Here is a 144,179-nt window from a genome sequence, read left to right as displayed (position 1 = left end):
CACATTTTTGTCAAATAGAGAGTAACAAGGCATATCTTCTGTGCCCTCTAATCAAGCTGAAATTAATTGGCCTTGACTCTAGAAGTCTGATTCTAATAACATGTTTTCACATGTTAGTAGAGTGTCTTATACATAGAAATTACTCAGTAATTATGTATTGAATAAATAAAATTTTAAAGGGAATAAATTAATGAACTAAGTAGATTCTGTCTTAAATTTATATATAAATCATCAGATGGTTGTTTTAAATTTTGAAAAGATATGCCTCAAATTCATATTTTTTTGCTTATTTTTCATTTTATATGATTATTTTTATTTGCTATGTTTCTCATTTGCTACCCACCAGGTAAAATATGCTAACAACACTTTATAATTCACAGTTTTCCCTTTACCTTTTAAAATATTTGAGCTGGAAGAAGAGGGGATGGTCCTTTTTTGCTAAATCATTTAAAAGTATTGGCAAGAATTGTACAATTCTGTTAAAGAATGAAATAGAACTAATGGTCATGTATGTAAAGAATGAACTGTTAGTTTTGAAAAATGGTACTTTTTCTGCTCAATAATGTGATATTTTTCTTTCTTGAAAAGAAAGCATAATAATGTATAAGTCAAGTAAATTTCCTTCTAGGAATTCCAACTCAAAATAAACTGTAAAGAAATATATATTCAAAAATCTGTATTGAAAAATATCCCCAGAAGATATGAGTTTGAAGTGGATGATTACTTTGAGCCTTCCCTATTATAATTCTTTCTTTGGTCTTTACAAGGTAGCTGAAGTGACCAGATTGCCCTTTACAAATCTAGTGTGAAGAGTTAAAATCTTCAATGCTTTCCTAATCTTCAAATCTCTTTCTGGAATTGATGTCACCACTTGACTTGAAATCTTGACATGTGTTAGGCAAGTATCTAATACTTTAAAAGTATCTTTTATATGTTTAAATATTATGATGATTTAAATCTATCAAGGAATTTGGAAAACAATACAACTTTGAGAGAGCTGCTGCTGCAGTGTATTGAACATTAACTACATGGTAGAATATCCACATAAAATATATTTTGTTGTATCACAAAGTGAAAGGACAAGTTTCAAGAAGAAAACAACTACCATTCTCTAATTTTAAGTTTCCATTAGTTGAAATGATATGAGAAAACAGCAGTAACTATTTTTATAGGCAGAAATGTTGAAGTCATAATGTTCAGGTTGAGTCTAGTTCATATGGAATAATTTTCATGAGTGGCTATGAGAGTAATGTTTGGTTGGCACTCTTAAAAAGAATACCAACAGTATGAACAAATGAAAGGCTGATGCACAGAAAACAATACATTGAAAGAATAATATTCAACAATAAAATTAACAGTTGAGAAACATTCACAATAATCAGATACTGCTTGGCAAGAATACAAAATCATTGATGGAATAAGAAGACAGTAAACTTATTGCATTATTCTCAGCTAGTCAATTATTTTGGCATAGAAAAATGACTTTTGCTAGGTGGCTCTTTAATTTAAAAAAATATACAGATTTCTCAAACCATACAGACAATGAGATGAGGGGATGAGATGAGGAATGCTGGAGGATAAAAAGGGGGGATTTGCACCATATGCTTTCATTTGGATTTGGACGGCTTTTTGGATGTCTTTGGTAATAAACAGGATTTCTGCTTTTTGTCTTCTTGATGTGGGGTTTACATTTGAAGAGAAAAAAAAAATCTACTAGTTTAAGGAAACAAATGAAAGGCCTTCTGGTTTGAATATTTATTTGAATGAGAAAAAAGCCCATTTGGATGAAAAAGGTGAAGAAAAAGCAAGTTTATGCTCCCCTGATGTGCTCTATGATCACGTCTGTCTTATCCAGCTCTAATTTTCTTTGATTTTAGCTCATCTCTATGACCAGACATCTGTGAGTATTTATGCCTTTTTTGGTTATGTGCTGTCCCATTCTGGCTATCCATCAAATCCAGAACAGACTTCCCAGCAATGTTTTGTACAAAACGTAGAGTAGAATGATAACTGATTAGCATTACGTGATAAATGGACATTCTTCAGCTGAAACTGTAAAGTGCAAAACAGCTGAGACAACATATGAGCAGGAAATATAGTGCACAGTCTGTCTTTTGGTTCCTGTTCACATAGCTAATTTTTTACTGCTACAATTCAAAATTATACACAGCTCAGGCACTATATATTCTATATAACAATTTAAAAAATGACCTTTTGTCTGCACATATTTAGAGGAAAAAATTTGTTTGCATATTATTAGGATGATATGTTTCTTAGTGACAAATAGAAAAAGGTAATAGTTAAAGTTGCTGATTTCACGTTTTCTGCTAGAGTTCCTATAGGACATCACTCTCCCTGATGACCAAGTCTCCTTTTATTCTCTCAACTCACATTAATCACTTGATGTCCCTTTGAAATAGATTATGATCTAAAAACCCAAAGCCTACAATATAAACAAGAAAGTGAGGCTGAGTGGGAACTGAGGTGAGAACTGCTCTATCAAAAGGCCACAGCTTGTATATTTTTGAGATTAGTTGTTTGTCGGTTGCTTCATTTGCTATTATTTTCTCCCATTCTGAAGGCTGTCTTTTCACCTTGCTAATAGTTTCCTTTGATGTGCAGAAGCTTTTAAGGTTAATTAGGTCCCATTTGTTTATTTTTGCTTTTATTTCCATTATTCTGGGAGGTGGGTCATAGAGGATCCTGCTGTGATATATGTCGGAGAGTGTTTTGCCTATGTTCTCCTCTAGGAGTTTTATAGTTTCTGGTCTTACGTTTAGATCTTTAATCCATTTTGAGTTTATTTTTGTGTATGGTGTTAGAAAGTACTGGGACGGCCCAGAGGGATGGTATGGGGAGGGAGGAGGGAGGAGGGTTCGGGATGGGGAACACATGTATACCTGTGGCGGATTCATTTTGATATTTGGCAAAACTAATACAATTATGTAAAGTTTAAAAATAAAATAAAATTAGAGGAAAAAAAAAAAAAAAACAAAAGGCCACAGCTGCCTTCATCTGCCAGTTGTTTTTCTGTATTAATGAGTGGACCAGTTTTTCCAAACCTTCCATTTTTTGTTTAAAGAAGTTAGAATCCTTATTTTTAAATCATAAGTTTCCTAATTTAAAAGGAATTTAATTTATTCCTAATTTATTTTTTTTTTATGTGAACACAGAGCTAAACATCAACTGCTGAAGAGATTAAACTCTCACACTGCTGGTTTTTAAATTCTATTTTAGATATTTTTAGAAGACTTAGTTATGTAGTACTAACAAGAGCTGAAAATTAAATATGTTCTTAAAAATATATCAAACAACTGTCAAAGTTTAAGCATAAGTCTTACATTACATTGCATTTATTGCCAACTGTCTTGACTGATTTATTAAAGCATCAGTGTACAGTAGATTATTAAATCAAATAGTCTAGAACAGTAATTTTAGATTATTACTTCATCAATTCAGTTGGAAAATCGGTGATACATTCTCTTATTCAATGCCCTCAGTATAGAGGTGAAAGCAATTAGAGTCAAAGATAAGGTGATGAGACCAAAGCATTACTGCAAACTAGTGGTAAGCAATGACCTGCACCCAGGTGCTTCTCTCATGTTTCCTTTCAGTGCCCTTCTCACTACCTCAGGCATCTCTATTGTGACAATGCATTGGGTCATGAAGAGTCAGACAAAACTGAGCATGCAAACTGAGCATGAACAAGGATTAGATTATGTTTTACTTAGCTTGACATCAAGATTTTCTGTTTGTAATAATGAGAGAAGTGCAAGGGTTAAACTACGGTTTCAGTTCAGTCAGTTCAGTCGCTCAGTCCTGTCTCTTTGCAACCCCATGAACTGCAGCACGCCAGACCTCCCTGTCCATCACCAATTCCAGGAGTTCACTCAGACTCACGTCCATCGAGTCAGTGATGCCATCCAGCCATCTCATCCTCTGTCATCCCCTTCTCCTCCTGCCCCCAATCCCTCCCAGCATCAGGGTCTTTTCCAATGAGTCAACTCTTCCCATGAGGTGGCCAAAGTACTGGAGTTTCAGCCTTAGCATAATTCCTTCCAAAGAAATCCCAGGGCTGATCTCCTTCAGAATGGACTGGTTGGATCTCCTTGCAGTCCAAGGGACTCTCAAGAGTCTTCTACAACACCACAGTTCAAAAGCATCAATTCTTCAGCGCTCAGCCTTCTTCACAGTCCAACTCTCACATCCATACATGACTACAGGAAAAACCATAGCCTTGACTAGATGGACCTTTGTTGGCAAAGTAATGTCTCTGCTTTTGAATATGCTATCTAGGTTGGTCATAGCTGTCCTTCCAAGAAGTAAGTGTCTTTTAATTTCATGGCTGCAGTCACCATCTGCAGTGATTTTGGAGCCCCCCAAAAATAAAGTCTGACACGGTTTACTTAGCACCAATTGTGAAGAGGCAGGTTTTAATGCAAATAGCCTCAGGCAATGTCAAGGAGCTTGTTTACCCTCAGGAAAGAAGGCACTATTTTTAAGCATTTTAGCTAATTTTAGTGTTATAAGAAACTGAATGGCAGGACGGTACTTTGATGTGCCAAAACATTTTTTTTTAGTTAAACAAGCAGAAATTCTTGTTTGATTTTTCTTAAAAGTTATACAACAACTTCTGTAAATAACATTTAGACCTAAGTAAATTTAAATTCAAATATACAGACTATCCTTTTTAACTAATCAAAACTAGAAGTATTTTAAAATTTTCAAAAATTGGCTCATATAATTGTGCTTCATAGACTAAACAAATCATATTTGTCATCATAGCAGTCCGTTCGTTAATGTCTAGAGTCTAATAACCGTGTCAAAGCTTTAATATTTCTAATTGTTGTAATTCTTTATTGGGCCTTGTCCCATGAATCAGAGTAAATTAAAATTTAGGCAATTATATCTATTTCATTAAGAAATACTTTTTTTTTTTTCCTGTGAAACATAAAGCTAATGTATGCTTTTTTTTTTTTTTTTTTTACTTTTTTTTAATTGGAGGATAGTTACTTTACAATACTGTGTTGGCTTCTGCCATACAAAAATGCATGTACATATATCCCCTCCCTCTTGAACCTTCCCCCTACCTCCCACCCCATTCTGCCCCTCTAGCTTGTCACAGAACACCAAGCTGGGCTACCTTGAATCAGTCCTAATGAGGTGAACCTAGAGCCTGTTATACAGAGAGAAGTAAGTCAGAAAGAGCAAAAACAAATTTCTTATGTTAATGCATATGTATGGAATTTATAAAAATGGTACTGATGAATATATTAGCAGGGCAGGAATAGAGAAACGGACATAGAGAACAGACTTTGGACACAGTGAGGGAAGGAGAAGTTGGGACAAATTGAGAGTAATATCAAAACATATACATTACCATAAACAATAGATAACTAATGGGAAGTCTCTGTATAACATAGTGTATATATTTTTATACATGAAGGCTGTGGACATGTATCTTCTAGTTAAATTATACACTTTTTGCAAATCATGAACCCATTACTCTCAAGTAGGATTATACAAGATTTTGTGCATATTTTTGTTTTGTTTGGAGAACAATTTGCAATAGCATTTAAAACCTTTGAATATTGTCTATTGAAATTTTGAAGACATATTTAAGTCTAGCACTTGATCTTTGTTAAAGAACATATTTGAAATTTTGTTAATGTTTTCTTAAAACATCATTTTCCTAAGCTGTTTTTGTAATCTGATAAATCTTTTGTTATGGCCCATTTTCAGTTCTAAAATATTAACGACAATTTATTGAGGAAAACGTATATTTTTATGCAGACAAAGATGACTGTAATCATGTATACATTTTGTCCTTTGAGTTATCACTTGCCTCATGCTGCCCCAGGACTTATCAGGTACCATATTTTAGATGTCTCGCCTTAAGTATGATTTATGTTCTGGCCCTAACCTTTATCTCTACCACATATTTTGTGCCCCATTTTCCAAAGATTACATAATAAATCACTTTTAATATGCTAATGGCTGTAAAATATTAGATCAAGTAAGCTTTGGACATTCACAAATAGTGCTCTAACATAACACAGAAATCCAGTTTTATAGCTGTGTTAACCTTGAAGTTTCATCTCAGGGCTGTCAGCTGCCAGATAATGAAACCTATCCTTTGTCTCTTTTGTCATAGACCTGGTAACCATTACCTTATTCTACCTTACTTTCCAAATTGCTTCTAAAATCCTCAGCCACTCCTACCATGAACACTATTAATGTCTTGGATCTTAATTCACCCATCACTAAATTCACTAAAACCAACTGGGTTTTAGTACTGTTTCCCCTCTCTTCATCTTCATCTTTCCTCTTTGATTGTGATTTGCACTAAGTTTTTGGAAACAAAGCAGGTTTGTGTTAAAGAAGAAAGATGAGAAAATGGAAGCAAAGTTGAAACACTCAACAGTATTTTTAGAAAATAATACACAAAATGAAATCATAGGTTTCCAGTGTTGAAATATTACTTCCATACTTAGAATGTAAACATGTATGACCCAAGTGAACTCAGCTACCTTTAATGTCAGAAATATATTGATTTCATGGAGGCGCAATAAATTAGTTTATTATTTCATGAAATGGTTTCATTGCCATTTTCAGGGAAATGTAAGTAAAAATAATCCTAGAGGAATGCATGAAATGATAAACATTTATCTTCTAATATTATCTATCTTGAAAAATCTCTAAACAATGTTCCCACGACATTTGGTAACATTTCATTTTAAACTCTCTTCATTACTGTTTCAGAACCATGCAATTTTTTGAACAGTATTTTAGAGTTTTGATTTTTTTTTTTTAACAGGAAAACTATTGATGTTCTCTGTGTAGTGCAGTCAGTGGTCAGATTTTCTGTAATCCCCATAAGTAATTTCTTCAACTAAACTATACAGTTAAAGATAAAGTGCTGTAATTAGCAGGTGTGAACTTCAAAGACACAGACAAAAGGAGAGCTTAAATGTTCTTTGCATTCTGCTGCTGCTGCTAAGTTGCTTCAGTCGCGTCTGACTCTGCGACCCCATAGACAGCAACCCACCAGGCTCCCCTGTCCCTGGAATTCTCTAGGCAAGAATACTGGAGTGGATTGCCATTTCCTTCTCCTTTGCATTCTATTCTCCCACATATCACCTGGGGCAGAGTGAGAGGAGCTACCTAGACATTGCACATCACCTCATTCTTTCCTCATTATTTTCTATTATTTCATAATCATCTTTATTGGTTAATACATTACATGTTCAGTTCAGTTTAGTTCAGTCACTCAGTCATGTCTGACTCTTTGCAACCACATAGAGTGCAGCACGCCAGGGCTCCCTGTCCATCACCAACTCCCAGAGTTTACTCAAACTCATGTCCATTGAGTAGGTGATGCCACCCAATCATCTCATCCTCTGTCGTTCCCTTCTCCTCCTGCCCTCAATCTTTCCCAGCATCAGGGTCTTTTCCAATGAGTCAGTTCTTTGAATCAGGTGGCCAAAGTATTAGAGTTTCAGCTTCAGCATCAGTCCTTCCAATAAATATTCAGGACTGATTTCCTTTAGGATTGATTGGTTGGGTCTCCTTGCAGTCCAAGGGACTCTCAAGAGTCTTCAACACTACAGTTCAAAAGCATCAATTCTTTGGCACTCAGCTTTCTTTATAGTCCAACTCTCACATCCATACATGGCTACTGGAAAAACCATAGTCCCCTTATTTTATTCTCATATAAAAAGTCAGATCATAAATCACAAAGACACTTTTCACTGATAAACATGTATTGCTCTTCCGTAACATGAAAGAACTAATATGTTCTTCAAATGGATGAAAGAATAACCATGTTTGTATGTGACTGTGAGGTTATGGTAACATCTGTCTGTAAACAGAAACCTACCAGGTAATGTACGCTTGGCAAATAAGAATTGCTCAAAGACTACTACATATATATTTTATAATTTAAGAAAGGATAAGAACTCAAAGATATTTCTGAGGTTTTGGAAGGTCACCTACTTTCCTTCCCCTACTCCAGTTATCCACAATCCTCTTTTATACACTAATGCATGCTTGCAGTTCTGCTGTCACAATTTGATTTCTAATTTACAAATTTTTGGCCTATTGGCAATAAATTATTATTGGAAGATTAATACCATAAGTGGTTAGTCATTCATGAATGAAAATAGAGGACATATTTTAGTGGGAAGCTTATGGAATAATTATGAGAGTCCTAGTAGTCATAGAGAAAAATGGATGCTAAACAGTTCTGTATATGATTGCATAAAAATCGAGGAAAATAATTAAAGATACATTCTAGAGTGTTAATATTTGTTATCATAGAGTTGGGATTTGACTGGTATGAATATTGAGGGGGATGGATAAGCAATTTTATTTTATTTTTTTTTTTGCAATTTTAAAATTTACATATCCTTGCAGTGTTTTGCTTGTTATAAAGAATGTATCAATTTTTATACAATAAAAAGAAGAGTGAAATCAAAAATAGAGTGGCAAAAAACAGAGCCATTAAGTGGGAAGGGGTCATTATGAGAGATGTCAATTCTTATAGTTTTAATAATTTTACTCAGGACTATACTATGAAGGTTTTATGAATGTAGTATGAATGTTGGAAAGCTCAGCTCTGATGATTTCCAAAACACATAGTATTACAGATTGTTCTGGAATACTTCTAGTTTAATTAGCCTACTATTGTAGTTTAATAGAATCATCTGGAACAGCTTTCTAGGAGGGCCTAACTTGACATCTGTTTAAGCAACAACACCAAAACAAAAAATACAATTTTGACCATTAAACATTGTATTATGACAACATTAATCTAGCAAAAATAATTGATGGCCATGATAATATGCTTGTGAAGAGTGGCAAAAATTTTACATAAATAACAATGATATTTAGATTAGTACCACCTTTTCTGGGAAGGAGAGTTGTGTGCAATGCAAATATTAAAGATTTTGGCTCAAAAATCACTTCTGGAAGATAATCTTAAGGAAAAAGTCTATGACAAGAAAGTCTATGTGCACCAAGACTCTAATTTTAAGATTATTTCATTATTGAAATATTAACTTGTTAGTAATAGATATTTTACTTGTTAATTTCAACACAATGTAATTTTATGATGATTAAAATATTTAAATGTATAACATAATTACATTTACAAGGGAAAGAATAAGGATTGAAAGGTATTTAAAATGGAAATAATTATGTTATAATTGTGGGATGATGAGTAATTAAACATTTTTTAGCACTTATAGTTTTTCCCCTAATATAAAAAATAATCATGATAAACGAAGGAGCTATCTCAAAGTAATTATGTAATAAGGAGGCTCATACATTTGCCTATGAGGAAATGGGCTACTTGTATCTATTAGTTTTTATTTGAAAGTATTCAAAATGTTAACACTCAGCCTATCTTTAGAAATTCTGATTTCAAGAGTCTATGTAATACCCAATGCTGGAAATCATAATAGTTTATTTGCTAGCACTATTATTTATTTATTTTAAAGTGTATAATTCACTTGTATTACTTTAAAAATGTATAGAGTGGAATATTGATAAAGTTGTACAATCATCACCATCTAACTCCAAAATATATCACCCCCAAAAAAACCACTTACACATGAGCAGACATTCCCAGCTAATGATAACCATTAATCTACTTCTGTCTCTATGGATTTCCCTATTTTGGGCTTTTCATATAAATGAAATCATACAGTATGTGGTCCTTGTGTTTGGTTTCGTTCATTTAGCATAATGTCTTCAAGGATCAACCATGTTGTAGCATATATCAGAACTTAATTCCTTTTTAATCTGAATAATATTTCACTGTATGTTTTGTTTATCTTTTCATTAATTGATGGACACTTTTTTGGCAGTAATGAATGATGATGCTATGAACATTTATGTTTAAACTTTTGTTGGAGCAGGTATTTTCAATGTTTGAATATATAGTTTAAAGTGGAATTGCTAGGTCATATGGTAGAGACAGTGGCCAACTGTTTTCCAAAACATCTATAGTATTTTACATTCACAGCAGCAATGTCTGAGATTTCTAGTTTTCCCACGTCTTTGCCAATGCTTGCTATCATCTGTCTTTTTGACCACAGTCACATAATGAATTTTTATTATGACTAATGATGTTACTGTTTTATATGCTTATTGGCCATTTGTAGTATGTCTTTGGAGAAATGTCAAATTCAGTGTCAATTTTTAATTTTTTTTTTTTTAAGTTTATATTAGGGTATTGGAGAAGGAAATGGCAACCCATTCCAGTATTCTTGCTTAGAGAATCCCATGGACAGAGGAGCCTGGCAGGCTATAGTCCATGGGGTTGCTAAGAGTCAAATAAGATCGAAGTGACTCTGCATGCATTGTTGATTTACAATGTTGTTAGTTTCAAGTGTGCAACAAAGTCAACCAGTAATACATATACATATATTCACTCTTTTTTTATATTGTCTTAGGTAAGCTACTACAGAGTATTAAGTAGAGTTCCCCATGCTGTAAGGTAGGTCCTTATTAGTTATTATGTATAGTTGTGTGTATACTTCGATCTCAATCTTCCAATTTATTCCTCTCCCACTTCGCTCCCTGGTAACCATAAGTTTGTTTTCTACATCAGTAATTCTGCTTTGTAGATAAGTTTATGTGTACCCTATTTTTTAGGTTCTACATATAAGTGATATCATAAGATATTTGTCTTTCTCCGTCTGACTTTCACTCAGTATGACAATCTCTAGGTCTATCCATTGTAAATGGCATGATTTCATTCTTCACTATGGCTGATAATATTCCATTGTATATATGGAACACATCTTCTTTATCCATTCCTCTGTTGATGGATGTCTAGGTTGCTTCAATGTTCTGGCTGTTGCAAATAGTGCTGCAATGACCATTGGGGTGCATATATCTTTTTAAATTATGGTGTTATCTGGATGTATTCCCAGGAGTGGGATTGCTGGATTATATGATAGCTCTATTTTCAGTTTTTTAAGGAACTTGCATACTGTTCCACATAGTGGCTATACCCATATATATTCCACCAACACTGTAGGAGAATTACCCTTTCTTCACACCCTCTTTAGCATTTATTGTTTGTAGATATTTTGATGATGGCCATTCAGTCTTCTGTGAGGTGAAACTTCATTGTAGTTTTGCATTTCTCTACTAATTAGACGTTGAACAACTTTTCATGTGTTGGTTGTTTATCTGTATGTCTTCTTTTGAGAAATGTCTATTTAAGTCTTCTGCCATTTATTTACTTATTTATTTATATTGAGCTTCAGGAACTGTTTGTGTATTTTGGAGATTAATCTCCTGTTAGTTGCTTTCTTGCAAATAGTTTCTCCTATTCTGAGTGTGGTCTTCTCATTTTGTTTATGATTTACTTTGCTGTGCAAAGTTTTTAAGTTTAATTAGGTCCTACTTTTTTATTTTTGTTTTTATTTTCATTATTCCAGGAGGTAGGTTGAAAAAGATATGGCTAGGATTTATGTCCAAGTGTGCTCTGCCTAATTTGTTGAGTTGCAGTGGTTCTTCATATATTACAGATACAAGTCTTTTATCAGCTATCTGATTGCAAATATGTTCTCCAATATATTGAGATATATTTTATCTCCATTATATTGAGATAAACTGAGATAAAATATATCTCATTTTGATTTCTTGGTTCACTTCATTGCAATTGCTATGATACTAAATATATAAGAATTTATGTGTAATATAATCTTACTTATACAGATAGGCATAAAATTAGAAGATGATGTTATAAAAATAATTATGATGGAATTATGAATAATTAGAATTTTTGTGAATAATAATTTTTTGCTTATGTCTAAAAATAATCCAAAAGATATGTGCGTATGAAAAGGCAACATGAAAAGGAAACACAAAAGTGAAACAATGTCATCCTATTTCTCTATTGTATCTTTTGCTACTTATACTTCTGGTATCATAGCTAAGAAACCATTACCTAATCCAAGATAATGAAGGTTTACATTTCTTATGTTTTCATCTAATAGTTTTATAGTTTTAGCTTTTATGTTTAGTTTCATGATCTGTTTTGAGTCACTTTTGTATAAGATAAGAGGAAGGGATTCAACTTCATTCTTTTACAGATGGATATCCAGTTGTGGGAGAAGGCAATGGCACCCCACTCCAATACTCTTGCTTGGAAAATCCCATGGACAGAGGAGCCTGGTGGGCTGCAGTCCATGGGGTTGCTAAGAGTTGGACACGACTAAGGGACTTCACTTTCACTTTTCACTTTAATGCATTGGAGAAGGAAATGGCAACCCATTCCAGTGTTCTTGCCTGGAGAATCCCAGGGACAGGGGAGCCTGGTGGACTGCCATCTATGGGGTTGCACAGAGTCGGACACGACTGAAGCAACTTAGCAGCAGCAGCAGCATCCAGTTGCCATGACACTATTTGTTGAAAAGACTGGCCTTTCTCCTTTTTATTATAGTGGCCACCTGGGAAGCCCAATTATTGGGCCACAACTGTTAAAATCAGTTGACCAAGAGTATAAGGATTTATTTTGGATGCTCAGCCTATTTCATCTGTATGTATGCTTAGACTTATTCCAATACATGTTGTACTTAATTATTGTGACTTTTTATGTTCTGAAATTGGGAACATGTTTGTTCCTCTTTGTTTTTCTTTTGGATATATTAAATCTCACAAATTACTCTATGAACTTTTTTAGATCAGTTTGTCAATTTCTGCAAAAAAGGCAGCTGGAATACTTCTTGTAATTGTATTGAATTCCAATACAACTGAATCAGCAGATAAATTTTGAGAGTATTGCCAAATCTACTAATTTATTGAGATTGCTGTTCAAAGTATCACAAACTGACAAATTTCTTAAACACCAGCAATTTATTTTCTCACAGTTCTGGAAGCTAGAATCCTGAGAACAAGGTGTCAGCAGAACTGGTTCCTTCTGAAGGCTATGAATTAAAATCTGTTCCATGCCTCTCTCCTAGCTTTTGGTGGTTTGCTGGCAACCTTCGAGGTTCTATGTAGATGGCATTCTTCCTGTGCCTTTGCATGACTTCTATACACATCTCTTTCTCTTCACATGGCATTCTTTTCATAAGGAAACCAGGTTTTATTGGATTAGGAACCCATGCTCCTCCAATATAACCTAACCTTACTTTAACTAATTATATGTGCAATGACTTTATTTCCAAATAAGGTCACATTCCACTGAGGATTAGGGTTTCCACAAAGAAGTTTTAAGTTCTTTCCACAAAGAAGTTGCTATACCAGCTTCAATATTTGATCCTCTCATCCATGTAGATGGGATATTTTTTCTATTTATTTAGGTCTTCTTTATCATTTTTCAATGATGTTTTGTAGTTTTTCAATGTATGTCTTACTTTCTATTGTCGAATTATTACTTATTTGTAATTCTTTTTATGCTATTATAAATAGAATTACCTTCCTAATTTCACTTTCAAATTGTTCATTGTTAGTGTATAAAAACAGATGCAAAGATACAAAAAAGATACAAAATTATCTTTGTATCTTGATCAAGTATCTTGTAAGCTTTCTGTGCTTTTTGATTAGTTTTAACAGTATTTAAGTGTAGATTTGTAATTTTCTTTATATAAGATCATGCCATCTGAGGATAGAGATAAGCTACTTCTTCCTTTTCTATATGGGTGTCTTTTATTTTTTATTCTTTCCCAATTACCCTTGCTGGAACCTCCAATTCAATGCTGAATAGAAGTGGTAAGAACAGATATAATTATGTTTCTTGATTATAAAGAGAAGTTTTGCAGTCTTTCTACATAAAGTATAATATTAGCTGTGAGGTTTTTTTTTTTGGTTCTCCTTTAACAATCAGACTGAGGAGTTACTTTTTATTCTTTGTTTAGTGTTTAGTTGGGAAAGAATGTTGAGTTTTGTCAATTTTTTTTCCTGTATCTATTTAGATGAACATGTATTTTTTGGTTTAGTCATATGGGGTATTAAATGGTTCATTTGTATATTGAACAAATCTTACATTCCTGGGATAAATCCTACATGGTCATGGTATACAATCTTTTTATGTTGCTGGGATTAGGTTTGCTAGTATTTTGTTAAATATCACTTGCAATTATATTCATAAGGGATATTTTAGAAGGGCCTTACTTAACCTTTCCAGAAGTAGCTCCTCAAAACTGGCAATTCTTAAGAACTATTCAACTCTTTTTAGTCTTAGTTTGGTGAACAAAGCTGACCATATCTGTACGTCAGATATGAGCTATGCTTATTCTTTATGAAGCAAGAACTGTATTTCTTATTGAATCAACACATTTCTAGTATTTTAGTATAATTTAGAGCTATTAGATTTTTGTTTCCTTCTCCATTTCTGAGCAGGTCAGACCTCTTTATCATTCTTCTCCTGTATCCCTCTCTTGTTATTTTATCTGTACTTTGGGTTTTATTTCTCATTTCTGCCAGAGTCTCAGAACATGTTTGAATATATTTGCATACATTAGTGCCAACTTATTTTATTTTTACTGGAATAATCTAGCAATATTATTTTACTCATCACAAATTATTAGTAAACTTGATCCTGCATGCCCTACACATAGTTTCTAACATACTGGTTTTCAGAATTTGCTTTTACTGGAAAAGGAAACTGAGCAGGAATTCTTTAATATTCTTATAACTTTTTAGATTCATAATGATGTCCCAAATCAATTCGATGTGTTCAGTGACAAAATAAATCCCCACATAATCGTTATTCAAGCAGTAACTTTGCAGTCATAAATCACCTTTTCTTAATTCCACTTTACATAAAGATACATTCTAATTGTTCTGAATCATGTTAAAATATTAGAAATCCCTCTTGTTCAATAAGAAGTATAGTCCTTGCTTAGTAAAGAATAAACCTCAGTAAAGATTGAATATGTTAACATAGGATTCTCACTGCTGTACAGTCTTCTTTCTTACTTAGTTACCAAACCGCCAAACGGGACGGGATGTTTGACTTAGAACTGTGAAAAGCAATATATGTAGTGGAAAAGGAGAGAAGAGAAAGGAGAGAGATACACTGTTTGTTTGTTTGTTTTTAGGTGGTTGAGGGGTGGAGGATGGAGTAGGGAAGTGGTGGAGATTTGTTTATTTCTGGAGTATCATGCATATCCTGGATATGCGTTTCCAGCGCAGTTGTGAGAAAATGGCTCTGCCTATCTCAGTGCAGCTCTGCTCTAGGTACTAAGTGTTTCCCAGTGTTCTGTGAAAATATTTCCCATAAATGAATGGATAAATAAATGCCATGGCTGAGTATTTCAATGGAAATATGGTGTACTCTTCAAACTGAAACAATGGATAAGTCTTCCTGATTCTACCATTTCACTAGAGGGATTGAAACAAGGAATAGTGTCTGTGGAAAACAGAAGGTGAGAGAATGGCCAATAATAGCATCCTAGTGAATCTCTAGGAGAACAATGAAAGGCTTAAGTCCATGTCATGTTTTAGTGGGGATTTACCAGCCAGACCTCTTTCATTGAAAATGTCTGCAAGTTACTGGTGGAGAAAACCTGATGGAACAAGATGGGACAAACTGAGAAATATCTGTTACATAAATATTTGTTGCTGTTGTTTGGTCCCTAAATTGTGTCTGACTCTTCTGTGACAACTTGGACTGTAGCCTGCTAGGCTCCTCTGCCCATGGAATTTCCCAGGCACAATACTGGAGTGGGTTGTCATTTTCTTCTTCAGGGGATCTTCCTGACCCAGGGATTGAACCCATATCTCCTACCCTGGCAGGCAGATTCTTTATCACTGAGCCACCAGGGAAACACTACATACATATTTACCTGTGTGTTTCTACAGTTTTCCTGCTTCACTTCATTTTTTTCAGTTATTTTAGTCTATAGATTTCTTTCCCCCACCCTATTCTACTACTGAAAATGCTCAAGTCAACAATGACTTAACTGTCAAACCAGTTCATGATTTTCACTCTATTATTTATCTAATCTCTTTGCCACATTTAACAGTTAATCTCTCTCTTCTTGAAGTGCCTTCTTTCCTTGGCTCCAAGCCTTTTATTATTTCTCCTCTCTTCCTTTCACATTTACTACTGTTTGTAAGACCTTTTCTTACTTTTCTTCTTCTATGTAGGCCTTACTTATAGAACACACAAGAATATTATCCTTGATCCTCTTCTCTATGATTTTACCTGGCTACTTTAAAGCTGATGACTTCCAAATTGTAGCTACTAGACTAAACTTTTTTTTTTTTTTTCTGAGCTCTATATTCATATTTCCAATGACCTTTTTATTGTTCTTTCTCAATGATAAATGATGTCTTATCTAAAATTGAATATATTCTGCATTTTGAAGACTGTCTCTCTTTCTGTATTTGTTAATTTGTTCTATGGCACTACTCTCCAAAATATCACCCAGACTACTGTCTTAGAGGCTTCTCTAGTTTACTATCTACTACTCACTTACCACCAATCAGCCACATGGCCATGTTTAGTCTATCTTCTTAATACCTCTTAAATCCATTCTCTTCCTTCTTTCACTGCTAGTTAAATTATTTTATGGAATACATGGGGTATGAGTAAGGGAAGGAAAGAGAACATGTCGGTGGACACAGTATCTAGCTGGCTGCCACTAAGTGTGACTGCTAGTCCTCAAAACACCATCCCTGAGAAGTCCTTTGACCTGCATTTATAGGAAAGAGCATGGTTAAGGAAGTAAGAATTATTAGAACTATAATAGATTATAAAATTAGAATAATACTAAATAACTAATAAACTAAAATTAGAAGAATACATCAACTTGTTCTCATCTCCCATTAGTCAAAGATTTATCATGGGGCTTTTACAGCCTTACACTTTGGGGTTGCACATATGTGGTTATCAAGTGGGACCACAAAGGTCAACAGGGAAGCCTCAGGACTAGCAGTACAAAGCATGTGATCAGAGTAGGCCATGTGGAAAAGTGCTGTCAGCCTGCAGCTGTCTGAGGTCAGATGGAGCCATACAAAGACAGCTGAGCCTAAGAGGATCTGAAGCATTTCCTCAGAGGTGTCTAACACGTCTCCTAACTCCTTTTCCTTCTTTATTTCATCTAGTCTGTTTCCTACAGTGCCACCAGCTACATCTTTTAAATTTTAAATCCTACCAATCCAGTCTTAAAGTTCTTCCATAATTTCACAAAGCTCATGTGATACATTTTAAAATTCTTACTATCACATGCAAGGGATTCTTGATCCAATTCTTGCTTATCTTTGCAGTATTTGTGATACTTATGAACATTTCTCCTAGAAGATAGCCACAGGAAATGACCAATATTTTATGCCTCCTCACTGACCTGTGGTTTCTTCTGCTTAAGATGCTCTCTTATTTGTCATTTACAGTGACTCAAATGTCACTTTTTGAATGATACATTCTCTGCCATCTCCTGACTTAACTAGGCTTTATAAGATTTTCTGAACTTCTCTAACCTTTGGTTCACATTCAAATATAGCAGAAAACAAAATGGTTTACAAATTAGTTCATATGTAGAAGACAGGAAATACATTCTTTTCATCTTGGTTTTTTCTAACATTAGCAAAAAACCTACAATATATCAAAATGTATTTAACAAAGTAGGTTATATGAATGAATGAATATTATATTTGCCACTGTCCCAAATTCTTGTATCTTGAATTTTAACTTGCACTAATCAACTTTTCTCAGATATCCGTATTTTTTTTTTTTTTTTGGTGTCCATTATTTGTTTTGTTTTTGCTGATCCATTCATATTCCAATGTTTTGATTCTTCAGCCAGATTTCAAATTTTTAGGAGCAAAATGTTTCTTTGTGTCTTCCATAATATTGTGCACAGAAAATAACCTCAGTAGTCACTATTGATTTCATTCAAAAAGTGAAAATAAATGAATATTTCACTTCCATTAAATGTTTTACTTAAATAATTCTTTTTTGAAAAAATTACAAAAGTTTGAGGCTGAGTTAAAAGAAACTTGCTTTTCAGTTCTCTCAATTACAAGTAATTCTGCTTTATTTTATTTGTGAGTTGGTAAAATTAGCTCTGGGACTCCCCAGGTGGTGCTAGTGGTCAAGAACCTGCCTGCCAATGCAAGAGACATGAGTCACAAGTTCGATTCCTGAGTTAGAAGATTCCCTGGAGGAAGAAATGGTAACCCATTCCAGTATTCTTGGCTGGAGGAGCCTGGTGGGCTACAGACCATAGGACCACAAAGAGTCATATGTGACTGAAGTGACTTACCACAAAAACTTAGTTTTGAAATACCACCAGCAGTTACTTCTGCCCTCTCTGAGGGTTTTAGATATTGAGCACCATGTAACACTACAACATAGACAGCATATTAAAAAGTAGAGACATTAGTTGCCAACAAGTTCTGTCTAGTCAAAACAATGGTTTTTCCAATAGTCATGTATGGATGTGAGAGTTGGATTATAAAGAAAGCTGAGCACTAAAGAATTGATGCTTTTGAACTATGGTGTTGGAGAAGACTCTTGAGAGTCCCTTGGATTGCAAGGAGATCAAATCAGTCCATCTTAAAAGAAATCAGTGCTGCATATTCATTGGAAGGACTGATGCTGAAGCTGAAACTCTAATACTTTGGCCACCTGATGCAAAGAACTGACTCATTTGAAAAGACCTTGATGTTGGGAAAGATCGAAGGTGGGAGGAAAAGGGGACAACGGAGGATGAAGTGATCATGGACTCAGTGGACTTGAGTTTGAGTAAGCTCTGGGAGTTAAGCTCCTTGGATGTGGGGTTGGTCCTCCTGGCAACTGCCCCTGGCCTCGGTCTTGCGGTTGCTCCTCCCCGCCGTGGCCCTTGGCCTCAGGCTTAGGGGCATGGGGTATCTCCTCCAGCCCGCCGCCCCTGACCTCGGAGGCGGGGTAGCTCCTCTCGGCCCTTCCTGAGCCGTCGCAGTCTGGTACTCTCGGCTGCTGCCCCTATTCTCGGATGTGGGGTAACTCCTTTTGGCTGCCGCCCTTCGGGCATGGGGTCCTCCCAGCTTCTGCCCCTGACCTTGGAAGTGGGGTGGCTCCTCTTGGCCGTGCTATGGTGAGCCCGTCGCAGCCGCCAACCCAAGACGGGCGAGTGATGGTGGAGAGATTTGACAGAATGTGGTCCACTGGAGAAGGGAATGGCAAGCCACTTCAGTATTCTTGCCTTGAGAACCCCATGAACAGTATGAAAAGGCAAAATGATAGGATACTGAAAGAGAAACTCCCCAGGTCAGTAGGTGCCCAATTTGCTACTGGAGATCAGTGGACAAATAACTCCAGAAAGAATGAAGGGATGGAGCCAAAGCAAAAACAATACCCAGCTGTGGATGTGACTGGTGATAGAAGCAAGGTCCGATGCTGTAAAGAGCAATATTGCATAGGAACCTGGAATGTCAGGTCCATGAATCAAGGCAAATTGGAAGTGGTCAAACAAGAGGTGGCAAGAGTGAATGTCGACTTTCTAGGAATCAGTGAACTGAAATGGACTGGAATGGGTGAATTTAACTCAGATGACCATTATATCTACTACTGCGGGCAGGAATCCCTCAGAAGAAATGGAGTGGCCATCATGGTCAACACGAGTCCAAAATGCAGTACTTGGATGCAATCTCAAAAACGACAGAATGATCTCTGTTCGTTTCCAAGGCAAACCATTCAATATCACAGTAATCCAAGTCTATGCCCCAACCAGTAACGCTAAAGAAGCTGAAGTTGAATGATTCTATGAAGACCTACAAAACCTTTTAGAACTAACACCCAAAAAAGATGTCCTTTTCATTATAGGGGACTGGAATGCAAAAGTAGGAAGTCAAGAAACACCTGGAGTTACAGGCAAATTTGGCCTTGGAATACGGAATGAAGCAGGGCAAAGACTTATAGAGTTTTGCCAAGAAAATGCACTGGTCATAACAAACACCCTCTTCCAACAACACAAGAGAAGACTCTATACATGGACATCACCAGATGGTCAACACCGAAATCAGATTGATTATGTTCTTTGCAGCCAAAGATGGAGAAGCTCTATACAGTCAGCAAAAACAAGATCAGGAGCTGACTGTGGCTCAGACCATGAACTTCTTATTACGAAATTCAGAATTAAACTGAAGAAAGTAGGGAAAACCAATAGGCCATTCAGGTATGACCTAAATCAAATCCCTTATGATTATACAGTGGAAGTGAGAAATAGATTTAAGGGCCTAGATCTGATAGATAGAGTGCCTGATGAACTATGGAATGAAGTTTGTGACATTGTACAGGAGACAGGGATTAAGACCATTCCCATAGAAAAGAATTGCAAAAAAGCAAAATGGCTGTCTGGGGAGGCCTTATAAATAGCTGTGAAAAGAAGAGAAGTGAAAAGCAAAGGAGAAAAGGAAAGATATAAACATCTGAATGCAGAGTTCCAAAGAATAGCAAGAAGAGATAAGAAAGCCTTCTTCAGCGATCAATGCAAAGAAGTAGAAGAAAACAACAGAATGGGAAAGAATAGAGATCTCTTCAAGAAAATCAGAGAAGGAACATTTCATGCAAAGATGAGCTCGATAAAGGGCAGAAATGGTATGGACCTAACAGAAGCAGAAGATATTAAGAAGAGGTGGCAAGAATACACAGAAGAACTGTAAAAAAAGATCTTCACGACCCAGATAATCATGATGGTTGGATCACTGACCTACAGCCAGACATCCTGGAATGTGAAGTCAAGTGGGCCTTAGAAAGCATCACTACGAACAAAGCTAGTGGAGGTGATAGAATTCCAGTTGAGCTATTTCAAATCCTGAAAGATGATGCTGTGAAAGTGCTGCACTCCATATGCCAGCAAATTTGGAAAACTCAGCAGTGGCCACAGGACTGGAAAAGGTCAGTTTTCATTCCAATCCCAAAGAAAGGCAATGCCAGAGAATGCTCAAACTACCGCACAATTGCACTCATTTCACATGCTAGTAAAGTAATGTTCAAAATTCTCCAAGCCAGGCTTCAGCAATATGTGAACCGTGAACTTCCTGATGTTCAAGCTGGTTTTAGAAAAGGCAGAGGAACCAGAGATCAAATTGCCAACATCCGCTGGATCAAGAAAAAAGCAAGAGAGTTCCAGAAAAACATCTATTTCTGCTTTATTGACTATGCCAAAGCCTTGGACTGTGTGGATCACAATAAACTGTGGAAAATTCTGGAAGAGATGGGAATACCAAACCACCTGACCTGCCTCTTGAGAAATCTGTATGCAGGTCAGGAAGCAACAGTTAGAACTGGACATGGAACAACAGACTGTTTCCAAATAGGAAAAGGAGTTCGTCAAGGCTGTATATTGTCACCCTGTTTATTTAACTTATATGCAGAGTACATCATGAGAAACGCTGGACTGGAAGAAATACAAGCTGGAATCAAGATTGCCAGGAGAAATATCAATAACCTCAGATATGCAGATGACACCACCCTCATGGCAGAAAGTGAAGAGGAACTCAAAAGCCTCTTGATGAAAGTGAAAGTGGAGAGTGAAAAAGTTGGCTTAAAGCTCAACATTCAGAAAACAAAGATCATGGCATCCAGTCCCACCACTTCATGGGGAATAGATGGGGAAACAGTGGAAACTGTGTCAGACTTTATTTTTCTGGGCTCCAAAATCAGTACAGATGGTGACTGCAGCCATGAAATTAAAAGACGCTTACTCCTTGGAAGGAAAGCTATGACCAACCTAGATAGCATATTCAAAAGCAGAGACATTACTTTGCCAACAAAGGTTCGTCTAGTCAAGGCTATGGTTTTTCCTGTGGTCATGTATGGATGTGAGTGTTGGACTGTGAAGAAGGCTGAGTGCCGAAGAATTGATGCTTTTGAACTGTGGTGTTGAAGACTCTTGAGAGTCCCTTGGACTGCAAGGAGATCCAACCAGTCCATTCTGAAGGAGATCAGCCCTGGCATTTCTTTGGAAGGAATGATGCTAAAGCTGAAACTCCAGTACTTTGGCCACCTCATGCGAAGTGTTGACTCATTGGAAAAGACCCTGATGCTGGGAGGGATTGGGGGCAGGAGGAGAAGGGGACGACAGAGGATAAGATGGCTGGATAGCATCGCTGACTTGATGGACGTGAGTCTCAGTGAACTCGGGGAGTTGGTAATGGACAGGGAGGCCTGTCGTGCTGTGATTCAGGGGGTCGCAAAGAGTCGGACACGACTGAGTGACTGATCTGATCTGATGTGATATAATAATTGGTGAGAAATACTAACTATTATAGAATTTTGGAGCTGAACTATTATTCAGGAATTTATTGTGTATAATATCTGCATGCCCATGAATGACAATCTCTCAATATTTTTGATATAATAAAAAGAATAATTCTCTTTCTCAATTTATATGGAGTTTTCATCATTCTCTCTTCAACAGGTAAACATGCCTCATTTGAAAAACTGTCATACATCTGATATGTGACAGAGAAGCAGTGCTAATTTAAGGATGGTTCTATATTTATTTATAGTGAAGACTCTGAATATGAACGTGTATACTTTTTGTAATTACAAGTAGTAGAAAGTGGCTCATTGGTTAGGTACTTTTCAAGTTACAGGAAATATGATACCTAATGTATATAAGCCCCAAGATTAATTAATGACACTTGTTAGTTGTGTTTTTAAATTCACATGTTGGGAACAGGGAGACTAATTTTAAAGAAGGATAATTAGGTTCTCTCTTGCTTCTTTCCTATTTAAACTATCCCAAATTATAAAACCTCCTTTTCTCCCCACTTTTTCCTTCTCTCTTGATTTCCCCTTATCTTGTCTGAAGATACAATTAATTAAGAGCACCTTGGAGAGAATGGGGAATGAAAGGCAATCAGAAAAAATAATTATCTTCTATTAAACTCTGAATTTATTCCAGTTGTCGTGGTTAGTTCTTTACTAATTATTTCTATCACTGATTACTAATCCATCCTTTTTTTTCAATATTCTTTTCTTTCAACAAATAATTATTTAACATTAATTAATCTTTTTACACTATGTCCTAGCTAGTTATCAATTTTAACTATAACAGTGTGTATGTGCCAATCTCAAACTCCCAATCTATCCCTCACCACTGCCATTGTCTGATGATCATATATACTACTCCTTAATAGTTCAGAGTAGGCAATGGCACCCCACTCCAGTACTCTTGCCTGGAGAGTCCCATGGACAGAGCAACCTGGTAGACTGCAGTCCATGGGGTCGCTAAGAGTCAGACACAACTGAGCGACTTCACTTTCACTTTTCACTTTCATGCCTTGGAGAAGGAAATGGCAACCCACTCCAGTATTTTTGCCTGGGATGGGGGAACCTGGCGGGCTTCCATCTGTGGGGTTACACAGAGGTGAACACGACTGAAGTGACATAGCAGCAGTAGCAGCCGTAATAGTTAATACCCTGTATATAATGGCCATACATTTTTAAAAACAATTGTTTAGGAATAATTTTATTTTATTATTTTAAAATTAATTTATTTATTTTAAAGGAGACTAATTACAATATTGTGGTGGTTTTTGCCATACATTGACATGAGTCATCCACGGGTGTCCCCCATCCCAAACCCCCATTTCACATCTCTCCCCAACCCATCCCTCTGGGTTGTCCCAGTGCCCCAACGTTGAATGCCCTGTTTCATGCATCAGACTTGGACTGGTGGTCTATTTCACATATGGTAATATACATGTTTCAATGTTCTTCTCTCAAATCATCCCACCCTCACCTTCTCCCACAGAGTCCAAAAGAATGCTTTTATATCTGTGTCTCTTTTGCTGTCTCAGATATAGTGTTGTCATTACTAAGTTTATAAATTCCATATATATGTGTTAATATAATGTATTGGTGTTTCTCTTTTTGACTTACTTCATTCTGTATAATAGGGTCCAGTTTCATCCACCTCAGTAGAACTGATTCAAATGTGTTCTTTTTAATAGCTGAGTAATATTTCATTGTATATATGTACTACAGTTTTCTTATGCATTCATCTGACAATGGGCATGTAGGTTGCTTCCATGTCCCAGCTATTTTAAACAATGCTGTGATGAACATTGGGGTACAATGTGTCTCTTTCAATTCTGGTTTCCTCGGTGTGTATATTCAGCAGTGGTATTGCTGGGTTGTATGTCAGTTCTATTTTCAGTTTTTCAAGGAACTCCACAATGTTATCTATAGTGGCTGAAATAGTTTACATTCCCAACAGTGTAAGAGGGTTCTCTTTTCTCCACATCCTCTCCAGCATTTATTGTTTGTAGATTTTTTAATAGCAACCATTCTGACCAGCGTGAGATGGTACCTCATTGTAGTTTTGATTTGCATTTCTCTGATAATGAGTGATATTGAGCATTTTTTTTCATGTGTTTGTTAGCCATCTGTATGTCTTCTTTGGAGAAATGTCTGTTTAGTTCTTTGGCCCATTTTTTGATTAGGTCGTTTATTTTTCTTGTATTGAGTTGCATGAGCTCTTTGTATATTTTTGAGATTAATTCTTTGTCAGTTGCTTCATTTGCTATTATTTTCTCCCACTCTGAATGCTGTCTTTTGCTTATAGTTTCCTTCGTTGTGCAAAAGCTTTTGAGTTTTGTCAGGTCCCATTTGCTTTTATTTCCATTACTCTGGGAGGTGGGTCATAGAGGATCTTGCTGTGATTTATGTCAGAGAGTGTTTTGCCTATTTTTCCTCTAGGGTTTTTATAGTTTCTGGTCTTACATTTAGATCTTTAATCAATTTTGAGTTTACTTTTGTGTATGGTATTAGAAAGTGTTCTAGTTTCAGTCTTTTACAAATGGTTGACCAGTTTTCCGAGCACCATTTGTTAAAGAGATTGTCTTTTCTCTATTGTATATTTCTGTTTCCTTTGTCAAAGATAAGGTGTCCATAGGTGTGTGGATTTATCTCTGGGCTTTCTATTTTGTTCCATTGATCTGTATTTCTGTCTTTGTGCCAGTACCATCCTATCTTGATGACTGTACCTTTGTAGTATAGTATGAAGTCAGGCAGGTTGATTCCTCCAGTTCCATTTTTCTTTCTTAAGATCACTTTGGCTATTCAAGGTTTTTTGTATTTCCTTATAAATTATGAAATTATTTGTTCTATTTTTCTGAAAAATACCATTGGTAGCTTGATAGGGATTGGATTGAATCTATAGATTTCTTTGGCTAGTATACTCATTTTCATTATATTGATTCTTCTGATCCATGAACATGCTATATTTCTCCATTTATTTCTGTCATTTTAAATTTCTTTCATCAGTGTTTTATAGTTTTCTATATATAGGTCTTTTTGTTTGTTTAGGTAAATTTATTTGTAAGTGTTTTATTCTTTTCATCACAATGGTGAATTGGATTATTTCCTTAATTTCTCTTTCTGTCTTCTCATTGTTAGTGTATAGAAATGCAAGGGATTTCTGTGTATTAATTTTATATCCTGCAACTTTACTGTATTCATTGATGAGCTCTAGTAATTTTCTGCTGGTGTCTTTAGGGTTTTATATATAGAGGATCATGTCATCTGCAAACAGTGGGAATTTGCTTCTTCTTTTCCAATCTGGATTCCTTTTATTTCTTTTTCTTCTAGGATTGCTGTGGCTAAAACTTTCAAAATTATGTTGAATAGTTGTGGTGAGAGTGGGCACCCTTGTCTTGTTCCTGACTTTAGGGGAAATGCTTTCAATTTTTCACCATTGAGAATAATGTTTGCTGTGGGTTTATCACATATGGCTTTCATTATGTTGAAGTATGTTCCTTCTATGCCTGCTTTCTGGGAGGGTTTATATCATAAATGGATGTGGAATTTTGTCAAAGATTTTCTCTGCATCTATTGATATAATCATATGATTTTTATCTTTCAATTTGTTAGTGTGGAGTAACACATTAATTGATTTGTGAATATTGAAGAATCCTTGCATCGCTGGGATAAAGCCCACTTGGTCATGATGTATGATTTTTTAATATGTTGTTGAACTCTGTTTGCTAGAGTTTTGTTGAGGATTTTTGCATCTATGTTCATCAGTGATATTGGCCCGTAGTTTTCTTTTTTTGTGGCTTCTTTGGTTTTGGTATTAGGTTGATGGTGGTCTCATAGAATGAGTTTGGGAGTTTACCTTCCTCTGCAATTTTCTGGAAGAAGTTTGAGTGGAATTCACCTGTGAAGCCATCTGCTCCTGGGCTTTTGTTGGAAGATTTTACAGTTTTGATTTCCATGCTTGTGATGGGTCTGTTAAGATTTTCTATTTCTTCCTGGTTCAGTTTTGGAAGGTTATGCTTTTCTATAAATTCATCCATTTCCTCCAAGTTGTCCATTTTATTGTCATATAGTTGCTGATAGTAGTCTCTTATGATCCTTTGTATTTCTGTGTTGTCGTGATTTCTCCACTTTCATTTCTAATTTTGTTGACTTCATTCTTCTTCCATTTTTTCTTGATGAGTCTGGAAAATTATTTGTCTATTTTATTTATCTTCTCAAAGAACCAGCTTTTAGTTTTGTTGATTTTTGCTATAGTCTTTTTTTTTTTTTTGCATTTATTTCTGCCCTAATTTATTTGATTTCTTTCCCTGGGGTTCTTCATTTCTTCTTTTTCTAGTTGCTTTAGGTGTAAAGTTAGGTTATTTGTTTGATTATTTGATTTTTCTCCTGTTTCTTGAGGTAAGCTTGTAATGCTATGAACCTTAGCCTTAGCACTGCTTTTACTGAATCCCATAGGTTTTGGGTTGTCGTATTGTCATTTTCATTTGTTTCTATGCATATTTTGATTTTCTTTTTGATTTCTTCCATGATTTACTAGTTATTCAGAAGTGTGTTATTTAGCTTCCACGTGTTTGTACTTTTAATAGTCCCCCCTGCCCCACTCCCCCCGTGGTTGACATCTAATCTTACTGCATTGTGATCAGAAAAGATGCTTGAAATGATTTCATTTATTTTTGAATTTACAAAGGCTAGATTTATGGTCCAGGATGTGATCTATCCTGGAGAAGGTTCCCTGTGCACTTGAGAAAAATGTGAAATCCATTGTTTGGGGGTAAAATATCCTATAGATATGAATTAGGTCTAACTGGTCCAATTTAAAGTTTGTGTTTCCTAACTAATTTTCTGTTTGGTTGATATATCCATAGGTGTGAGTGGAGTATTAAAGTCTCCCACTATTATTGTGTTACTGTTAATGTCCCCTTTCATACTTGTTAGAATTTACCTTATATATTGAGGTGCTCTTATGTTGGGTGTGTATATATTTATAATTGTTATATCTTCTTCTTGGATTGATTCTTTATTCATTATGTAGTGTCACTTTTTTGTCACTTTTCATGTCTTTTATGTCAAAGTCTATTTTATCTGATATGAGCATTGCTACTCCTGCTTTCTTTTGGTCTCCATTTGCATGAAGTATCTTTTTCCAGCCCTTCAATTTCAGTCTGTAGGTGTCCCTTGGTTTCAAGTGGATCTCTTGTAGACAGCATACATAGGGGTCTTGTTTTTTGTAGCCATTCAGCCAGTTTTTCTCTTTTGGCTGGAGCATTCAACCCATTTACACTTAAGATAATTATTGATAAGTATGATCCCATTGCCATTTACTTTGTTGTTTCGGGTTTTAGTTTATAAACCTTTTCTAAGGTTTCCTGCCTAGAGAAGATCCTTTAGCATTTGTTGGAGAGCTGGTTTGTTGGTGCTGAATTCTCTCAGCTTTTGCTTGTCTGTAAAGCTTTTGATTTCTCCTTCATATTTGAATGAGATCCTTGCTGGGTATAGTAATCTGGGTTGTAGGTTTTTCTCTTTCATCCTTTAAGTGTGTCCTGCCATTCCCTTCTGGCCCGAAGAGTTTCAATTGAAAGATCATCTGTTATCCTTATTGGGATCCCCTTGTGTTATTTGTTGCTTTTCCCTTGCTGCTTTTATTATTGGCTCTTTGTGATTGATCATTGTTAGTTTGATTAATATGTGTCTTATGATTTTTCCAGTGGTCATGTATGGATGTGAGAATTGGACTGTGAAGAAAGCTGAGCGCTGAAGGATTGATGCTTTTGAACTGTTATGTTGGAGAGTCCCTGAGAGTCCGTTGGACTGCAAGGAGATCCAACCAGTCCATTCTAAAGGAGAGTAGTCCTGGGTGTTCATTGGAAGGACTGATGCTAAAGCTGAAACTCCAGTACTTTGACCACCTCGTGACTCATTTGAAAAGACCCTGATGCTGGGAGGGATTGGGGGCAGGACGAGAAGGGGACAACAGGGGATAAGATGGCTGGATGGCATCACTGACTCAATGGACATGAGTTTGAGTAAACTCCGGGAGTTGGTGATGGAAAGGGAGGCCTGGCATGCTGCAATTCATGGGTCGCAAAGAATTGGACACAACTGAGCGACTGAACTGAACTGAATTGAACTGGGGTGTTTTGCCTTGGGTTTATCCTGTTTGTGACTCTCTGGGTTTCCTAGACTTGGGTGGCTATTTCCTTCTCCATTTTAAGGAATTTTAAAACTATTTTATTTCCTCAAGTATTTTCTTGTGCCTTTTCTTTTTTGTCTTCTTCTAGAACACCTGTGATTCAAATGTTGGTGCATTTAACATTGTCCCAGAAGTCTCTGAGGTTGTTCTCATTTCTTTTCATTCTTTTTTCTTTTTTCCTCTCTGCTTCATTTATTTTCACTATTCTAGCTTCCACCTCACCTATCCTATCTTCTGCCTCAGTTATTCTACTGTTGGTTCCCTCCAGAGGGCTTTTGATCTTAGTTATTGCATTATTCATTATTGATTGACTCTTCTTTATTTCTTCTAGGTCCTTGTTAAACATTTCTTGCATCTTCTCAATCTTTGTCAGTAATTTATCTATAACTCCATTTTCTTTTCGAGATTTTGGATAATCTTTACCATCATTATTCTGAATTTATTTTTCAGGTAGACTCCCTATCTCCTCCTCTTTTGTTTGGTTTGATAGGCATTTATCATGTTCCTTTACCTGCTGAATATTTCTCTGCATTTTCATTTTGTTTAGATTTCTGTGTTTGAGTTGTCTTTTTTGTGAGCCCTAAGTTTGTGGTTCCTCTTTATTGTGGAGCTTGCTCCCTGTGGGTTGGGTTGGACTAGTGTCTTGTCACGGTTTCCTGGTTAGCGGAGCTTGCGTCTGTGTTCTGGTGGGTGGAGCTGGATCTCTTCTCTCTGGAGTGCAATGAAGTGTCCAGTAGTGAGTTTTGAGGTGTCTATGGGTTTGATATGTCTCTGAGCCACCTGTCTTTTAATGTTCATTGCTGTGTCCTGGTTTGTTGGAGAATTAGTATGGTATGTCTTGCTCTGGAACTTGTTGGCTCTTGGGTGGAGCTTGGTTTCAGTGTAGGTATGTAGGCTTTGGATGAGCCCTTGTCTATTAATGTTCCCTGAAATCAGGAATTCTCTGATGTTCTCAAGTTTTGGAGTTAAGCCTCCTGCCTCTGGCCTTCAATCTTATTGTTACAGTAGCTTCAAGACTTCTCCATCCATACAGCATAGATGATAAAACTTCTAGGTTAATAGTGAAACAATTCTCCACAGTACGGGACACCCAGAGAGGTTTACATAGTTACATGGAGAAGAGAAGCGGGAGGAGGGAGGTAGAGGTGATCATGAGGAGAAGATGGAGTGTCAAAAGGGGTGAGAGCAATTTAGCCAGTAACCAATTCTATATGTACCCTCTACAGTCTGGAACACCCATAGAGATTCACAGAGTTACACAGAGAAGAGAAGGGAGAGGAAATAGATAGAGGTGACCTGGAAGAGAAAAGGGAGAGACAAAAGGAGAGAGACCAATCAAGCCAGTAATCACACCCCAAAGAGAAAATGGATACTGAAGATCAGATTCTTAAAAGTACAAAATTTATAACAAATACCAAAAACAAAGATTAAAATATACAGTAGGGGTTAGACCCTCAAAAATCCAATATTAAAAATACAAAACAAAATCAATCACAAAAATTATAAATATATATATATATATACATATAATATGAAATTTGCTTTAAAAATAGGGTATTTTTTGCAAGATTATAGTAGGTTATAAAAATGGAAATTAAATGAGTAATAAATAATTTTATTTTTTTAAATTAAGTGATAATAGTAAAAATATATCTAGGAATTTCTCTGGGGCTGTTGTGGACACTGTGGGGTAAGTTCAGTTTCAGATTAGTTCAATTCAGTTCAGTCACTCAGTCATGTCCAACTTCTTGTGATGCCATGAACTGCAGCATGCCAGGCCTCCCTGTCCATCACAAAACTCCCAGAGTTCACCAAAATCCATATCCATTGATTCAGTGATGCCATCCAAACATCTCATCTTCTGTTGTCCCCTTCTCCTCCTGCCCTCAATCTTTCCCAGCATCAGTGTCTTTTCAAATGAGTCAGCTCTTCACATCAGGTGGCTAAAGTATTGGAGTTTCAGTTTCAACATCAGTCCTTCCAATGAACACACAGGACTGATCTGCCTTATAATGGACTGGTTGGATCTTCTTGCAATCCAAGGGATTCTCAAGAGTCTTCTCCAACACCACAGTTCAAAAGCATCAATTCTTCGGCGCTCAGCTTTCTTCACAGTCCAACTCTCACATCCATAAATGACTACTGGAGAAACCATAGCCTTGACTAAACAGACATTGTGGACAAAGTAAAGTCTCTGCTTTTTAATATGCTGTCTAGGTTGGTCATAACTTTCCTTCCAAGGAGTAAATGTCTTTTAATTTCATGGCTGCAATCACCATCTACAGTATTTTAGAGCCTAACAAAATAAAGTCACCACAGTTTCCACATCTATTTGCCATGATGTGATGGGTCCAGATTCCATGATCTTAGTTTTCTGAATGTTGAGCTTTAAGCCAACTTTTTCACTCTCCACTTTCACTTTCATCAAGAGGCTTTTTAGTTCATCACTTTCTGCCATAAAGGTGTTGTCATCACATATCTGAGCTTATTGATATTTCTCTGGGCCATCTTGATTCCAGCTTGTGCTTCCTCCAGCCCAGCATTTCTCATCATGTACTCTGTATATAAGTTAAATAAGCAGGGTGACAATATACAGCCTTGATGTACTCCTTTTCTTATTTGGAACCAGTCTGTTGTTCAATGTCCAGTTCTAACTGTTGCTTTCTGACCTGCATACAGGTTTCTCAAGAGGCAGGTCAGGTGGTCTGGTATTCCCATGTCCTTCAGAATTTTCACTGTTTATTGTGATCCACACAGTCAAAGGCTTTGGCATAGTCAACAAAGCAGAAACAGATATTTTTCTGAAACTCTGTTGCTTTTTCGATGATCCAGCAGATGTTGGCAATTTGATCTCTGGTTCCTCTGCCTTTTCTAAAATCAGCTTGAACATTTGGAAGTTCACGGGTCACGTATTGCTGAAGCCTGGCTTAGAGAATTTTGAGCATTACTTTACTAGCATGTGAGATGAGTGCAATTGTGTGGTAGTTTGAGCATTCTTTGGCATTGCCTTTCTTTGAGGTTGGAATGAAAACTGACCTTTTCCAGTCCTGTGGCCACTGCTGAGTTTTCCAAATTTGCTGGCATATTGAGTGCAGCACTTTCACAGCATCATCTTTCAGGATTTGGAATAGCTCAACTGGAATTACATCACCTCCCTAGCTCTGTTCATAGTGATGCTTCCTAAGGCACCCTTGATTTCACACTCCAGGTTGTCTGGCTCTAGATGAGTGATCACACCATTTTTATCTGGGTCATAAAGATCTTTTTTGTACAGTTCTTTGGTGTATTCTTGCCATGTCTTCTTAATATCTTCTGCTTCTGTTAGGTCCATACCATTTCTGTCCTTTATTGAGCCCATCTTTGCATGAAATTTTCCCTTAGTATCTCTAACTTTCTTGAAGAGATCTCTAGTCAGTTCCAAATAGGAATCATTTTAAATGAAAGTGCATTAAATAGTAGATGAAGTCAAAATAGAATAATTAGGTTTAATTATGAATGAATTGAGCTTCCCTGGTGGCTCAGAGGTTAAAGCATCTGCCTGCAATGTGGGAGACCCAGCTTTGATCCCTGGGTTGGGAAGATCCCCTGGAGAAGGAAATGGCAACCCACTCCTGTATTGTTGCCTGGAGAATTCCATAGACAGAGAAGCCTGGTGGGTTACAGTCCATGGTGTCACAGAGTTAGACAGGATTGAGCGACTTCACTTACTTACTCATGAATGAATAGAGGGGTCCATATTTTATAGTTAAAATTGTAAAACTGTCTAACATTGACTGCTAATAAATCATAAACTTAACCAAGATATGCTAGGTCTTCCTAATCCTGATGCATTAGTGCATGGAGAGATTTCCTATTTATAGAAAACTTTGCCTGTGAATCACGGACACCTCTTATTTTAATGTTTAAATAATCTTTCAGTCACTTCAGTTCAGTTACTCAGTCATGTCCGACTCTTTGCGACCACATGAATTGCAGCGTGCTAGGCCTCCCTGTCCATCACCAACTCCCGGAGTTCACCCAAACTCATGTGCATGGAGTCGGTGATTCCATCCAGCCACTTCATCCTCTGTCGTCCCCTTCTCCCCCTGCCCCCAATCCCTCCCAGCATCAGGGTCTTTTCCAATGAGTCAACTCTTTGCATGAGGTGGCCAAAGTATTGGAGTTTCAGCTTTAGCATCAGTCCTTCCAACGAAGACCCAGGACTGGTCTCCTTTAGGATGGACTGGTTGGATCTCCTTGCAGTCCTAGGGATTCACAAGAGTCTTCTCCAGCATCAGAGTTCAAAAGCATCAATTCTCTGGCATTCAGCTTTCTTCACAGTCCAACTCTTACATCCATACATGACCACTGGTAAAACCATAGCCTTTACTAGATGGACCTTTGTTGGCAAAGTAATGTCTCTGCTTTTTAATATGAACATAAATGAACCATTTATAAGCTACACATATTTTTAAAATCACAATCATAAATGTGGTTCCAGAGCCAAATAATTGTTGATATCATTGCACTCTCACTTTGTCTAATTAGAGAAAGTGTGATGATATCTGGAAGGTAGACATCAACCTGATTCTCTTCCTACAGACACTATATGCTGCTGCTAAGTCACTTCAGTTGTGTCCAACTCTGTGTGATCCCATAGATGGCAGCCCATCAGGCTCCCTGGTCCCTGGGATTCTCCAGGCAAGAACACTGGAGTGGGTTGCCATTTCCTTCTCCAATGCATGAAAGTGAAAAGTGAAAATGAAGTCGCTCAGTCATGTCCGACTCTCAGCGACTCCATGGACTGCAGCCTACCAGGCTCCTCCATCCATGGGATTTTCCAGGCAAGAGTATTGGAGTGGGGTGCCATTGCCTTCTCCGACGGACACTATATAGTACTTTACTAATTTTTATCATAAGATTTTCAACATTTTCCATTACAAAAAATGTTGCAGTGAATGCCTTTGTGAAGCCATTTGTCAGTGTCTCCGATTACCATTATCTGCTAAAGACTCCGAAATACATATTTTTAATTCTGCTGTCTCCATGGACAGACTGTTTTATCCAGTCACGATATTAGCATATGCTCTAAAACATAAAAGTAAACACTTCTTAATATTTTTCCAAACCTTTTTCTCTGCCTCCATATTGCACTCCCTAAACAATAACACTGACTACTTAATTTGTAAAACCACAGGTAGTTTTCCTTTTTACTCACTCAATATGCAATCCTTTACTTCAAATATATGTTCCATATTTATCCATGTATTTTACTTTTGCAATGGCTCTTAGTTTGAATCACTCTCAACTCTTACCTGGATAACTCTAAAAGTGTCCCTGCTAATTCCCCTAATTACACACTTCCCTCCTCTTTTCTCCTCACCACAGCTTTCACAGTGACATTTAAAATTAAAATTAGAGTGTTGTTTTTCTCTTAAAACTCTCCAGGTTACTTATCACTGGGACTCTGAGCAAAGTTCAGACTCCTCTTTATGGTGGCCTTCAAGGCTCTACTTGAACTGGTTCCTGAATAACTCTCTTTCTTTTCTATATCTTTTGCCTTTTGTTGAATTTGGCCTATAAAGAAATACAACTATCACAAATCTGTTTGGGTTTGAGTCTATAAATATTAGATTCTGAGAGACCATCCCTCACTATCCTAAGTAAGTTCATTCTGCAACCATTATTTGAATTGATTTTAAGTGCTATATTACTTGATTATGTATATTTATGCATTTTTCTGCCCTCTTGAATATAAATTCCATATTAGTAGTGACATTATCTTTATTTTCTTCTTACGTGTTCTGAGGTTCCTCCCCCCCACACACACCTTTTTTTTTTTTTTTTTTTACTTTTAATTGCAGATTTTTATTCTGGACTAATGGCTAATCCTTACCCCTGGTGCCCCCCACCCCTGCTACCAAATTTTCTTTTATCAGCGTGAAGTCAATAATAATGTTACTGTAAACCTCCAGTATATACAGATTTTTGAGTAAATAACTTTATTCTTTTTTAAAATTTTACTGGAGTAAAGTTGATATACAGTGTTGTGCTAGTTTCAGGTGTGCAGCAAAGTGACTGCATTATACATATGCATATATTCATTTTTTTAAAGATTCATTTCTTATATAAGTTATCACAGAATACTGAGTAGAGTCCCCTTTGCTATACAGCAGGGGTCCTTAAATTCTGGGATCTAATGCTTGATGATATGAGATGGAGCTGATGTCATAATGATAGAAATAAAGTACATTATAAATACAATGCACTTGAATCATCTTGAAACCATACCCCCTCCTGGTCCATGGAAAAATTGTCTAGAGTGGTCCAAAGTGCCAAAAAGATTAGGACTGCTGCTAGAACAGGTTCCTGTTTGTCATCTACCTTGTATACAGTAGTATGTGTATGTTCATTCCAAGCTCTTGATTATTGCCCTACCACATTTCCTCCTTGGTAACCATATACATTGGTTTCCTAAGTCTGTGAATCTATCTTTAAAAAAAAAATAGTGAAAAAAGTTCATTTGTATCTTTTAAAAAATTAGATTCCACTTATGAGTGATATAATATGGTATTGCCTTTCTGTGTCTGACTTCACTCATTACAATAATCTCTAGGTCATGTTGCTGTGAAAGGCAATGTTCCATTCTTTTTATGGCTGGATAAAATTCCATTTGTATACATGTACCATTTATTCTTTATCCATTCCTCTGTCATTAAACATTTAAGTTTCTTCCATGTATTAACTGCAGTAAATAGTGATGCAGTAACATTGAGGTACATGTATCTCTTCGAATTATGCTTTTCTTCAAATATATGTCCAGGAATGTGATTGTTGTATCATATGGTAATTTATTTTTAGTTTTGCTAAGAAACCTCCATACTGTTACCAACAGTGGCTGTATTGATTTACGTTCCCACCAACAGTGTAGGAGGATTCCTCTTTCTGTACACCCTCTCCAACATCTATTGTTTGTAGACTTTTTGATGATGATGATGGCCAGTAGAAGGAGATACCTCACTGTAGTTTTGGTATGTATTTTTCTGATATGTAGTGATCAGTATCTTTTCATCTGAATTTACTGGAAAAATGCCTATTTAGATATTTCTATTTCTGAATGTCTATTGAGCCTATTTTTTGACTCTTTTTGGAATTTTAAGTTTAATTAGGTTCCATGTGTTTATTTTTGTTTTTATTTTCATTAATCTAGGAGGTGGGTCAAAAAAGACCTTGCCGTGATTTATGTCATGTAACATTCTACCTATGTTTTCCTCTGAGTATTTTGTCTGGCCTTACATTTAGGTCTTTGATCCTTACATTTTGATCTTCAATCTTTTGAGTTTATTTTTGTGTGTGGTGTTAGAAATACTCTAATTTCATTCTTTCACATGTAGCTGTTCAGTTTTGAAGAGACTGTCTTTCCTCCACCATATATTTTTGCCTCCTTTGTCATAGATCAATTGACCATAGACGCAGGGGTTTATTTCTGGGCTCTCTATCTGGTTCCATTGATCTATATTTCTGTTTTTGTACTAGTGCCATACTATTTTAATGACTGCAGCTTTTTAGTATAGTTGAAGTCAAGAGGCCTGATTCTTCCAGCTCCTTTTATATTTCTTAAGATTGCTTTGGCTCTTTAGGGATTTTTGTGTTTCCATATAAATTAAATATGTTTTATTTTTTGGTTCTAATTCTGTAAAAATATCATTGAAATTTGATAGGAATTTCATTGTACTTGTAGATTTCTTTTGATAGTATATTAATTTTGAAAATATTAATACTTCAAATCCAAGAGCATGATATATCCTTCCATCTCTTTGTGTCCTATTTCTTTCATCAGCATCATATAGCTTTCAGAATACAGGTCTTTTGTCTCCTTAGGTAAGTTTATTACTAGATACTTTATTCTCTTTGATATGATGGTAAATGAGATTCTTTCATTAGTTTTACTTTCTGATATTTCATCATTAGCATGTACCAATGAAAGATTTTTATATATTAATTTTATACCCTGCAACTCTACCAAATTCATTAATTAACTCTAGTGATTTTATAGTAGTCTCTTTAGGATTTTCTATGTATAGTATCATGTCATCTGCAAACAGTGACAATTTTACTTCTTCTTTTCCAATTTGCCTTCCTTTTATTTCTTTTTCTTCCTTGATTGCCATGGCTAGGACTTCCAACATTATGTTGAACAAGAGTGGTAACAATGGACATACTTGCCTTGTTCTTGATCTTAGAGGGAATATGTTTAGTTTTTCACCATTAAGAATAATTTAGATGTGGGTTTGTCAGACATGGGCTTTATTATGTTGAAGCAAGTTGTCCTTCTGTTCCTGCTTTCTGGTGAGCTTTTATCATCTCAGTTCTTCTAACACCATCCAGTGCATAATAACATTTCAGTAACATTTGGTAAATAAATGGGTGAATGTTCTTGGAATGAATTTCTAGAAGACAAATCTCTGAACTAAATGGTTAAAAGATTATGTTCTGTAACAAATAGCTAAATTTCTTTCATACAGATTTTCTTAAATTTTAGAAAATATCTGTTTTTCAAACATTCATCAAATAAAATGGTATTATATTAAAAACAAATACTGTCAACTTCTTGGGTAAAAAGATAATGTCTTGTACAGTTTGAATTTTATTTATTATTGAGGTTGAATTATTTATAATTTATTTTTGAAGTCTCATTTTTGTTGCCAATTTATTTCTTCAATCTGGTTTTATAAATGATTCTTAACCTGGGTTGAACATGAAAATTATTTTGTCAATTACAAGAACACAATAATATCTACTTCTGAAAGTTCTGATTTTCATTTGTTCACTGTGGATCCTGGAATTTACATAAAGTACTTCAAAGGTTAGTCATCTTTACCCAGGATTGAGAATAACTAAAATTCATTAATAAATATTTGTGTTCTAATATATGCAGTTTCAGGTTTGAGACTTCCTCTATGAAACTGGGAGAATAAATACTGGTGAGAAAACCTATCAGAAGATTTTCATTATTTCTTTACATTCTCTTTATATGCCACAGTTGTTTAAACAGTGTGTCTCCGCTTCAAACCTATCCTTTCACATGCTGCTTGGTTATGCTGGGGCTCAGACGCTCAAATCATGCTTTTCCCTTTGCCAGCTGGTTCCTGTCAGGTTCTGCCAGTAGGGGACGCCACAGGGAGGCTGGAGTGTTGAGGGTGGAAGAGATTTTCTGTCTGTCAGTGTCCCCATTGCAACATTCCTTCACCGAATAGCAGCACATTTTAAGTTCTGGTTTTCTTAGCAATACTAGAGCCAGCCTCATTAAAGACATCCTTTTATGAATTTTGAATCACAAGTCTGTAGGTTCGATCCTATGAGTTCCTGAGGCTACAGTGATACCCAAGCAGTGCTCACTCTCTGCTAAGAGATCTGAGTCCTGGTTCCCCTGAGGCTTCTTCTCCAAGATTTTAATCTTTAATAATTCTAAACTTTTGTTCTCAAAGCCCTGGGTTAGCACCTGCTTCTTGCAGTTACTACTTCATGATACCCCAGTGTTTCTTTTTCCCTTTTCAGTTCTATAATACCTGGTTAACAATTATTGATATTAAATATTCTCTGTTGCATAACTCTTCTGACCTCTACCTCATGATTGGATTCTGACAAAAAACATAGGACTGGATCACTGCACGGGCTAGTTAAAATGTCTAAGGCACAGACAAGGCTACATTTGAGATTCTGAAAGAGATTTCAGAATTATGGAAGGAAAAAGTTAAGTGGCCTTCTGATATCGATCCTATAGGCACAAATTTCAACACTGGTGAAAAAAAATAACCCATTTCTTAATAGTAATCTCATCCCAGCCACACATTCTTATATCCTTGAATTGCCTGGTGAGGTTATTCATTGCAGACTAGGCAGAGTAATGAGTAGCATATGTTATAATAAGAGTGCAGTGCAGAAGAAAGCATGATGAGATTATAATATTTAAAAAGAAATTGGTAGTGTACACTATTTCTGAAGTTGTGTACGTATGTTTAATTTATATTTGTTTTTTCTTCAAAAACAGTATATATTTTTACCCTGTTTTCTTGAAGGTGGGTTTGATAGAATTAATCCATCTAAAATATTTTGAAAAATAGAAATTGTAATATTAATAAAAAATATATGTATGTCTATGGAAAAAGGAATTTGTATAAGAAAGGGTCTAGGCACATTGTTAATAGTTTGTTGATGGTGTCACTTTCTTACTTCAAAAGAAAAAATCACAAATACAATCGTATTTAACATCTCTCTCTATTGAAGTGCATATAGATATTTATACCATTTTGAATCATGAGTTTACCATGAATTCTTTTTTTTTTTTTATTTATATATTTTTTTTTTTAAACTTTACATAATTGTATTAGTTTTGCCAAATATCAAAATGAATCCGCCACAGGTATACATGTGTTCCCCATCCCGAACCCTCCTCCCTCCTCCCTCCCCATACCATCCCTCTGGGCCATCCCAGTGCACCAGCCCCAAGCATCCAGCATCATGCATCGAATCTGGACTGGCAACTCGTTTCCTACATGATATTTTACATGTTTCATTGCCATTCTCCCAAATCTTCCCACCCTCTCCCTCTCCCACAGAGTCCATAAGACTGTTCTATACATCAGTGTCTCTTTTGCTGTCTCGTACACCGGGTTATTGTTACCATCTTTCTAAATTCCATATATATGCGTTAGTATACTGTATTTATGTTTTTCCTTCTGGCTTACTTCACTCTGTATAATAGGCTCCAGTTTCATCCACCTCATTAGAACTGATTCAAATGTATTCTTTTTAATGGCTGAGTAATACTCCATTGTGTATATGTACCACAGCTTTCTTATCCATTCATCTGCTGATGGACATCTAGGTTGCTTCCATGTCTTGGCTATTGTAAACAGTGCTGCGATGAACATTGGGGTACACGTGTCTCTTTCCCTTCTGGTTTTCTCAGTGTGTATGCCCAGCAGTGGGATTGCTGGATCATAAGGCAGTTCTATTTCCAGTTTTTTAAGGAATCTCCACACTGTTCTCCATAGTGGCTGTACTAGTTTGCATTCCCACCAACAGTGTAAGAGGGTTCCCTTTTCTCCACACCCTCTCCAGCATTTATTATTTGTAGACTTTTGGATCGCAGCCATTTTGACTGGTGTGAAATGGTACCTCATAGTGGTTTTGATTTGCATTTCTCTGATAATGAGTGATGTTGAGCATCTTTTCATGTGTTTGTTAGCCATCTGTATGTCTTTTTTGGAGAAATGTCTATTTATTTCTTTGGCCCATTTTTTGATTGGGTCGTTTATTTTTCTGGAGTTGAGCTGTAGGAGTTGCTTGTATATTTTTGAGATTAGTTGTTTGTCGGTTGCTTCATTTGCTATTATTTTCTCCCATTCTGAAGGCTGTCTTTTCACCTTGCTAATAGTTTCCTTTGATGTGCAGAAGCTTTTAAGGTTAATTAGGAGAACATAGGCAAAACACTCTCCGACATATATCACAGCAGGATCCTCTATGACCCACCTCCCAGAATAATGGAAATAAAAGCAAAAATAAACAAATGGGACCTAATTTACCATGAATTCTTATTTGAAATGATAATCTTTGGAAGTCAGAGACTTTGTCTCATATTCTTATTCAGTCATCCTGGTATAATATCCTCTACATCATAAGGGGGAAAAAAAAAAGTGTTTTGTCCTGATGACTGATACCAAGAAAGGAGAGGGTGTCTCAGAGATCTATAGCAACTTACAAAGAAAAAAAAAAAAAAAAAACGTCTATAGGATTTTCCAGGAAATGATTGAAACAATGTATAAATGTTTAAATACAAAATTAAATACAAAAGAAATGAATTTGAAGTACTTTGTAAAATATATGGCACATAATAAACAGTTTTAAAAACATTTAAAATTAGTCTCTAAGCTTTTTGGCATTTTGTTCTTATTTGAAGAAATACTCACATGATAGTATAGCAGTTTTAATGCTGTTTTCAAGGTTGGGCAAGTGGGACAACAATATTGTGGCATCTAAGGACCTAAACCTAAAATGCCAGTTGTCCAATCAAGACATTACTACTGATTTTGAGAAAGAAAAAAAGAAACCTCTTCCTTTCTCTTAGAAAAATAAATCAAAGATTATGGTCTGTCAAATGCTTACATGCCATTCTGAGAATTTAGGGGACTAAATATTTAGGAGCTGCTTTTGGACATAATTTCCCCTCCTTCCTGCTTCTGGTAATTGGCTCCTGGTCTCTGCTGTGTATATCAGCTGCGGCTGCATCAACTGGCACCAAAGAAGGCTCATGTGGAAATATATAGAAACTTTCCATTTGGAGTGCAAATTCTACTCCTTTGCCAGATTTTGTGCCAAGAAAAAAAAAATATGAATGCAATCTTATCTATGGCACACCAAATATAGGAAAAAATCATCCCAAGCATAGCAGAAAACATTATTTATTGAATCTGTAATAATCCCAGACTTTTCCCCAAATCAGCATTTAGAGTATGAGGTGCATACTTGGGTGGGAATCAACCCTTCCTAAACAAAAGGCATTGACAGCACAGCAGAACACCTGACAGTCCCAGCTACATCCTGCCAGGTGACTGAAAACTCTACTGCTGCATTCCCTTGTCCAAGCTCCCTTCTGCTTCCATTCTGGAGAGGCCCTGATAGCAGTAAGCCTTGGTTATTGGAGTCATTTTGGAATGAACAGTCAGCTGTTCTGTTCTCTGGCTGCTCCTCTGACTAACTATTGGCAGACAAAGGATGAACAGGCTGCAGAATCAACCCCATTAGTGTCAACCTAATCCTCTGTAATGGGATCCACACTGGCCAAGATCAGGCACCATTCCTCATCCCCACCCTCGTGTAGTATGTCAACCTAGCACAATATGAAGCAGCTAATAGCAGTAATGATAACACTGTGTTTGCCGCCTCTTTTTGAGGAAAACCAGAACAATGCCATTGGGAGTTTGGTGTTGCACAAGCAAAGACTGGGGGATTGCTGTATTTTCATTGTGAAAATAGGTTATTGAGATATGTTCACATATATATTCTTGGATGTGCTTTTTTTAGAACAATGTTATTGGAGCTACTGATATTATAATACTAATATCCAAGAGAAAATATTCTAAGGTATTTGAACAGAATTATGTGTATGTGTGTAAGAGGGGGAGAAATATGAAGGAATGAGAATGGTGAACTCTTAAATCACATGTTCACTGTGGGAAGGACAGGCAGGAGAAGAAGGACAGGCAGAAATTTAGAGTTCCTGGGGTAGAAGTTTAAGATTGACAAGAGGTGGTAGACAGTATTTCTGACTGTTAAGAGTTCTTAGATTCATTTATTAAATGAGAAATGTTTTTATTTTTATTTATTTATTTTTGGCTGTGTTGGGTCTTAGTTGCAGTGTGTGGGATCATTATTGTGGCACTCTTGATCAGTGCATGGGCTTCTTTCTAGTTGTGGCACATGGGCTCTAGAGCATGTGGGATCTCTAGCTGAGGCACAGCCTCAGAGGCACACACAACCCCTGTTGCGTGTGAGATCTTAGTTCCCCAACCATCCTCTGCATTGGAAGACTGATTCTTAACCACTGGGCTGTGAGAGAAGTCTGAGAAATGTGTTTTTAAATTTAAGTTTTGTTTCAGGAACAGAGGATGATCTTGATGAACTTTTGCAACCCCTAACCATAGAGTTAAAATTGCCTTTTATGGCCCATTAGGCTTTTTTGCTCACTTTTTCTGCTTTTTTGGTTCTGGTCATTTTGAACATCAGAATACAAAATCATAGAAACCCATACGTTTGGCAATAATACACAGCAGCCAAAATCTAAATATCAACGGATAAACATTAAATCACCATGAATGTTGTTCACCCATGACACTGGCCTTGCATTTCCAGAATATAATGGACAAGGGAAAGAGAGAAGCATCAGAAGATAAACAGCTTGTCTCTGGAAACTTCCACAATGACAACAAAGCCACTGAGAGTTGTAAGTCCTCAGGATTTCCATGTTCTGTTTATGCAGTTATGATCCTTACTGATACACTCCAGTAAACCCTGACCCCTTCTGGTTCAGCTGCTCCATGATATAGCAACTGTATATGTACCTGTGTGCCTAAAAATAGCAAAACCCAAAATTACATGGAAATGAAAAGCAAATCCTGTTGTGTTCACAGTTTGTGTTTCCATCTAACTACTTGTAGAGATACCCACTTAACACACTTTCCCAGATTTTATAGACAGCTGCAGCACTGGATTCTGTTTCTTTCCATATGAGCTTTTTTCCTTTAAAAATTTAGAGTTTTAGAAAGCTGAGTCGTATTTGCCTAAATTTTCCAGATTATGTGGGCCTTCTCTGGAGGCTTTGCATAGTAAAGATTTTTAATGGAAAGATATAAGGAATGGTGCAGACCAAAGTTAGTGTAATTAAAAATAATTGAAATCCTCAGAGACTTCTCAGCTTAGCAGGTATAGCCATGGAATATTCCTGAAGTGGTCTCCATTTACCTTCTGAATCCTATCTATAGTTACCAAAACTGGGAAAATTAGGAAAATTCTTGAGTTTAATGAGGAATATGTTTGGTTTAGACCCTTAGAGAAGGCCCAAGACACTGTTCTTTAGCTTTTGTTCCTTCAAATTTAGGCTCATTTGCTTTAACTATGACTTTACCCAATTGAGGTCATAGGTTGAACAAGTGGAAGACAATGAGTGTAAAGGAAGTTTGAGTTACTAATGGAGTTGCCCCTTTTAAGCGTGGTTACAGAGTATGAAAGGTAAGAGTATAATAAATAAGACTTCACTAGAATTTTTATTTCCCACTTCAATATTCATTTCTTTTTATAAAAATGTTACATTATCCATCTGGAATTCAATTTTGTGATAAGAACTATGCCAAAGAATCACAGGCTCATGAGCCAAGAAGATTCCATGTTCCTTTTTCTTTTTTTCCTACCAAAAAGAATAATAAAAGCCGATGTAAATATATTAATTGTGGTGAAAAGAATTGCATAGTACCATACACCTCAGCAAGGAACTCCCAAATTTCCAAAATCAACACTTACTCTTGATTCTTCTTGGGGCTCCTCCACCCAGCCTTTCCCCGCCTTTCTGTTACCCTCGTTGTTTGCACCTAAAACAGCAAAACACTACAGCTGTTCCTTGGATCATCCCCTAAAATACATCCAAGAGGCAGAGTTAGTTTTAGACACCACAGGAGCCTGGCAAGGATTGTCATACTGGGAAAAAGCAACTAACTACATATAACTCTACAGTTCTCTTAGGGAGTTCAGTACTTTCTATGACACCATGAGTGCAGAGATGAGAAACATTGTACTCTGAATAATTTGATTTCATTATTCATGAAAAACTCCATAGCTATCTTCCGCGTCTCATGCAGATCTATAATTGGCGGAATTTAGGCTACAGACATTTCTGACTTCTTATCACATATATTATTCAATTATAATAGTAGCTAATTCTTTCTTATCACATTTATTGGTCCATCACAATGATAGTTCATTTATTTTGTGTGCTTAACCTAATACTTTAGAGATTCTTCTGTTGATGGAATCAATCGCTCATTTTGTAAACTGCTTATATTTTATACATATACTACTTATATTGTCCATTCACTTGCTGGACATTTGGTAGTTTTCAGTTAGTGACGATTATGAACAGCTATCAACATTTTTTTCATAACTCTCTCTGTGTATGGATGTCTTCATGTCCCTGGAGTATATAATTAAGAGTAAAATTAATAGGATATAGTAAAGGTGATGAAATACCTAGCTTTCCAAATAGTGCCACATTATACTTAAACAGAAATTTGAGTGCTTAATTTTGATAAAGCTAAATTTATTTTGTGGTTATAACTTTCAGTATCATCTTAAAGGAAGTTTTACCTACTTTAAAGTCATATGAATTCCCCAAGAAGTTTATTTTTTATCTTGCATGGTTAGGTTTGTGATCAGTTTCAATTATATATATATACATATATATATATGTATATATATATTATAAAGTGTGATATTGCTCTTGCAGTTTATCTTGTTTGATATATTTATCTAATTGTTCCAATATCATTTGTTGATTTCCCTTTCCCCATTGAATTGCTTTGCACCTCTGATGAAAATCAAGTTTCTGCAAGTTCTATTTCTGAACCCTCTGTTGGATATATTGAGTTACTTTTTTTCTCCTTATACCAATACTACACTGTGTGGTTACAATACTTTTACAGAAATTCTTGAAATCAGACAATGAAAATTCTTCAAATATTCATATTTAAAAAAAAAAACATTTTTTCCATTCATAAGATGATTAGGTTCTGGGCATATAATGTACAGCATGATGATTATGCTTAATAATACTGTGTTACATATTTGAAAGATGCTAAGAGAGTAGATTTAAAAGGTTTCAACACATATACATAAACATAAACACACAGATTGTGGCTAAATGAGATGGCAGATGTGTTAATTAAAAATTTTATGGTAATCATTTTGCAATACATACATACATCAATTTATTTCATACTTGGTGCAGGAGGGCCAAGAGAAGCTACTTGACATTCATTAGGAGGGGCGGGCGGCCGTGAGGAGATACCCCTCGTCTAAGGTAAGGATCAGCAGCTGTGTTTTGCTGGAGCAGCCATGAAGAGACACCCCACATCCAAGGTAAGAGAAACCCAAGTAAGATGGTAGGTGTTCCGAGAGGGCATCAGAGGGCAGACAGACTGAAACCATAATCACAGAAAACTAGTCAATCTGATCACACGGACCACAGCCTTGTCTAACTCAATGAAACCTAGCCATGCTGTGTGGGGCCACCCAAGATGGATGGGTCATGGTGGAGAGGTCTGACAGAATGTGGTCCACTGGAGAAAGGAAAGGCAAACCACTTCAGTATTCTTGCCTTGAGAACCCCATGAACAGTATTAAAAGGCAAAATGATAGGATACTGAAAGAGGAACTCCACAGGTCGGTAGGTGCCCAATATGCTACTGGAAATCAGTGGAGAAATAACTCCAGGAAGAATGAAGGGATGAAGTCAAAGCAAAAACAATACCCAGTTGTGGATGTGACTGGTGATATAAGCAAGGTCCAATGCTGTAAAGAGCAATATTGCATAGGAACCTGGAATGTTAGGTCCGTGAATCAAGGCAAACTGGAAGTGGTCAAACTGGAGATGGCAAGAGTGGACGTTCACATTCTAGGAATCAGTGAACTAAAATGGACAGGAATGGGCGAATTTAACCCAGATGACCATTATATATACTACTGTGGGCAGGAATCCCTTAGAAGAAATGGAGTAGCCATCATGGTCAACAAGAGTCCAAAATGCAGTACTTGGATGCAATCTCAAAAGTGACAGAATGATCTCTGTTCGTTTTCGAGGCAAACCATTCAATATCAGAGTAAATCAATCCTACGCCCCAACCAGTAATGCTGAAGAAGCTGAAGTTGAATGGTTCTATGAAGACTTACAAGACCTTTTAGAACTAATACCAAAAAGATGTCCTTTTCATCATAAGGGACTGGAATGCAAAAGTAGGAAGTGAATAAACACCTGGGGTAACAGGCAAATTTGGCCTTGGAATATGGCATGAAGCAGAGCAAAGGCTAATAGAGTTTTTCCAAGAGAATGCACTGGTCATAGCAAACACCCTCTTCAAACAACACAAGAGAAGACTCTACACATGGACATCACCAGACGTCCAACACTGAAATCAGATTGATTATATTCTTTGCAGCCAAAAATGGAGAAGCTCTATACAGTCAGCGAAAACAAGACGGGGAGTTGACTGTGGCTCAGATCATGAACTCCCTCTTGCCAAATTCAGACTTAAATTGAAGAAAGTAGGGAAAACCACTAGACCATTCAGGTATGAACTAAATCAAATCCCTTATAATTGTACAGTGGAAGTGAGAAATAGATTTAAGGTACTAGATATAATAGAATGCCTAAAGAACTATGAATGGAGGTTCATGACATTATACAGGAGACAGGGATTAAGACCATCCCCATAGAAAAGAAATGCAAAAAAGCAAAATGGCTGCTATGAGGCCTTACAAATAGCTGTGAAAAGAAGAGAAGTGAAAAGCAAAGGAGAAAGGGAAAGATATAAACATCTGAATGCAGAGTTCTAAAGAATAGCAGGAGAGATAAGAAAGCCTTCTTCAGCGATCAATGAAAAGAAATAGAGGAAAACAACAGAATAGGAAAGACTAGAGATCTCTTCAAGAAAATTAGAGATACCAAAGGAACATTTCATGCATAGATGGGCTCGAGAAAGGACAGAAAAGATATAGACCTAAAAGAAGCAAAAGATATTAAGAAGAGGTGGCAAGAATACACAGAAGAACTGTACAAAAAAGATCTTCATGACCCAGATAATCACGATTGTGTGGTCACTCACCTAGAGCCAGACATCCTGGAATGTGAAGTCAAGTGGGCCTTAGAAAGCATCACTATGAACAGAGCTAGGGAGGTGATGTAATTCCAGTTGAGCTATTCCAAATCCTGAAAGATGATGCTGTGAAAGTGCTGCACTCAATATGCCAGCAAATTTGGAAAACTCGGCAGTGGCCACAGGACTGGAAAAGGTCAGTTTTCATTCCAATTCCAAAGAAAGGCAATGCCAAAGAATGCTCAAACTACTGCACAATTGCACTCATCTCACACACTAGTAAAATAATGCTCAAAATTCTCCAAGCCAGGCTTCAGCAGTACATGAACCATGAACTTCCAGATGTTCAAGCTGGTTTTAGAAAAAGCAGAGGAACCAGAGATCAAATTGCCAACATCTGCTGGATCATGGAAAGAGCAAGAGAGTTCCAAAAAAACATCTATTTCTGCTTTATTGACTATGCCAAAGCCTTTGACTGTGTGGATCACAATAAAAAGAGATGGGAATACCAGACCACCTGATCTGCCTCTTGAGAAATTTATATGCAGGTCAGAAGCAACAGTTAGAACTGGACATGGAGCAACAGACTGGTTCCAGACAGGAAAAGGAGTTCGTCAAGGCTGTATATTGTCTCCCTGTTTATTTAACTTCTATGCAGAGTACATCATGAGAAACTCTGGACTGGAAGAAGCACAAGCTGGAATCAAGATTGCTGGGAGAAATATCAATAACCTCAGATATGCAGATGATACCACCCTTATGGCAGAAAGTGAAGAGGAACTCAAAAGCCTCTTGATGAAGGTGAAAGTGGAGAGTGAAAAAGTTGGCTTAAAGCTCAACATTTAGAAAACGAAGATCATGGCATCCAGTCCCATCACTTCATGGGAAATAGATAGGGAAACAGTGGAAACAGTGTGAAACTTTATTTTTCTGGGCTCCAAAATCACTACAGATGGTGACTGCAGCCATGAAATTAAAAGACACTTACTCCTTGGAAGAAAACTTATGATCAACCTGGATAGCATATTCAAAAGCAGAGACATTACTTTGCAAACAAAGATCCATCTAGTGAAGGCTATGGTTTTTCCTGTGGCCATGTATGGATGTGAGAGTTGGACTGTGAAGAAGGCTGAGCGCCAAAGAATTGATGCTTTCGAATTGTGGTGTTGGAGAAGACTCTTGAGAGTCCCTTGGACTGCAAGGAGATCCAACCAGTCCATTCTGAAGGAGATCAGCCCTGGGATTTCTTTGGAAGGAATGATGCTAAAGCTGAAACTCCAGTATTTTGGCCACCTCATGCAAGGAGTTGACTCATTGGAAAAGACTCTGATGCTGGGAGGGAACGGGGGCAAGAGGAGAAGGGGATGACAAAGGATGAGATGGCTGGATGGCATCACTGACTTGATGGACATGGGTCTGAGTGAACTCCGGGAGTTGGTGATGGACAGGGAGGCCTGGCGTGCTGTGATTCATGGGGTCGTAAAGAGTCGGACACGACTGAGCAACTGATCTGATCTGATCTGTTCAAAACTTTGATGTTCATTCCCATTTCAATTACAGTGAAAAAAAAATATATATATATATACCTTGCAAGGCCTCTAAATTTCTACACAATTCACATGCCATCTTTCTCTAGCCAACTCATTACTTTTCCTCCCACTGTTGTCATTATTTCTGTTACTTTAGCCTCATTGTTGTTCCTCAGACTTTCCAGACAAAATCCAATCGTTCCTTTGCTCAAATGTTCTTTCTGTCTATGATAATCTTACACAGATGTCTGTTTGGTTGATTCTCTATCCTCCTTCAAGTTTTTGCAGATCAAGTTTTTGAAGATCCCTCAGAGGGATCTTCCTGATCTCCCTATTTAGATACTGGAAACTGGCATTTTTCTGCCCAGAAATACCAATATTTCTCACCTTTCTATTTCTTTTTGCCAATAACATGGGCCATAATCTTGCATACTTGTAACTTATATTTTATAATGTTTGTTCTTTATTGTTTTTCTGAGTGTAGCATATCTGTCAGTATCCTACCTATACCTAGTAGACCTTTTATTGTATTTCTACTCCTACCTGAGGGCCAGTTTCTGAAACTATGGACTTTATGACTTTCCTCTGGATCTGTGTGGCAGACTGAATGTGTGGAGACACCAGCACCCCCAAGCCAGCTCTCCACCAACTCACTAGAGTTAGTTCATAAATATGTGACCTCTCTGAATCCTCTTGTGGGTAATTCTCAAGCCTATATTTTGCACTCTGAGCCAGATATTCTGAACAAGATTGACAGTCTCCCATCATGATAAAAAACATAAAAATCCATCATTGATTGGTTGTTTTTCCATTTCTAATTCAATTGCTTACTACCATATCTTCCAAGTCAAAGAAGATACAAATTATTTGCACTGAAGTATCAATATATTTTTCAGAATCTGCTTCTGAAGGAAACCAAGCTATCAACAAGAGTGTAAGTTTCATAAAGAAAGAATTTTTTCTTTTATTATTATTAGTAGTAGTATTTTTAATTGTCATATCTCAAATGCTTAAAATAGCATCAAGTGCAGAGTACATATGCAAATATTTATGGAATGAATGAAAAAAGTTAGAAAATACTTTCCAGAAATGGTCTCTATTAATGATACTGACAAAAAGTCAGCATTATCATTACTTGTGTTTAGAAATCTGAGTGCCAATATTAGGGAAGTAGAAGTAAACTTCATTGCTACAAACATCTAAAAATTTCTTTAGTAATTAATCATTTTTAATTTTAAAAGTTTCTCATAGTTATTAACATTTATTTTGTAAATTGGCTTGTTCTTTGTAATTTTTATTTTGGGGATGCAAAATATTTTTAAGATTTACTTCTTGCAAATGTTTTTGCTTATTTTTTTATTTTTCAATGTATTTTATATCTAGAAATTTTGTAGTTATATAGTTAGATCTTTGATCTTCGATCAAATTGATCTTTTCTGTGACTCTTCCTATACGTATATTTATTTATTTATTTGTAAGTTGCTCAGTCATGTCCAACTTTTTGTGACCCTATGGACTGTAGCCTGCCAGGCTCCTCGGCCCATCAAATTCTCCAGGACAGAATACTGGAGTGGGTAGTTGTTCCTTTCTCTAGGGGATCTTCCCAACCCAGGGAATCAAACCCAGGTCTCCTGCATTGCAGGTGAATTCTTTACCTACTAAGCCACAAGGGAAGCCCATGGCATGCTTAAAATTTTAACTTAGATTTTCTTCTAATGTTTAATAAATTTTTAAATTGATGTTTACTCTTTATTTTACTCAGTATCAATTTTTCTGAGATGAATGTTTTCCCTTTGATACAGATAGCCAAGCACCACAGCACCATTTTATATAATTAATAGGGATTAACTATATAGACAAGAAAGGAATTTTCAGCAAATGCAGTCACATGGTGGAAGACAAAAGCACAATTAATAAAATAGTGGAATCTAGAACCTATAATTAATTTAGCACATAAGTGGAAAAATTAGTTTGGAACTCTATACTTAGTTCAGGACCCCATTTCTATTACGACACAATGTCTTCTAAAGGAACAGATGGTGACTGTAGCAGAGATGGTAGTGTTCACCAAGTAGTCCATGTGTGAAAGTGAAAGTGTTAGTCACTCAGTCGTGTCCCGACTCTTTGTGACCCCCATGGACTATAGCCCAACAGGCTCCTCTGTCCATGAAATTCTCCAGGTAAGAATACTGGAGTGGTTTGCCATGCCCTCCTCCAGGGGATCTTCTTAATCCAAGGATCGGACTCACATCTCTCAGGTCTTCCTGCATTGGCAGGCAGGTTCTTTACCACAAGTGGCACCTGGAAAGCCATGTGCTCACTTACATATCCTAGCTTTCCTTGCAACTAATGTGTTAAAACCATGTGATACATTTTGTACAAAAAACTGTGAGAGGAAGGGATGCCTGTGCTGTCTGGGCTGTTGCAGTAAAAAGTGCATACACCTTCCATTCCTATTTTCTCTTTGTGTGGATCGTTCAGAAGTCCTCTGTTTCAGATGTAAGATAAAAGAGGGCAGAACCTTTACCATCCTGGTACTGTATAGAAAAAGTCCCCAGTCTTTGTGGGACATTTAATCAGTGTGAAGAATAAACCTGCATTGGATTTGATTTCTAAAATATGGGCAATAACTTTTTGCAGCCTTGCTTACCCTAGCTTGACTAAAACTGTTTCTAAAACCACAAAATTGAAGCAGAACTCATTATCCTTCACTCCAAATCTACTCCCTCATTAAATTCTCTAATTTCTGTTAATGGCACACTGGTTCCTCAGCTTCATATAAATGGTCTCAGGAATAAACACATGAATACATTTGGGGCACTGATAATTTAGCAACCTCTCAGAAAGTGTTAGGTATTGTTTTTATTATTTTTACTAACCTGGCTACAGAATATTGGACTTTCTTTGGTTTCAGCTTTATTCTAATCTAATTAGCTACCAATGTATTAATTTTATTTCTAAATTTAACATTAAATCAACCTTGCTTCTCTTTCACTTCCTGTCATTCTGGTAGGCTTATAACTGTTTTGCCTTTCATTATAAGATTTGTTTTCCCATTATACAGGCAGCCATATTCCTCTCAAACTTAAATTGTTGAATGCTTACCTATTGCCTAATAGGGCAATATTTTAATTTCAGGTTCCCTGTGATCAAAGCCCAAATTATGCTTAAGTTTGATCTTATACCATTCCATTTGGACCTTTTCCTCTCTCCTTACTATATTTATTTTCTCAAAATACATCCCATATTTTTTTTGCTTCTGTGTTTTATTGGGATACAAGCTGTAGTAATTGTATAATATATTCCAAATCTTATTCAAGTTCCAACTCAAATGTCATCTCTTCCTAAAAGCCTTCCATGATTTTCCTAGTTAGAAGAAACTTCCGCTGGCTTCTTAAAGCATATTGCATCTTCCTGTATTATCATACATATCTTATACATCTATAAGGTGCTACACATTTAATGTAGGAATTCATCTTTTGTTTTCATGCTCAGTCACTTCAGTCATGTCCAACTCTGCACAAACCGAAGGACTACAGCCTGCCAGGCTCCCCTTTCCTTGGGATTCTCCAGTCAAGAATACTAGAGTGGGTTGCCATACCCTCCTCCAGGGAATCTTCCTGACCCAGGGGTTGAGCCCACATCTCTTAAGTCTGCCTGCATTGGCAGGAGGGTTCTTTACCACTACCACCACCTGGGAAGTCATCTTTAGTTTTTATCATCATTTAAAATAGCATTGTAAATCTGTGGATAAACAAGATATATCTATATCTTGAATATAGATATAGGTGAAAGTCAAGATATCGCAAGTTAGAAACTTTGCATGAAAATCCATGTTTGTTTTGCAGAACTTAGGTGCTATTTATTTATTTGTGGAATATTTTAAAATCTGACTCATTGAATCGAGTCCAGTGCATTTTATTGGTTATTAAATAAAACATTCAAGTTATCTGCTTTTACATTCCTAAGGTGACATTCACACCATTACTGTCTTAACAGAAGGTCAATGACAGACTTAACTTTCCTTTGTAGAAAAGCCTACATTAAGAAAATACACTTACAAAGGCAACATGGAATAGAACAAATTAGAAAAAATAATTAGAAACATTAAACATTAAAGATAAATACTGCTACCCTTTGAGAAGAAGAGGGAAGTATGGAAGGTCCTTAAAGCAGCTGCAATTGAAAATGTTAATAAGAATTCATGAAAGAACAAGAACTGTAAATGAGTCTTTTAAGAGGTAGAGAGATATGATAAATTGTGCTACTCTGGATAATCACAATTAGCAAAATGGAGAATAATTAAAGAAATCAAATTAGACCACATATAGTGATAAATGAGGTTAGGCTTGTTAAAGAACTGTGTCATTAGCAGGTTTTTTGTGCTGGTGAGGAAAAGAATAAGGAAAGAGAATTTTTTGTGAAAAAAAGGGATGTCTGTGTCCTGTTACACTTGGTCTAATGGTGAGCTGTCTACAGAGATGAGAATCTGCAAATAGGCAAGTGTTCCTAAACCCTCAGCAATGCAGTCTTTGTTTGATGACTGCCACTCAAGAAAGTATTTGGAAGATTCAGGTCACTAAATACTAACCTTTTCCTTGCCAAGTGAAGCTCTGAATTACATAGCAGAGAAAGGGTTTCTTTGTGCTTATTAGAGATACTCAAGGTTGATCACATATTGTTTCCAATACTGTGGTGACTCTTCAGAAAATTCTTCAGGAAATTGTGTCCGATTATATTAGTAATCCTTAAAGATATGCCAACAATAGTGTAAATTATTAGAGGCAATTTTAGATTTTTAAAAAACAAAAGGAAAATTGACTCTTGACCTAGGAAATGCGGCCCAGTCCCAAATCTCAAGATTTGTGTTGTGTCCATTTATCAGTAGAATGACTTCTGGAAGAATGAAACTATCAGGCCTGTGCCTGGAACTCCCCAAAACTGAGCTTGCCAGTGAAATTGTATAGAAATGGTTGTCCTGACTTGTCTTATCCAATTCTTCCTGTTCCGGTTAAGTTAGAGACAGAGACTTAATTATGGAGTCATACTTATATGCCAACTAGCATGACTGTTAACAAGCCAACAGTTATTGACCCTTAGACACTGCTTTTCTCTAGCATCTATTGCTTTTAGTGGCTGCCTGTGCATGTATTCTTAGATGGCAAGAATACACAGAAGAACTGTACAAAAAAGATCTTCACAACCCTGATAATCATGATGGTGTGATCACTGACCTAGAGCCAGACATCCTGGAATGTGAAATCAAGGGGGCCTTAGGAAGCATCACTACGAGCAAAGCTGGTGGAGGTGACAGAATTCCAGTTGAGCTATTCCAAATCCTAAAAGATGATGCTGTGAAAGTGCTGCACTCAATATGCCAGCAAAGTTGGTAAACTCAGCAGTGGCCACAGGACTGGAAACTGTCAGTTTTCATTCCAATCCCAAAGAAAAGCAATGCCAAAGAATGCTCAAACTACTGCACAATTGCACTCATCTCACACGCTAGTAAAGTAATGCTTAAAATTCTCCAAGCCAGGCTTCAGCAATATGCGAACCATGAACTTCCTGATGTTCAAGCTGGTTTTAGAAAAGGCAGAGGAACCAGAGATCAAATTGCCAACATCCACTGGATCATGCAAAAAGCAAGAGAGTTCCAGAAAAACATCTATTTCTGCTTTATTGATTATGCCAAAGCCTTTGACTGTGTGGATCACTATAAACTGTGGAAAATTCTGAAAGAGATGGGAATACCAGACCACTTGATCTGCCTCTTGAGAAATTTGTATGCAGGTCAGGAAGCAACAGTTCTAACTGGACATGGAACAACAGGCTGGTTCCAAATAGGAAAAGGAGTACGTCAAGGCTGAATATTGTAACCCTGCTTATTTAACTTATATGCAGAGTACATCATGAGAAACACTGGACTGGAAGAAACACAAGCTGGAATCAAGATTGCCGGGAGAAATATCAATAAGCTCAGATATGCAGATGATACCACCCTTATGGCAGAAAGTGAAGAGGAACTCAAAAGCCTCTTGATGAAAGTGAAAGTGGAGAGTGAAAAAGGTGGCTTAAAGCTCAACATTCAGAAAACAAAGATCATGGCATCCGGTCCCATCACTACATGGGAAATAGATGGGGAAACAGTGTCAGACTTTATTTTTCTGGGCTCCAAAATCACTGCAGATGGTGACTGCAGCCATGAAATTGAAAGACGCTTAATCCTTGGAAGGCAAGTTATGACCAAGCTAGATAGCATATTCAAAAGCAGAGACATTACTTTGCCAACAAAGGTCTGTCTAGTCAAGGCTATGGTTTTTCCTGTGGTCATGTATGGATGTGAGAGTTGGACTGTGAAGAAGGCTGAGAGCCGAAGAATTGATGCTTTTGAACTGTGGTGTTGAAGAAGACTCTTGAGAGTCCCTTGGACTGCAAGGAGATCCAACCAGTCCATTCTGAAGGAGACCAGCCCTGGGATTTCTTTGGAAGGAATGATGCTAAAGCTGAAACTCCAATACTTTGGCCACCTCATGCGAAGAGTTGACTCATTGGAAAAGACTCTGACACTGGGAGGGATTGGGGGCAAGAGGAGAAGGGGACGACAGAGGATGAGATGGCTGGATGGCATCACTGACTCGATGGACATGAGTCTGAGTGAACTCTGGGAGTTGTTGATGGACAGGGAGGCCTGGCGTGCTGCGATTCATCGGGTTGCAAAGAGTCGGACACGACTGATCCACTGATCTGATCTGATCTGTGCATGTGTCCTCATTGGCTCAGTCATGTATGACTCTTTGCCACTCCATAGACTGTACCCCACCAGGCTCCTCTGTCCATGAAATTTTGCTGGCAACAATACTGGAGGGCATTGCAATTTTCTACTCTTGATCCTGGTATCAAACTTGTGGCTCTTGCATCTCCTGCATTGGCAAGCAGATTCTTTACCACTATGCTGCATGCTAGAATTGCTTTGGTGTGGGAAAGACATTCTTTAGAAAATATATACATGTTCTAAAGACAAAAAAAATCATTTTTCTATGCTGTTCACAAGTACTAAAAATTATTGATTTCTGATTATTACCAAATTATATAAATCTCTTCTTAGCCTAAGCTAAGTTGCCATTTTGATAATTTCCTGGAGACTATTCAAGCCTGCTCAAATATTTGATACAATTTTCATGCATATTGTGAATAGATACATCTATATATACTTGCACTTCTTTCCTTCAACATATATAGTTTCCTCTGAGACAAATACTATTTTAGATATTAGGTATAAAAATTAGGTAATCTAGACAAGGTTCTGTTTAGAGATTTTAATTGACAGGGAAAGTTGACAATAATCAAATAGTTGAATATATAATGAAATGATTAGTACTATATATGTTGAATATAAAGCAGGATGATGCAGATAGTACAGGTCACACTCAGGAGATAATTTTTCAGCTGATTCCTGAGTTTTAAGAAATCACCTATTCTAATATACTAGGATAAGACTCTAATATTTGAGTGATGTTGATATATTCCATGAACAGAGAGAAAGCCAGTATATTTAGAGTGTTCTGAACAAGGTGCAGAGTGGTAGCAGATGTGGTCAGAAACCAGCGGGGGATAGATATTGAGTGCTGTTATATGTACACCATATTCTAAGTTTAAAGGGAAGATGTTGGTTGATTTATCAGAAATTGAAAGTGTAAGTCACTCAGTCATGCCCAACTCTTTGTGACCCCATGGACTGTAGCCCACAAGGCTCCTCTATTCATGGAATTCTCTAGGCAAGAACACTGGAGTGGGTTCCCATTCCTTTCTTCAGGATAACTTCCTGACCCAGGGATCTAACCTGGATCTCCCCAGTTTCAGGCAGATTCTTTACCATTCTTTACCATCTGGGCCACCAGGGAAGCCCAGATTTAATCAGAGAACAAGACAATTTGATTTATATTTTGAAAAATGTTCTTCTGTTTGCTCTGTTTTGAACAGATTGGAAGATCACAAGAGTTGAAACAGACAGATTAGAAGCTTCTTGCAATAATCTGGATGAAAGATAATGGTTTCAGTGAGAATTGCAAATGTAAAGAGATTAAGTTCATCAGAATTAAATTAAGTTCATCAGAACATCAGAATTGTTGGAGAGTGGGGCTGGAGGAGGGTGAAAACCGTTCTTCCTTAAAAACATTAATTCTGGATGTCTGTTAGAATCCTAAAAGGATATATCAAACAAATATAGGCATATGAGTCCGCAGTTCAGCTAAGACCTCAAATCTAAATGTGTGCGTTTAGAGGTCAAAGGCATATCATTGTATTTAAAGCTATTAGATAAATGAGATTGTCAATGAGGATTCAGAGAAAAGAATGAGTTCTAGATAATATCCATGAACATTGATAACCAGTAGAACTGAAGTTGACGTAGGAGATTAAGGAGTAGTGCATAAAGAAGGAAGAAAACTAGGAAAAGATATCCTGGATGTCTATAAAGAGAAAAAAAAAAAGAATGGCCAGCAGTATTAAATATTGCTGGACAGCCAAATCATATAGACACAGAGAAATGATACTAGGGCCAATTGGGAGGGAAATGGGATAATGATTATAGGAGGACTCAGGGTCTAGAGATTCTGAGTTTTATTCAAGGTTATTTGTGTGCGGACTGACAATGCTCCCACAGAGATAAATAGACTGTGCAGAAAAGAGAATCATTACAGAATTTGAATATTATAGAGTATATCAAATCCCTGGGATTTGTCTGTTTGTTTTGGCTGAATTGATAATTTAAACTTGTGCACTGCAAAATTAAGAACAAAACTCAGAATTTCCCACCACGGCGTTAATCCATAACAGCTTACCCAAAAAAGCCAGCGAATGTGATTCACTACATTTCTACAATAGTAGGGGTGGTGAATTGTGTTGGCATAGATTAATTTATTATCCTATAGAGTGGTAATTTTGTGGGATAGAAGTAATAGTCGATGTTGTGCTAATTTTATATTCTTTAATTAGGAAAATTAATAGAATAAGGAGAGGATTTCTGTATTTTACTATAACTTAGAGAATTTCTATTGTCTCGTATTTTAATAGGTAGAAATTTGGCTGTAAATTGCCCAAAATCACACAAGGCAGTCAGGGCTGGTAAAGAGGTTATGGAAACATGATCATCATATATCCTACCTTTTTTACCTCCTTCCTAGTAAATACGTAGAGCAGAGTAAGTGGAATATGCTGATTCATATCTGTGTGTCTTCTGAATATCCAACTGTATCATTTAAAAACTTATTTGTGGTTTACTATAAAAAATAGATATTTTATATACACACAGAGCTTAGTTTTTTTTTTTTTTATTCTCTTCAAGTATTTTTGTAATGCATTTTCAGAAATGTGTCTTCAGAAATATAAACAATTGTTTCAAAGTGGTAGCAGTATCTAATGACTGCCTTTGGAGTAATCTTTACTCAGCAACCCTGTTTTTTGGAGCAGCCATTCACTGAGCACTTTGATGCTACATGTGTATACATTACCTTGAAACTTGACAGTGGTCAACAGGTTAAATATTATTTCAAAATTTTACAAAATGAGGAAATAGAATTCTAGGGGCTTGAAATAACTTTCCTAAGCTCATGTACGTTGTTGGCAGCTGACTTTTTTTTTCCTTTTATATCATCATTGTCAATGTCTGAATTTCTCACTGAAAAAGATTATTATGTATTATGTATCATTACATAAGTGCCCTTAGATTTGGGTCATTTAAAAAGAATTTTTATTCTAAGAGAAAATGATATGAAGGAGGAAATTAATTGAAAAATTCTAGTATCTTCTATTCTGTTCAGTTGCTCAGTTGTGTCCGACTCTTTGCGACCCCATGGACTTAGAAATGCCATAAACATTCATTTGTCAGAAAGTGGGATAATAGGACAAAACATCAGATCTGGGTTTGTGTCCTTGCTTAACAACTTAACACATGTGTAATTTTTGGCAGATAATTTTAACTCTTTGAATCTGAGTTCCTCATCAGCAAAAGTTTGTTATAATAACTACTTGAGAGTGTGTGAAGTTTAAATTACAGATATTTTTACAGTGCAGAAGGAAAACATAATGCACTATTCCTCAAAACTTGAAGATAATGTTTCATTCTGAGACTAAAATTATGGATGAGCCACATGTAAGATTTATCAGAGGAAACAAAAGTGATTATATAAAAATAATTTTATGGTGGCTGGAGCACACTGTAAGATTCTAGCTCTAGTGAAGTTGTAGACTTTTCAGTTTGTAGCCATTCTTTAAAAGAAAAAAATATATATTGATATGGGGGAAAGCACCATAGAATGATTCAACCATTGAAATAAGCAGAATTTAGTTTCACACTTTTTCAGGTTAGTCTATAAAAATGGATTTAAAAATTTTGTGCATGGAGGATGTATATATTTTTGAGAACTGGAGACAAGTAATCAGCCTGAACTATAGCTTGAATAGAATCACTAAATTTTTCAGGGCTATTTTATTGTAAATTGAGATGTATATTGAGTAAATTCATACTAGAAAGATATATTAATTGCAGAATTTAGAGTGTACACCTTGAAACATGTTGACATATATATACACCCATGAAACCATCATTACAATGAGTAAAGTGAAAATATCCAACACTCCCCAAAGTTTTCCCATGCTCACTTGTTACATTTTTCCATTCTCACTTGTAATCCCTCTCTTCTGTTCCCCAGCCCTCCCTCAATCCTTACTCTTTTTTTACACCATAAATTTGTTTACATTTCTTATAATTTTGCATAAATGTGTAAATTTGCATGTATTAAATTTATGAATTTTTATCTGGCTTTTTAAAATCCATCACAAGTATTTTTAGATGATCCATGTTGCATATATAAGTACTTTATTATTTTTATTTTTATTTTTTTTAAATTTTATTTTATTTTTAAACTTTACATAATTGTATTAGTTTTGCCAAACATCAAAATGAATAAGTAGAGTGATATTCCATTGTGTAGATTTACCAAAATGTTTTTATCCATTTGCCCGTTGGTGGATATTTGTGCTGTTTTCAGTTTTGACTCTTACAAATAGTCATTATGAAGATTTAGGTACAAGTCTTTATATGCTTTTATTTTTCTCCATTTAATGTCTAGGAAAATACTGAGTTAAAAGGTAGGTATATATTTAACTTTTTGACATACTTCCAAAATGCTTTTGAAAGGAGTAGTAATATTTTAAATTTTCATCGACAGCAAAGTTGTCCATATCCTCACAAAAATTTGGTTATGGTCAATGTATTTAATTTTGGCTATTTAAATAGATTATTAGTGGCATGCCATTGTCATTTTAATTTGCATTCCCTTAGTATCTCATTGTGTTGACCAGCTTTGCATGAGCTTATTTGACATCCCTATGTTGTCTTTGCTGAAATGTCTGTTTAAATCTTCTGCCCATTTCTTAAGTTGGATTGCTTATAATCTTAATTAAATTTGAGAATTATTTATATATACAGAATAAAAGTCCTTTATCAAATATGTGTTAGGTGAATATTCTCTCCTCATGGTGTCTGTCTTTTCATTCACTTAACAGAATAATTCGAAGAGCAGAAGTTTTTAAATTTATAAAGTCCAATTTATCAGTATTTTGTGAATTGTGCTTTTGATATTATAAACAGCTTGAATAAATGCATAATACAAGTTGATGAACACTACTATGATTCTTCTAGAAATTAGATTTTTATTATGCAAATTTCAAACATATACAGAAGAAAACATGATGTGATGAGCTGAAATGGATTCATCACCCATCCTCACCCATTATCAACTCAAGGCCAATCTTGCTTCATCTCTATTTCTTCCTACTTCTACATATGCCCAAGTTATTAATATCTTAAAGCATATTATTGATGCATACATAGAAGCCCATAAATCATAAGTGTCTAATTCAAGTTTTCACAAAAGTGAAAACATTTCACTGTATGTTTTATTGTATACATGTCTGTATATTCTGGACTTCCCTGGTGGCTCAGATGGTAAAGAATCTGCCTGCAATGGAAGAGATTTGGGTTTGATCCATCAGTCAGGAAGATACCGTGGAAGAAGAAATGGCAACCCACTCCAGTACTCTTGCCTGGAAAATTCTATGGACAGAGGAGTCTGTCCAGCTACAGTCCATGGGGTCAAAAAGAGTAGGACATGACTGAGTGATTAACATTTTTGCTTTTACTATATATTCAGAATCTCAGTCAAATATTTAAATAGAATTAGCTCCCCAGAAGACCTACCCCAAAAGCAATCTCTATCCCTGCAAAGCCATTCACGAATTTTGCCTGTGATTAGAGATTTATAATGTATTCATAGAGTGTGTCTTATATTGTGTTTTAATTCTTTGGTTAACTGTGTATGAATTTATCCATGGTGTTTCATATAGTAAATTGTTCATTCATCTGGTTGCTGTTTGTTATTCCTTTGTATGAACATAGCATCATTTATTTATTAATTCTAGTATTGATGGATGTTTGGATTGTTTTTATTTTTGACTTTCCATGTAGTGTTGCTCTAAATATTCCTGTACATTTTCTTGTTGCTACTGATCACATACATAGACTTTTGTTGAGTAAATAGCTAAAAACAAAATTGCTGGATGACCATGTATTTTTCTAAACCTGTATCTATATATATGAGATTAATTTTAGCAGACAATGGCAGTTTTTATTAGTTATAACATTAATGTATAAAAGAATAATTGCATATAACATACCACATAATATTTTGTGTAATTATTTTTAATCCCCTGATTGCTTTGTTACAGTACTCTTGCATCGGTAGCCACTGGAAAAAATACTATTGTATTCTATTATTCATTTAGTTGACATTTGCACTTGTTTCTCATAAGTAATTTCTGTGAATTTATCCAAGTCTTTGGTCCAACATTTGATTTTCTGGAAATGCAAAGTTGAAGACTAGATTCTGAAATGAAACCAACCAAAGTCCTTCAACTTTCTCTTGTCTTAACAAAGTGTTATTTGGTCTCCATAGATATAATTTTTGGTTCATTTCATTATAACTGCAACAGCTTTTAAAAAAACAAAACAAAACAAAATACTATCTTAAAGCCTGGTACATAGATATACAATAAATATGATTCTCTTTCCTTCTATTACAGTAATTGTTTTATAATTTCCTTTAGCCTTTTCATTATTGTTAGCATCTAGCCTTTTACAGAAACTACCTCCATGGCTATAGCTTTAGTACCATCTATACAAAAAGTAGAAATCCACTGCTATGTAAGCCTTCAAGCTTTAATGACAAATCAATACCACATCTCTATGAAACAAGTGTACCTTAATAGTGTTTTCACAAGGGATCCGACATACTCCATCTTTATGTAAGTTCAGAACCAATCCAAAAGCAGTATAGATCTGAGTAAAATATTCCCATGTAAAGAAATGTTGTTGAAAACTTTGAAATATCTCTTAATGATAAGAAATAAGGTAATAATTTTGAAAATTGGAAACCTCATTTTTGCTCTTGCAAATAAGCCAGTTACTGACTCATGGTTTTCAGTATAGTGAATAAGGTTACTCGAATTGCTCATCTAGACTTATCCTATGCTTCAGTTCAGTTCAGTTCAGTCCCTCAGTCTTGTCCAACCTTTTGCAACCCCATGGACTGCAGCATGCCAGGCCTTACTGTCCATCATTAACTCCTGGAGTTTACTCAAACTCGTGTCCATTGAGTCAGTGATGCCATCCAATCATCTCATCCTCTGTCATCCCCTTCTCCTCCTGCCTTCAATCTTTCCCACCATCAGGGTCTCTTCAAATGAGTCAGCTCTTCGCATCAGGTAGGCAAAATATTGCAGTTTCAGCTTTAGCATCAGTCCTTCCAATTAATATTCAGGACTGATTTCCTTTAGGATTTACTGGTTGGATGTCATTACAGTCCAAGGGACTCTCAAGAGTCTTCTCCAACACCATAATTCAAAAGCATCAATTCTTCAGTGCTTAGTTAGTTATTATTTTAAAACCATTGCATTTAGGTGTATTCATGCCTATCTAGATTTGAATTTATTCCAGTGAACTGACAGAAGTGTACAGAACCCAGTGTACACAGTAATATAGTGCAGTGTGTCTTCTGTATGACTTTGCTAATTATTGCCACTTGTAAATAAATATTTTTGCATTGGGTAATGAAAGACTAAATTGATTACAAGTTATAAACTGATTAGGTGTCCCTGAAGTGAATGAGGAACGTAAGCTTAAAGTTGAAACAATATGAAACCTGATTTGCACATAAATAATGTAACCTAAAAGATATTATTGTCAGTTAAGTAAAACCACTTGCCCTTTTCCTTAAGAAACTCACTAATTTATATGTAATCTTGTATTCAAACCTATTGTAAAGCAAAGGGCAAATGATAACACTTGGTCTTTTGATATTTATTGATTTCCAAGTAAGTACTAATTATTGTTGGAGGCTGTCTTAGAGGAGGAAAAATGTTGCCTCAGTGTTTATGCTTCAGTTGATCATAGGTAGAATGCATTTGTTACAGGAGAAAATTTAAGAAAACCTGCAAAACAATGTAGAGTTTCTGAGCTGTTGAGTCTAACATTCATTTTATTGAATTTTTAATGAGATAGATGAACTATTTGTTCTATTTCAAATTAAAACTATTTTTTAAAGTTTTCTGAATTAGTCTGTGCTCTAAGGGCTATTCCCATTTCTGTGTGTTATTAAGTCTTTTCAGTAGTCTAGTTAGTCAGCACCTGTAGAAGAGTTATCATTCCTATGAGCAGAATCATCTGTGTAACTATTAAATTCTATAGCTAGATGTTTAGTTTAAGAAGGTTTATGATAATGCTTCAGGTATTTGCATTATAAAAAAGCTCCAAAGGTATTATGATTGTAAAGGCTAATTTACCATCCAGTTCATTTTGCGTATGTTTGTGTGCATAGTGGGTGTGGTGGGCGGGTGTGGAGCAATAAACCCATTCTAGCAGCTGCACACCAGAATCATTGTTCTCTTCCTGACAGATTGAACTTCTCAGTCTCCTTTACAGTTAGAAGTGGTCATGCGGCCAAATTCTGGCCAGTATGGTATGAACAGAAGTGATTTGAGATTTCAACAAAATAAATCTTTCTATAAAAGCATATCCACAGTTTTCCCTTTCTGTCAGTTGAAGATTTCTTCCATAACCAATTTTTATTGCCTTTAAAGATTCCAACCTCTTCTTCCATCCGTCACTAAATCAGTTTCTGAAGCAGAGCTTCCCTGCTGAAGTAGAAATTCGTGTGAGCAAGAAACAAATGTCTATTGTTTTTAAGCCATTATTTAAATTTAAGATTGTTATAATTAACCAGCTCCAATTATGGTGGCACTACTGGTAAAGAATCCACCTGCAATGCAGGAGACACAGGAGACTCAGGTTCAATCCTTGGGTCAGGAAGATCCCCTTGAGAAAGGCATGACAACCCATTCCAGTGTGCTTACCTGGAGAGTCCCATGTTTCAAGGAGCCTGGGACTACCGTCCACAGAGTCATAAAGAACTGGACACAACTGAAGTGACTTAGCAATTATTATAGTACCAAACAATCTACTTGGTAATAAAATATGTAGGAGAAGGCATTATTTCTGTCATTTAAGAATGCCAATGTGTAAAAGTAGACTAAATAGAACTCCAAGTAATGATGATGAAATGTGGAGAAACTTTTAATAGAGTGAAAAATGCAGAGAAACAATCAACTTTTCTAAGGGAGTGAAGGCAGGTCATCAAGAGATTTAGGGAGGTATACAGAGGACAAGGAGTTAAAAATGAATAGACCTTTCTCAAGTAGACAGGACACTTTATACAAAGTTTTCAGACACAGACATGGTCTAAGTAAACAGGATTGGGACACAGGAATACAATGCTAGGAAAAGATTGGATTGTGACCTTGGAACAATGCTATGAAATTTGGAATTTATACTGAAGTCAATCAGCAGATGCCAATTTTGAAAGAAGTAACTGATTTAGCTCTGTTTTGAAAAATATCACACTCATGGAAGAAGAGAATATAGACAGCATGATTCAAACGTTTTTAAAAAATACTTTGGCAGTAAGTGGTGGAATTATGGCATCAAAAAAAGAGAATTCATAAAGGATAAGATGATAAAAATGCCAATGTAGCAGATACTTTGAGAAATATGAGAGTAGAAAGAAATCGGTGGTGATGATGATCAGGTTGATATTAATATACAGGAATTGAACTGGAAAAAATTGAAAATACCTTCGGAAAGGTGAGAAAATGAAAGCAAAAAAGTTTTTAAGACTTTTGGGGAGATGGAAGTCTCCAGGGAAGGGATTCGTAGGATGAATACAACTTGAGCCTATTTTTAAGCTGTATTTTTATAATTATGTCAACTTCCAATGTTTAAAATATCTTCAGAATTTTGACTTTATAGTGTCAATTGCTCATAGAATCTATCCTGTCATATAACTCTCAGGGATAGTTATTTCAGTCATTTTACTTAAATCTCTCCCTTTGCAGTTATATTCTTTGTCTTTTCTGAGATAACAGTTGGGTATTGTCCCTAATCATTTGCCATGTCTGAGAACATTGCGGATTTGTACTAATTTAAGTCAACTTCCAGAGCTAAGAGAAGGGTAACTGAAAAAGAATTTAAACTTAGTGGTCCATTATAAAGTTTAATTTATAAAGAGACACCTGGGGTTTAAAACAACTTGAAACAATGGGAAAAGAGGTAAATAGAAATTTAGACTTAATGGACTAAACCAAATTCTTGAAAGAACAAAGTTTTATTAATTAGTATAAAGGTTGTTAGAAATAATTGGTATATTAACAACCAAGCTAATAAAAACTTCTCTCCTTTAAATTGTTAAATTTATCTCTCTGGCTTAATATATGACTAGATTAGGCAAATTACAATTATACGAACATTAAAACTGTAGGAGTTTTATATGAAGAAAAATCCATATATTAGTTATCCTTGGAAGTTGGTTTTTGCTTTTCATTTATATGTTGGTGTGAAGGAGCAGGTAAAAAAAGATATAGTACTCAGAAAATTGCCACTGTCATTTTCTATATCATTAATTCATTATTTTATGTATTTATTGATCAGTTAGGCCACATAATAGGATATTCCCAGGTGGCTCAGTTGGTAAAGCATCTGCCTACAATGCCTACCATGTGGTAGACCCGGGTTCAATCCCTGGGTTGGGAAGATCTCCGGGAGAAGGAAATGGCAAGCCACTCCAGTATTCTTGCCTGGAAAATTCCATGGATGGTGGAACCTGGTAGGCTATAGTCTGTGGGATCAGAAAGAGTCGGACAGGACTGAGTGACTTCACTTCATTTTAGGCTGCATAAATAAAATTGAAAAACCTTTGTCTTTGAGAAAAACATACTGTAATGGTGATGACAAATGTTAAAAAAAAAAAAAGGGACAAATTTACCATACACTGTGACACATGGCATATGAAAGAAAGGATAGTGATAAATCAGTTCTGGAATAAATAGTTCTGCCCCAGTGGATTCTATTGTATTCTCAATTGACAAATTGCAAAGAAAAAAATAACTTCCATAGTTAATTATATTGCAATCTAAAAGAAAGTTGCGGGGAGGGGATAGCACAGAGACAGAAATACAAGTGAGGTGCTGGCCAATTTTCTTTTTAAGCAAGAGAGTCTAAAAGTATTTGGTATGACATTTGTGTTCCTTCATTAGCTCTTGAGCTGTTTCTAACATCTGAAGATTTAGGATCAGTACCATGGGGTCACAAAGAGTCAGACACAAATGAGCACACACACATATACATAGACACACACACACATAGACACACACACACACACATACATCCACACAGAGTAAATAGAAATTTCTGGGAAATTAGTAAGCAACTAAGAGATCTCCCCACTCCAGTACTCTTGCCTGGAAAATCCTATGGACAGAGGAGTCTGGTAGGCTGTAGTCCATGGGGTCACTAGGAGTCAGACACAATTGAGCGACTTCACTTTGACTTTTCACTTTCATGCATTGGAGAAGGAAATGGCAACCCACTCCAGTGTCCTTGCCTGGAGAATCTCAGGGACAGTGGAGCCTGGTGGGCTGCTGTCTCTGGGGTCGCACAGAGTCGGACACGACTGAAGTGACTTAGCAGCAGCAGCAAGAGATCTCAGCAAGAATTTAGGTGAGAAACAGTGAAAGTGGGGTGAATGGTGGAAATTTAGATAAAGAAAGATTTGTAATAAAAAAAATCATATATATCAATAATAGTATGCTACAGATAATATTCAGTTCAGTTCAGTTCAGTCGCTGAGTTGTCTCCGACTCTTTGCAACCCCAAGAACTGCAGCACGCCAGGCCTCCCTGTCCATCACCAACTCCCAGAGTTCACTCAGACTCATGCCCATTGAGTCGGTGATGCCATCCAGCCATCTCATCCTCTGTCGTCCTCTTCTCCTCCTGCCCCCAATCCCTCCCAGCATCCGGAGTCTTTTCCAATGAGTCAACTCCTCGCATGAGGTGGCCAAAGTACTGGAGTTTCAGCTTTAGCATCATTCCTTCCAAAGAACACCCAGGACCAATCTCCTTTAGAATGGACTGGTTGGATCTCCTTGCAGTCCAAGGGACTCTCAATATTAATTTATTGTAAATGAGTGAAATTTCTAGGAACTCCCAAATTCCTGTCTTGGGTAATACTAGAAGCAAAAGGAGAGATGAATTTGGATGAGATACATTGAGTTTGAGGTGCCCGTTGGAAATCTGAGTGCCTACTGTCCTTGTCTGTTTGGATTACTTTAACACATGCACTATACACTTGATGAATTAAATAGCAGTTTATTTCTCATGGTTTTGCAGTTGGGGAAGCATAAACTCAACACACTGGCAGACTCAATGCCTGGTGAGAGGTCACTTCCTTTTTCACAGAAGACCATTCATTAGCTAAAACTTCATGTAGAGGGGAGTGTTCTGGGTTCTCTAATAAGGCAATATTCCCATTTATGAGGGCCCCACTCTTATGACCTAATCACATTCTGAAAACCCCACATCCTAATAATATCACACTGGGAGTTGATATTCAACATATGCATTTAGAAGGGAACACAAGCATTCAGTCTTATAGCACTGACCTAAGATAGGTAGTAACTTCCCTGATGGCTCAGACGGTAAAGCGTCTGTCTACAATGCGGGAGACCTGGGTTTGATCCCTGGGTGGGGAAGATCCCCTGGAGGAGGACATGACAATCCACTCCAGTACTATTGCCTGGAAAATCCCATGGACAGAGGAGCCTGGTAGGCTACAGTCCATGGGGTCGCAAAGAGTCAGACACGACTGAGCGACTTCGCTTTACTAAGATAGATAGTAGGTATTAAAATGTAACTTACGCAATTGCTGATGGAGCCCATGATATTTACCAATAATAAACAACCTTGACCTTAACTTAGGAATATGAACAAAGAAAAACAAATGAATAATCTAAACAAGCCTTTCATTGAGACAAAGGAAAAAAAAATAAAAATAATTATACTATTTATTCTCAGAAATATTTTGACTCATAAACAGATATCAGAAAAATAACTTCAGGATATATGGTGAATTGTTTTAAAAATATAAAAGATATTTTGCTATTTGGAAAGTGACATTAATAGGGAGTAATGAAATATACAGTTCTAAAAGGTGAAGAAATTAAACAAGGAAGAAATAGAATTCTACTTGAAGAAGGAACAGAAAAAGAAGTTTTAAAAGAAAAAGGAAAAAAAAAAAACATGGAATTTAGAAACATAATTTGTTATTTTGGAGAAAGAAATTGCAAACCACTCCAGTATCCTTGCCTGGAAAATCCCATGGATAGAGGAGCCTGGTAGGCAGCAGTCCATGGGGTCCCAAAGAGTCAGGCACTAAGCGACTAAAACAATTTGTTATTTAGGTACTTTGAAGAAAGAAAGAATGAAACAAGTGAGAGAGAGACTATAATGAAAGATACAAGAGAAGAAAACATTACAAAATAGCAAAAATAAATAAATAAATAAAAGGACTAAATACAGGATTTTCTCTTTAGTTCTTAGTTGCCTGGCAAGATTGACAATTAAAAACAGCTATACTAGACATTTACTAATGTCATGTCTTTATTTTTTAGAGAAAATAGTTCTTTAAGATAAACTAAGAAAAAATTTCTACAAAATCCCATCAATAACCAAACTGATAAATAAGAAAGAAACAAATATATAAATATAAAAGAAACTGATATTCAGACTGACTTTAGATATCTGATATAGTAACAAAAGTTTGCATGATATGGAGGAATAATTATTGAACTTTGAGTTTATTTCTATACCCAGAAAATCCACTTCATTTTGTGAATTTGATTTTAAAAGAAGGTACAGTTTATCCTCATTTGTGGAGTCTGCATCTGTGGGTTTGAATAATCACTAGAATTTCATTGTAACCCTGAAATCAGCATTCATGATTCTTTCATAGTCATTCAGGGACATCCACATCTTAGAAAGAGAAAAAATTGAAGCACCCAATGCAAACATTCTCATCTGATATCAATGAAGGAGACCTCAGTGTTTTGGTTTCAGCTCTAATACTACAAATAAGTATCCTTTTCCAGTCTATTTAGTGCCATGTTTTCTACATTTTTGAAATTTTATTGAAAATTTTGCTGCTTAAAATAATTTCCAAGTGTAGTATTGAAGTGCTGTCTATTTCTCCTAAGTGAGAGAAAACTATGCAGAGTCTTAACAGAAAATACATGTGTTGCTGTTCAGGTACTCAGTCTTGTCCAACTTTTTACCACTCCAAGGAACACATCATGGCAGGCTTCCTTGTTTTTCACCATCTCCTGGAGGTTGCTCAAACTCATGTCCATAAAGTTGGTGATGCCATCCAACTGTCTTGTCCTCTACTATCCCCTTCTCCTCCTGCCCTCAATCTTTCCCAGCATCAGGGTCCTTTCCAATGAATCAGCTCTTCACATCAGGTGGCCAAATTATTGCAGCTTCAGCTTCAGCATCCGTCCTTCCAATGAATATTCAGGATTGAGCTCATTTATGATTGACTGGTTTGCCATCCTTGCAGTCCAAGGGACTCTCAAGAGTCTTCTCCAATACAGTTCAAAAGCATCAATTCTTTGGCGCTCAGGCTTCCTTATGGTTGGACCCTCACAACCATGACTACTGGAAAAACCATAGCTTTGACTAGACAGACCACTTTGGCAAAGTAATGTCTCTGTTTTTTAATATGCTGTCTAGGTTTGTCATAGCTTTTCTTCCAAGTAGCAAGCATCTTTTAATTTCATGACTGCAGTCACCATCTGCAGTGATTTTGCAGCACAATAAATTTAAGTCTGTCACTGTTTCCATTGTTTCCCCATCTATTTGCCATGAAGTGAATGGACCAGACACCATGATCTTCCTTTTTTGAATGTTGAGTTTTAAACCAGATATTTCATTCACCTCTTTCACCTTCATCAAGAAGCTTTTTAGTTCTTCATTTTCTGCCATAAGGATGGTGTCATCTGCATATCTGAGGTTATTGATTTTTCTCCCAGCAATCTTGATTCCAGCTTGTGCTTCATTCAGCCTGGCATTTCACATGATGTGCTATTTCAAATCTTTTAGGATTTGAAATAGCTTAGCTGGAATTCCATCACTTCCACTATCCACTAGCTTTGTTAGTAAAGATGCTTCCTAAGGCCCACTTGACTTCACACCCCAGGATATATGATTCTAGGTGAGTGATTGCACCATCATGGTTATCTGGATCATTAAGATCTTTTTTGTATTGTTCCTCTGTGTATTCTTGCCTGGAGCATTCCATGGACAGAGGAACCCAATTGAGTGACTAATACTTTTCTGTGTATTCTTGCCACCTCTTCTTAATATCATCTGCTTCTGTTAGGTCCATACCATTTATGTCCTTTATTGTGCCCATCTTTGCATGAAGTGTTCCATTGGTATCTCTAATTTTCTTGAAGAGCTCACTAGTCTTTCCTATTCTACTGTTTCCCTCTATTTTTTGCATTAGTCACTCAAGAAGGATTTCTTGTCTCCCCTTGATATTTTTTGGAACTCTGCATTCAGATGGGTGTATCTTTCCTTTTCTCCTTTGCCTTTAACTTCTTCTTTTTTCTCAGCTATTTATAAGTCCTCCTCAGATAATCATATTACCTTTTTGCATTTCTTTTTCTTGGGGATGATTTTGATAACTGCCTCTGTAACAAGTATATGTTATGAACTTCCATCCATAATCCTTCGGGCACTCTGTCAGATTGAATCCACTGACTATTTGTCACTTTCACTGTATATTTGTAAGATATTTGATTTAGCTCATAACTGAGTGGTCTAGTGGTTTTCCCTACTTTCTTCAATTTAAGTTTGAATTTTGCAATAGGGACAAAACATAATAAGCTTTTTTTAGGAGAAAGTTATAGTGCTCTGCTATTAATGCAATGTTAATAAATCAAAAATATATTAAATAAGGGGCCTTTAAACTGAAACACACATAAGCAAGGTTAAAGTTTCTGCAGATACATAACTAACAATTACTGAATCATTATTCCAAAGGAAATACAGGTTTAGGTTCCTGTGATTCTCAGACTGCAATATAACTCCAGTAGTCATGGATGGATGTGAAAGTTGGACCATAAGGAAGACTGAGTACTGAAGAATCGATGCTTTTGAATTGTGGTTCTGGAGAAGACTCTTGAGAGTCCCTTGGACTGCAAGGAGATCAAACTAATCAACCCTAAAGTAAATAAACCCTGAATATTCATTGGAAGGACTGATGCTGAAGTTGAATATCCAATACTTTGACCACCTGATTTGAGGAATCAAAAAGACCTGGAAAAGACCCTGATACTGCTAAAGATTGAAGCAAAAGGAGAAGAGGTTGGCAGAGGATGAGTTGGTTCAATGGCAGCATCGACTCAATGGACATGAATTTGAGCAAACTCTGGGAATTGGTGAAGGACAGGGAAGCCTAGCATGCTGCAGTCCATGAGGTCACAAAGAATCAGACACGACATAGTGACCGAACAACAAGAAAACATGTAAGTTAAAATTATGAAAGAATCCATATAAAGGATAAATATTATATTCAGGAGAGTAGGTAAGTTGGGAAGAAAAAGAAAAAATAACCAGATGTGGTGCCATGTCCTCCTCCAGGGGATCTTCCCTACCCAGGGATTGAACCTGGGTCTCTTATGTCTCCTACATTGGCAGGCAGTTTCTTTACCAGTATGGCAAACTGGGAAGCCCAAAGTATTTAGAAGCTTTTAAATATATTATGATGTGACCCTTTATTTCTTTAGATAAATGGTAGGTATAGATGATCTATTTGCCTAGCTATCTATTGCAATCATTTCACATTTCAGATGAAATGTTTCATTATATTAAAAAGGTACACTTTAAAATGAATCTTATAGGAACTTCTGATTACATCTCAAACTTATGCAGCTAAAATATACAAAAGCAGTGTGTTTAGAAGTGTTTTCTCTTCTGTTATTTAGTCTCTAAATCATGTCCCACTCTTTGCGATCCCATGGACCGTAATCCACCAGGCTCCACTGTCCATGGAATTTTCCTGGAAAGAATACTGGAGTGGGCTGCCATGTATTTCTATATGACACTAAGCAATGGCATTAATATTAGGGGATTAGATGCAGTTGCAAATTAAAAAGAAAACAACTTTTAAAATTCAACTTTGCCGAAGAGTGAAAAGAGCTCAGGTAGCAGTGGATGATTACCTCAAGCAATTTTCAGCCAAAGCATACAATGCAATTTAGTGGGCATTTAATCATATATGACTAATAATAGAATCTTGAAATTTTGTGACATAGCACAAATAAACCTTCCAGATTTTTATTTATCTGTAAAGATTTTTCTGTCTCTTTTAATCTCCATATTTGCATTTATAAAACTGATATTGAAAAGCATTTATCACATGAACAGGTAATGAGGATTAACTCAGTTCAGTTCAGTCACTCAGTTGTGTCCAACTCTTTATGACCCCATGGACTGCAGCACGCCAGGCTTCCCTGTCCATCACAACTCCCAGAGCTCACTCAAACTCCTGTCCATCAAGTTGGTGATACCATCCAACCATCTCATCCTCTGTCGTCCCCATCTCCTTCTGCCTTCAATTGTTCCCAGCATCGGGGTCTTTTCAAATGAGTCAGTTCTCATCAGGTAGCCAAAGTACTGGAGTTTCAGATTCAGCATCAGTCCTTCCAATGAACACCCAGGACTGATCTCCTTTAGGATGGACTGGTTTGATCTCCTTGCAGTCCAAGGGACTCCCAGTAGTCTTCTCCATCATCACAGTTCAAAAGCATCAATTGTTTGGTGCTCAGCTTTCTTTATAGTCCACATCTCACATCCATACATGAGTACTGGAAAAACCATACTTTGCCTAGATGGATCCTTATTGGCAAAGTAATGTCTCTGCTTTTTAATATGCTGTCTAGGTTTGTCATAGCTTTTCTTCCAAGGAGCAAACGTCTTTTAATATCATGGCTGCAGTCACCATCTGAGGATGAACTAACAAGAGCAAAAATACTAGAGTTTAAAAATACCTGATGAATTCTAAAGAATGATTTAAATTTTTGTCACCTATGGGAGTTTCTTATATTTGTTCAACTTTATGTAACTACATGATTTAATATAATACTAAAAGAGACTGAGTTGGTTCACTTTTGTGCTTATTTTTTGTATTGCTGTTGTCATTAGCCATGCCAGGTAAAACAAGAAACTTGCTCTTAATTCATGGTAAGAACAATGAATTCATCTTTACCAAAAGAGTTTAGATGAAATTCATCCTTTTCTGATAATGGTAAAAATGAGGTTAGAAAGATTCCTCTCCCTGCTTTTTAAAAAATTGACCACTGCCTTAGGAAGGACGTTAGACTAAATGGATCATTAGTATGATTTGGAATGACAAATCCTTCCCTTTTATGCACAGATAAACCAGCATTCTTTGAAATATGACCGTTAGCTTGGTGACCTGGGGACAAGCAGTAATCTGTAGACAGACCTGGGATAAAAACAACTCTTTTTCATGTGGTCATCTTGCCAATTACCCTTCCTTGGGTGCTTAAGCTAGTTTCTCATCATGCAACTCTGCCACCTCTAACTACTTGATATTACATGTTAATATTTGTAACATTATAGATGACACCACAGGAAAAAAAAATAAAGTGATATTTCATGAGGAATCTGAAAGTAAAGTAAAATGGTTTTTAAAAACTTTTCTTGGCCTATCATGCTTTATGTTCCCCATTTGCTTTTGGCTATTAAAATGTTACACAAAGCACCAGGCTAAATAAAACAGATTTTCAAGGAGCTGAGCTATAAATTTTTGACATATTATTTGATGAAGGTAAATAGTGTCATTTTCTACTTTATTAACTTCATGTGATATGCACTTTGATCTTAAAAAATTTATTATATTTGGAAGACAGAGGAGATAGCTTGTTCAGAATACCCTCTATCCATAATTTATTGAGCTTCCTACTACTGCTATGCATCTCAAACTCTTATCTGTTTATACTATCTAATATTTGGCTAGTGGGATACATTTTGCCTTTTCTTTATCTACAAATGTGACAAGACAAAACAAAGGGATGTCTTATTGAAGGGCAATGGGATTTGTGAATCATCACATAGGTGAATCACTTTTATTTATTTATTCTTTTGGCAACAACCTATTTATATTTCAAACGTTGTCATTATCCTAATTCTGTCACATTTTTCTTCTTGTAATTTATATCATTTCTAAGCAGTATGTGTGAATTTGACCTTGACATTGTTAATCCTGGATGTGCTTTGCTATAACTTTATCTTCATTTCCTCCCAAAGAGCCTCAGTAAGTAGATTGTATTTAACTAGGCAACAGAATAATTTTCAGCTTATATTTGAGCCTAAGCAGTTAATGTGCATGGGAATTATTAAACAGGGTGTCCACTAATATCAGGGACTATGTGCAACATTTTTCCTTAATAAGGATGCTAAGTATATATTTTCAATAAAGAGAGATAATTTGCTAGATCATTTATCCTCACCATTTATTATTTTCTGCAGAAATACATATGAAAGATGTTCTTACAACCAACATGCTCGTGTGGGTTTATGCCGAAGGACTCTCAGTCCCTCATTTGAGTTCACTGTTTTCCACATGTTCAGAAATGTTCAACTACAAGACAGCAAACTACTATTTTAGGAATAAATACAACCAAATTTAAACATTTTTTTGCAAAATAAAATATTTGGGAAAAGCAATGTTTTATATATTATCAGCAACAAATCATTTAATATGCCTTTCTCTCACCAGTGTGGCATATCAATACCTTGGCTGTAGTTGAGAATTGCTGTTCTAGGTGATATCCAAGACACTAGGCCAAAACTTGACACTGAAAATTCCCAGAGACTAGAAATGGCTTTACCTCATTGATTCATGTTAGGAAGATGGACAAACATTCAATTCCTAGAAATCTTTGTAATACCAGTGAAGAAATTAAAGAATATTGGTACTTACTATGCTCTTGTTATTGATTATACTATGACTTTCAATAGTCAAAAGAATGAGGATCTTATCAACCTGAAGGAGTATAAGGATGGAATAGTCTTGATCAGTAAAAACAAAAGCAACAAAATCTTGTTTCCTCATTTTGATGAAATCCTGATTATTGAAGGAATTGTCTGCTGAAATGATACTTAAAGCAAAGTATGCTTTTAAGTATTTACTGAATTATTAGGTGCTGTGTTTGACTAAATTTCTTTGACAGTCTCCAGTTCATTATTTAGTAAGAAGCAAAACCCACTTAAAACCAGTGTTTGTGTTCTATTAGATGCACAAAACAAATGCAAGTGAAAAAGACAGTCAATCTAAAAAGAAAGGATGAGATTCTTTTTCACAGGCCTCAGGGATTTCAAAAACCCTGAAAATCTATGCAGAATCATGTGCGTATGCACGTTTTTGATGAGATAGTATTTGAGTTTTATTGGTTTCTTAGATGGGGCTTATGATCTATGTAAAACAGCACTTCATGGCAAATAGATGGGAAAACAGTGGAAACAGTGGCTGACTTTATTTTTCTGGGCTCCAAAATCAATGCAGATGGTGATTGCAGCCATGAAATTAAAAGACACTTACTCTTTGAAAGGAAAGTTATGACCAACCTAGACAGCATATTAAAAAGCAGAGACATTACTTTGCCAACAAAGGTTCGTCTAGTCAAGGCTATGGTTTTTCCAGTGGTTGTGTATGGATGTGAGAGTTAGAGTATAAAGAAAGCTGAGTGCCGAAGAATTGCTGCTTTTGAGCTCTGGTGTTGGAGAAGACTCTTGAGAGTCCCTTGGACTGCAAGGAGATCCGACCAGTCAATCCTAAAGAGATCAGTCCTTGGTGTTCATTGGAAGGACTGATGTTGAAGCTGAAACTCCAATAATTTGGCCACCTGATGAGAAAAGCTGACTTTTGGAAAAGACCCTGATGCTGGTAAATGTTGAGGGCAGGAGAAGAAGGGGATGACAGAGGATGAGATGGTTGGATGGCATCACCGACTCAATGGACATGGGTTTGGGTGGACTCTGGGAGTTGGTGATGGACAAGGAGGCCTGGTGTGCTGTGGTTCATGCGGTCGAATTGAGTCAGACATGACTGAGCAACTAAACTGAACTGAAAGACTAAACATCAGTTTAGTACTCACGTTTTATAAGAGACCACAATTACAGTTTTCGTAGACTGGGGAATGCAAAGGCCTTAGGTTGCCAAGGCCACTTTTCAGCCATTCTGACTCAATTTATCACATTAATTTTTCTTTAATTTAAAGTTGGACACAACACACCAAATCAAAACTTTTCATAATATAAAATAGAAACAAGTCTAGGGCTAACCATCATGTGACTATTGTCTGTTACATCTTCCATTCAGTTGAACAATTGATAAGTAAACTGTGGCCTGTGGACCAAGTCTGGCCTACAATCTGTTTTTATACTGTCTTCCAGCCAAGAAATTTTAACATTTTTAAGGAATGCAACAGAAATGATATATGGCCTATAAACCTTAAAATACATACTATTTAGCACTTAATAGAAAAAGTTCACCATTTCCAATCTGTCAATTAGACTACTCATTAAGTCTTTTCAATGGTATCTAAAACTTACTGAGGACTACCAATTGCCTAGTTAAGTCCTAGGGTTGGTTAGAAACAAAAAAGATCCAAATTACTTGCTTTTATGAATCTCACATCAATTTAGGATACAAAGAAATTAAAGAAGTGAATAAATTATATAACATGTCAGAAAGTAATAAGTGATGTGGAGAAAAACAGAGCAAGGTATGGAAATTTTGGAGTGTTGAGGGGAAAGTGAGTTATGCTATTGAATAGGAAAAAGTTGATCACACTGAGAAGGTAATATTGGTGTCCACTTGTAGGAGATAAGGTAGTGAGGCCTATGGCTCTTTGGAGGGAGAGTGTAGCAAATAGCCAGTGCAAAGGCCTTGTGGGATCTTGTGTTTAAGGATGATGGAGAAAAATTAAGAATTCACTTTGTATATCATGACATATTTTAACTCTCTTCTAGACATGCATTATCTTAAACATATTTGCTTTAAGTCACATGCAAATCTATCCTTATGTTAATAACGTTCTCCCTAGCTTAATAAAACATCTGGATTTCTGATTTAAAATGTTATGCCACAAGTATTCTGATCTGGTATTAATAATTCTGCTGATTTGCTCAGTTCCTAAAGGGGTATGATAAGGCATAGATGAGAATTTAAACTGTCAATAATTCTTACGTTTAGGGTAGTACAAAATGAAATAAATAAACTTAACTGCTGCAAAATATCTCCTTGCATAAATATGGTTAAACACACAAAAAATTTTGTCTTATGAATCATGGCTGAATAAGTTGCTAAGACTTTGTACGAATGTCTTTTACCTGCACTGTCCAACCTAGTACTAGCCACATGTGACCATTTAAATTTAAATCAAAGCTAAATAATTAAAATTAAGTAAAGTTAAATATTAGTTTCCTAGTTGCACTAGCCACATTATAAGTGCTTGATAATAAACATGTCAGGCAGTGGTTACTGTACCAGACAGTGTAAGCTATAAAACATCTTCATCTTCACAGAAGGTTCTATTTCTGCTCTAACAGAAGTACTGAATATGAGAACACTTCACAGAAATTTAATGGAGAGTTAGGACAGCAAATTCATAAAAATAAAGATGTATCTAAAGACTAATATTCACCTAAGAAAATAATATATGGGGGAAAATTCATCAATCAACCATTTAATACTAGGTAATTTCTGTAAATTAATAAATGGCATCTAAATGAGAAACAATTTCACAGTATCACCAAATTATTCTAATAGCTTTCATGAGAGGTACTCCAGCATTATCCTTTTTTCCCAGAAAAACATCACTTTCAATTCAATGATTTTAAATAAATTAAGTACTGTCATTATAACTGCTTTATTGACTTTATTCTTTTTTGAATCTGTAGTCTTTGACAATAATTAGAAAGTTTCTAGATATGTACATATGCTACTTACATATGAAGTAGGTGGAAATAACCCTATTCCAAAAATCTGGCCAGGATACATGTAAAAACAGAATATTTTATATTTATCTGAAGATGTAAATTTAATCACCCACCCCTTGAAATGGAATGCTGAGTGCTCCCAGACAGCACTGTGATTCCTTTAATTAAGAAAGGATAATTTTCTAGCACCATAATTGAGGCCAGCACTGGAGCAGGAAGTCATTTTGGCTCCAGATTAAAGAAATATTAAATGCTTGCCCCCTGGGGATTCACAGGACAAGTAAAAAAAAGATTAACTTCAAAGTACCATCTATAGATTGTGATGGTCTTTGAAGAAACCTAGACTTAAGAATAATGGCTTTACCCTAGACATTCCAAAGTTCTTCAGCTACTGAAAATTTTAAGATGAATAAGGAAAAGACGATGAAATAGGCTTTTCATATAAAGAGCAATTAAAAGTCAAAGCCCTGAGATTCATATATTAGATTGGTTGTGACTATTGTAATAGAGACCACACGATAATGTTCATAAACTCAAGCTGGAGCAAATCTTACATTTTAAAAGGGAAATTAACAAAGATGGACTCAAGAGCTCACAGTTAATATTTTCCTAATTTTCTAGATTCACAACAAAAATATTAAAAGCTAACATTTTTATGTTTAGGTATGAAGTCTAGTGGAGAGAGCAACGGCAACCCACTCCGGTGCTCTTGCCTGGAAAGTCCCGTGGACGGAGGAGCCTGGTGGGCTGCAGTCCATGGGGTCGTTAAATGTCAGACATGACTGAGCGACTTCACTCTCACTTTTCACTTTCCTGCATTGGAGAAGGAAATGGCAACCCACTCCAGTGTTCTTGCCTGGAGAGTCCCAGGGATGGGGGCGCCTGGTGAGCTGCCGTCTGTGGGGTCGCGCAGGGTCGGACACGACTGAAGCGACTTAACAGCATGAAGTCTAGGGAATGATATAATACTTCTAAAGAAACTTTAATACAGCCATATAATAGCATTTATAATCTAAGACATAGTACACTGTGGTTCACATTCAATCCATTACTCAGGGTACCAAGAAACATAGCTACATACTGACTGGGAAATGGTCAGAACCCTGGTGATTAGATGTGGGAAAGTATTTTCATATTAAAATGTACACTTGATAAATGGAAATGTCAACAATAGGATTGTATTAAATCTGTCATGAGTTTCACACAATGAGCACTTACTGATTTTATAAACTGAGTAGAGTACAGAACTGAATATATTACAAATGAAAGCTCTAAACTCATTTCTAATGTAATTTTTTTCTTCTTAGGTTAACAGAAATATCTGGGGGAAAAATGGGCACAGAACTTGAACGTTTCTGTTTGATTATACCATGGTTGGGAAATGGATCCTAATATATGACTGAACATACCTTTCAAATGCATCTGAAATGTTTACATTATAAATATGTACAAAGCTTCCTAGATAAGGAGTAGTCTTTGAAATATAAACTACCAAGTTTTCATCAAAAGCTTGAACAGAACAAAAAGATAAAACAAAAAAATTTTAGTTAATGAATACTGCCCTCCCCCAACCCCCGCCACCACCAAACCTTGAATCTCAGCCTTTAGTAAAATGTTGCTAAAGAAAAAGAAATTCCTGATCCTTTCACTGAATTGTGTTGCGTTTACTCCCTAGTTCTCCAATGGTGGTGCAGAAGGACAAGTAGACAATCAGAAAAAATTGTGAAAACACACGCAAACACAGACAGCAACAACTAATACCTAGGCAGGCTTGCACACTGTAGATTTAACATTAAATCATTACAAAATCCTTTTGTGGCACTACAGAACTTGGTGGAAGAAAATACAGTCCTAATTCAGGTCACATAATTATTTTCCATTAAATGTTTAGAAGTCCTGCTTTCTTCCACAGCACAGCAATTACACAGTAGAGAATAATTATTTTACAGTCAATTGAGTACACCAAATGGGCATATTTGTAAAACCTGATTTATACTTCACACTTGTAACACTGTATGAAACACGGCTTTACCTCCCACCAAACCTGCAGCCAGTGAAATGATCAAAAAGACTCTGCTTTGGCTCCAAAGCAAAACAATTGAAGTTTGAGCAATCCTTTTGAAATGAAGCTACTGCACTTAGCTTTTTCCTACCAACTGCATTGCAAAGAGTGAGGCATAGAAAGCAATGTGGTATCTGTGGAGAAGCTCTATAAAACTTTCATGGCTTTAGTTCATGCCCTGATTCTTGCTGCGGTGAGCAAGTACATTTTTCATTAGCTTATCCCACAAAGCAGTGAGAAGGTCTACATTTAAGTAATGACCTTCTCTATATAAACTAAAACTTGTTTTCCTTGTACTTCAATAACCAATAATTATTTATGAAGGTTTGCATAATTACCCAAGATAGTACAGGAGCTTGGTCACATTATGACTTTCATAAGAACTTCTCTGAATGTGTCATTTTCAAGTTTCTGAGGTGATACCCCACTTCTGTATCTTTCTCACACATTTATACAGTTTGTGAGGCTTCATCTATTTGCAGTGATGGCTTCTTAGTGCCATTAGTGACTTTGATATGGCCTCTGTAAAACGTGTAAAACAGGTATTTCTCTTTGAGGTGCAAAACAATTCCAGACTGATGTTCTGAGGCAGTTTCAGAGCAAGTTACAGAATTCAATCATAGGTGATATTGTCGAATTTGCTAATTAGCTACATGCAATGTATATTTTCTTTTTAATTGTATCATTTTAGCCAGTTGCTCAAGAATATAGTCTTCTGATTTCACTCAGAACTAAAGGAAGGGAAATAGGTATTTAGAGTTAATGAGAGCACTGTGTGGTCCCTGGTTCGTCTATAATTCTTTATCTTCAGGGTCTGAGCAGGACTTGATATGGGGACTATGAAACAAGAGTCCTCTATCTACTGTTGACTTTCAAATGAAAAAAGATTATTCATTCCTTTCATAATACCTGTGCACATAGCAGCTCATATTGATGGCCTCCAAGCACGAAAAACTAACACATTAGTGTAAACAGATGTTTTCTCTATTAACAGTATCAACCATCTGGCTTCAGGCCAAATCAAGCCTGGGGAGTGATTTCAACTGGTCTGACTGTTAATGTGAAAACTGACTAAAGAGTCTGTCCTCTGCTAATCTTCCCAATTCTGCAGATGATGTTTCTTCTAGTGTATGATTCATGCGAGAACAGGAAGGAGAGAGGTGATTTCAAAGGTTTAATTAGTTATTGGTTACAATTTTATTCAATTACCTGCTTAAATATAAAATGTACAGCTTTCAAGATGCTAAAATCTAAACTGAATATGATGAGAAGACTTAGAGAAAATCTAGAAATAATTATTTTTTGTAATACTGGAATCAGCTGTGGTATGTAATTTAATCTTTATTTAAAGAACCTCAGTCCCTGAGAGACTATGAAACTAGGTTATAGACTGCCTACTAAAAAATAAAAGACAAAAAGTAACTTTGGCCAAAAATAGAAACATGACCATCTCACATATTACTTATTTTCAGCCATTAAATATTGTTTTTCTCCAATATAATTGCCTTAGCTCATTTTATTCTTTCCTTGAATGATTCTTGAATTATATGAACACAATATTAATACTGACTTTGTGTTTGTAGTCTAGCCTAAACTGAATAACAAAGATAAATTTTAATTCATCATAGGATTATTTTCATTGATAAAAAATCCTCAAATATGATTTATTAAAATTTAGTTCAATTTATTCCTTGGCATTTATGATAAATACCCAACTTTGAAGAACTTCCTTTTGTTCTTTTATATTAGTCAATTTTTGCCTCCTTTATTTCTATTAACAGGTTGACTCTGCATAGTAGGAAACTATAACCCAAAAAGACACACTCTTATAAATGAATGAATAATACTTTGGGGTTAGGAATTATTTAACTGATATTGACTCACAAAAATGATATCTTCATGTGGCTAATAACTAATACAACTATTTTTATTCTATGTTTGAAAAAATGAAAGTCTGGAGGAATATCTAGAAATTCAATTTCAAATCAATACAATTTCAAAATTGTATTTTTAATGGTTTTCAATGGTCACATAAGATTTCTTGAATGACTCAACTAACAAGGAGTTGCAGTACAATGACTAACAAATAAAGCATGTTTCATAGCATAGAGAGATTTGGAGTGGATACAGATTTAAATCTTGAATTAGATACTTACATGTTTTCCATTCATTGAACTCCTTCAAAATTATTAAAATGCTTGCTATGTGCCAGGTACTGCATTCAGTCCCTGATACACAGTAATGAAAAAGACTGACATGTATTTTGATCTCACTCGGTATCTATTCTAGCAGAGAAAATAGACATAAGCTGCCAACTAGTAAAATAAATATAAGTTAACATTGAGATCCATGCTATGAAGAATGACATGAGGGAAAGTAATGGGACTTGGAGTTTGTAGCTTAGTTGGTTGATCCAAAAGTGCTTCTCTGAAAAAGGGGCATATAAACTGAGACTCTGAAAGGTAGTGAAGCCAGCTATTTGGGAACTGGAAGGAAGAATGATTGAGACAATGGGGGTAAAATCTGACCTTTAAGCCCCATGATAAGAAAGAGCTGAACACATTAGAGAACTGAATTAAAGAATATGCAAAACATTTTTGGCAAGATTTTTAATCTTCTCAGAAACATCAGTAAGAATCTGTTAAAAATAGATCTCATGTGATCTAGCCCATATATCAATACTTCTTTAGGAATGTACTTAATGTACATTCTGAAATCTTATTTACCAAGTATTATATTAAGCAGGAGGAAAAGAGGGTAACAGAGGATGAGATGGTTGGATGGGATCATGAACTCAATGGACATAGTTTGAGCAATGGTGAACAGGGAAGCCTGAAGTGTTACAGTCCGTGGGGTCACAAAGAGTCACATATGACTTAGCAACTGAACAGCAACAATTTTAAGCACTTGCTCTGAATCTATTCATTTAAACCTTATATTCAAAATTCTCCAAGCCAGGCTTCAACAGTACGTGAACTGTGAACTTCCAGATGTTCAAGTTGGATTTAGAAAAGGCAGAGAATCAGAGATCAAATTGTCAACATCTGCTGGATCATGGAAAAAGCTAGAGAGTTCCAGAGAAACATCTACTTCTGCTTTATTGACTATGTCAAAGCCTTTGCTGTGTGGACCACAACAAACTCTGGAAAATTCTTCAAGAGATGGGAATATCAGACCACCTGACCTGCCTCTTGAGAAATCTGCATGCAGGTCAGGAAGCAACAGTTAGAACTGGACAAGGAAAGACAGACTGGTTCCAAATAGGAAAAGGAGTACATCAAGGCTGTATATTGTCACCCTGCTTATTTAACTTCTATGCAGAGTATATCATGAGAAAGGCTGGGCTGGATGAAGCTCAAGCTGTAATCAAGATTGCTAGGAGAAATATCAGTAAACTCAGATATGCAGATGACACCACCCTTATGGCAGAAAGTGAAGAAGACCTAAAGAGCCTCTTGAAAAGTCAAAGAGGAGAGTGAAAAAGTTGGCTTAAAGCTCAACATTCTGAAAACTAAGATCATGGCATCTGGTCCCATCATTTCATGGCAAATAGATGGAGAAACAGTGGTAACAGTGACAGACTTTATTTTTGGGAACTCCAAAATCACTTCAGATGCTGACTACAGTCATGAAATTAAAAAGACACTTCCTCCTTGGAAGAAAAGTTATGACCAACCTAGATAGCATATTAAAAAGCAGAGACAATACTTTGCCAACAAGGGTCCGTCTAGTCAAAACTATAGTTTTTCCAGTAGTCATGTACGGATGTGAGAATTGGACTATAAGGAAAAGCTGAGCGCTGAAGAATTGATGCTTTTGAACTGTAGTGTTGGAGAAGACTCTTGAGAGTCCCTTGGACTGCAAGGAGATCCAACCAGTCCATCCTAAAGAAATCAGTCCTGGGTGTTCATTGAAAGGACTGATGTTGAAGCTGAAACTCTAATACTTTGGCCACCTGATGAGAAGAACTGACTTATTGGAAAAGACCCTGATGCTGGGAAAGATTGAAGGTGGGAGGAAAAGGGGTGGAGAGAGGATGAGATGGTGGGATGGCATTACTGACTCAGTGGAGATGAGTTTGAGTAAGCACTGGGAGTTGGCTATGGACAGGGAGGCCTGTCATGCTGCAGTCCATGGGGTTGCAAAGAGTCGGACATGACTGAGAAGCTGAACTGAACTGAACTGAAACCTTATAACAAGATTCTCTCTCTTGATGAGGAACTAAGATTTTTTGTTAACCCCGTAGCAAGTGAATGGCAAACCTAAGTTAGAATCCAGCAGTCTGACTCAAGAGATCTTACTCTTAGCAATAACACTGCATTCCTGGAATGCCATAATGTAGAAAAAGTGTTTAAAGATATCATGTTTGCTCTTATAAGTGTAGAAATTGTTATTATCATTATCTGTGCTCAATATGATATATAAATATCTCAGCCTGACCCAGCATTGACTTCTCCTATATTTATAAGATTATTTTTTACAGTTTTTCTTTCAAAATAGACTGATTTTGAGGATGAAAGTGTTTAATTACTTGGGGATCACAGGCGTAATCTAACATTGTCCTGGTCAAACTGGGACAGATGGTTGTCATATAGAAAATGTAAGTTTGCCAATGTTGGCCTGAGTCATTCTTTTTGTGAATATAGTAGCACTGCTGCTGCTTCATGAATTTCTTAAGCTAGAAGGGAATTTAGAGGCCATGAATTTCAATTTTTAATTTATTTTTAAGGGCCAGAGAGATGAAATTACTTGCCCAAGATAACATCTAGTTAGTACCATGGCTAGACTAAAAATCCAATGATTTTTTTATGCATTCAAGTCTGCTTTAAGGCAAATGTGTATTTCGTTGGCTCAAATTAAAAGGGATGTATAGAACCTTAGTTATTTTACCATGTACTTATTCCATCACATACTGGCAGAGATTTTCTTCTTTTTTCTTTTTTCAAACTAGTGACCTGTGTGATGGTACTGACTAGCTTTCACAGACAGTCCGAAAAATATTTTAGAAAGAAACATGGGAAGTTTCATGGAATGTGGAATCAGCATAGCTTAGAAGAATGTTGTTAGCTTTGACTTTGTCACTGTTTTATTTAATGGTCTTAGGTCAGTCATTTACTATTTAAAGCTTCAATTTCCTTACAAAGAGAAAAAATATGTGAAAAAAAAAAAAGTAAAGTCCTTTTCTTTTTGCTTTAAATTTTATAAGAACCGTCTCTTTCGGAAAGGATAGCTGGTAAGGAAAAGTGAAGACATCACAGACAGATTTCAAATTTGCCAAGGGCTAGTCCTGAGTCCAGTGCATGTTAAGTCACACAGTTTTTGAACTGGATTAGTGAGTAGATAGATAGAGATATTGATTAGGACACTAGTGATTATCCAGTAAATTATGCATGACTGAGTTTAAGTAGACCAACAGGATATTTTGGACTGTTTCCCACAAGATGGACTAACATTGACAGCTCATTTTCTGGAATCATGTGGGGCTACTCTAGGCTTTACAAATGGGCAATAATGGGAATTCAAAAATTTAAGTCCTAAAATAAAAGACAACTAAGTTACTGGAAAATGAGTTCTAACATTATGGGAATTTTTTAAAGTTATTAAAATCTTGAGACAGCCACTGATATTTCATATATAATATGGAAAAGTGAAAGTGTTAGTCCCTCAGGAAGTAATCGTTGCATGTTTGTGCTGTTCAATATTTGGTAATAACAGTGAAAGAAATACAGGTAAATTTTAGGTACTTAGTTCTGGAGCCAAATAATTGGGTTTAAAGAGTTGATTGCCTGAGTTAGCAAATTGTGGTGAGAATCAAGAGAGAAGATATGTATCGAGTGCACACTCACCTTCATTGTGTTTGAGCTATATTGTTTTTTCCCCACTGTTTGATTGCATTACACTCTCTTCAGCCACAGAGGTTGTGGACAATATTGTAGATTGGCTCATTCGACCCCAGTTATGCCTCCTGTAGCCCACTTTCCTTTAAACCAGAGGCTAGGGAATTCCCTGGTGGTGCAGTGGTTAGGATTCTGTCCTTTGGTTGGAGAATTAAATTCCTACAAGTCAAGTGGCACAACCAAAAACAGAGACTAAAACATCAAAGCTACATTTCTTAGATTCAAGGTTACAATGACACTTTCTTCCACCAAGTAGACACACACACATATGTATATATATATATATGAGACTGGAAGGCAAAAATAAACACTGGGGTAAAAGGCTAGCTGTTTCTTTCATGAGCATAGTCTGGGAGTCCTTTGATTTTACAACATCTGTTAAGAGGATTCTGATGTTTGAATATATGTACTGTTGAACAGCAGGTGGTAAAATCAGCTACATTTTGGGTAGTAATGTTGGATACATCTTTTCATTGGGTCATTTTGACTGTTTGCCATCAAGTTTAGTTCCCTGAACTTTCACCAATTTTGTGAGGTAATGCTAGGTTGTAATAAGGGCTCGTCTCCTTAAACCTGCTGGAGTGGACTCTGTCATCTACAACTAAGAATCCTAAAGTAATGCAGCAATCTCAAACATTGAAAGAAGGGTCCCTTTCTTCTCATTAAAGTTTATTAATATAAGATAGTCTTCATTCATATATATATATATATCTATTCAACATAATTATTGAGCATAAGATACTGGGTTAGACACTGCACATAAACTGGTGAATTAAAACAGGTAATTCTAAGTGTAAGAAGTAAAAACCTATTAGGAGAGACATAAATAACAAGTAAATAGACAAATAAATATATGCTAAAATAATAATTAGTGCTAAGAAGAAAATCAGTGAGATGAAGGAAAAAGATTAAAAAAAAAACAAAAAAACTAGCTAGATTAAAAGAGTTTATGAAAGGAAGCCAACTAGCAAGCACGTGGTGGTACATATCTGTAGTTCCCAAGGTAAAAACTGTGTTTGGTGCCCTAAGAACTTATGGTGAGTTTTGCATTCATTAGTAATATAATAGAGAGTTAAAGAAAAGAGTGGTTAAATAAGTAAAAGCCATTATATGTCTGATATTGATGGATGATAAATCAATGCTGCTGCTGCTGCTGCTAAGTTGCTTCAGTCATGTCCGACTCTATGCGACCCCATGGACAGCAGCCCACCAGGCTCCTCTGTCCACGGGATTCTTCAGGCAAGAATACTGGAGTGGGTTGCCATTTCCTTCTCCAGATAAATCAATGAAAGGAATGCAATTCGATGACCTAGCAAAACCATCAATAATTATTTATTTCTGATAACTAACTACTTATGTAATTGTTGTATCCAAATACCATAAACAAACTTTTTTTTTTTTCCTTAAAAGGCATGGTGATGATCTCTCAGATGACTAGATTCTCTGGAAAAACATAATTCAGGTGAATGTCATACTTTCATTGAAAACTGTATGACATATTATGGTGGTGGAATTCTCATGTGACAGAAAAATAAGTTGAGGAACTAATGTAATTATAAATAGCAAGCCAAGTAATAAAGAATATAAAACGATCACTTTGAACATGATAACCTAGCCATTATCAAGAAGTATGTGATTACTGAATGTTCTGTTATTCTTCTACAACATTACTAATTTTATATATTAACATTTATTATATAAATTTACCTTTACAATGACTTACTGGTCTTAAAATCTAGGCAGTTTGCTGAAGAGTCAGCAGTTATTTTCTGCAGTTTTAATGAAAGAGACCTATGGTTAACATTTTGGGGAACAAACTGAATCTTCAAATCTTTTCAGGCTATTGATGATGCTAATCAATTGGTATGAAATGTGTCCAATGTTCACAGTTCAGATTGATGTCTTTCATGCTTAGGCATATTTTCTTATCTTGGCATGTTCACTTGCAGGTAAAGTAAATATCCTTTCTGACCTCTTTTTTGCTATACCTTTGTCCAGCTAAACCTGGCAGAGCATTTTATGAATGGGCATACTGCCATCATGGCAGATGGACCTAGGCAAGCACATTCAAGAGCCAGAATGTATGTTGTATTTGACTAAGAAAGGCACATTGACACCAGTTTGTATGGAATCAGCATTTGGTGTGCAATCTTGCTCCCTATGGCTAAGGGGATATGACCTACCACTCTAGCTGAGCAATGAATCAACTTTGTAAATCTCAAACATTTAAGCCTCATCATTATAGCTCTGTTGTGTAGGAAAGTAAGGCTAGAAATCACTGCTTGTTGGAGGAGACAAAAATGTAAAGCTTTGTCCACAAGATATTTCTTGAAAAAAATATTGGATACAGATATTTTCCCCAAATAAGTATCATATCAACTACAAAAAGTGTACTGATCATTTACTGTATCCATGCTGCTTGTAAGGTTTTTGTTGTTCAGTCACTCAACTGTGTCCAACTCTTTGTGACCCCATGGACAGCAGCACACAATGCTTGCATGTCCTTTGCCATCTCCCCGAGTTTGCTCAAGCTCATGGCTGTTGCATGGATGATGTCATCCAACAATCTCATCCTCTGTCATCCTCTTCTCCTCCTGCCTTCAATCTTTCCCGGCAACAAGGTATTTTCTAATGAGTTGGCTCTTTGCATCAGGTGGCCAAAGTATTGGAGCTTCAGTTTAAGTCCTTCCAATGAATATTCAGGACTAATTTCCTTTAGGATTGACTTATTTGGTCTCCTTGCAGTCCAAGGGAGTCTCAAGAGTCTTCTCCAACACTGCAATTCAAAAGTATCAATTTTTCGGCTCTCAGCATTCTTTATGGTCCAACTCGTACCCATACATGGCTACTGGAAAAGCCATAGCTTTGAAGATATGGACCTTTGTCAGCAAAGTGATGTCTCTGCTTTTTTATGTGCTGCCTAGGCTTGTCATAGCTTTTCTTCCAATGAGCAAGTGTCCTTTAATTTCCTGGCTAGAGTCACTATCTGCAGTGATTTTTGGAGCCTAAAAAAATAAAGTCTGTCACTGTTTCCACTGTTTCCCCATCTATTTGCCATGAAGTGATGGGACTAGATTTCATGATCTTAGTTTTTTTTTTTTTTTTAAATGTTGGATTTTAACCTAGCTTTTTCAGTCTCCTCTTTCACCTTCATCAAGAGTCTCTTTAGTTCCTCTTCACTTTCTACCCATAAGGGTGGTGTCATCTGCATATCTAAGGTTATTGACATTTCTCCCAGTGATCTTGATTCCAGCTTGTGCTTCATCTAGCCCAGCATTCCACATGATGTACTCTACATATATTTTAAATAATCAGGGTGACAATGTACAGTCTTGAAATATATTCTTTTCCCAATTTTGAACCAATCCATTGTTCCATTTCTGGTTCTAACTGTTGCTTCTTGACCTGCATACAGTTTTCTTAGGAAGCAGGTAAGGTGGTCTGACATTCCCATCTCTTTAAGAATTTTCCACAGTACTACTTGTAAGGTAGTACATTTATAAACCGTTTTTCAGAGAAAAGATTTATGATTTCCTCTTCACATAAGCACAAGTAATTTATCTGAGCAATAGCAATTTTATACTTTATTTCTCTTTCATCTTTATATAACCTATTTATATATTCTAAGCTACTCTTTTCCATTTCTTCAACTTTACCTTTTCTCTCCAACTTCCCTAATATAATTTACAAAACATCTACTTCTGCTTCATTGACTATGCTAAAGCCTTTACTGTGTGGATCACAACAAACTGGAATATTCTTAATGAGATGGGAATACCAGACCACATTACCTGCCTCCTAAAGGACTGATACTGAAGGTTAAGCTCCAATATTTTGGTCACCTGATGCAAGAGCTCACTCATTGGAAAAGACCCTGATGCTGGGAAAGATAGAGGACAAGAGAAAGCGGTGGCAGAGGATGAGATGGTTGGATGGCATCACTGACTCAAAGGACATGAGTCTGAGGAAACTAAGGGAGATAGTGAAGAACAGAGAAGCCTGGTGCTGCAGTTCTTGGGGTCTCAGAGTAGGACACAACTTAGTGACGGAACACCAAAAGGAAAATGTGATTTACAGTCTACTTCATCGGAAATGAATGTTCTGAGAAACATATTTTAAATCATTATTCACCGCACCTTCATCCTCTTAATCCTTCTTTTCTTATGATCTCTGCCAGTGATGCTATAATTACAATGGTTAAAAACATTACATTCATCTTTGATATTTATCTTTTATTTCTATATCTATTTATTCTTCAGTATTAGGCAATGCTGTCACCAATGTATCTATGTAATAGATTCTCTCCTTTGCATACACATTTCTGTTAATTTAGTTCTTAGCCTCATCATATCTCACCTGGAACAGGAAAGGCCTCCCTTAAATATTTAGCAGAATGGCTTCAAAGTCAGACAGCACGGGTCATAAATCCTGCTACAGCCATTTAAAGTCTGCTGGATCCTTAAGAATTTGCTAAATGCTACTTATAGCTACAGAATATGAGAAGGAATAAAATGGCACTATATATACAAATATAAAATATATATTATCTATAACAAATAGTTATTATATATTATCTTCATAAGCATCATTATTAATGCTTTCTGACTGCCCACCAATTTGTGATAAAATTCATTACTCAGATGCCACATTTAGCCATAAAATGACCAAATATCATTCCCAGTCCACATCAAATTTATGAGATAGTCCCCTATTTTTATGAAAATAAAACTGAAATCTCTTAGCATGTACTGCAAAAGGTAATGTAATTTTGATGTCTAGAAGACTGGATTTAGATCTAAGCATGACCACTTAGTCAACAAATATTGATTGTTGAGCTAGGGCATATCTGACGCTTTGAAGGCTGAGGATTGAACAATTAACTAAACAGACACAACTTCTCCCTATTATGGCTACAGATTGATTTATACACTCTGAGCTGTAGTTTCCCTACTTATAAGACAGGGATAAATGTACCTAGATTTGGGGCTTGTTTGATAAGTTCAATGTGATAGCAGGTGGATTATTATAATTTTGTGAATATATGCTTAATGATAATTAAAAGTAATCAGTTTGAAGTCAGGAACAAAAGTTCAGGTTCTAACATAGAGAGAGGGTTCCAAATGGCAGGAGAAAGCAAAGACAGAGTGTTCTGCTTGTGCCTATAGGTACAGGAGTAATCTCATTCTTTGGATACATGTATATCCATTTCTCGGAGAAGGCGATGGCACCCCACTCCAGTACTCCTGCCTGGAAAATCCCATGGATGGAGGAGCCTGGTAGGCTGCAGTCCATGGGGTCGCGAAGAGTCGGACATGACTGAGCGACTTCACTTTCACTTTTCACTTTCATGCATTAGAGAAGGAAATGGCAACCCACTCCAGTGTTCTTGCCTGGAGAATCCCAGGGACGGCGGGGGGTGGGGGTGGGGCGGGCCTCGTGGGCTGCCATCTCTGGGGTCGCACAGAGTCGGACATGACTGAAGTGACTTAGCAGCAGCAGCAGCATATCCATTTCTGTTCATTTGTTTGTTGCTGTTGTTTTTAAAGGCAATCATCTCTAATATATGTGTATCTGTTTTCCACTTACATAGTGTACTGTTTTCATTCAATGTTTTAATATTAGTAAACTAACATATTGTACTTATTTTTATATACAATGTAACTATAGTGTTTTATTTAAATCAATGGATCATTCTTGCCTAACTGTTTTGGAGGACAATGGCCTAAGGCATATTGTCCTTTGAAAGTTAGAAGGAATTGATACCAGGATATTTCTGTGTTACAAAGAACAATGACAAGAAAAGAAGAGAATTAAATGGAAAATTGGATTATGGGGAGAGAGTGGAAGGAAAGAGGATTTCATGTAAGTGAAAAAAAGGCAAAAGCATTTTTTTCACATATATGGCATGGTATGAAAAAAACCTTTTATTTAGGGCTTTCTTTTTCATTTCTACATATAATTTCAGTATTTTGTTTCACATTCTCTCACTGTGGAAATATTATTCTGAAATACCTAGAAAGAAATAAGAACAACAGAAAACTAATTAATTATTTTAAAGTCAATTAATTAAAAGATCTAAGGTAATGATATACCCTTACTACTCTGAGGATATCTATTTTAGGTAAATGAAGTTTACTATCCAACCAGTCCATTCTAAAGGAGATCAGCCCTGAGTGTTCTTTGGAAGGAATGATGCTGAAGCTGAAACTCCAATACTTTGGCCACCTCATGCGAAGGGTTGACTCGTTGGAAAAGACTCTGATGCTGGGACGGATTGGGGGCAGGAGGAGAAGGGGATCACAGAGGATGAGATGGCTGGATGGCATTACTACTCGATGGACATGAGTTTGAGTGAACTCCTGGAGATGGTGATGGACAGGGAGGCCTGGTGTGCTGCGATTCATGGGGTCGCAAAGAGTCGGACATGACTGAACGACTGAACTGAACTGAACTGATGAGTAAGTTATAACATAGTCATAATTTACATGTATGTATGTGATTTGGTTCATTGACATGTATTTTTCTCATTAGATAGTAAATAGATCAGGCCTGAGAAATTTTGGTCACTATCATCTTCTACCACAGATCCTGAAACTAAATAGTCAATTCTTAGAAATAGAATCCAAGTTTCTTATGTCCTAGAAGATTAATCTCACCTGGCAAACCTTTGACTATGTCTCCTACTTCTTTCTTTCTCTGAAACTGTAACAATACTTTTCTCTTTGCTATTCCTAGAAAACACCAAGCACACATCTGCCTCATTGCTTTTGTATTTCCATTCACTCTCCCTGGATCTCTCATCCTGTAGATATCTGAATGGTTTTGTCCATTACTTGATTCAAGTATCTGCACATATTAGAGAGGACTTTCCTGACACCCTTATATAAGATGTCACTTCCTGCCATTCCATATGTAGCTGCTTTATATTTCTTCCTACATCTTATAGTTATTTTATTGATGATGTTTATGGAGCATGTACTTTATAGCAAATACTTACCTAAACAGGGATATGACACACACAAACATGTAAAAATTACTAGTTTTGAAGAACTAAAATTCTAGCTCAGAGATGTAGAAGAAAAAATTTTAAACTAAAATATGTAATATTTATGTGAGTGATAAATATCATGGAAAAAATAAATAAGGAAGGGGCTTAGAAAATATTGGGTGATCAGAACAGCCCTTATTTACAGGTTAGCATCTAAGTTAAGACTCAAAAAATGTGAGAGAGAAAGCCCTGCAGTGGTCTGACAAATAAGCTTTTGAGGAAGAGAGGATATTAAGTAAAAAGGCCCTCCTTTGAGAGCCTAACAAATTTAATCCAGGTTTACAGTAGAGCCACTATAGCTAGAGCAGTGATTGAGGGGAGAATATTAAGAAATGAAGAAGAAAAAAGTGGGTTTCAGACCTGCACTTGGGAGATCATAGTAAACATGAATTGTTACTCTGAGATGATATGGTTTTAAACAGAGTGGTAGTATGATTGAACTCAGGTTTTGACTGAATATCTTAGATTACTTCTAAGATTACTATTAAGAATAGAATGAAGTAGGACATAGCAATAAAATAAAGAGCATAGGAAGCTCTTGAAGTAATCCCCTAGAAGGTGATGCTGAAACAGTGGAAATAGTAAGAAGTGGTGACATTCTGGATATGTTTTGCGGGTAGAACCAAAAGATTTGTTGATGGATAGGAAGCAGGATTTGAGAAAAATGTGAAAAAGAAAGGATTCCTTCAAGTAACCAGAGGCAAAGAGGTGCCACTGTTAGACTGTGATAGAGCAGATTGTGAATGGTGGGGTGGACGCCAGTGCATGCTTCAAGTAATGGTGAAAAAACAGCAAACAAAAGCAAAACAGGTTATCTAGCATCATTCATTTTATGATCTACTGGTGAAACAGACAGCAGATAAATTAAGGGTAATAGATGGAGATCATAGGCTTTCTATTGTACATAAGACAATGTAGTACTGAACGTATACAGCAGCTATTGTAACAGATAAACATCCATGGCTTATACAAATAGAAATTTCTTGTTCATATTTAGGTATAAATGGCAGTGGTGGCAGTGGGATATTTTGCTCTTTGAAGTCCTTCTCTACTCAGGTTAAGGAGGCCTCCTCTATTTTCAAAGTGTGGCTCCTGATATTGCCTGGAACATCAATATCTAGATGGTTGGTAAGTGGTGTAAGTGTAGAGATCTAACAGGAGATTTTATGGGTTCAGCATAGATCTGATGGACTTTACTCTCCCTTCGCTGATTTCACTGAGTATTATATGATCACATGGTTCCATTAGATGCAGGGTTACTTGGAAAATGTAGTCCCTATTAAGGCAGCCACTTGCCAGCAATAGCTCTACATCAAGAAGAAGAAACGCATCTTTGGTGGAGGGCTGGCTCTGTTTGTTGCATGAGATCAAGACAGTTTTGACCAAGAATTTAAAATTTGCACAGAGACTTGAAGGAAATGGTAAAGTAAACCATGTAGCTCTGTAAATGAAGACATTTTAGGTAGAAAGAATAGAAAATGTGAAGATCTTGAGCAAGCAAGTGAGAACGTTTTTTTAGAGTAGTGTCAAAAAAGTCATTGTAGTGGGTGTGCATTGGCCAAGGGCGAGTCAGAGAACCAAAAGTCAGAGATGACCAGATGACTTTGAGCCTTTTAAGCTATGGTCAAATTTTAAGCTATGATGGAGCTAAGAAGCCATTAAAAATGTTAAGCATAGAATGATGTGCTGTAGTTTTGAGGAAAATTACTTATGCTACAATTGAAAATAGATTATTGGGTTTTATGAGTAGAAGAGAAGTGTTGTAAGGCTACTTTGATAGCCCAGGGAGAAGAAAAGGGTAGCTAATAACAAGCAGTAAGGTTTGGTAGGAGGTGGTAGGATGTGGTTGGGTTCTGGAAAAAAAACAACTATATTTCAGAATCAGTATTTTCCCCCAACTATATATTCTAATATTTTAAACCTATAAAAATAAAATACTAGGAAGTATTTTGAAGGCAAAGCTGAGAGTATTTCCTGAGGGATTATTTGTGAGATGTAAGAGAAGAAACAATGATATTTCTCAAGATTTTGGTAGGAACAATGGGAAGTATGGAAATACCATTTACGTAGATGAGGAAACCTGCAAGAAAATATGGTTTGGGGGTCATAAAGATTTAATTTCCCACCATTCTTATCTAGATATTAGTTGGAGTAGGGCATAATCTAAAAGTTTATGTTGTGGAAGGTTTCTCATTCTCTGGAGGAGGAAATGGCAACCAATGTCAGTATTCTTGCCAAAAAAATTCCATGGAAAAAGCAGCCTCATGGGCTACAGTCCAAGGAGCCACAAAGACTTGGACATGATTGAGTTATTGAGCACACATGTTTCTTATAATCACTAAAATCTTGTTTGGGGTAGCATAAAATAGGAAAACCCAGGTACTAGTATGATTTTATTGGAATAATGTTTACAGGAATCCCAATGAAGAATGGAGGCATTCCATTTAGCTTGTTTTGACTTTCTGCCCCAGATTATCTCACACAGTCTGCTGCATATTGGCTAAGTATATAAAGTTCAATATGAAGAAATACAGGGAAAGGTAGTCTCCAGAGTTAGTTAATGGCTAGGCTGTGACCAAAACCCAAGTTCCTTCTACATCAGTGTACCATCATTCTAACTGTAGATTTCACTTTGATACTGGTTCTCATCATATTCTTAAAAGACTTGATAGAAATACCTGAGGTAACGTTCATTTGTTCATGTTCAGTGAAAGAGCAACAGAGAAGGCTCTAACATAAACGTGGATTGTAATTCCCTCTTTTTAAGTGTGTTAGGTCCACTTGAGCTGTCATTTCAACAGTTACAGTCAGCAAGATCCCTCTCTGGAAATAAGGATAATATAGATAACTATGAATGAATGAATGGATAGATGAAAAAATTAATTAAAACTGAAAGATTTTATTAGGAAGAAGAAAGGGTAGGCAAACAATAGAATGTGTTATCTGGAAAGAAAGTTCTCTTACCTCTCCAAATGCAATCAGTTCCTTGTGACAAGTATTTTAAATTGTTTCACCATAAGTTATTTTTCATATTCAAGAAATTCACATATATTCACATACATAAATTGAGTATATATTCATTTGGGTGGAGCTTCCCTGGTAGCTCAGCTGATAAAGAATCTGTCTATAAGGTAGGAGACCCCAGTTCTATTCCTGGGTTGGGAAGATCCCCTCGAGAAGGGATAGGCTACACACTCCAGTATTCTTGGCCTTCTCTGGTGTCTCAGCTGGTAAAGAATCCATCAGGAATGCAGGAGGCTGGGGTTCGATCCCTGGGTTGGGAAGATCCCCCAGAGAAGGGAACTGGCTACCCTCTCCAGTATAATGGCCTGGAGAATATCATGGCCTGTATAGTCCGTGGGGTCACAAAGAGTCTAACAGGACTGGGAGACTTTGTCTTTCACACTTTCACTCATTTGGGTATGATTTTTTTTTTTTTTTGGTTCTATAATATCTGTGAGATTTATTACATTAAATGTGTATGTATGTATTTATCCTTTTTATTGTTAAGGAGTATTCCATTGTATGAATGTACACATAAGCATTAGGTTGTTCACTGCTGCTGCTGCTGCTAAGTCACTTTAGTTGTGTCCGACTCTGTATGACCCCATAGATGGCAGCCTACCAGTCTCCCCTGGGATCCCCTGGGATCCTCCAGGCAAGAATACAGGAGTGGGTTGCCATTTCCTTTTCCAATGCATGAAAGTGAAAATTGAAAGTGGAGTTACTCAGTCGTGTCCAACTCCTAGCCACCCCATGGACTGCAGCCTACTAGGCTCCTCTGTCCATGGGATTTGCAAGGCAAGAGTACTGGAGTGGGTTGCCATTGCCTTCTCCCAGGTTGTTCACAGTTTTGGGTAAAGGGGTAAAGCTACAATGATTATCTTAACAAGTCTTTCAGAGAGGGAACTATACATGTATTTTTGTCTCTTGAAAAAATATCTAGAATTTGAATTACTATGTTATATGTTTAATCTGATAGAAACTACCAAACTTTTCTTCAAAGTGGTTGTACGTACATAGTTCAGTTCAGTTCAGTTGCTCAGTCGTGTCTGACTCTTTGCAACCCCATGAATCACAGCACGCCAGGCCTCCCTGTCCATCACCAATTCCCAGAGTTCACCCAGACTCACGTCCATCGAGTCAGTGATGCCATCCAGCCATCTCATCCTCTGTTGTCCCCTTCTGCTCCTGCCCCCAATCCCTCCCAGCATCAGAGTCTTTTCCAATGAGTCAATTTTTCGCATGAGGTGGCCAAAGTACTGGAGTTTCAGCTTTAGCATCAGTCCTTCCAATGAAAACCCAGGACTGGTCTCCTTTAGGATGGACTGGTTGGATCTCCTTGCAGTCCAAGAGACTCTCAAGAGTCTTCTCCAACACCACAGTTCAAAAGCATCAATTCTTCAGCGCTCAGCCTTCTTCACAGGCCAATTCTCACATCCATACATGATCACAGGAAAAACCATAGCCTTGACTAGACGAACCTTTGTTGGCAAAGTAATGTCTCTGCTTTTGAATATGCTGTCTAGTTTGGTCATAATTTTCCTTCCAAGTAATAAGTGTCTTTTAATTTCATGGCTGCAATCACCATCTGCAGTGATTTTGGAGCCAAAAAAAAACAAAGTCTGACACTGTTTCCACTGTTTCCCCATCTATTTCCCATGAAGTGATGGGACCGGATGCCATGATCTTCATTTTCTAAATGTTGAGCTTTAAGCCAACTTTTTCATTCTCCACTTTCACTTTCATCAAGAGGCTTTTTAGTTCCTCTTCACTTTCTGCCATAAGGGTGGTGTCATCTGCATATCTGAGGTTATTGATATTTCTCCGGGCAATCTTGATTCTAGCTTGTGTTTCTTCCAGCCCAGTGTTTCTCATGATGTACTCTGCATAGAAGTTAAATAAGCAGGGTGACAATATACAGCCTTGATGTACTCCTTTTCCTATTTGGAACCAGTCTGTTGTTCCATGTCCAGTTCTAACTGTTGCTTCCTGACCTGCATATAAATTTCTCAAGAGGCAGATCAGGTGGTCTGGTATTCCCAGCTCAGAATTTTCCACAGTTTATTGTGATCCACACAGTCAAAGGCTTTGGAATAGTCAATAAGGCAGAAATAGATGTTTTTCTGGAACTCTCTTGCTTTTTCCATGATCCAGTGGATGTTGCAATTTGATCTCTGGTTCCTCTGCCTTTTCTAAAACCAGCTTGAACATCAGGAAGTTCATGGTTCACATATTGCTGAAGCCTGGCTTGGAGAATTTTGAGCATTACTTTACTAGCTTGTGAGATGAGTGCAATTGTGTGCTGGTTTGAGCATTCTTTGGAATTGCCTTTCTTAGGGATTGGAATGAAAACTGACCTTTTCCAGTCCTGAGGCCACTGCTGAGTTTTCCAAATTTGCTGGCATATTGAGTGCAGCACTTTCACAGCATCATCTTTCAGGATTTGAAAGAGCTCAACTGGAGTTCCATCACCTCCACTAGCTTTATTCATAGTGATACTTTCTAAGGTCTACTTGACTTCACATTCCAGGATGTCTGGCTCTACGTCAGTGATCACACCATCGTGATTATCTGGGTTGTGAAGATCTTTTTTGTACAGTTCTTCTGTGTATTCTTGCCATCTCTTCTTAATATCTTCTGCTTCTGTTAGGTCCATACCATTTCTGTCCTTTATCGAGCCCATCTTTGCATGAAATGTTCCCTTGGTATCTCTAATTTTCTTGAAGAGATCTCTAGTGGTTCCCATTCTGTTGTTTTCCTCTATTTCTTTGCATTGATCACTGAAGAAGGCTTTTTTATCTCTTCTTGCTATTCTTTGGAACTCTGCATTCAGATGCTTATATCTTTCCTTTTCTACTTTGCTTTTTGCTTCTCTTCTTTTCACAGCTATTTGTAAGGCCTCCCCAGACAGCCATTTTGCTTTTTTGCATTTCTTTTCCATGGGAATGGTCTTGATCCCTGTCTCCTGTACAATGTCATGAACCTCATTCCATAGTTCATTAGGCACTCTATCTATCAGATCTAGGCCCTTAAATCTATTTTTTACTTCCACTGTATAATCATAAGGGATTTGATTTAAGTCATACCTGAATGGTCTAGTGGTTTTCCCTACTTTCTTCAATTTAAGTCTGAATTTGGCAATAAAGTGTTCATGATCTGAGCCACAGTCAGCTCCTGGTCTTATTTTTGCTGACTGTATAGAGCTTCTCCATCTTTGGCTGCAAAGAATATAATCAATCTGATTTTGGTGTTGACCATCTGGTGATGTCCATGAAGAGAGTCTTCTCTTGTGTTGTTGGAAGAGGGTGTTTGTTAAGACCAGCGCATTTTCTTGGCAAAATTCTATTAGTCTTTGCCCTGCTTCATTCCATATTCCAAGGCCCAATTTTCCTGTTACTCCAGGTGTTTTTTGACTTCCCACTTTTGCATTCCAGTCCCCTATAAGGAAAAGGACATCTTTTTTGGGTGTTAGTTCTAAAAGGTCTTGTAGGTCTTGATAGAACCGTTCAACTTCAGCTTCTTAAGCGTTACTGGTTGGGGCATAGACTTGGATTACTGTGATATTGAATGGTTTGCCTTGGAAACGAACAGAGATCATTCTGTTGTTTTTGAGATTGCATCCAAGTACTGCATTTTGGCCTCTTCTGTTGACCATGATGGCTACTCCATTTCTTTTGAGGGATTCCTGCCCATTATATCTACTGGTCATCTGAGTTAAATTCACCCATTCCAGTCCATTTTAGTTCGCTGTTCCCATGCCCGAAGGGCGGAGGCCAAGAGGAGTTACCCGACGTCTGAGGTCAGGGGCAGCAGCCGAGAATGTCAGACTGCCATGGCAGGAACAGCTGAGAGGAGCTACCCCATGTCTGAGGTCAGCGGGGGCTGCCGAGAGTAGCTACCCCACGTCCGAAGTCAGGGGCAGCGGCTGAGAGTGCCAGACTGCGACGGCGCAGGAAAGGTGGAGAAGAGCTACTCCATGTCCGAGGTCAGGGGTGGCCAGGAGGAGCTACCCTATGCCCCCAAGCCCGAAACCAGGGGCGGTGGATGGGAGGAGTAACCCCACGTCCAAGGAGCCGTGGCTGCATGAGCGCAGAAGGGCCTAGAGGAGCTATTCCACGTTGAAGATCAGGAAGGGCAGCGGTGAGGAGATACCCCTCGTCCAAGATAAGGAGCAGTCCTAAATATAATAGAGACAGAAATAAGGTCATTAGCATTTGTGGTTATAGATTTTTAAAATATTATAATTTAAGTGATTATTAACTTTTAGTTCTTCATTTCCAAATTACAGTGTGTAGAGAGATGTGAGAGATATGTCTCATATACTAAGAAGATACACTAATATTTTCCAGGATGAATTCAAAACTGCTGGCATAGGATATTTGAAGCCTAGAAAAGATAGATGTATGTATCTTTCTGGTGGATGGGGTACTCAACACTTTGTTAGAGTTTCAGAGATGGAGTCTTTAGGAACACTCAGTCACTACAGCAAAGGAGGGCCAGGACACAAGGCTGGAAACAATTTTTTATTTTTAAATAACATAAAACTCCAAGAAAGTTGTATCCACTATATGGCATATGTTTCACTGAGTTAGAAAGAGCCTGCTGCTGCTAAGTCACTTCAGTCATGTTCGACTCTGTGTGACCCCATAGACAGCAGCCTACCAGGCTCCCCCATCCCTAGGATTTTACAGGCAAGAGTACTGGAGTGGGTTGCCATTGCCTTCTCCATAGAAAGAGCCTACTTCCTTGTAAATTCTAGACAATCAGTTTTACTTCCATGCAATGAACAGTCACACCCTCTGATTCACCTGTACAGTCCTTCACTAAAATCAGACCAATAGCATCATGTCTATTTATGTGATACCACCGCTACGTGCTGAATATTTGTATCTTTTCAAAATTCATGTTGAAATCCTGACGTCCCAGCGTGATGGTACTAGGAGGTGGGCATTTTGGCAGTGATTAAGTAGGTCATGAAGGGGATCACTCATGAATGGTATTAGAGCCCTTATAAAAAGAGACCCCAGAGAGCTCTCTCACTCCTTCTGCCATGTAAGGACAGAGCAGCAGGAAGCTGTTTGTGAACCAGAAAGTAAATCTTCCAGTGTCTTGAACTTGGATTTTCCAGTTTCCAGAATTGTGAGAAATAAGCATTTGTTGTTTAAACTCCCCAGTCAGTGGTATTTTTGTTACAGTAAACCAAAAAGACTAAGACATCATCCATGTGGGGTACAGGTTAAGTAACTGTAAGACATGCATTTCTAATACAAGTATGTGAAAGTGAAGTGAAAGTGGAAGTCGTTCAGTCATGTCTGACTCTTTGCGACCCCATGGACTATACAATCCATGGAATTCTCCAGGCCAGGATACTGAAGTGGGTAGCCGTTCCCTTCCCCAGGGATTTTCTCAACCCAGGGCTCGAACCCAGGTCTCCCACATTGCAGGTGGATTCTTTAGCAGCTGAGCCACCAGGGAAGCCCACTACAAGTATACAGAGTTCAGGAAAGTGTATTTGTTATGGCAAGATAGTTTTGTTTATTATCTTTATCTCTGTATGAGTCTTGGAAAATGGACATTTACAGATAATAAACTCTTTCTCTCCTATTTTAAAAAAATTCTTTTTTTTAACTAACTTTAATTATTTAAAGCTGGGTTTTCATCTACATTTTATTTTTGTAAACATATATATAACATAACATGTGTCTGTCTCCCTTCTTTTGTCTTCTAGATAAAAACTGTTTGGTTTATATGACAATTTCTTTTCTTTTTTTTATTTTTTATTTTTAAATTTTATTTTATTTTTAAAATTTACAATATTGTATTGGTTTTGCCAAATATCGAAATGAATCTGCCACAGGTATACATGTGTTCCCCATCCTGAACCCTCGTCCCTCCTCCCTCCCCATACCATCCCTCTGGGTCATCCCAGTGCACCAGCCCCAAGCATCCAGTATCCTGCATTGAACCTGGACTGGCAACTCGTTCCGTATATGATATTATACGTATTTCAATGCCATTCTCCTAAATCATCCCACCCTCTCCCTCTCCCACAGAGTCCAAAAGACTGTTCTATACATCAGTGTCTCTTTTGCTGTCTCATATACACGGTTATTGTTACCATCTTTCTAAATTCCATATATATGCGTTAGTATACTGTATTGGTGTTTTTCTTTCTGGCTTACTTCACTCTGTATAATAGGCTCCAGTTTCATCCACCTCATTAGAACTGAGTCAAATGTATTCTTTTTAATGGCTGAGTAATAGTCCATTGTGTATATGTACCACAGCTTTCTTATGCATTCATCTGTTGATGGACATCTAGGTTGCTTCCATGTCCTGGCTATTATAAACAGTGCTGCGATGAACATTGGGGTACATGTGTCTCTTTCGATTCTGGTTTTCTCAGTGTGTATGTCCAGCAGTGGGATTGCTGGGTCATAAGGCAGTTCTATTTCCAGTTTTTTAAGGAATCTCCACACTGTTCTCCATAGTGGTTGTACTAGTTTGCATTCCCACAACAGTGTAAGAGGGTTCCCTTTTCTTTTCTAATATACCAAAAATGTTTCACCATGAACTCAAAAATGTATTCTCATTATTTCATTTATTCATGTGCTCACAGGCATCCTGGTCACTAAATGAAAGGTGATGCACAGCTAGACCTTAAAACTGTCAACTCTGTTTAAAATTTGTTTCCTTTCCTTCATGTATGTGATACTTCTATGTGTTATTGGCAGACAAAGGTAAACAATTACAGGCCTAATACAATATTTTTCCACTGTTTTGAATAAAGCTATTGGATTGAGGTCTTTGTTTTTATTTGAGAAAAGATGATAACATTATTATCGTATCCCTAGTTTGAGATCCTGGTCTGTGTTTTGATGCGGTGACTACTGTGAGTGTCATCCCCTCTGGCTCTTTCTATTGTTATTCATGGGGGTAAGGGTGAGGTGGGAGGGCAGACATCATCCTTTGTGGCCCCTTTATTAAAATAATTTCAATTCCTTAAAAGAATAAGCACTACCTTCTATTTTCTCCCTCCTTCCCTCTCTCTCTCTCTCTTTTTTTTTTTTTTTTTGGTCTTTCTCTGTCTGACTTTCTAGGGTCACATCACTTTCAGGGGGCTTGCAGTCCTCTTCTAAAAGTCACTGCACCTGGCTTCATGAGTTAAGCTCATTCTTATCATCATTCTAAGCTCCTGCAACTGCCATCATGTCAGACCCAGCTCTTCATTTTCCTAAATCACCTCTGACTCAAGGTTATTGCCGATAACGGACACTTACTAAAGATGTAGCAAAGGGTAATTAGAGCCCAAGGAAGAACAAAACCCAAATTCAAATAGAAACTGCCGTCCTAAATTTGATCATCTCTTCCACATTCTAAAGAATTTCTTGTCAGCTGTATTCTTCATTAGAACCCAGCGTATCACCAACTCCTGAGGCCTTTTCTCTGCCTGATGCCCTTTGCTGCTTCACTAGGCCACCAAACTGCAAACCGTCACAGTACTCTTACATTCCTGGGCAGAGCAATTTCATCTCCTTGCTCTCACTCATGCTCAAATGATGGGCTCAAATGATGGGCTCATGCTCATGACGGGCCCTGAAACCATCAACTTTTCCAATAACGTGGACACAACAGGTCTCTACTAAGTATTTAATATGTTGAAAGACATTGAAAAACTGTTTTCTTTTTTAAAAGCAATACTTGATCCTGATACATCTCTAGTTATACCCTTCCCCTCCCCCACCACCTACTGAGATTGCTTATCCATTTCCTCATTCCAATTACAATTTGAATCAGAGCTCGGAACTCAATGATCTAAATCATTTTTGAAGATTTTCAGTGAAAAAAGAAACAGCAGACATGCACCACATTGCATTCTGATTAAATTTGCCTTCAGATTGCTCAGAGTAGTTTCCCCTTCATATTTAAATATTGAACTGGGCATATAAGAAGAGAGTGCCAAGTGGGATAAAGCAATTGTTAACAAAATAGTAAATTGCAGTGAATTGAAATATGAACACCAATCTTGCACTGTGTTTCCTAACATTGTAAGGGGCATGGTTAGCCTTAATGATGTGAACCAGGACACCACTTTCATCCAGGTAAACGACACATTTGCTTCTCATTCCTAAAGTCCATCATGGAAAAGTGGACTGACAACTATACTGGGTTCTACTGTTAGGGGAAGCACATTGATTGAAACCACCCACCCTGGCCAGGCACCATAGCAACCATTTGCATGAGTTGTTTTACAACAGGAGGTCCTGGTAAGGAACACAGAACTAAGAAGCCTCCATCAACCAGCAGAGTTTGGGAAAGGTCAAAAGGAGACACCACATGTCTGACCACCTCCCAGAGTCCTTCTCTCTGGCATCCATCTTCGCTGAACAAGGCATGCACCACCAGGAAGGATCTGAGTCAGAATGATTGGCTAAAGACTACTCAGAAACTAATACCATCACCATAAAACCCGCGACTGCAAAGCCATGTGACAGAGCTGTTCTCCTGGGTTCCCTTACCCTGCTGCTCTCTGCCCGGGTGCCTTTTCCCAATAAAATTTCTTGCTTTTTCAGCATATGTGTCTCCTCGGACAATTCATTTCTGTGTGTTAGACAAGAGCCCAGTGTTGGGCCCTGGAAGGGGTCCCCCTTCCTGCAACACTACCACTTTTACATGATGTGGATATCTGGGAAAGTAAGATTCTTCCTCAGTCTGCTAAGCACATTGGAAGGAGACAGCTACTCAGGGCCCCACTTTTGCAGAGTACTTAGAAAAACCCTAGAAAATGCTTAAATATTAATAATGTTGGCTATCATTACTGATGAAAGGAAGCAGAGTATAGGAGTTAAGAGACAAGACTATGGAATGAGATAGCCTGGGTTGAATCTTAACATACCACTTTATTTGTTGTGATCTTAGGCACTCAGCTTAAATTTTTGAGGACTGTTTCCCCATCTGTGAAAAAAATGTCACTAATGATGACAATCATATTAGGAAGTGGCTCAGAGGTTTAAAATACATTTGGAATGTTGGATGGTGCTGGCACATTTAGGTGCTTAATAAAAGATCCCTTCCTTTGTTTTTGCTTTTTCCAGAGGTGGCCTGGACTCCCTTCCTCTGTACTTAATGGCTTTGATCTTTCAGCATTTGGTGAAAAATATGGAACCTGGGAATGAGCTGGCATTAAAAGCATTCCTGCTACTGCAGATTAGGTGGGGCTTCCCAGGTGATGCAGTGGTAAAGAATCTGCCTACCAACGCAGGAGACACAAGAGACCTGTGTTTGATCCCTGGGTTGGGAAGATCCCCTAGAGAAGGGAATGGCAACCCACTCCAGTATTCCTGCCTGAAAGAGTTCCACAGACAGAGGAGCCTGGCAGGCCACAGTCCATAGGGGGTCACAGAAGAGCTGGGCACGATTGAAGATACACACACATGAGTGCACAGATTAGGTGTGTGCCTGGACAGAAAATTTTGGAAAGGGGTCTCACTGGGGAATTTGAAATTTGTGTGTAACTAACAATGTTAGTGGGGATTGGCAGTGTAAACCCAAAGTCCAAATTGAAAAAAGAAAAAGTGTCCAGGCCTGAAAATCAAACGTCTTTTTTCTGGGGATCCAAAGATAGTTCCAGCTTGAAACAACTCATTTCAGTATAGAAAGAAAAGAAAAAAAAAAAAAAGGAAATCATGCCATGTGGACCGTCTCTCCTTTTTCTTTTTTTCTTTATTGCTCACATTTGGAAAGTTTGCTCATATAAATGTGCATAATCCGTCACATTCATTCATCATGCTCATGCTTTGGCAAGTGAGAGTCATGAGGATTTTACTGGGGTTTTCTGAATGGGTTTTGAGAAGCTTCTTTATTCTGCTCTGATAGTGTTTTCCCTAGCTTCTGGCACTTGTTAGTGATGTTTATACCTGGAAGGGGTCAGGTGAACCCTGGTAATGGTTCAAATATCTTACTGGGAGCTTATTTTGGTTTTATTCAGTACCATGAGTCTCTCTTTCCTCAGTTTCTGGAATGTGTTGGCTCTATATGCAGAATTCAGGTCTGATTTGTAATGGAGGGCTGGGGAAATATCCATACATCTGCTGGGAGGTAGGAACTGAGCCAGGGCAACTGCTGAAAGCATTTGACTTTTGACAGCACAGACCAGTCATCTGTGCTTCCACATATGCAACTCTGCAAACAAAGGCAGAGAAGGGAGGAGTGAGTGGTATGTGGCCTCTTATTTACTAGGAAGGGACTGTGCAATTTATTGGCATCTCCAAAATTCTAGCTGTGTGACTCTGTGGTTATATGTGTGGAAGTGGGTATAAAACTGACAAATGGGCAACAATGAACAAAAATCGTAGTGTTTTCAGTCCTTGGCTGTATGAAACAAAACAAAAATTAGATTCAGAAGGGAAAGAAAGCCAATGTGATACCACAAAACCCAGATGAAATGTCTGATCTTTTATCATGCTGCTCTAACATTTTAAAAGCAGCAAGCATCATAGAAGTGTTATTGGAAGTTTTTATCTACAGGAAATTTGTCCTTTACATTATCTTGCAATCAAGTTGCATGTTTTAATTGAAATCAGACTTTCAATCTTAATATGTACAGATTTACATTCTTAAATGGAAATTCCAGGATAATTTTTTGATTGTGTCATACAGGGTACTATGTGAATTGCCTGTTAGTTCATTTCACTGAGGCTAAGGAAAAGATTTACTTCAGCCTTAAAAAAAAAAAGAGCATAAGTGGTGAAAATTTAAATCTTTAATATTGGGAATAGAGATGGCTTTAGACTCTATTCCTTTGGTTGTATTTAAGAAAGTGAGAATTGGGACACCCAGTTCAATTAATAATCCATCAATGTGACTCTTGAATGCAGGCACTTTACTGGCTTTAAAGTTACTGCTGCATATGGCTTGTTTCTTGGTCCAGAGAGTATCACAAACTAAGGGAAAACCAACACTAAATAAGTAATCATGATAAAACAGAATTATGCAGTCTCTCACAGAGGCATCAAATATGTATGTACAGACTGTCAGCTGGTTGGAGTTCAACTCCAGCTTCCAATGCTTACAAATACTTTGATTTTTTTGTTAGTTACTTACTTCTCTGCACCTCAATTTCCTATCTCTCATATGGAGATAAAATTAGTACCTGTCTCTTAGGGTTATCATAAATATCAAATAAATCAATCCCTGTGATATATGTAATACCCAAGTAAATCCTTATTACATATTTTATTATTATTAGACTTGATAATCAATCTCAGAAATTGGAAACCTATTACAAACAATTTGCTTTCCCTTAATATCCTATATATTATAATAAAACCTGTGTATTTATCTTATTGGTTCAGAAATGTGGTAATGATGACTGTATGCATTCTAAATATTCATCCATTTCCTGCCTTTGAATAGTATATATGTGCTATTTATAACTCCACATGACACATATAACTCATATCTAATATAAATGGCATATTTGATTAGCTAGGCTATATGTGATAAAAGCACATAAATAAGAGTGTGTAAGCAAGATAAAGTTATATTTTTTCCCCATGTAAGAAGAGTCTGGAGGTAGGATACCCAGGATAACCTGTTATGATCAGGAACCCAGGCTCTTTCTAACATTCTGCTTGCTCCTTAAAGTTTAGGCCTTTTCTGCAAGCTCCATGATGTCCACTCAAACACTTGCCATCATGTCTGTATCCCAACAATCAGGAAGGAAAAAAAAAAAAAAAAACAAGTCAAAGGCACCCTCTAGACATCTGGTGAAGAAGTTCTCATTTAGGTTCCTCAGAACAATTCTTCTTACATCTTTTTGGCTATAACTTAGGCACATGACCAACAGCTAGTCCCAAGAGTGGTTGGGCAGTATGATCTTTTCTGAGGTATCCATGTTTCAGGCTAAGGGTGGGAGTGTAATATTAAGAGGTCAAAAGAAAAAAGATAGTGGAGAAGCATACAATTATCAATCAGGTAGTTTAAACAGAGTTGAAGCAGAGACAAAGTTTATGAACTCCACAGTTGACTGCTACCTACTGGTTAGGTGACTTTGGGTAAGACTTCATTTCTCTACTCTTTGATTTATTCATGAGGAGCAGAGGTATGTTTCAGAAAAGTCAGTCAGTGCATGTCAGCACTTAGAACTGTGTTGTACACGTAAACCCTGCTTATTTCAATGTATGGGAAGCCACTGAGTAGGACTGAGTAGTAAGCACAGTAGTAGGCTGTGAGGAGAATGCTGCCATCTCTCCATATTTTTAAAGTGATCACTCTGGGAAATTATATAGAAAGAAGGTAAGTGTAGATGTAGGGGAAAGAGTTAGAACAACACTGTTATAGAAGTGATAAGGGAAGAGTTTGGTGCCAGTGGAGTCGTGAGAAGTGGTTGTATTTAGATTTATTCTGACAGTGAACAAATACAATTTACTTATGAGGACTGGGAGATAGTTAAAATGACTGTGTATCCTTTTATCCTTTTTATCTCTATGCTATTATAACCATCATTTCCCTGCACTCACATTAAGTACCACCACAATCTGTTGCACATGATGAGGGTTGCATAAACGCTATGAGTGAGTGAGTGAAAGTTGCTCAGTCGTGTTCAACTCTTTGTGACCCTGTGGACGAGAACCCACTAGGCTCCTCTATCCATAGAATTCTCCAGGCAAGAATAATAGAGTGGGTTGTCATTTCCTTCTCCAGGGGATCTTCCTGACCCAGGGATCAAGCCTGGGTCTCCAGAACAGCAAGTGGATTCTTTACTGTCTGAGCCACCAGGGAAGCCCTGACATAAATGTTATAGTCAATTCAATTGGAAAGTTAGCTGCTCCTAGTTATTTTGGGTATCTTACATTCATTCTCAAACATATTGATTTACACAATGATCATAATGTTATAATCTTCTAAATATAATGAAAGGTGTTCTGATTAATATATAATGAAATTATGTAATTTAAGTAAATTGAGTTTTAAATAATCATCTCAATCTTGTGCTGCGTGCTAAGTCACTTCAGTCATGTCCAACTCTTTGCGACCCTATGAACTGTAGCCCACCAGACTCCTCTGTCCGTGGGATTTTCCAAGCAAGAATACTGGAGTGGATTGCCATGCCCTCCTCCAGGGGATCTTCCTGACCAGGGATAGAACATGTGTTTCTACGTTTCCTGCATTGGCAGATGGGTTGTTTACCACTAGCAGAACCTGGAAAGCCCAACTAACAGCTTAAAGCCACGGTTCTAGTTTTTGCTGCTTTTCCATACTTTTAAGAGCACACATCAAAAACAGATATTTTTCCTATTAATTTTCGAGTCAGTATGGTGGAGTGAGTGGACTGCCCCAGTGGCTCAGCAGTAAAGAATCTGCTTGCACTGCAGGAGACCTGGCTTTGGTTCTTGCGTTGGGAAGATCCCCTGGAGGAAGGCATGGCAACCCGCTCCTGTATTCTTGCCTGGAGAATCCCATGGACAGAGGAGCCTGGCAAGCTATAGTCCACGGGGTGGCAAAGAATCAGATGCAACTGAAGTGACTTAGCACGCTTGCATGTATGGTGAAGTGAAAATAATAACTTTATAAACATGTTGATTGAGACTCAAATACCAGTTAAAATATATATATATGTTTTAAGTTTTTTATTATTTGAGTTTTTGTTTTAAAAGCACTTCCAATTCAGACCTCTGTATGGCACATGGTCTTACATGTCAGGGATTGTTGTTGTTGTTATTATATCATCAATTTAAATAATAATATCAAATTGTTGGCTCAATAGCTTTTCTTTTAATATCTTCAAAATATTTTTCTGTCTTCCTGTATCCACTGACCTGAAATTCTTTGATCCTTGTACTTTAGTAGGTGATCTCTTGTGGTACACTTATAGAATTTTCTTTTGTCTTTGCTGTTTTTCCATTTCACCTTGTCTATCTTTTTGTTAATGTATCAGTTCAGTTCAGTCACTCAGTCATGTCTGACTCTTTGTGACCCCATGAATTACAGCATGCCAGGCCTCCCTGTCTATCACCAACTCCCGGAGTTCACTCAAACTCATGTCCATTGAGTCAGTGATGCCATCCAACCATCTCATCCTCTGTCGTCCTCTTCTCCTCCTGCTCTCAATCCCTCCCAGCATCAGAGTCTTTTCCAGTGAATCAACTCTTCGCATGAGGTGGCCAAAATATTGGGGTTTCAGCTTTAGCATCAGTCCTTCCAAAGAACACCCAGGATGGATCTCTTTTAGAATGGACTGGTTGGATCTCCTTGCAGTCCAAGGGACTTTCAAGAGTCTTCTCCAACACCACAGTTCAAAAGCATCAATTCTTCAGTGCTCAGCTTTCTTCACAGTCCAACTCTCACATCCATACATGACTACTGGAAAAACCATAGCCTTGACTAGATGGACCTTTGTTGGCAAAATAATGTCTCTGCTTTTGAATATGTTATCTAGGTTAGTCATAACTTTCTTTCCAAGGAGTAAGCTTCTTTTCATTTCCTGGCTGCAATCACCATCTGCAGTGATTTTGGAGCCCCCCAAAATAAAGTCTGACAGTGTTTCCACTGTTTCCCCATATATTTTCCATGAAATTATGGGGCCAGATGCCATGATCTTAGTTTTCTGAATGTTGAGCTTTAAGCCATCTTTTTCACTCTCCTCTTTCACTTTCATCAAGAGGCTTTTTAATTCCTCTTCACTTTCTTCCATAAGGGTGGTGTCATCTGCATATCTGAGGTTACTGATATTTCTCCCAGCAATCTTGATTCTAGCTTGTGCTTCTTCCAGCCCAGAGTTTCTCATGATGTACTCTGCATAGAAGTTAAATAAGCCAAAAAAAAAAAAAAAGTTAAATAAGCAGGGTAACAATATACAGCCTTGACGTACTCCTTTTCCTATTTGGAACCAGTCTGTTGTTCCATGTTCAGTTCGAACTGTTGCTTCCTGACCTGCCTATAGGTTTCTCAAGAAGCAGGTCAGGTGGTCTGGTATTCCCATCTCTTTCAGAATTTGCCAGAATTTATTGTGATCCACACAGTCAAAGTGTTAATATATAGATCATTTAATTTGGGGTTTTTCATATTTTATCTGTCACTTATGCTTTTTATCTTTTGGAAATGATATGATCTGATATTGGCATATGTATCTTCTTCCGTATGTCTCTATATCTCTATCACTTTCTGCTAAATTTGTCTTTCATCTTATCTCTAGCTCACTACTTTGTTCTTCATCAGGCTATATCTTGCTTACTCATCTAATACATTGCATACATTATATAATTTGTTTCATCTATTTTTTCTTCCTTTTGATTATTATATTTTCTTCCTGATTTAATTTTGATTATATCATTTCTTATCTCCTAAGAATAAATTTTGGAGAAGGAAATGGCAACCCACTCCAGTACTTTTGCCTGGAAAATTACATGGATGGAGGAGCCTGGTGGGCTGCAGTCCATGGGATCGTGAAGGGTCAGACATGACTTCAACGACTTCATGACTTCACAAAGAATAAATTTATGTCATTATTATTTAAAATTATTTTACATCAATTTCAGTAACTTGCTCTGAATGATTTGTTTTCCAGTAAGCTATGTTATACTTAAGGTAGTTATGTACCTCAGGTGTGACTTCATGCTCCTCTATCGGAGAAGGCACTGGCACCCCACTCCAGTACTCTTGCCTGGAAAATCCCATGGACAGAGGAACCTGGTAGGCTGCAGTTCACGGGGTCGCTAAGAATCGGACACGACTGAGCGACTTCACTTTCACTTTTCACTTTTCACTTTCATGCTTTGGAGAAGGAAATGGCAATCCACTCCTGTATTCTTGCCTGGAGAATCCCAGGGACAGGGGAGCCTGGTGGGCTGACATCTGTGGGGTTGCACAGAGTCAGACACAACTGAAGCAACTTAGCAGTAGGGAGGAGTATCAGCTGCACCATCTGGATTTTGTATGAAAAGGGCTAAAAACAGGCATTAGTCTGTGTCTGGCTGGTGGAACTTAGGAAGAAGTTAGCACTGAGTTCTTGAGTGAATGACTCCATAGCCATAACATGCCAAGAATTGTCTTGGCTGAGGTTGTCATTATAAACCCTTAAAGAGAAGCAGCTTTGTGAGCACCACTGTCTCCAGGCTGTAATTCAGTCATACTGAAATTTGAATAGGACATAGGGTAGGAGTGAATCCTCTTGTGTTTCTGGTCAGTCCTCTTCTGTTTCCTTCAACTCCCTCAGTAGGGAGCAGGGCTTTTGTTTGTCTGACACTTCTTCCATGGAGATACTCTCTTTTGGAGATACTCTTTCATGCTTATATCTAGATTGCTCTGGTGAAGGACCCAGGAAAATTTTCTAGACTCCAGACTGAGGGAAAGGCAAGAACAGAATGTAAACCTCTGTGACTCTCCTTGCACCTATGTTGGTTCACTGATCCTTATTGTTCCTGAATCTAGTATACTCTAGCTCAAGAAATTGTCTGTCTCCCCAGGGGCTTGACATTTCTGTTGTTACTATGGAATTTCTGTTGCTGTCATTTTTAATTCCTGGTTTAGGACCAAGTTCTCATTGGCTTCTTACCTTCTCCAGATTAATTTCATAAGAGCGTACAAGTAGTTCTTGCCAGATCTTTATCTTGTATGATCCCTTATTATTTAAGTATAGGAGTACCCAGGCCTTCAGAAGGAGAAGGCAATGGCACCCCACTCCAGTACTCTTGCCTGGAAAATCCCATGGACGGAGGAGCCTGGTAGGCTGCAGTCCATGGGGTCGCTGAGGGTCGGACACGACTGAGAGACTTCACTTTCACTTTTCACTTTCATGTGTTGGAGAAGGAAATGGCAACCCACTCCAGTGTTCTTGCCTGGATAATCCAGGAACAGGGAGCCTGGTGGGCTGCTGTCTATGGGGTCGCACAGCGTTAGACACGACTGAAGCGACTTAGCAGCAGCAGCAGCAGCAGCAGCAGCAGGCCTTCAGAAATCTTTAGAGAACACATTCTAAATTGAGCATACCATCTTATAACAATCTGACCTTTCTTTTTCACATATTTTAGGCTTTGATTTATTTTTAAAAAGTTGCTTACACCCCTCCTCAGCATTTTCCCTCTTTTTATTCAGTCATTGCACAATAAACGTTCAATATTTGCTTGTAAAACTGCCTATCTTTATGCATTTTGAAAAATGAATTAACTTTCTAAAATAAGTATCAGCTCTATTTCTACTGTCACACTTGTGAGATGATAAAACAGTGGTCCTGCAATATGATGCACTGTAGTTATACTTTATTTGTCTCTATTGTCATAGCCTTGCAAAAAAGTACTTCAACAAATAAAGTAGAGAAAATAGATTTGCCTACAGAAAAATTGCAAATAAAGCTGGAGAAAGTGACAGAATTTTGCTTTTCCAAATATTGCAGGAACAATTGCCATTAAAAAGTCATTTTTTTCTACCTATCCACTTATTTTTCTTCTTTCTTGAATTTGTTGAAATGGGGTTTTGTTTGATCATGGAATGGTACATATTTCAGTGACCTAAGCATATATGGGACATCAGGTTTGTAAAGATTCATTTAATTCTTGAAGCTTTTTTTTTTTAGTTTTAAGTGTCCAAAGCCAATTGTAACATATTCATTAATGTGCTTATCTATATGAAGATAATGGACATGATTCATTGGAATTTAAGGAAGCACATTAAATAATAATGGGAATTTCTTAATGATTAAGAAACATCAAAGCCTCTATTAGAAAGAGTGAGGTTGAAGTGGAAAAAACAAATATGTGCCAGCTTTCTAGGCTAGCTCCCTACTCTGCTGTGTAATTTGGAGGTTAACCTGGCACATTCAGCAGTTGTTTAAAACACATTTATTGAATGTTTTACAATTATGTGTTTTCCCTGTTTGCTTGGGTAGGTGACCTTTGGTTCAGCTTCTGTGTATGTACACAATTTAATTGAAGCTTTTAGAGAGTTCTAAGGAAATGGAATTAGTTTTCAAGATGTTGTCTCAGAGAAATCTGGCTAGGAGGCGTGAAGGTTCTTGGGTTAAATAAGTGCCTATGTAATGGTAGAACTGTATCTTTTATTTACTCTATTCCATTTTCTTTCCTATTCTTTCTTGCCATGTATTTTATATTTCTCTTGTTGGTAAGTATGTATTGTGAAATAACTAGAAACTACAATAAAAAGAAAGGATCTCATAGGATGTAACAATACCTAAACAAATCAGTTTCAGATTAGATTTTTTTTTAAGAAAAAGAGATTCATTTATATATATGAATACTACAACCATGAATTGTGGTACAATCAAATGATACTGGTTTCAAAAAGTCACACAGCAAAATTTATACTTAGGAATTATTTCCAAAACCAATACTGTTTTAAAAAATCCTTTTTAGGGGAAAAATCATCTTTACAATATGGATTGGAATTTTTTTTTTAATGCGAAGGTTATATACAGCAAAGTCTAACAAATTATATAATTAAACATCTTATTATCATTGCTAATATTTTATATGTTTAGGAAAAAAAATTTGTTTAGAGAAAAGAGAATAAGCTTGTAGGCTCTCAACTGATTGACAAGGTGGTTTCTGAAAGTTCTAGATGTGACTGAACACAAATAGGTATCATTAAAATAACATATAGACTTCAAAGGAGACAATTTTTAGAGCACTTATTTGTATATTTAAGTACCATTATGTTTGTAAATAAATCAAACTCACATCTTATAGAATAAAATTTTCTGCATTTGTTCTATGAATGCAAGATACTCCCTATAAGTTTCATATATTGGGAGAAGATACTGAAAAAAAGAGAATGAAAGACTTGTTAAGCCCTATTTATGAGCAAATATCAGCTGGACTGAACACTTTGAAGTGAGGAAACAATCTTCCAGGCACAAATAATATACTTAATATTACCCAACAATTGTACCTGATGCATTGAGATTGCTGGTTGTTTCATGACAAAAGTTCTCTATTTTGACTCACTATGTAGGCTCTTTCTAAATAGAGGTCAGAAACATGGGGAGACTGAGTAAAGCTAGATGTTAAAAGGAAAAAAAATAAGAAAAATGCAATCTAATCTGTTTAAGATTATCAACATGCAGAACTTGGATATGAGTTCTAAAGGAAATTTGTAATTACAGGCTGGTCCACAGAATTACATTGTTTAGTCATGTAAAAGATGAGTAAGTTACCATGTTCACTTCTAAATGCCTGCTGTTAATATGTGGCAATGAAGTCTTTTTGATATTAAGAAGTTATAGACGACATTGTCTCTTTTTCTTCTTCCATTCTCCCTCCCCATCCCCTTTTTCCTCTTTCCCCTTCTTTTTCTTCATCCTCCTCTTCTTCCTCATCTTCTTTCCCTTCTTCCCTTTCCTCTTCCTCTTCTTTTACTGCTACTAATTCCATCTCATCCTACCTGCTCCTCCTCCTTCTTCCTCTTCTTCTCTTTCTTCCCCTTCCTTCTTTTGTATAAGAACTCCCTTCTTATATTTTGTGTATTTTCTATTCTATGGGCCTTGGTTGCATAGAATCTATATGCAATTATAGAACTTGAGCAAAATATTTTGAGCTTTATGCCAGTTAAGAAATGAATTTGTGACTTACCATCAACATTCAGAGTGTGGTATTGGGGACAGGGAGAGTAGAGCATTCAACATGGCCATGGAAGGAATAGCTATGTGTTCCAGTTGCAGATGTGCTGCATTGCCAGGGGCGGTATCCAGTGTCTGATGGTACAAAGTGTAGAAATCAATGCACAGGAGATAGTATGGTTGTTATCTCCATACTTTCATTTGTTCTTTTGAATATTTCCAGAGATTTCACTGTTCTAAACATATTACATTGTTTAAGCCCATCTATTCTTTATAGTACTCTTGCCTAGAAAATCCCATGGACGAAGGATCCTGGTAGGCTGCAGTCCATGGGGTTGCTACGAGTTGGACACGACTGAGCGACTTCACTTTCACTTTTCACTTTCACACATTGGAGAAGGAAATGGCAACCCACTCCGGTGTTCTTGTCTGGAGAGTCCCAGGCATGGGGAAGCCTGGTGGGCTGCTGTCTATGGGGTATCACAGAGTTGGACACAACTGAAGTGACTTAGCAGCAGCAGCAGCAGCGTTCTTTATAATAAAGTTTTCGGAGAAAGGCACTATTTTTACCCTCATTACACAGATGAAGTAATAAAAGAACAGAAAAAAATAAGCAATTGGCCTCAAATCAGGCAGCTATTAAGTGGCAAACTTGAGATTCAAACTCAGGTAGCATGATGTTGGTATCTGAGTGTTTAGCCAGTGTGCTGTCCAGCATCTTTTGTTGCTGCCCACTATTGAAGCTTGGTACCAGAACCTTCCAATAATTCTATGAGTAACCCAATATTTTTAATGTTCTATTCTTATGTTTAAAATATTTAGATTCAGTTTAAGTTGCTTACAGCTAAGGATGCTGCCAATACCATAGTTATCATAGTGATGCCATAAATGAATTAGCCTTATGATGATTAATAGGCCAATTAAACTCTCAATGCTCATATGTAAAAGTTTACATATTTGTAAATATTACTTATTACCCTAGCCTTCAAACATTGTAAGAATCAGATAAAATAATGTTTTACTTTGTAAACCAATAAGATTAAATACATTTAATTTCAAATCAACAAACATTATTCCTAACCTCTTAGATGTAATCCCCTTCTTGTAGGTATGGATCACACGATGGTAGATATCACTCACCCACTGATGTTCACAATATATCTGTTATTGTCCATACAGGAAAACAGAAACTGTTGTACGTTTTCAAACAGAGAGGTATTTATTGAAAGCAATCACTTATAACAGTACTGGAAGGGTTTAAGAAGGGAATAGTAGGGAGCTGTGTCTTACTAAAGTTCAGTAATTATGGGAAGCCCCTACTGTGCCTATTGCTGGAAGAATATAAGTGAGAAGGATGTATAATCCAGAGATCAGTAATTATAGAAAGCTCGTTCTTGCCCTGGAACTGAAAGCCTGGGGTCAGGTTGACTACCAAAAGATAATACCTGATACATCACATTAAATTTTAGAACCATTTAAATGTATATCCATTAAAATGTTACTTTTCTTAGCAAGTTACTTTTATTAATGTGTTGATTATATTGTTGTCAGTTTCAATTAGATTTTTAGATGAAATTCTACTAAGGATGGCCACTATACTCTGCTTTTTATTTCAATAACAAAGATGATAAAATTGTTTTAAATAGTTTGTCATTTCATTAATTCCATATATTGAATATCTTTTGGTCAAGCTTTATAGTATTGGCCAAGGATGCAATTATTCTTCAAATCTACCAACTTAACACTGTCAAGATTCAGAGTGGGAAAGAGGCCTTTTTGACTGTGTGTTAATTTAGCATGGTACAGAACTGGGTGATTCCTGATTCTTTCTTTCAATTTACATCTGCTGCTGCTGCTAAGTCGCATCAGTCGTGTCCGACTCTGTGCAACCCCATAGATGGCAGCCCACCAGGCTCCTCTGTCCCTGGGATTCTCCAGGCAAGAATACTGGAGTGGGTTGCCATTTCCTTCTCCAATGCATGAAAGTGAAAAGTGAAAGTGAAGTCGCTCAGTCATTTCCGACTCCTTGCGGCCCCATGGACAGCAGCCTACCAAGCTCCTACGTCCATGGAATTTTCCAGGCAAGAGTACTGGAGTGGGTTGCCATTGCTTCTCCCAATTTACATCTGGAAACTAATCAAAATGATTTCTCCATGTCATAGTATATAAAAGGGGTCTGGATCCTTCTGTCCGTTGATGACATGCTTTATTATTAAGAAATAAATGTGGACTTAAATTGTAGTTATGTGGACTTAAAATGTTAAAGTGTGGACTTAAAATGCTGTCATTTTATTAGTATTATGAAAAAATTTTAATGTCAGCTCTGCTAACAATTTTTTGGGGTAATTATTCTTCAACACATAAATGAGCAAAATAATCTAAAATGTAATTCAAAGTACCATCAGTTCAGTTCAGTCGCTCAGTCGTGTCCGACTCTTTGCGACCCCATGAATCACAGTACGCCAGGCCTCCCTGTCCATCACCAACTCCCAGAGTTCACCCAGACCCACGTCCATTGAGTCAGAGATGCCATCCAGCCATCTCATCCTCTGTTGTCCCCTTCTCCTCCTGCCCCCAATCCCTCCCAGCATCAGAGTCTTTTCCAATGAGTGAACTCTTCGCATGAGGTGGCCAAAGTACTGGAGTTTCAGCTTTAGCATCATTCCTTCCAAAGAAATCCCAGGGCTGATCTCCTTCAGAATGGACTGCTTGGATCTCCTTGCAGTCCAAGGGACTCTCAAGAGTCTTCTCCAACACCACAGTTCAAAGGCATCAATTCTTCATCGCTCATAGTTAGTAGTTAGTAATACTGCTTCTATTTTTAGAAGTTTATAACAGAGTAGATCTTAAAATTTCTCATCACAAGGAAAAAATTATAATTATGTGTGGTGATAGACATTAACTAGACTTAACATAGTTGATAATTTCACATTATATATAAATATTGGATTACTACACTGCATACCAAATAGCATATGGTATTTTCATATATTCATATGTTATTTTCATATATGTCAACTACATTTCAATTTTAAAAAATGCCATTTGAGAGTGTATTTATTATTCACTGTGCTGGACACTTTAGGGTTGAGAGCCATTAAAAATCAACAGATTACTTTAAATTAATAGCACTCCTTTCTTCTCTTCAGGTAACAATTCTAATAATCTCTTTTATACATTTTTTTACTCTCAACTTAAGTAAACAAAATTTTATTAATCTTTGTTCTGTGTATAACATGGGGTAAGGGCATTCCTAGATACATTACATATGCTATCTGATTTTACTTACTAACAACCCTGTGGGGGTATCAATGACCATTTTTACATTAAAAATGGAAACTCGAGTTTAGAGCTAGGAAGTGAAGGAGATGAGATCATCTGATTTCAAAGCAAGTACAAAATTCAACATAAAATCTATGTGAGATATTCGTTGGAGGAAAAACATATTAAAAACTTTCAAATAATAGGTTCATGTAATTTGGTTCCTCTATTTCCAAAACACAAAGGGAATTTTATGGTATCTAAAGAAACAGTGTAAGACTTTATTTTGGGGGGCTCCAGAATCACTGCAGATGGTGATTGCAGCCATGAAATTAAAAGACGCTTACTCCTTGGAAGGAAAGTTATGACCAACCTAGACAGCATATTCAAAACCAGAGACATTACTTTGCCAACAAAGGTCTGTCTAGTTAAGGCTATGGTTTTTCCAGTGGTCATGTATGGATGTGAGAGTTGGACTGTGAAGAAAGCTGAGTGCCGAAGAATTGATGCTTTTGAACTGTGGTGTTGGAGAAGACTCTTGAGAGTCCCTTGGACTGCAAGGAGATCCAACTAGGCCATTCTAAAGGAGATCAGTCCTGGGTGTTCTTTGGAAGGACTGATGCTAAATCTAAAACTCCAATACTTTGGCCACCTCATGCGAAGAGGTGACTCATTGGAAAAGACTCATGCTGGGAGGAATCGGGGGCAGGAGGAGAGGGGGATGACAGAGGATGAAATGGCTGGATGGCATCACAGACTCGATGGACATGAGTTTGAGTGAACTCCGGGAGTTGGTGATAGACAGGGAGGCCTGGTGTGCTGCAATTCATGGGGTCACAAAGAGTTGGACACAACTGAGTGACTGAACTGAACAGAACTGAAAGGACATGTTTTTAAATAGATGAGAAATATTGAAGTTGGGAGCACATCCTTTTTCTAGAACATATCTTGATGGCCAGGTCGCACTGCTGAGGTCCTTGATGTCTGCAGAGGAACAAACCAGACCATCCTGGGACCTGAATTCAGATTTATGTAAGAGGATGGAGAAGAGGCCACAGAAACAGTAATAAGTATAAAGAACTTGAATAATGTAGAAAGAATATGGTTCTGGGGAATATAGCAGTAGACAGAAGTCCAGACCTGCTCTAAGTGTGGGAGCTTGCCAAGAGCTGGGAGGAGCCAGAGCTGCTGGGGTTCAACAAGCCAAAATCAGAGTAGCGATCACACCTTTAATCACGTACTGTGATATAAGCAAGAGGCTAGATAGGTGAAAACGCTGCTCTCATGTTTTCATTTTCCCCCATGCTGGTGCTGCTGCTAAGTCACTTCAGTCATCTCCAACTCTGTGTGACCCCATAGATGGCAGCCCACCAGGCTCCCCCATCCCTGAGATTCTCCAGGCTAGAACACTGGAGTGGGTTGCCATTTCCTTCTCCAATGCATGAAAGTGAAAAGTGAAAGTGAAATCACTAAGTTGTGTCCGACTCTTAGCGACCCCATGGACTGCAGCCCACCAGGCTCCTCTGTCCATGGGATTTTCCAGGCAAGAGTACTGGAATGGATTGCCATTGCCTTCTCGGCATTTTCCCCCATGAAATGCACCAATTTAAGATGAGATGGATCAGTGTCCTTGTAGGGATGCCTTAGTCCCAGTGGAGCTCTGACAGAAGTCTCCTGACATTGTATGTCACTGTGGTCTGAAAAGAGAAAGAGAGAGAAACTAGCAGTGGAAAAGCACTGACTCAGAGTGGGGACAAATGTCTTGACGTTTCCTCCTCATGCATCGGGCAGACTCAGCAGAGGCACCTGGTAGAGGGCTCAGCTGAAGACAGCCTCTAAAGAGGCCTCTTAATGAAGGCACCTGGGCTAGGAACGTCATGATGGGGGGAAGAGCAAGGTCAATTGGGTGACCTGAGACTCTGGTCTTAACTTCCGGGTTCTGCTTTGAACTGGATGCATCCAAGCCTTGTGCGGGGAGGGCCTCTTCCCTGAGAGATCTCCCAGCTAATGGTTTTACTCTTGCCTGAAGTCAGGCCTGAAACTGCGGGCTCAGAGTCGCTCTTGGAGCCAGACATGTCAGAGGTAAGAGGGCTGCCGCATTCCTAGCACTAAACAGAACTCAGGGTTTAATACTACCCACGGATAGTACCGCACTCAGCTACCGGCTCTCGACTTTAAAGGAACATTTTGAGGCAGTAGAGTATGTTTTCCCCCTTTCATTTATTTAGAAGATGGATGGGGAAAGGAAGATAGGAAAAGTTTTGTGGCTTTTCTTTCCCACTAAAAATGTAAACTCTGAATTAGGAAAAGGATTTAAAACTGACATGATGAGGGGAAAAGGATATTTTTCTTGTGGAAATTTGTCAGTGAAAAACTAGAAGGGAGAGCACATGGAAATATGGGAGTTCCTAAAACAGAGAGATAGCAAAGCCCAAGAGCCGAGTGCTGGCCTGGAACATCTCAGCAGAGAGAACCCAGGGCAGCATGACCAATGTTTCCTAGCCACTGTGTAGCACAGAAGATGAAGGCAGTTAATAAAGTCTGCTGATGACAGGGAACCTTATCTCCCCAGCCTCCTCCCAAGTCAAGAGCTTGCCACTACAGACGGCTCTAGGCCCCTGGCAAACCCCTAGTGTAGGGATGAAAACTGAGGTTATGTGCTTAGCCATCTGAACAGAATGGATTTGGAGTAGGTAGTTAAGCTGGGTTGGAGAAAATGAAGTTCTAATGTGAGTTGAATTCCACATATGCTGCTGCGAGACTGGCAAGGATTAGTGTAATAACAAGCACTTGGTTTTAATGAGAATTTCAGTTCAGTTCAGTTCAGTTCAGTCGCTCAGTCGTGTCCGACTCTTTGCAACCCCATGAATTGCAGCACGCCAGGCCTCCCTGTCCATCACCAACTCCCTGAGTTCACTCAGACTCACGTTCATCAAGTCAGTGATGCCATCCAGCCATCTCATTCTCTGTTGTCCCCTTCTCCTCCTGCCCCCAATACCTCCCAGCATCAGAGTCTTTTCCAATGAGTCACCTCTTCACATGAGGTGGCCAAAGTATTGGAGTTTCAGCTTTAGCTTCATTCCTTCCAAAGAAATCCCAGGGCTGATCTCCTTCAGAATGGACTGGTTGGATCTCCTTGCAGTCCAAGGGACTCTCAAGAGTCTTCTACAACACCACAGTCCAAAAGCATCAGTTCTTTGGCACTCAGCTTTCTTTACAGTCCAACTCTCACATCCATACATGACCACTGGAAAAACCATAGCCTTGAAAAAACCATAGCCTTGAAAAAACCATAGACGGACCTTTGTTGGCAAAGTAATGTCTCTGCTTTTCAATATGCTATAGGAAAAGGTTGGTCATAGCTTTCCTTCCAAGGAGTAAGTGTCTTTTAATTTCATGGCTACAGTCACCAGTGACTGCAGTGAGCATTTACTGAGTGCCTAATATTTTAACTATTTAAATAAAATATTACATCTGATGGTCTTGAAAATCCTTTGAGATAGATACTGTTAATACCTACTTTTTACCGCTGAAGACATTGAATCTTGTGTATGTTCAGTAATATTCTCATACTTTGGAAAGCTGGTTAATGGCTGACTGAAGATTTGACTGTAAGAATTTAGCTAGAGATTTTGCTGTTTACATTCACAATGATGTGAAGAAATTAGGTGAAAAATGGGACTAGCTTTTACCGCCCCCCCCAAAAAAAATTACTTGCTCTTGGATAAAATATTGGGCTTCTCTGATAGCTCAGCTGGTAAAGAATCCACCTGCAATGCAGGAGACCCCAGTTCAGTCCCTGAGTTGGGAAGATCCCCTGGAGAAGGGAAAGGCTACCCATCTCTTAAAATACTAGAGACAAATTTTCAGAACATGTTCTTTGGTGTCTTAGATCTGTCTGTAGAGGTTTGTCTTGGCATAGAGATAAAAGTTGTGCTGAGCCCTGTAGTGGAAGTCAGATAACCTGGCTGAGGAAGGATTGATTTATGTGGCGGGCCTGGCTTAGAGACCACTTCTGTCTTGCTCTCACTTATCAGTGTATCTCCACTACAAACACAGCACCTAGAATGGTTGAAGGGAGAAGAAAACGTAGTGAATAGATACTTAATACCAGTTGAATAAATAAACTAATCCAGACAACCCCCTTTTCTCTAAAGGTCTAAGTTTACTTGTTTAAAAATTAATGTTTCTTTTTGGCTGTGCGGGGTCTTCCTTTCTGTGCATTGGTTTTCTCTAGTTATGGAGTGCGGGGGATATGCTCGTTGGGGTGCACAGGCTTCTCACTGCAATTGCTTCTCTTGTTGCAGAGCTCAGGCTCAAGGGCATGGAGGTTCAGTAGTTGTGGTGCTCTGACTTAGTTGCCCCAAGGCATGTGGGATCTTCCTGGATCAGGGATCAAACCCATGTTCTCTGTATGGGCAGGCGAATGCTTAACTACTGAATCATCAGGGAAGTCCAAGGCCTCAGTTTTCTTATCTGTAAAATGGAAAGTAAAAATTTCTATAATCCAAGTTTTTTTAGATGAGATGATATAAAAAAGGTTTTATAGAATATAAATATCTATAATTTGCTCTTGTAACCATTTTAAAGGGTCAAATTCTATAGAAATAGGAAATTGAACTTTGAATCTTGTGTAATCTAGCACTTGCCAAAATCTCTGTGCAAACATCTGGTGTCTGAAAAAGAGTCTAAGGAGCAGGTCAGATATGCTATCCTCTTTAGTGAGTAGTTTATTGAAATGCATTCCTTCAATTTATTTAGAGCATGATAATTAAAATACCTGGGTTATATTATTTTAGTTGTTTATACAAAGGCCTTTTTATATTATCATTTAGTTTCACATCCTGGACTTTATTTTCTGAGGCTTATTATAAGACATGGCCTTTTGAAGAATGTTTCTATATCTTTTATAAAATCAAATCTGAAGATACTGTTCATTATGATAACCTTACTTTGGGAAGCACAGTATGAGTGCTGCCCTGATTTTAGTGTGAAGAATGTGCTTGCTGTCAAAATGCACTTTGATGTTCTTATTTGTCTAGCAATGAAATCTGTATTTACTGTATTTTCTTTATTGCCTTGTTTGACAGGAAAAATAGGAGCTAAATTCAGAGCTTAGTTGCAATAAGTAGTTTATCCCATGTCCCTGATTTAGTTTTGAACTGTCTTGTTCATCCACAAAATTTCTAGTATATCTTAGGCACTTGCTGATAAATGACAAAAAAAAAAAAAAAAAATCACCATTGCTAATTATAGTTTATATTTGTGCTTATTTTGCATATAACCTTTACAATCTTTAAGTTGATAATACAAAAAATATTCAACTCAATGTCTAGCAGACAGTATACCTTAGAGCAAAAACTTCAGTATTCCCCTCCCTGTCTGGTTCTCACAGATTTCAGGTCCTAAGTTTTGCTATTGTGCTTCATTTTTCACCATTTAATTAGTTTAGGAGAAGGATTGTGATGACCTATTTGTCATATGATATTGGGAAAAGATAATTTCATAAATTACAATACTCTAAATCACCAGTGAGCTTAAATACTAGGAGCAATATAAATAATGCATTATATTAGAGTCCTAGTTGATTTCCATAGACACAGAAAATAGTATATGTAATGTTTGTAAATTATTATTTTGAGAAGAGAGGATTTAAAAACCTATAATGCTACATTTGGGTGTGTTTTAAGGCTAGACAATGCTATAAATATGCTTACTATGACTATAATTATGCCATGGAAACAGTTGCTAGAAAGCACAAAGCCCAACTAGTTGAAATTTTGAAGTAGCCCTAAGGTAGAATGTGAAGATACCTTCTGCTAGGTGAGGAGGGTTAGAGGACACATTAAGATGACTATTTATACTTGGTTGATGTTCTCTTTCATTTTAATTAACCATTTAGCAAGCAAAGAGTAAAAGAGATCAACATCAAAGTATAGGCCAGTTCTGCTTGCCCTATAAATTCTGAGTGCACACTCCAAGTTCAGTGGTCAGTGTGACTCCTATTTGTCAGTCACTAAGTTGTGCCCAGTTCTTTGAGACCCCATGGACTGCAGCACACCAGGCTTACCTGTCCTTCACTATTTCCCAGAGTTTGCTCAAACGCATGTCCATTGAGTTGATGATGCTATAAAACCATTTCATCCTTTGCTGCCCCCTTTTTTTCCCTCTTGCCCTCAATTTTCCCCAGCATCAGGGTCTTTACATCGGGCTTTGCATCAGCTAGCCAAAGTATTGGAGCTTCAGCATCAGCCCTTCCAGTGAATATTCAGGGTTGATTTCCCTTTGGATTGACTGCTTTGATCTCCTTGCTGTCCAGCAGACTCTCAAGTGTCTTCTCCAGCACCATGATTCAAAAGCATCAATTATTCAGCACTCAGCCTTCTTCATGGTCCACCTCTCACATCCATACATGACTACTGGAAAAACCATAACTTTGACTATATGGATGTTTCTTTGTGAAGTGATGTCTTTTCTTCTTAATATGCTGTCTAGATTTGTTAGCTTTCCTTCCACAGAGCCAGAGTCTTTTAATTTCATCCCTGGAGTCATTGCCTGCAGTGAGTTTGGAGCCCAAGAAAATAAAATAAACTTTCTCTGTTTTCTCTCACTGTTTCCACTTTCCTCCATTTTATTTGCCATGAAGTGATGGGACCAGATGCCATGATCTTAGTTTTTAAAACGCTGAGTTTTAAGCCAGCTTTTTCACTCTCTTCTTTCACTCTCATCAGGAGGCTTTTTAGTTCCTCTTCATTTTCTGCCATTAGAATGGTATCATCTGCATACCTGAGGTTGTTGATATTTCTCCCAGTAATCTTGATTCCAGCTTGTCATTCATTTAGCCTGACATTTCACATGATGTGCTCTGCATAGAGGTTGTTACATAGAAGCAGGTGACAATATACAGCCTTGTTGTACTTCTTTACAAATTTTGAACCACAGTAAGGAATCTATCATGTTAAAGCAGACCATGAGAGCAGGCTTAAAAAAAATTAGTCTGGAGACAGGTCCAGATCATAATTAAAGGTCTCCTCTGTTACTAGTAAAGTCATTCTACCATTCTTGCTTTGACAGTGTTATCTAGATCTGTTTTCTGTTTCTTAATGCTATCATCTGGCTTAAGGTAGACTGGTCCAGAACCTACTACAAACAAAAGAATGAAAACAAAAACAAAAACAAAACAAAACCTATTGGATAGAGAAGTAAATACACTGTTACCTAGATATTTATTTTCTGGGATTTCTTCACCTAGAAGAGAAACAAAGCTTATTTGAGCAAGGCAGTCCTATTGGTGGTGGTTATTGTTTGGTCATTAAGAGTTTATCCAACTCTTTTGTGACCCCATGGACTGTAGCCCTTCCAGCTCCTCTGTCTATGGGATTTCCCAGGCAAGAATATTGGAGTGGGTTGCTATTTCCTTCTCCAAGGGATCTTCCCTACCCAGGGATTGAACCCGAGTCTCCTGCATTGCAGGTTTATTCTTGATGGTGATGGACAGGGAGGCCTGGCATGCTGCGGTTCATGGGGTCACAAAGAGTTTGACACGACTGAGCAACTGAACTGAACTGAAATGAACTGAGCTACTGGAGAAGCATGCAGTCTATTGGTGCAGGTGAATAATTTTTTCCAAGTCAAAAAAATTAAAAAAAAACACTGAAAATATTACTTGCAACTAAAGAGTATTGTAGATTACATTGAAATGGCTTATGTGTGCATGCTCAGTCATGTCCAACTCTTTGCGACCCCATGGGTAACCCTCCAGACTCCTCTGTTAATGGAATTTTCCAGGCAAGAATACTGGAGTGGGTTACCATTTCCCTGTCCATTAAATGGCTTAGAATTGAATAATAATAGTGAGAGTGGACAGCTTTGTCTTGTTCCTGGTCTTAGAGGAAATGCTTTCAGTTTTTCACCATTAAAAATAATGCTTGCTGTGGGTTTGTCATATATGATCTTTATTATGTTGAGGTAGGCTCCCTCTATGCCCACTTTCTGAAGAGCTTTTTTTTTTTTTTTTTTTAATAACAAATGGGTGTTAAATTTTGTCAGAAGCTTTTTCTGCATCTGTTGAGATGATTGTATGGTTTTTATTCTTCAGTTCTTATTATGATATATCACATTGATTTGTATACGTTGAAGGATCCCTGCATCCTGGGATAAATCTCAATCATTGAGTGTGATCCTGTAATATGTTGTTGGATTCTATTTGCTAGTGTCTTGCTAAGAATTTTTGTGTCTATGCTCAGTGAAACCAGTCTGTAATGGTTCAATTACAAAAACGAACCACATAGGATGTGATTTTGATTCTTTTCTCTGAGAGATTTACTGTCAGACTTCAGACAATTTCTTGACATTTTTTAAAGATTATCTGGTGCTTGTGACCATAAGCAGTTACAATAAAAAAAATACCAGTAGATATTATGCATATGATTCACATCATGCTTTATAATAATTTATATTATTTATTAACTAGATCTAAGACTTAGATGTCTATAGAACATTAGTTGCCAGAAGAAAACAGTCAAGTGAACAATGATATGATTATATTTTTAAGTTAGTTAATTATGGAGTCATCATTTTCCAGTATTTTTCTACCAAAAGCTAAAATGGTTTTAAATCACAGAGCTCTGTTAAATGTAATTTTTACATTGTTAAGTTCTATTATAACTTTCTGAGTTAGCTAGTTTTTATAATGGTTATTGTTTAAAACTGATAGGATTCTATAAAGCACATTTGCTTTCAGATGTTCTAGAAATACATACAGGTGTTATGATCAGATTTAGCAGTAGATCAACAAAAATGATATCACTTAAAAATATGTACTTAACATTTTTTTTTCCTTGTTTCTGAACTTCCCCTTGTTTCTTTGATCTTTCTAAGGTGGTTTGAGATTTTGGATAGATGTTTTTTTTTTTCTGGTTGAGATGAAAAAAGTACAAAACAAAACATAGAGGAGAATAAAAGAAGTTAAAGAATAATTAGTTCTTGGTGGCAAGAAACAAGATATAACTTGTTGGTTTGCAGCTGTATGCAGCACCGTTGTCTTTTCTGCTTGTCCATCACACAAAAAAGCAAGCAGCTATCTGTTCTATCAGTGGCATTTCAGACTAGCCCCAAACAGAAAACAGCCACCGTTGTGTTTGTTCAAATCCTCTGGGTCAGCTTCTAGGCAATTCCAATGCTTTGCTTTAGCACAGTTGATCTCTGTGTTGACTTGACTAAAGCTGAGGTGTATAGGTGTATAGGATGATTTGATTTTCATTTTGGCAGTGGCAGTCTAGGGAGCTTAAACTGGTATGGCTTGTTTCTGTTTCACGTGTTTCTTTATGATTTAATAAGCTAACCTGCGCTTTTTCACAGGGTGATTAAAACACTCCTAAGAGCAAGATGGAACAAGCTGCAGTGTAAAAACAGTTTTAAAGACTCTGCTTACATCCTGCTAGCTAACATCTAATTAGTTAAAGTAAGCCACATGACCAAATGCTGATGCAACAGGTAGAGAAATAGAGTTCACTACTTGAAAGTAAGCCACAATACAAAGATGGATGCATAGAGGGATTTGTGGCCTTTTTTTTTTTTTTTTTTTGCAGTCTACCAACATATGATGTTACATAATAGGATTTTACACATTCTTTAGAATTAATTATGCAATTCTTTGTAACAAACAACAATATTTTATTTCTAAGGGTAATCACTGGGATCTGAATATAGCTTTATTATACAGGGCATTTGTTTGTACTTATAGACATTCTCATGGAACTTCCCCTTATTTTATTCTATATTGTGTAAGAGAAAGCATAAGAATAAAATAATGTTATGAATAAAGTTAGATAAATATGAGGGCCTTTGCCTCAGTTGAGATGCTCAGTAGTAAATTTTGATTGCATAAGAAGGAAACAACTATAATGTGGTATTATTAGGAAGAAAAGGCACCAAAGTTGAATGAAGTTAACTGCTTGTCTGACCAAATTGGAGCCTCATCACTTAAAAATAATAAATGAAATTGTTACAAAGAAGCCATATTTTGTCAGAAAATACACCAGCAGCAATGAAATACCTAAATTAACTGTGAGTGAACTATATAGAATTTTAGTATGTAGTGGAAAAAAAAACTATATAGCATAGTACATAGAAATAAATAGATATGCTGACTATTTTAGATGAAGAGGAAAAGGGAAATTGGAATTTCTACCACTTTGATGCAAATCAGAGTGCCCAAAATGATTGTGACATTCAGAATCATAATTTGCTTTGTAGCTCTGTTCATGCTGTTCTTTTACATTACAGCTACCGGATGGTTATTATTATTTACTGTTTAAGGCAGAAAATGTACTTGGTGGACCAATCCTAGACAAATAACAGGTTGCTGCCCCAGGGAGTTTGCAGTTAAGAGACATGGGCAGGTATAATGTAGAACAAACAAAGCAAGAATACTGACTGTTCCCTGCAGCTTAAATACTTAATGAGGCAGGGAAACATTTTGGAAATTAGTGAAAGAAAAGAAAGAAGAATTTTGGAAAAAATACATAAGGGATTTTTATTAATCCCATCACAGTTCTATGATTTATAGTGAGTGCTACATAGAATGCTGGGGTGTCATGTTACCTAGGCTAAAACATCTGTATATCTAGGAATATCAAAATCATCACTGGGAAAAAAGAGTGAGCAAAAAGATAAATGAAAAATTTATGGATTTTATGAATAGATGTAGTAGGGGGTAAATCTGATGATAATGTTAAAATCATGGAAGAAATTACTCTACAATTTACTTTTAATAAATAGCTCATGATACCTACATAGAAGACTGTTGATATTTTATAGCAGAATTTTGGGAGTATTTATACGTTCTCTTGGGGTCTATAAATTCTTAATAAAACTGGGTATTCTTAATCTAAAATATTATTAGAAGGGACCTTAGAGTCTAAAATTTATTCTAAAAGGTATCCCAATGAAATTAACAGATTTTCAAAAGGGTAAACTTGATCAAATTTCATTCTAGAAAGATCACTGTAGTAAGAATGAGATGAAAGTTAGTAGAATTAGAAAAGGATATGACTATAATCCAGTTAATTAAGAGCCTTGGGAATGGTAGAGAAATAGCAATTTGAAATGATTTCAAGGTACTTAGAAGGGGAAAATCTATAGGTCTTTGTAATTAATAAAAGGAGTCAGTAATTGAGAAGGGGGATATCTAGGGTAATCAAAAGTTAATGACGTCAATTGTGGTAGTGCCATTTCCTAATACAAGGAGCATGGAAAAAGGGCATGCTTTGAAACTTTGAGCTGTCTGTGAGACATTCAAGTGAAAAATATTCAAGAGGTATTGAATGTAGAGATTTGTGATCAACAGAAACTTTGAAACTAAATGCACAATTATTGAAAAGAGAGGCTATTCATTCCAGATTATCGCATGTTTATAGTGTGCCATAGTTACTGAGCCAGGTGTGGAGAGTCACTGGTGAACTAGACACCTTTCCTGAAACTGTTTGCGGTCTGCTGGGCAATGAGGTACAGTGTTTAGAGGTACAATTAGAAATTGTTGCAAGAGAAAAATATGGTTGAATCGTCTAGGTAAAAATGCACATCCCCATTCATCTGTCTTGCAAAAACTGTTAATTTGGGGTACCATCAGTTCAGTTCAGTTCAGTCGCTCAGTAGTGTCCGACTCTTTGCGACTGCATAAATTGCAGCACGCCAGGCCTCCCTGTCCATCACCAACTCCCAGAGTTCACTCAAACTCACGTCCATCAAGTCAGTGATGCCATCCAGCCACCTCATCCTCTGTTGTTCCCTTCTCCTCCTGCCCCCAATCCCTCCCAGCATCAGAGTCTTTTCCAATGAGCCAGCTCTTTGCATGAGGTGGCCAAAGTACTGGAGTTTCAGCTTTAGCACCAGTCCTTCCCATGAACACCCAGGACTGATCTCCTTTAGAATGAAGTCGTTGGGTCTCCTTGCAATGCAAGGGACTCTCAAGAGTCTTCTCCAACACCAAAGTTCAAAAGCATCAATTCTTCGGCGCTCAGCTTTCTTCACAGTCTAACTCTCACATCCATACACAACCATTGTAAAAACCATAGCCTTGACTAGTTGGACCTTTGTTGGCAAAGTAATGTCTCTGATTTTGAATATGCTATCTAGGTTGGTCATAACTTTCCTTCCAAGGAGTAAGTGTCTTTTAATTTCATGGCTGCAATCACCATCTGCAGTGATTTTGGAGCCCCCCAAAATAAAGTCTGACAGTGTTTCCACTGTTTCGCCATCTATTTCCCATGAAGTGATGGAACCAGATGCCATGATCTTCGTTTTCTGAATGTTGAGCTTTAAGCCAACTCTCTCACTCTCCTCTTTCACTTTCATCAAAAGGCTCTTCAGTTCTTCTTCACTTTCTGCCATAAGAGTGGTGTCATCTGCATATCTGAGGTTATTGATATTTCTCCTGGATTTATTAAAAAAAAAACTGATTTCTACTGTTTCCCTTTAATGTTTGTATTTTTTAATGCTAACGTGATACATGCTAATTATGCAACATATATGTAAGCAAAATAAAATAGCTTATCCACAAATATTTATAGTGTGCCTAATGCATGTAGAATTTTCTTCCCTGGTGGCTCAGACAGTAAAGAATCTGCCTGCAATGCAGGAGACTATGGTTTTATCTCTGTGTTGGGAAGATCCCCTAGAGAAGGAAATGGCTACCCACTCAAATATTCTTACCTGGAGAATCCCATGGACAGAGGAGCCCAATGGATTACAGTCTATGGGGTCACAAAAAGTAGGACACAACTGAGCAACTAACACTTTCACTTTCACAACATATGAGGTACTATGGTGTGTGCTGACAACTTCTTATCCTCTCTGTTCTAGTCAAAGGAAAGTTCCTTCCTGTCATTCTAGAGTTTTGCATCTGTGGTTTCCTCTTATTTCTTCTTTGCCACTTTTACCTTTTTTACTCCTATTTGTTCCCCCAGTTTCCACCTCATGTATTTCTTACTCTGGGACTTCTCCTTTGACCCATTGTACCTCCCAGGCAGATTGGGTTATGAGCTTGCTTGGCATCTTACACTTACCGAGGCTTGGTGTATTTCCCAATGCTTGTAATTGCCTGCCTTCTAGTGCCAGGTGATTTGGCTAAAAACAATTTGGCCAAAAGCATATTGGCCAACTGGATAGTATGTCTAAAATGAATCTTTGAAAATCAATATATCTAGTTATAAGGTTTGATTTTTTCTATTTATACTTAAAATACAATTTTATTAATTTTCTGAAACAAGTTTGAAAAGTTAATTTTTTAAGAACACAAATTAAGAACAGAACTCTTCCAAAATGTCATTTGTCTTCTTTGTGTGTATTTTGAGTATTTTATCTTTTGACCTAGAATGTCAGTGAAGCACCTGCTTAACTGTGTTTAACTTCTGCTTTAGAGGACAGTTTTTTCCTTAAACTCAGAAAACATTAAGATGCAAGTACTTTCCTCATGCAGAAGGAGTATGGAGGGAACAAAATATTTTTTAAAGTGTTTTATTCTTCTGTTAATTTCTCAGTGAATACCTAAACTCAATATTTTATGAGTAGGCATGCTCATGATTCTAATATTTCAGTTTTCATTGTATAGGATGAAGTTTCTACACAGTCCTGGGAAATCACTTCCTAGGTCAAATTTCCTATTTCAACAAGCTTCAGTTTGTAGTATCCACTGATTACAATTCAGTGCTGTTTTGAGCTTGGCAATACACAAAAACTTTGAAATTGATATTTTAATTTCATCCAACATTTGAAAAATGCTAACAGCAACAAATTTGGAAAACTCAGCAGTGGCCACAGGACTGGAAAAGGTCAGTTTTCATCCCAATCTCAAAGAAAGGCAATGCCAAAGAATGCTCAAACTACCACACAATTTCACTCATCTCTCACTCTAGTAAAGTAATGCTCAAAATTCTCCAAGCCAGGCTTCAGCAATACATGAACCATGAACTTCCAGATGTTCAAGCTGGTTTTAGAAAAGGCAGAGGAACCAGAAATCAAATTGCCAACATCCACTGGATCATGGAAAAAGCAAGAGAGTTCCAGAAAAATCTCTATTTCTGCTTTATTGACTAAGCTAAAGCCTATGACTGTGTGGATCACAATAACTGTGGAAAATCCTGAAAGAGATGGGAATACCAGACCACCTGACCTGACTCCTGAGAAACCTCTATGCAGGTCAGGAAGGAACAGTTAGAATTGGACATGGAACAACAGACTGGTTCCAAATAGGAAAAGGAGTACGTCAAGGCTGTATATTGTTACCCTGCTTATTTAACTTCTACGCAGAGTACATCATGAGAAACACTGGGCTGGAAGAAGCACAAGCTGGAATCAAGATTGTCAGGAGAAATATCAATAACCTCAGATATGCAGATGACACCACCCTTATGGCAGAAAGTGAAGAGGAACTAAAAAGCTTCTTGATGAAAGTGAAAGAGGAGAGTGAAAAAGTTGGCTTAAAGCTCAACATTCTGAAAACTAAGATCATGGCATCTGGCCCCATCACTTCATGGCAAATGGGGAAACAGTGGAAACAGTGGTGAACTTTTTTGGGGGTGGGCTCCAAAAATCACTGCAGATGGTGAAATTAAAAGACACTCCTTGGAAGGAAAGTTATGACCAACCTAGACAGCATATTTAAAAACAGAGACATTACTTTGCCAACAAAGTTCTGTCTAGTCAAGGCTATGGTTTTTCCAGTGGTCATGTATGGATGTGAGAGTTGGACTGTGAAGAAAGCTGAGTGCCGACTAATTGATGCTTTTGAACTGTGGTGTTGGAGAAGACTCTTGAGAGTCCCTTGGATTGCAAAGAGATCCAACCAGTCCATTCTAAAGGGGAGAAATCCTGGTTGTTCATTGGAAGGACTGATGCTAAAGTTGAAACTCCAATACTTTGGCCACCTCATGCAAAGAGTTGATTCATTGGAAGACTCCAATGCTGGGAGGGATTGGGGGCAGGAGTAGAGGGGACGACATAGGATAACATGGCTGGATGGCATCACCTACTCGATGGACATGAGTTTGAGTAAACTCTGGGAGTTGGTGATGAACAGGGAGGCCTGGCGTGCTGTGATTCATGGGGTCGCAAAGAGTCAGATATGACTGGGTGACTGAACTGAACAGCTATTCTCTACTTACAATGATTCTTCAACCAAGTCATTACCTCTAATCTTTTAATGACTTCATGTTTTCATTATCCACCAGCTCCATTTTGTGTTCATTTTGCTTCATAACTTGCTTAGAATCCATGTTTCACTATTACAATCATTCAGCCATTTCTTTTTAAATACCCAGTATTCTACTTTTCTTTATGCTTCCATCAACCTTTGCAAAAGATAACTCATTTTTAGCACTGTTTTTGGCAAATGTAAGCATCATTTGTATTAATTCATGAATCATCTTTGTTTTTCAGTCACTAAGTCATATCCAACTCTTTGTGAGCCTGTGAACTGGAGCATGCTATGCTTCCCTGTCCTTCACTTATCTCCTGGAGTTTGCTCAAACTCATGTCCATTGAATCAGTGATACCATCCAATCATCTCATTGTCTGTCACCCCTTTTTCCTCTTGTCCTTTATCTTTCACAACCTCAGGGTCTTTTCTAATGAGTCATCTCTTCACATCAGGTGGCCAATGTATGGGAGCTTCAGCATCAGATTTCCTTTGGGATTGACTGGTTTGATCTGCTTGTTGTCTAAGGGACTCTCAAGAGTCTTCTCCAATGCCACAATTCATTATGCACATTCACAATTGATCATATATTTTGCCTATTCTTTTACTAATTATTTCTGATTTTTCTTCTTTTAAATTCACTTTTTCTCATTTTCAGCCAATCTTCTTTCTTTACAATCTTTGCAACTGTAAAATGTTGACATAAATTAAAGAATTATTTCAAGAAAATTAAGTCATTAATTATAGTGACTCAGATGAGAAGCTGAAAGGCTTACTGGGTCTTACAAGCCACTTGAGATATGGATTTCAGCAGATGACTTGATCAATTTTTAGTAATTGACCTTCACTGTTGTCCAGACCTAGTGACATGAATACTAAGATGATAAGCTTAGTAAATGATACATATAACTGGTCTTCATTTAATGCATAAACCAACATCAGGGAACATTTCACATTTAACTAATTTTAAGGAAATCTATGAATTGATGTTCCATCTTTTAAGTCAGATGGCTTGAATATGAAAACTCAAATACAGAGGACTCAAAGAACATGAGAGCCAGCATTCAAAATCCTCATTATCCCCAAATCAAGGTCACAGTCCCAGCCAGAGGATGGGTTATTGCCAAGAAGGGGAGTGTGACCTTTTTGCTTCATTATATATTAGGTCTTTCTATAAGCTACATGAGGTCCCTATGAGATTTTATCCAACTGTGTCTTATCTCTACACCACTCTTAACCTAAATTATTTTGTTGGAAATTTATAATAAATAGTATGACCTTTAAACATGGAGTTCACCAATTATGTCTATATTGCCTGAGTCATGGATCAAAACCAGAGTGATGCCACTTTCTGCCTTCCTGAAGTGAGGTACACTGAGTTTAACCAGCTCCAGAGGCCTGACTGAAGGCTTAGAGATACACAGAGGCCTGATACCTGGGCCTTCCAATAACCAGGATGCATTTCTTTTAATAATAAGTATATTCCAGAATATCAGAACTATCTCTTCCTATTTCAAACAAAGGACATTAAATACAGTTAGAGATTTTTTATTTGTTTAAAACATTTGCCAGAGCATAGACACTGGAGTTCTATGTTGCATATTGAGAGGAAAATAAAATCAAGATTTTAACCCAAATTTTAGAGCCTCATCCCAATGGCTGGTGCCCTGAAGGCAGAATTAGTGATTTACTTTGTATCATGGGCTTTAGAGTAGTGTCTGGTCCTTCTGAAATGTAATTACCAACTCTCTTCTCTGCATCCCACTAACAGCATGTTCATACTGTCATGTATTTATTAAATCAACGAATATTTATTGAGCCTCTAAAATGAATGTGAGAGTTGGACTGTGAAGAAAGCTGAACACTGAAGAATTGATGTTTTTGAACTGTGGTGTTGGAGAAGACTCTTGAGAGTCCTTTGGACTGCAAGGAGATCCAACTAGTCCATTCTAAAGAAGATCAGTCCTGGGTGTTCTTTGGAAGGAATGATGCTAAAGCTGAAACTTCAATACTTTGGTTACCTCATGCAAAGAGTTGACTCCTTGGAAAAGACTCTGAGGCTGGGAGGGATTGGGGGCAGGAGGAAAAGGGGATGACAGCGGATGAGATGGCTGGATGCTATCACTGACCCGATGGACGTGTTTGAGTGAACTCTGGGAGTTGGTGATGGACAGGGAGGCCTGGAGTGCTGCAATTCATGGGGTCGCAAAGAGTTGGACACGACTGAGTGACTGGACTGAACTGAACTGAACTGAAAATATACCCAGCATTTTTCTATGTGTAGGGGATATACAAGTGACCAAAAATACAAAGTTTCTGCCCACATAGAGTTTATAGTTTTGTCTTATTCGGAAATAAACAACCATAGACCATGTTTTAATGCTTCATTAGGACATGCCTATTATCCAACTGTGATTACTTAAAAGACAGGGACATCACACCCTGTCACATTTCTCTTTATGGTCTGGACATCAAACATGTGGTCAAAAGTAATTTGCCATCAGGGTATAAACTCTTCAAGAATTTCAGTTTAGCTTGTGCACAGGAACTGGTAAGCTGACAGCACTTGGTCTGTTCTTGCCATTCTTTTCGTTGATGACACCAAGTATATGACAAGAATGGGTTAGAGTCAGGGAGCATTTGCCATTGAATTAAAGATTCTAATACTTATAGATAAGTGCTAGAAGGTGATGGTCAGGTCATCTGCTGACATGAATGTCTCACAGTCACTGATGATGAAATGGTAGACCATTGATAAGAATTCTCACTTCTATCATTACATCTCTATTCAGCATAGTGACAGGAAGTAATGTTACTGGGGAAAGTTATTTTCTTTCTTAATCATTTAGGTTATGGTTCTTAGGCCTTTTTTTGTTTGTTTGTTTGTTTTTAATCCTTTGCAGTAACTCTTCATAATTTGATCATCTTTAATTTTAGTGGTGATAGTGAGGAGGGACAGTGAGAGGCATTTTATTGCAGGAGCTATTTGATCTTGTGATTTTTGCCTGCCTGCCCCCCCCCCCACCAATCCAAGCACTCAAGATAGTCAAGTTTATCTTGTCGTTATATAAGAGTACAGTAAAACCTACATTTGCCTAGAGTGTGAGGTGTATTTTTATTCTCTGTTTCCTGATAAGAAGTGATGACCCAGTGCCTCTTTGCCTCTTTTGTCCCTGATGACTGCACTAAAGTAGAAAAATTATGTCAGATTTTTTTTAAACTCATGCTAGAGTAGCTGGGCGGAGAAGGCAATGGCACCCCACTCCAGTACTCTTGCCTGGAAACTCCCATGGACGGAGGAGCCTGGTAGGCTGCGGTCTATGGGGTTGCAAAGAGTCAGACATGACTGAGAGATTTCACTTTCACGCATTGGAGAAGGAAATGGCAACCCACTCCATTGTTCTTGTCTGGAGAATCCCAAGGATGGAGGAGCCTGGTAGGCTGCCGTTTACAGGGTTGCACAGAGTCAGACATGACTGAAGCGACTTAGCAGCAGCAGCAGCAGTAGAATAGCTGGGGTCCCAGACATACTGGAAAGAAGGAGGACATGGGGTGGGAGGAGAGAAGATAGCTCAGATTAGAAAAGATGTCTCAGACCAGAGTCATATGATAACATTACCCAATATATGGGACAAAAGGCCACTGAAAAAGAGGGATATATTATATACGTACAAACACATGTATAAATAAAACAGTGAGATGCAGGAGCCATCACAGGGTGATAAGTCTGCTCACAGGGACAGAAGGGTTTGCTAAGTAGGGAAACAATAAAGGTGTGGAGGTTGATAAGTCTTCTTATTCCACTGCAACTACCATTTTAAACAGAAAGAGGCAGGGCCACCAGCTTATTTTAAACCTGAGAATGACATCATCAGCATTACACTTCGGAAGTATTAGTCTTGCTTCAGAGTGAAGACCTATTGTGTGCTAATAATTTAGCTAAAGTATTTATTAATTTCTATGATGCAAATACTTGCACCATGGCCAATTTCAAGCTACCTGTGGTTTGAAAATTGACTTAAAAATATCCCTGAATACTTAGCAGTTGGTTCTCATGAACCAGTCAGAGCCATCTCCAATATACCACTGGCTAGAGAGTGGAATTTTCAGTATTATTGTTCTTTTCCCCCCCAATATCTCAGGTTTAGAGGTAGGATATTCGAATAAAAGTTTGGCGCTGCTAAGTCACTTCAGTCGTGTCCAACTCTGTGCAACCCCATAGACGGCAGCCCACCAGGCTCCCCCATCCCTGGGATTCTCCAGGCAAGAACGCTGGAGTGGGTTGCCATTTCCTTCTCCAATGCATGAAAGTGAAAAGTGAAAGGGAAGTCGCTCAGTCATGTCCGACTCTTAGCGACCCCATGGACTACAGCCTACTGGGCTCCTCCATCCATGGGATTTTCCAGGCAAGAGTACTGGAGTGGGGTGCCATTGCCTTTTCTGAAAAGTTTGCTGGAGGTCTTCAAACATGAGAATATGGATGACATTAAATAAGGTAGGGCACTTTTAGGGAGAGTGGGAAGAATACTTGGATTTAAACAAAATAAAATGTTTTAAATTAAAAGTGGCAAATTATGAAGTGTTAGTATTCAAGGCTGACTTCAGGTTTAAGCTTGGGTAACTGCATAGATGGTCTCATTCACTAGGATAGAAAAGAGATGGAGAAAATTGGCTTATGAGGTTTAGTGACTAAATCCAGTTTGGGATATTCTGGGTTTGAGGTACTTCTAAACCTCCAAGGAGATTTGTTTCAATACAGAGTTGATGATAGACCAGACTCCAAAAAGGTGAGTTGTGATGACACAGAAAACACAACTGATGATTATTCTCTCATTGAATGAGAAGGAAAAAGGGAAAGTGTGGATTCTGTAGCTTTGTTATTAGCCTGGAAGGAAGTTGAAAGAGGGCTTGGTTGTTGTTCTTGACTTACTGAGTAAAGTAAACTTAACCTGATAAATAAATAATTAAGCACTTTGAAAAGACAGGTGACAATTTACATATATGTACTAAGGATAATGAATAGGAGAGATACTTGAAAGAAAGTTTCCTAGGGAATATTAAAGACCCAAATTTTAGATTTGTAGTGGTTTTTACTCAATGCTTTAAATAGCTATATGTCATTTTAGTAACTATATTATAAACTAGTTTCTAATTCAAACTATTGATTCATTCTAATATAATCTCACACTAAAAACAAATCACTGTATATTCCAAAAGCAAACACTTTTTTTGCCCACAAATATTCTTTAAAGCAATTTACTTAGTTGTAACTAATATATCCCCTTCATGGATCACAGTCTTGTCCTGGCAAAGGGGCTTGGATAACTCAATGAAGCTAGGAGCCATGCTACACAGGGCCACCCAAGATGAACAGTTCATGTGAAGAATTCTGATACAGCATGGTTCACTAGAGGAGGGAATGGCAAACTACTCCAGTATTCTTGCCGTGAGAACCAGATGAATAATATGAAAAGGCAAAAAGATACGACACTGGAAGATGAGCCTCTCAGATTGGAAGGTAACCAGTATGCTACTGGGGAAGAGTGGAGGGAACTTACTAATATTAATAGCACCACAAAGAATGAAGTGACTAGGCCAAAGCAAAAGCAACACTCAGTTGTGGATGTAACTGGTGGTGAAAGTAAAGTTCGATGCTGTAAAGAACAATATTGTGTTGGAAACTGGAATGTTCATGAATCAAGGTAACTTGGACATGGTCAGGCAGGAGATGGCAAGAGTGAACATTGAATCTTAGGTATCAGTGAACCAAAATGGATGGGAATGGGTAAATTTGATTTAAATGATCATTACATTTACTATTGTGGGCAAGAATCCATGAGAAGAAATGGAGTAGCCCTCACAGTCAAAAGAATAGTCCAAAATGCAGTACTTGAATGCAATCTCAAAAACAATGGAATGATCTTGGTTCTTTCCAAGGCAAACCATTCAACATCACAGTAATCCAAGGCTGTGTCCCAGTCACTAATGACAAAGAAGCTCAAATTGACCCATTCTATGAAGACCTATAAGACTTTCTAGAATTAACATCAGTTAGTCAATACTGAAATTAAATTAATTATATTCTTTGCAACCAAATTTGGGAAAGTTCTGTGTAGTTAGAAAAAATAAGACCTGGAGCTGACTCAGATCATAGGCTCCTTATTGAAAAATTGAGGCTTAAATTGAAAGTTGGCAAAACTACTAGGCCATTTATTTATGACCTAAATCATAATGATTATAAGTGGAGGTGATGGATAGATTCAAAGGATTAGATCAGATAGAGTGTCTGAAGAACTATGGTCAGAGGTTTGTAACATTGTACAGGAGGCAGTGACCAAAATCATCCCAAAGAAAAAGAAATGAAAGAAGGCATATTGGTTTTTTGAGAAGGCTTTAGAAAAATCTGCAAATAGAAGAGCCGCAAAAGGCAAGGATATATTTACCCAACTGAATGCAGAGTTCCAGAGGATGGCAAGGAGAGAGAACAATGCCTTATTAAATGAACAGTGCAAAGAAATAAAGAAAAACAATAGAATGGGAAACTAGCGATCTCTTTAAGAAAATTGGAGACATCAGGGGAATATTTCATGTAAGAATGGGCATGATAAAAGACAGAAACAGTATGGACCTAACAGAAGCAGAAGAGATTAAGAAAGTCAAAGTGGGGCTTAGGAAGCATTGTTGTTCAGTCACTTACCTATCCGACTTTTTGTGACCCTATGGGCCATAGCATGCCAGGCTGAAGCCATCCAACCATCTTATCCCCTGCTGTCCCCTTTCTTTTTGCCTTCAACCTTTCCCAGTATCAGGGTCTTTTCCAATGAGTCAGCTCTTCACATCAGGTGGCCAAAGTATTGGAACTTCAGCTTCAGCATCACTCCTTCCAATTAATATTTGGAAATCAAGGACTGATTTCCTTAAGGATTGACTGGTTTTACCTCCTTGGAGTCCAAGGGACTCTGAAGAGTCTTCTTCCAACACCACAGTTCAAAAGTATCAATTCCTCAGTGCCCAGCCTTCCTTATGGTCCAACTCTCACATCCATATATGACTACTGGAAAAACCATAGCTTTGACAAGATGGACCTTTGTTGGCAAAGTAATGTCTCTGCTTCTTAATACACTGTCTAGGTTTGTCATAACTTTTCTTCCAAAAAGCATGAGACTTTTAACTTCATGGATGCAGTCACTGTACCCAAGAGCCCACGAAAATACAATCTGTCACTGTTTTCCTTGTTTCCCCATCTATTTGCGATGAAATAATGGGACCAGATGCTATGAGCTTCATTTTTTAAATGTTAAGATTTAAACCAGCTTTTTCACTCTCTTCTTTTACCTTTATCAAGAGGCTCTTTAGTTCCTCTTCACTTTCTGCCAAAAGGGTGGTGTTATCTGCATATATGAGGTTATTGATATTTCTCCCGGCTATCTGGATTCCAGCTTGTGCTTCATTCAGCCCAGCATTTTGCATGATGTTCTCTGCATATAAGTTAAATAAGCAGAGTGACAATATACAGCCTTGATGTACTCCTTTCCCGATTTAGAACCAGTCCTTTTTTCCATGTCTGCTTCTAACTGTTGTTTCTTGACCTGCATACAGGTTTCTCAGGAGGAAGGTATGGTGGTCTGGTATTCCCATCTCTTAGAACTTTCAATTTTGTTGTGATCCACACAGCCAAAGGCTTTAGCATAGTCAATGAAGCAGAAGTTGATTTTTTTTGGAATTATCTTGCATTTTCTTGCAAGTGATTTTTTTTTGGAATTATCTTGCATTTTCTTGCAAATGATCCAACAAATATTGGCAATTTCATCTTTGGTTCCCCTGCCTTTTCAAATCCAGCTTGTACATCTGGAAGTTTTTGGTTTACTTACTGGTGAAGCTTAGCTTGAAGGATTTTGAGCATTTCCTTGCATGCATGTGAAATTAGCACACTTGTATGGTTCTTTGAACATTCTTTGGCATTTCCCATCTTTGGGGTTGAAATGAAAACTGACATTTTCCAGTCCTGTGGCCACTGCTGAGTTTCTGAAATTGAGTGTAGCACTTTAACAGTATTATCTTTTAGGGTTTTAAACAGCTCAGTGGAGTTCCATCACCTCCCCTAGCTTTGTTTGTAATAATGCTGCTTAAGACCCATTCAACCGCATCCTCCAGGAATTCTGGCTCTAGGTGAATAACCACACCATGGGGGTTATCTTGGTCATTGAGACCTTTTTTTGTATAGTTATTCTGTGTATTCTTACCACCTCTTCTTAATCTCTCTGCTTCTATTAGGTCCTTGCCATTTCTCTCCTTTATTTTGCTCATCTTTGCATGAAATATTCCCTTGGTATCTCCATTTTCCTTGAAGATATCGCTAGTCTTTCACTTTCTATTGTTTTCCTCTATTTCTTTGCATTGTTCACTTAAAAAGGCCTTCATGATCTGAGCCACAGTCAGTTCTATGCCTTGCTTTTACTGACTGTATAGAGCTTATCCATCTTTGGCTGCAAAGAACATAATCTTATTTCTGTATTGAGCATCTGATGATGTCCATATGTAGAATTGTCTCTTGTATTGTTGGAAGAAGGTGTTTGCTATGACCAGCATATTCTCTTGACATAACTGTTAACCTTTGCTCTGCTTCATTTAAACTATGCTAAGAGGATATAAAACCAGAAGATATAAACCAAAAAGAAAAAAAGAATAGTGTGACACTAAATGAGCATATTTCTTTAGTTTCATTTATTGTAACTAGTGGAAACACTTAATAGTTTAACATAGGATATAATCACAGATGACATAACCTTTAAGAATGGAAGAAACATCTATGATTCTCTGTGGAAGGTGTTTTACTCTAATCAGAATCTTAGAAAAATCTATAAATTCCCTTTCATCTCAGCATGGAAGTCATTCCCAGGCAATCAGATACAACTATGGTATTTGGATTAGTAGTAATATAAAATGGTAGGACCATATAAGCACACTTGATGAAATTTGTATTTTAAGGGCTAGGTATTCTGTAATAGATTGAGCTATCTCTGAAATTAGCATGTCAGTTCTATTGTAAAGATAAGATCATTCCAAGTTAGGCAAAATACAAGATAAAAATTTGACAATTCCATAACGGTTCATGTTTTATAGCTAAGAACCCAATCAATTTTATATCACATATGTTATCTTTATATATACGATTATACTGTGTGACTCATTGAGACTCTATGGACTATAGCCTTCCAATCTCTTATTTTCATGGGATCTCCCAGGAAAGATACTGGAGTGAGTTTCCATTTCCTTTTCCAGGGGATCTTCTAGACACAGGGATTGAACCTGCATGTCCTGTCTGGCAGATGTCTCCTGCTTGGCAAGTCGATTCTTTGCCACTAAGCCATCTGGGAGGTCCTATCAATACACTAACATTATAATTTATTGTTTAGATAATGTCTTATAATGACTCTATTAATTTCAACTCATCAAGTAAAAACACTAACAAAAATTTAAATATTTTAAAAATGAAACAAGGAGACCAAGCTGACATCAGTAGTTAAGATTTTAGTGGTCAGAGAGCGTTGATCAAGTAAGTTGCATTCCTCAGAGAATTTTTTTCTGTTTCATAAATCTTAAAAAATTACAATATTACTACACTTTGTCATATTTTAGGTTTTATTAATGTTATATTTAAAATTGTATCTGACTTAGATTTGTAGTGTGATTATCTACACAGTTGAACTTTTGTTATGTCAGCCTATCTCTTTGTAATACCACTAAGCTTGCATTGACTCTAGTTTCACAACCACTTAAAGCATCAATTTAAAGGACATTGTGCTTTTAAAAATGGACTGTGGCATCCCAAACTCATTAATATTGTATTTTCTACTAATTCAGTAATGTGCTGCTTTTTTGTTGATTTAATAATGTGAACAATAAGCTTGAAAAAAATGTTATGGTGCTTATTTAAAGGTGAAAACTTGGTACATTTATAAATGAGAGTTTTCCTGCTTCTATTTCTCAATATGTTAATCCACAGCACAAATCAGTTTACCTCAAAAAGCATCATTAAGGGTACTCTATGAATCCAAAAATGTGTTAAATGCTAGTGATATAATGCTAGGTGAGATATAATAAGAGTATTTCATGAGTTCATTGTGTTATAAGAAAGTGTGAGTCACTCTATTGTAAAAATACATTCATTAAACACAATTATTGGACACCTACTGTGTGCCAGACTCATATACGTAGTGTAGTTGCTGAAAATGAAATATTTAACTTCAAGAAAGTTAGATGGATTT

The sequence above is a fragment of the Bos taurus genome, chromosome 6 (genome assembly GCF_002263795.3).
Source record: "Bos taurus isolate L1 Dominette 01449 registration number 42190680 breed Hereford chromosome 6, ARS-UCD2.0, whole genome shotgun sequence".
In the NCBI taxonomy this organism is placed as follows: domain Eukaryota; kingdom Metazoa; phylum Chordata; class Mammalia; order Artiodactyla; family Bovidae; genus Bos; species Bos taurus.
The sequence above is the reverse complement of the archived record's forward strand: the minus strand, read 5'-3'. Positions refer to the sequence as shown.